The sequence below is a fragment of the Hyperoodon ampullatus genome (assembly GCF_949752795.1).
Source record: "Hyperoodon ampullatus genome assembly, chromosome: 3".
Classification (NCBI taxonomy): Eukaryota; Metazoa; Chordata; class Mammalia; order Artiodactyla; family Ziphiidae; genus Hyperoodon; species Hyperoodon ampullatus.
The window spans coordinates 38,243,433-38,357,972 of record NC_136916.1 but is presented as its reverse complement, the minus strand read 5'-3'; the positions used below and the strand labels follow the sequence as shown (position 1 = coordinate 38,357,972).

The window sequence follows — 114,540 nt, the reverse complement described above, 5'->3', positions numbered from 1 at the left end:
AGTGTTTATAGGAAGGAAGCCGTAGAAAGGGAGAGGTTAAAGACTAAGGTCAGAGAGGGGTAAGTGATAGTAAGTAAGGTTCTTGGTGAGAAGATGGAACAGAGAGGGAGTCATTGCTCCAGCAGAAGTACCAGCCTTGGCTGGGTTGGTCGAACACTCTCCCATTGCTACAGAAAGCTAAAGAGAAGAATTTGTGCAGATGACAGTGAGTTTAAAGGTTTGGTGTAAAGTTAAGGTCATCTGCCGTGAGTAAAGGAGGAGATAGGAAAGTTTGAAATAATTCTCATGAAGAAAAAAAAAGGTTAAACTTACTAGAGAAGATTGGCTGTGTTGAAGGCTTGAGATTGGTTACAATGACTTCTTTTTTTCAAACTGAAGTATAGTAGATTTACTATGTTGTATTAGTTTCAGGTGTATAGCACAGGGATTCAGTTATATATATCAATATATTATATATAATATATATATTATATATGTATTATTTTTCAGATTCTTTTCCCTTATAAGTTATTACAAAATATTGAGTATAGTTCCCTGTGCTATACAGTAGGTCCCTTTGGTTATCTATTTCATATATAACAGTGGGTATATGTTAATTCCAAACTCCTAATTTATCCCTCCTGCATCTTTCCCCTTTGGTAACCATAAGTTTGTTTTCTATGTCTATGGATCTATTTTTGTTTTGTAAATAAGTTCATTTGTGTCTTTTTTTTTTTAGATGCCACATATGAGTGGTATCTTATGATATTTGTCTTTCTCTGTCTGGCTTACTTCACTTAGTATGATAATCTCTAGGTCCATCCACGTTGCTGCAAATGATATTATTTCATTCTTTTTTTAATGGCTGGGTAATATTCCACTGTGTGTGTGTATATATACATATATCTTCTTTATCCATTCATCTGTCGATGGACATTTAGGTTGCTTCCATGTCTTGGCTATTGTAAATAGTGCTGCAGTGAACATTGGGGTGCATGTATCTTTTTTTTTTAACATCTTTATTGGAGTATAACTGCTTTACAATGGTGTGTTAGTTTCTGCTGTATAACAAAGTGAATCAGCTATACATATACATACATCCCCATATCTCCTCCCTCTGTCTCTCCCTCCCACCCTCCCTATCCCATCCCTCTAGGGGGACAAAAAGCACAGAACTGATCTCCCTGTGCTATGCGGCTGCTTCCCACTAGCTATCTATTTTACATTTGGTAGTGTATATATGTCCATGCCACTCTCTCACTTCGTCCCAGCTTAACCATCCCCCTCCCCATGTCCTCAAGTCCATTCTCTATGTCTGTGTCTTTACTCCTGTCCTGCCCCTAGCTTCTTCAGAACCTTTTTTTTTTTTTTTAGATTCCATATATATGTGTTAGCATACGGTATTTGTTTTTCTCTTTCTGACTTACTTCACTCTGTATGACAGTCTCTAGGTCCAACCACCTCACTACAAATAACTCAATTTCATTTCTTTTTATGGCTGAGTAATATTTCATTGTATGCATGTGCCACATCTTCTTTATCCATTCCTCTGTCAATGGACACTTAGGTTGCTTCCATGTCCTGGCTATTGTAAATAGAGCTGCAGTGAACATTTTGGTACATGACTCTTTTTGAATTATGGTTTTCTCAGGGTATATGCCCAGTAGTGGGATTGCTGGGTCATATGGTAGTTCTATTTGTAGCTTTTTGAGGAACTTCCATACTGTTCTCCATAGTGGTTGTATCAATTTACATTCCCACCAACAGTGCAAGAGGGTTCCCTTTTCTCTACACCCTCTCCAGCATTTATTGTTTGTAGATTTTTTGATGATGGCCATTCTGACCAGTGTCAGGTGATTCCTCATTGTAGTTTTGATTTGCATTTCTCTAATGATTAGTGATGTTGAGCATCCTTTCATGTGTTTGTTGGCTATCTGTATATCTTCTTTGGAGAAATGTCTATTTAGGTCTTCTGCCCATTTTTGGATTGGGTTGTTTGTTTTTTTTGGTATTGAGCTGCAGGAGCTGCTTGTATATTTTGGAGATTAATCCTTTGTCAGTTGCTTCATTTACAAATATTTTCTCCCATTCTGAGGGTTGCCTTTTTGTCTTGTTTATGGCTTCCTTTGCTGTGCAAAAGCTTTTAAGTTTCATTAGGTCCCATTTGTTTATTTTTGTTTTTATTTCCATTTCTCTAGGAGGTGGCTCAAGAAGGATCTTGCTGTGATTTATGTCATGGAGTGTTCTGCCTATATTTTCCTCTAAGAGTTTTATAGTGTCTGGCCTTACATTTAGGTCTTTAATCCATTTTGAGTTTATTTTTGTGTATGGTGTTAAGAAATGTTCTAATTTCGTTCTTTTACATGTAGCTGTCCAGTTTTCCCAGCACCAATTATTGAAGAGGCTGTCTTTTCTCCATTGTATATTCTTGCCTCCTTTATCAAAGATAAGGTGACCATATGTGTGTGGGTTTATCTCTGGGCTTTCTATCCTGTTCCATTGATCTATATTTCTGTTTTTGTGCTAGTACCATACTGTCTTGATTACTGTAGCTTTGTAGTATAGTCAGAAGTCAGGGAGCCTGATTCCTCCAGCTCTGTTTTTCTTTCTCAAGATTGCTTTGGCTTTTCAGGGTCTTTTGTGTTTCCATACAAATTGTGAAATTTTTTGCTCTAGTTCTGTGAAAAAATGCCATTAGTAGCTTGATAGGGATTTCATTGAATCTGTAGATTGCTTTATGTAGTATAGTCATTTTCACATGTTGATTTTTCCAATTCAAGAACATGGTATATCTCTCCATCTATTTGTATCATCTTTAATTTCTTTCATCAGTGTCTTACAGTTTTCTGCATACAGGTCTTTTGTCTCCTTAGGTAGGTTTATTCCTAGGTGTTTTATTCTTTTTGTTGCAATGGTAAATGGGATTGTTTCCTTATTTTCTCTTTCAGATTTTTCATCCTTAGTCTATAGGAATGCAAGAGATTTCTGTGCATTATTTTGTATCCTGCTACTTTACCTAATTCATTGATTAGCTCTAGTAGTTTTCTGGTAGAATCTTTAGGATTCTCTGTGTATAGTATCATGTCATCTGCAAACAGTGACAGTTTTACTTCTTATTTTCCAATTTGGATTCCTTCTATATCTTTTTCTTCTCTGGTTGCTGTGGCTGAAACTTCCAAAACTATGTTGAATAATAGTGGTGAGAGTGGGTAACCTTGTCTTGTTGCTCACCTTAGTGGAAATGGTTTCAGTTTTTCACCATTGAGAACGATGTTAGCTGTGGGTTTGTCATATATGGCCTTTATTATGTTGAGGTAAGTTCCCTCTGTGCCTGCTTTCTGGAGAGTTTTTGTCATAAATGGGTGTTGAATTTTGTCAAAAGCTTTTTCTGCATCTACTGAGATGATCATATGGTTTTTCTCCTTCAATTTGTTAATATGGTGTATCACATTGATTGATTTGTGTATACTGAAGAATCCTTGCATTCCTAGGATAAACCTCACTTGATCATGTTGTATGATCCTTTTAGTGTGCTGTCGGATTCTGTTTGCTAGTATTTTGTTGAGGATTTTTGCATCTATGTTCATCAGTGACATTGGCCTATAGTTTTCTTTTTCTGTGGCATCTTTGTCTGGTTTTGGTATCAGGGTGATGGTAGCCTCGTAGAATGAGTTTGGGAGTGTTCCTCCCTCTGCTATATTTTGGAAGAGTTTGAGAAGGATAGGTGTTAGCTCTTCTCTAAATGTTTGATAGAATTTGCCTGTGAAGCCATCTGGTCCTGGGCTTTTGTTGGTTGGAAGATTTTTAATCACAGTTTCAATTTCAGTGCTTGTGATTGTTCTGTTTATATTTTCTGTTTCTTCCTGGTTCAGTCTCAGAAGGTTGTGCTTTTCTAAGAATTTGTCCATTTCTTCCAAGCTGTCCATTTTATTGGCATATAGTTGCTTGTAGTAATCTCTCATGATCCTTTGTATTTCTGCAGTGTCAGTCGTTACTTCTCCCTTTTCATTTCTAATGCTCTTGATTTGAGTCTTCTCCCTTTTTTTCTTGATGAGTCTGGCTAACGGTTTATCAATTTTGTTTATCTTTTCAAAGAACCAGCTTTTAGTTTTATTGATCTTTGCTATCATTTCCTTCATTTATTTCTGATCTGATCTTTATGATTTCTTTCCTTCTGCTAACTTTTGGGGTTTTTTGTTCTTCTTTCTCTAATTGCTTTTGGTGTAAGGTTAGGTTTTTTTTTTTTTTTTTTTTTTTTTGTGGTACGCGGGCCTCTCACTGTTGTGGCCTCTCCCGTTGCGGAGCACAGGCTCCGGATGCGCAGGCTCAGCAGCCATGGCTCACGGGCCCAGCCGCTCCGCGGCATATGGGATCCTCCCAGACCGGGGCACGAACCCGTATCCCCTGCATCGGCAGGCGGACTCTCAACCACTGCGCCACCAGGGAGGCCCGGTTAGGTTGTTTATTTGAGATGTTTCTTGTTTCTTGAGGCAGGATTGTATTGCTATAAACTTCCCTCTTAGAACTGCTTTTGCTGCGTCCCATAGGTTTTGGGTCATTGTGTTTCGTTGTCATTTGTTTCTAGGTATTTTTTGATTTCCTCTTTGATTTCTTCATTGATCTCTTGGTTATTTAGCAGTGTATTGTTTAGCCTCCATGTGTTTATATTTTTTACAGATTTTTTCCTGTAATTGATATTAGTCTCATAGCGTTGTGGTCGGAAAAGATACTTGATACAATTTCACACTTCTTAAATTTACCAAGGCTTGATTTGTGACCCAAGATATGATCTATCCTGGAGAATGTTCCATGAGCATTTGAGAAGAAAATGTAATCTGCTGCTTTTGGATGGAATGTCCCATAAATATCAATTAAGTCCATCTTGTTTAATGTATCATTTAAAGCTTGTGTTTCCTTATTTATTTTCATTTTGGATGATCTGTCCATTGGTGAAAATGGGGTGTTAAAGTCCCCTACTATGATTGTGTTACTGTCAATTTCCCCTTTTATGGCTCTTAGCATTTGCCTTATGTATTGAGGTGCTCCTATGTTGGGTGCATAAATATTTACAATTGTTATATCTTCTTCTTGGATTGATCCCTTGATCATTATGTAGTGTTCTTCTTTGTCTCTTGTAATAGCCTTTTTTTAAAAGTCTATTTTGTCTGATATGAGAATTGCTACTCCAGCTATTTCCATTTGCATGGAATATCTTTTTCCATCCCCTCACTTTCAGTCTGTGTGTGTCCCTAGGTCTGAAGTGGGTCTCCTGTAGACAGTATATGTATGGGTCTTGTTTCTGTATCCATTCAGCCAGTCTATGTCTTTTGACTGGAGCATTTAATCCATTTACATTTAAGGTAGTTATCAATATGTATGTTCCTGTGACCATTTTCTTAATTGTTTTGGGTTTGTTATTGTAAGCCTTTTCCTTCTCTTGTGTTTCCTGCCTAGAGAAGTTCCTTTAGCATTTGTTGTAGAGCTGGGTTTGGTGGTGCTGAATTCTCTTAGCTTTTGCTTCTCTGTAAAGATTTTAATTTCTCTGTCAAATCTGAATGAGATCCTTGCTGGGTAGAGTAATCTTGGTTGTAGGTTTTTCCCCTTCATCACTTTAAATATGCCCTCCACTCTCTTCTGGCTTGCAGAGTTTCTACTGAAAGATCAGCTGTTAACCTTGTGGGGATTCCCTTGTATGCTATTTGTTGCTTTTCCCTTGCTGCTTTTAATATTTTTTCTTTGTATTTAATTTTTGATAGTTTGATTAATATGTGTCTTGGCGTGTTTCTCCTTGGATTTATCCTGTATGGGACTCTCTGCGCTTCCTGAACTTGATTGACTATTTCCTTACCCATATTAGGGAAGTTTTCAACTATAGTCTCTTCAAATATTTTCTCAGTCCCTTTTGTTTTTTTCTCTTCTTCTTCTGGGACCCCTATAATTCGAATGTTGGTGCGTTTAATGTTGTCCCAGAGGTCTCTGAGATTGTCCTCAATTCTTTTCATTCTTTTTTCTTTTTCTGCTCTGTGGTAGTTATTTCCACTATTTTATCTTCCAAGTCACTTATCTGTTCTTCTGCCTCAGTCATTCTGCTATTGATTCCTTCTAGAGAATTTTTAATTTCATTTATTGTGTTGTTGATCATTGTTTGTTTGCTCTTTAGTTTTTCTAGGTCCTTGTTAAACGTTTCTTGTATTTTCTCCATTCTATTTCCAAGATTTTGGATCATCTTTACTATCATTACTCCGAATTCTTTTTCAGTTAGACTGCCTATTTCCTCTTCATTTGTTTGGTCTGGTGGGTTTTTACCTTGCTCCTTCATCTGCTGTGTATTTGTCTTCTCATTTTGCTTAACTTACTGTGTTTGGGGTCTCCATTTCGCAGGCTGCAGATTCATAGGTCTTGTTGTTTTTGGTGTCTGCCCCCAGTGGGTAAGGTTGGTTCAGTGGGTTTTGTAGGCTTCCTGGTGGAGGGGTCTGGTGCCTGTGTTCTGGTGGATGAGGCTGGATCTTGTCTTTTTGCTGGGCAGGACCACGGCCAGTGGTGTGTTTTGGCATGTCTGTGAACTTAGTATGATTTTAGGCAGCCTCTCTGCTAATGGGTGGGTTTGTGTTCCTGTCTTGCTAGTTGTTTGGCATAGGGTGTCCAGCACTGTAGCTTGCTGTTCGTTGAGTGGAGCTGGGTCTTAGCATTGAGATGGAGATCCCTGAAAGAGCTTTCGCCATTTGATATTATGTGGGGCTGGGAGGTCTCTGGTGGACCAATGTCCTGAACTCGGTTCTCCCACCTCAGAGGCTCAGGCCTGACAGCCAGCCAGAGCACCAAGACCGTGTCAGCCACATGGCTCAGAAGAAAAGGGAGAAAAAGAAAGAAAGAAAGAAAGAAAAATAAATAAATAAAATAAAAAGTTATTAAGATAGAAAAAAATTATTAAAAATAAAAAATAATTTAAAAAAGAGAGAAAGAAAGAAGAGACCAACCAAACCAAAAAACAAATCCACCAATGACAACAAGTGCTAGAAACTATAATAAAAACAAAAAACAAACAAAAAAATGGACAGTCAGAAGAACCCTAGGACAAATGGCAAAAGCAAAGCTATACAGACAAAATCACACAAAGAAGCATACACATACACACTCACAAAAAGAGAAAAAGGAAAAATCTATGTATATAAAATAAAAAAAGGACGAGAGCAACCAAATCAATAAACAAATCTACCAATGATAATAAACTCTAAATACTAAACTAAGAGAAACATAAAACCAGAAATAAATTAGATGCAGAAAGTAAACCCCAAGTTTACAGTTGCTCCCAAAGTCCACCGCCTCAATTTTGGGATGATTCATTGTCTATTCAGGTATTCCACAGATGCAGGGTACATCAAGTTGATTGTGGAGATTTAATCCGCTGCTCCTGAGGCTCCATGGAGAAATTTCCCTTCCTCTTTGTTCGCACAGCTCCTGGGGTTCAGCTTTGGATTTGGCCCCGCCTCTGCATGTAGGTCGCCTGAGGGCGTCTTTTAGTAAGTCTGAGGTCTTTTGCCAGTGTTCAGTAGGTATTCTGTGGGAGTTGTTCCACATGTTGATGTAGTTTTGATATATTTGTAGGGAGGAAGGTGATCACCACATCTTACTCCTCCACCATCTTGAAGGCACCCCCCATGTATCTTTTTGAAGTATAGTTTTGTTCAGATGTATGCCCAGGAGTGGGATTGCTGGATAATATGGTAACTCTATCTTTAGAGTTTTCTACAATGACTTTTAGGGTCGCCATGAACACAGTCACGTGAAACCTCCAGCACAACTCAAGCAATCCAGATATAGCCACAACAAAGGAATATGGCTGGCCTCATACAGGGTTAGGATTTGCCAGATGGGTGGGATGGAAGGACAGACAAGGGGGCAAGTTGAATTCAAGATGAAGGAGGAGTGAGGGACAGCAAAAATTAGAGAATAGGTAAGTGGGAATAATTGAGCATTGGAACTGGACAAAGAGGAAGCTGCTGTCTGAGTAGTGATTCTTCTCAGGCTGTGTCCAGGAGAGTAAGTGGCTGAGGTGACATAGATGTGAAAGTCATGGAGATGGGAAGAGAAGCACCAAGAGGCCTCATGTAGGATGGAGGATCCACCTCAGTTTTGCAGCCATCTAGGGTGACAACAGAAGAGGGTCACATGAAGTGGAAGATGAAGAACAGGCATCTACCTGTCGTCATCAAAGGGGCAGAGATGGCTACTCAAAGTTTGCTGATTATTTACAAGTCAGAGCAGATCACTAGGTTCACAACTGGCCTGATTTTTTCAAAAAACTTTTTTATTTTGTCATAATTTCAGAATTACAGGTCACAAAAATAGTACAAAAACTTCCCATATGCCCTTCACCTAGAAGTTAACATTTGATCACATTTGCTTTATCATTCTCTGTCAGTATATACATACTATATATTTTTTCTAAACCATTTTAGAGTAAGTTGCAGACATGATGCCCCTCTTCTCCTAAATACTTCAGGATGTATTTCCTAAAAACAAAACATTCTCTTAATTAACCACAGTGCGAATATCCAAATCAGGAAATGAACATTGTTATAATACAATTAGATAGTCCATAAACCTGAATCAAATATCACCAGTTTTAAGGGACCAGTTTTTTTTTTGGGGGGGGGGTTGGCTGCTTTGGGTCTTCGTTGCTGTGCATGGGCTTTCTCTAGTTGCGGTGAGCAGGGGCTACTCTTTTTTGCAGAGCACGTACTTCACATTGAGGTGGCTTCTCATTGCGGAGCATGGGCTCTAGGCGCACAGGCTTCAGTAGTTGTGGTGCATGGGCTCAGTAGTTGTGGTGCATGGGCTCAGTAGTTGTGGTCTGCAGGCTCAGTAGTTGTGGCACAAGGGCTTAGTTGCTCCACGACATGTGGGATCTTTGCTGACAAGGGATCGAACCCGTGTCCCGTGCATTGGCAGGTGGATTCTTAACCACTGCGCCACCAGCGAAGTCCCCAAGGGGCCAGTTTTTAAGGATTATTTTCCACCCTGCTTCCCCTTTCCCAAGTCCTCTTTCTGTCTTCCAGGCAGGCCTCTGAGAAACAAGAGACGGAGCAGGGTAATGGAACTAAACTTTTTGTTTGTTTGTTTGTTGTTGCTTTTGTTGTTTTGAACTATTAATCTTCAAATGATTGCCGATTCACAGGAAGCTTCAAAAGCAATAATGTAGTTTTAAGTCAAAATTTTCATTTTGAAATTTAACATTTCATTGAAATAATTTAAAAACCTATTTTTCTAAGGATGTGTTCATAATTTTGCACCCATTTAACAAATATCTGAAGCACCCACTGTGTGCCACTTTTCCAGACCCTGGGATTACAGACGGTGAGCTGTTAAACCTCTACCTTAAACCCTACTAAATCGGAATTTCTTCAGGATGGAGTCAGATGGTTCCTCTTAACAATCCTGTGACCTGCCCAGGTAGTAGTATCTTTTTTTAATCTTAACCATTTCTAAGTATACACTTCAGCAGCATTAAGTACATTCACATCATTGAGAAACAGATATCCAGAACTTTTTCATCTTACAAAACTGAAACTCTATACCTATTAAACAAGAACTCCCCAATTCACCTTCTCCCCAGCCCCTGGCAACCACCACTCTACTTTTTGTTTCTTGGAGTTTGAATCCTTTAGATACCTCATGTGAGTGGAATCATACAGCATTTGTCTTTTTGTGACTGGCTTATTTCACTTAACATAATGTCCTTCGGTATCATCTATGTTGTAGCATGTGATGGGATTTCATTCCTTTTTAAGGCTGAATAGTATTCACTGTATGGATACACCACATTCTGTTTATCCGTTCGTCTGCCCATGGATGTTTGGGTTGTCTCCACCTTTTCACTATTATGAATAATGCTTCCTTGAATATGGGTGTACAGATATCTGATTAAGATCCTGATTTCAATTCTTTTGTATACACACTCTAAAGTGGGATTGCCGGAGGGAACTGACACTATTTTTTTTAATTCAAAAAATACTTTATTGGTAAAAAATACTAAACATCTGAAACTTCAGTGACTTGTAATCTTTTTGCAATAGTAACATCAACACAGATCACCAGAACTATACTGTTAAGTGCTTCTAAACACTAGGCTCCTCATACATGCTACCTTGATTATTCTCTCAAGCAATGCCGCCCTTAAACCCAGGCAACTGGAGTGCTTGGACTGGGTGGGTGCCTCAATAGCTCCCTTCCTAGATGATGAGGAGTCCAAGAAACTTGGAGTGTGTACGCACTGAAGCCCACGTGCCCTCCTTTAGACCATGCTCGGGGTACCTTCCCAAACATCCCCAAGCTCAGTTCCTCGGCCTATACAGGCTCCTTCCTAAGTCCTCCCTCCCCAGAGTGTACCTGCTTGTGTGCACAGCCCTGGGCACAAAGGTAGTCAAGGGTAGCCAAGGGCAGCTTTAGAGGAGAGACATGGTGTGGATTTTCAGGCTGGGTGTCCACATGCAGGCATATGAAGCCCCTCACACTGCAGGATGGAGTGGGGAATGATAGGGGGCCTCCATTTGTACTTTTCTCTGGACTCCTGCAAATACCAGTAGCTATAATATTATTACCCAAACATGAGCTACTGACAAGGTCTGAAGAACATTTGGTTCCAGTGTTGTAAACATGTTTTTAACTGGCTGTGTTTTCTAGAATCAGTGTATCACTAGCTGACCAATGTATGGAGTCTAGTCGGTTGAAGCAGATTGGTAAGATTTGCTGCTTAGTAGGGAAGCCTGCACCAGGGTGAAAAACATTGTTATGAATCTAAGTCTGTTCTCTTCCTTTGCATATGTAACATCCATTAGCACTAATGGAAAATACAGATGATACATTCGTGCAACAAGGGGAGGCAAGACCCCCTGCCGCAATTGTCAATGCCAGTGGGTAGATGCTCACACAGGCAATACAATAAGTGCACCTGGGATGCAAAAATGGAAGTTCAAAAAGGCAAAGGAGCCCGTTTGAGCTACACAGACACACAAATTCATGGCTGCCTGGCCCAGTCCCTTCCCAGCAGCAGCCTGGAAGGGTGGTTTTGTGGGGAGAAGATGAGGTAAAGTCATCTGATTCCTTGGCAAGCTAAAGGATTCCTCTCAGGAATAACCTTCCAACCCCGCTGCTGTGTTTTAGCCAAATATCACAGCTTAATATTGGGCCAGAAATGTGGTAGAAGTAAAAACTACTTAAGAAGTGTCATAGGCTTCCCTGGTGGCACAGTGGTTGGGAGTCTGCCTGCCAGTGCAGGGAATGTGGGTTCGAGCCCTGGTCCGGGAGGATCCCTCATGCTGTGGAGCAGCTGGGCCCGTGTGCCACAACTACTGAGTCTGTGCTCTAGAGCCTGTGAGCCACAACTACTGAGCCTGCATGCCACAGCTGCTGAGGCCCGCGTGCCTAGAGTCCATGCTCTGCAACGGGGGAGGACACCGCAGTGAGAGGCCTGCACGCTGTGGTGAGGAGTGGCCTCCACTTGCTGCAGCTGGAGGGGCCTGTGTGCAGCAACGAAGACCCAGCACAACCCAAAATAAACAAATAAATAAATAAATAAATTTTTTAAAAAAGAAGAAGAAGTGTCATAAACAAGTAGCAGACCTAGGCAGCTGAGAGGCATCATTCTCTTCCAGCAGCTATGTTTCTTCCAGAACTGGACAAGTAGATCCATCCTACCCCTGGGAACTGGGAGACAGGCTCCAGACTGAATGCCCCCTGATCTTAGCATTCCTTCACATGCTATCCCATGGTCTCACATTTGGCAAGTCCAAATCTGAAGGCTTCATCAACTCAAACTTTCATCCTTCCCTGCGTGTCAGTCAACTGGCAGTATCACCAGGGTGCACCTCCATCCCAGTCACTCAGCCTGAATATTCCTCAAACCCCTCCCACCTCTCCCCAAGGTTGGGCCACCACCACCTATGTCCAGGACAACTTAGAGCCTCCTAAGGGGTCTTGCCTTCAATTCTCCTCACCTCCATCATCCTTTTTGTTTGTTTGTTTGTTTGTTTTTGGCTGCATTGGGTCTTCGTTGCTGTGCATGGGCTTTCTCTAGTTGCAGCGAGCGGGGGCTACTCTTTGTTATGGTGGCTTCTCTTATTGTGGAGCACAGGCTCTAGATGCACAGGCTTCAGTAGTTACAGCACACGGGCTCAACAGTTGTGGCATGGGGCTCTAGGGCACACGGGCTTCAGTAGTTGTAGCTTGCAGGCTCTAGAGCGCAGGCTCAGTTGCTGTGGCGCATGAGTTTAGTTGCTCCGCAGCATGTGGGATCTTCCTGCACCAGGGATCGAACCCGTGTCCCCTGCACTGTCAGGCGGATTCTTAACCATTGCACCACCAGGGAAATCCCCATCATCTCTTTTAAATAAACTCTGCAGCACTCACCTGCCAGAAATATTGTTTTACAAAGTGAATACAATCACGCCCTTCCACTTCAGCTGTTCCCCACTTGCTCATGAAAAAGATTAATAAGCCCCTGCTTTCCCACCCCCACCCGAAGCACCTGCACCTCCCTAACCAGCCAGACGCTGGATTGCTTCTTGCTGTCAGGCCCTTTGCACAAGCTGCCTGTTCAACATAGTACAGGTTCTCGAACCTCCCCTCCATTGCTCTTTGCTCTACTATCAGTTGTTCATTTAACAAATATTTACTGAGCATTTACTGCTTTGCCAGGCTTTGTGTTAAATGCTGAGATTTTGTATGCAATAAGCCCCCTGGCCACGTGAGGCTTACATTTTAGGGCTGTCGACTGAAAGAAAAATGCATAACCTAAAATTTGTGAGTTAAGTTTTATTCAGGTATCTTACTGAGGACTATAGCCCAGGAGACAGCCTCTGAGATAGCTTTGAGGACCTGCTCTGAAGAGTTAAGGGAGGAGGCAGGATATATATGAGTATTCGGGGTTTTTTTGGGGGGGGAGATCCATGTAATCAAAGATCAAGATTACTGATCACAAAAAACAGATATTTCAAGTTAATGACTTAAGTGCTTTCCTATGTATGGGAAGATGCAAGAATCTGGGTTCATTGAAACTTTTCCTTAGATATGCATCTTAACTATCCAAGGATCCTTACATCCAAAGCACAAAATGTTTCCTGTTTTTCTCCATCCTGAGCTCCCCTCAGGCACACTGAGGCCAACGACTGCAGTTGCTACAGACTTGATCCCTATAGAAATGGAATGACAGGCAACACTTTTTTCCTTTACAGGAGTTACTGACACCTCCACTGGCACACCTTCCTCCGCCTTCCAGGCACTTCCAATGCAAAGACCTCTACAGCCATCACTAGATTCATCCCCTCTCTCACTGACCCTTTCCCCAATAGTACACAAGAAGGCCTTAACTGGTCAAGGCACCGTGGTGGTCACACCCAGGCCACACTGCCCTGGCTCACTCTGCGGTCCCGAATTGGAGTTCTAAGGCTGCCCCCCCCCCACAATGAATGGGATCGTCCCAGGAGTTCCCCCCTCCCTTCTGCCTTAATGGTACGCCCCATGCGCGTGCTCCCGGGCGGCGGAAGTGAGCCGCGAGAGGCGGGAGCTGTTGCTCCCGGTAACGGAAGTGCGGTGAAGTTGGGTTGAGCGGACTTTTTGGAAGCTTGTGGAGGGTGTGAGGCTGAGGTGACCGTCCGGAGGGGCTTCGCGCATTGCAGGGGCGGTGGGACTCAGCCCCGGGGAGGTAGCGGGTCTGGGAGGACAGGAGGACCCCACTTCCATCGTGACGTTCTGGCGTTTTCCTTGGCCTGGAAGGGTCTATATGCCCCGCCGTCTCCCTCCGCGTCGGTTGGCTCTCCCTGCTCCCCGGGCGTGCTACACTCTCGGCCCTCTTGTTAAATTCTTTCTCTCCGTCAGCGTTTAGCTCCTACGTCTGAGAAATTTCTCTAAACCTGTTTCGCCTTTGTAGCTCGGTCACAGCGCACATCACCAGCTGCTTCATTTTATAGTTTCTCTATTTGTGTTTACTTTTTGCTCTCTGAGGAGCCCCGACGCAAGACCCGCGGCGTTTCACTTCTGTGGTGCGTCACTAACCTCAGGGCCTCTTGAGAAAGAATCTGCAGCCACCTATTTGTTACTCACCTCTGCTTTTAGGAAGAATTTAGCAAATGTACCTATTGAAATAGAAAGAGTTCAGCATCTTCCCCTTAGGGCTGGACGTCTCTTTTAGTCGTTATACCTTGTTTGCATCCTCTACTGCCACCCAGCCCCTAACAGAGGGTAGCAGGTAAAAGCATGGGATTTGGGGTCTGGAGCTGGACAGACTCGGATTTCAGTTCTGCTTCAGCCTTCTGACTTTGGGGATTTGGGGAAATTCCTTAATCTCTCTGAATCCCCAAAGATCTTTATCTAAATTGGGAGTAATAACACAAACCTTATAGGGTTGGTGTGAGGATCAGATTAATGAGTGTAAAGTGCTGGCCCCAGGGTCTTGCCCATTGTAGGGATTCAGTCATTCATTTGTTCAGCATATATTTATTGGGCACCTTTTATGAGCTAGATACTGTGCTAAGTACTGGAGGTTCAGTGATAAACAAAACCAGACAGGTCCCCCTGCACTCCTGGAGTTTGAAGTGGAGTGGGAGGTGTAGTTCTTAAGCTAATAATTACAAATGTAATGTTAAAAGTGTGGTGATGGTGAGAGAGATTACAGTTGCCTTGAAAGGATGTAATAGGGGAGTGTTTAATCTAGCCTGAGCTTCTAAGGAAGTGTGGATTGAGCTGAGATCTGAAGAATTTGTAGGAATTAACAGTAAAAGATTGGCAAGCAGCAGATGAAAGGGGGGGTGTTTGTATAAGTTCCAGACAGAAAATCATGTGTAAGGGTCTGTGGCGAGAGGAACTTGGGGGTTTGAAGGACTGAAAACAATTCATTGTGCCTGGAGAATAGAGTGAGGAAGGGGAGTTAGCATGGACCAGATCTTTTTATCCTGAATTCAGGATTTTGGACTGATAGGAGAGTAGTGGAAAGCCACTGAAGAGTTTTAAGTTGAGGATGGAGACTGAGGGAGGATAAGTCACATAATCTGGTTTGTGTTTCAAAAACACTATTTTAGCTGCTGTGTGGGGGACAAGTTAGGAAACCATGCAGTAGCTCAGGTGAGAGATGATGGTGGCTTTGGAGTAATGTGGAGGTAGTGGATCTCAGAGAGAAGTAGACTTGAGAGATGTTTAGGAGGGTAACATCATCAGGACTTGGTAGTGGATGTGGAGGATGAAGGTGAAGTGGTTAAGAATGTTGTCCAGGTTTTTGGTTTCAGCAGCTGAGTGGATGATGGTACAGTTTATGGAGATTGGAAACACGAAGAAATGCAGGAGGAGGAGCAGGTCTTCTTTCCATCAGTGTGCATTTCCCCCTTCCCATAATACTCCCATAGCTACACACTAACTCCTGTCTGTCTAATGTGCTTCCATTTCACCCTTTCCTTTCTACTCCCCAGAGTCACCACCCTAAGACAGGCCTTTGTCACTACCACTAAAATAGCCCCCAGTAGCCTCTTAGCCTTAGCCTCTTAGTTCTTCCTCCTTACTCCCTCCCTACTTTAATCTGCACATTGATGCCAGATTCAGTTTCCTCAAACACTGTTTCAATCTTGTCAGATTATCTTTTACTCCAGAAATTTTTGTTGCTATCTATTATTTACAGAATAAAATCTAAATTCCTTAACCTGGCTTTTAAGAGCTTGCACAGTTTAGTCCCACCCTTTCTAGCCTTCCTACTCACTACTCCCCTACTTGAACCCTCTACTACTCATTTTCCCCAAATAAATTTTTCAAATTCTCTTATGAATGCCTTTGTTCATGATACTCTCCTTCCCAATAATGTATACCATGTGGTTATCTTGACTGTCTAAATTTAATCTTTTAAGTTCCAGTTTAAGTTTTCTTCTGCTGGGAAGCCTTCTTGATGTTTGAGCACACATTTATTTCTTAGCCTTGTTAACTTCTCATTTGTTTTTACACCATTTAATTGGTATAAATGCATTTACAGTGCTGTTTATTTATTTATCAAGTGTTACTTTATTATATTCTTGTGTATGTGTCAATAATAATTTATTATATATTTGCTGTACTGTTAAATGATAGCTTTGTTCTGGGCAGCATACTGGGTAGATGCTTAAAAAAATGATAAAAATGTAACTTGGAATTAGGAAGCCACTTGATTAGACTACAACTTTCTAATAAGGAAATTCCAGGGAATTCTCAAGATTATTTTGGTTTGGATAAGAATCACCTACTCATACTAGTTGGTAGTCCTTAGCCTGTTGAGTACCCACTGTGTACGTAGTCTGTAATATGTATGAAATACTCAGTTAACAGGTAGAGAAGGGAAAAAAAATCAAACTTGTTTACTTCTGGACGTTTCATCCAGCTCTGACATTTTCCCTTTCCAGTTCCTTCATATGTGCAACAATGGACCAGAAAATTTTATCTCTAGCAGCAGAAAAAACAGCAGACAGACTGCAAAAATTTCTTCAAACCCTGAAAGAAGATGATGTGAGTATTAGGAAGGATGTTCTGCCAAAAGCAAATGTCAAGCATGATAACAAATTCGAGGGACATGTTAGAAAAATTAATTCTGCCACTTCATCTATCCCCCACTCTCCTTAGGAGACAAGGATTTATTTGATAACAACTCATAGATACAAAGAAATGGGAGAGAGGAAGAGATATGGACAACTTAAGGGCATTTGTGTACATTTATACCGCTGTATTTGCTTGTTTGTTTGTTTATTGATTGATTGCTGCAACGTGCAGCATGCGGGATCTTAGTTCCCTGACCAGGGATCGAACCGATGTCCCCTGAAGTGGAAGCGTGAAGTCTTAACTGCTGGACCACCAGGGAAATCCCTACAACTGTATAATATTTAAATGACATTTATGCAACCATATAAGCAAGTTAGTACACTTTTTAGTTTTTAGAACAATCCTATTTGAAAGCAATATCCAGACTGTGGTTATTGATGTGAGACATTAGATTTGCCTTTTGATGCTTCATTTATGTTTTTCCCTAAAGAAGATAAGTTCATAAGTAGTAAGATATTTTGAAATTATTAGTAAAAGCGAAAACCAACCAATTTACATTGTGTCTTCACTATAAGTAAGTATATGATTATAAAATGGACAATAATTACCTTCTATCTTAGGCTTTCTAATCTTTCTCTCCTGATATACTTCTCCTTATTCCATTATAAATGATCTCAGCTTATTCAGATCCCTACATGGAAAATAATCCCTCCTTAAAATTAACCTTAAACATTAGTATATATGTATAGACAAATTAAGACTTTGAGTATTATTATTATTTTTAATTTCTTTAATGTTATATCTGTTTATTTTTGGCTGCATTGGGTCTTTGTTGCTGTGCGTGGGCTTTCTTTAGCTGCGGTGAGCGGGGGCTACTCTTTTGTTTTGTTTTGTTCGCGGTACGCGGGCCTCTCACTGTTGTGGCCTCTCCTGTTGCGGAGCACAGGCTCCGGATGCGCAGGCCCAGCGGCCATGGCTCAGGGGCCTAGCCGCTCCGCGGCACGTGGGATCTTCCTGGACCGGGGCACGAGCCTGTGTCCCCTGCATCAGCAGGCGGACTCTCAACCACTGCGCCACCAGGGAAGCCCTGGGGGGCTACTCTTTGTTGCGGTGCATGGGCTTCGCATTGCGGTGGCTTCTCTTGTTGCAGAGCACGGGCTTTAGGCGCGCGGGCTCGGTAGCTGTGGCTCACAGGCTCTAGAGCACAGGCTTAGTAGTTGTGGTGCATGGACTTAGTTGCTCCACAGCATGTGGGATCTTCCCGGACCAGGGATCAAACCCGTGTCCCCTGCATTGGCAGGAGGATTCTTAACCACTGCGCCACCAGGGAAGCCCCGAGTGTTATGTTTTTAAGGAACATTTTATGTGCTAGTTTTTGTGGTCATTGAAGCTAGGTGAATCTTAATCTTTGTTATCTTATGCTAACTGGGAATTGATACAGGGATGTGCTCTGATTTTTTTTCTTTGAAATTATCCAGAAATTGCTTTTTGTGGCACTTTTTTAAGACAGCCTTTGCATGAGTTGAGAGTTGATTCATCCTATAGACAATTTAAAATTTGGTTGAAACCTGCTTTCTATTTATTTATTTACTTAGAGTTTATATTTTACCTGCTTCCAAAAGGAATTTGAGGAGGCTTTAATGTTACACTATAAAATAAGTAAAAAGGACTAGAACAAAACCCATGATAGATGCTATGAATTACTTCTCTGATTCATGCTTATCACAAAAAGAATTCCTATCTTGGTTTTTGTGAGGATGAAATGAGATACTGTATGCATCTAACATCTAATAGACCCTCAATAGGCATCCAGTAGACGCTGAATAAATATTAGAAAAGGTCCTTCAGCTTTTCCTGTTTTAAGTTTCTTCGCCAACATGAACACAGTCCTCTGAACATTTCTGTTTTGTTAACATTACCTTTAAAAGTTTTGTACCTCAAATTGAACACAGGGCTCCACATGTGTTCTACCACTAGAGTAGAGGGGCACTAATATTTCCCTAATTCTTCCATCAATGCAGAGTCAACTTTTTTGCAGCAATATCATATTATTGTCTAATTGCTCTTACAGGCAACTAAAAACCCCAAGTCATTTTTGCATATAGGCTAAATTTCCTTCATCTCTGAACTTCTATAGTTAGTTCTTAGAACCCACATTAAAATTTTTACTTTAAATCTGTTACTTATCTTTTTAGATTAATTTGATTTCACTCCATCAAAATCTTCTTGTTGTATCCTGATTCTGTTGACCATTGTATTAATCATCATTTTATATCCTCTATAAATTTGGTAAGCATTCCAGCAATATATGCATTCAGTCCATTTGATTAAAATGTCCATAGAAGATGTGCTTAAGAGTAAAAAATTATAAAACACATAAGCAAGTCCATGACAAGGAAGACTGACATATCCAGCAGTGGGAAAATTTACATTCAAAGATTTAGAGAGAATAGAGGAATCTAAAAGGGACTGCTAGAATAAAAGTAGAAGTTAATAAAGTGGAGAACAGTAGGTCAAATTAATACATAAAAATCCTGGTTCTTTGAGAAAATAGACAAAACTATTAGCTAATCAAGAAAACAATGGAGTAAGCACAGATATACTAAATAAGAAATGACAAGGGGGAAATAACTATTCATACAGAGAAAAATCTCAAAAAATACTAAGAGACTACTCTGTATATATCTACTACAAATAAATTTGAAAATGTAGATGCAATGGTTAATTTCTTAGGAACATACAGTTTAACTAAATTGACCCAATTTGAGATGGAAAGCTTAACCAGATCAATTTCTATAAAAGAAAAAGTTATCAAGCAATTACTTGACACAAAAATACCAGGCCCAGAAGTTTCATAGGAAACGTCTACCAAATCTTTAGAGATCAGAGGTAAGAGATAGTCCCGATGCCACTAAATTGTTTTAGAGCATATATAATACATAAGGAAAAATGTGCATATATAAGGAAAACTTCCAAATGCTTTTTATAAAGTATAACATTGATACCCCAAACCTGATAAAGATAGCTTGAAGGGGCTTCCGTTGGTCAAATTTGAACATTGAAATAATCAAGTTCAGTTATGAATTTTAAACCACTGAAAAGTACAGAAATTTGTGAGTCCATATTGATAATAAATGATGAGAAGGGCTCTTGCTTACCACAGAGTTAAAAAATCATCATTTGGCAACCATCATGATAAAGATTGGATCAGGCAGGAAGCATCAGTGGATGCTAAATCCAGGAAGAATTTTTTAACTCTTTATTTTGAATTGATTTTAGACTTATGGAAAAGTTTTAAAAATAATAGAGTTTCCATCTATCCCTCTCCCAAATGTTAGTATCTTACATAATAACTTTAGTAAAAATTTAAGAACCAGGAAATTAACATTGGTACAGTGCCGTTAGTGAAACTAAAGACCCTATTTGAACTCTACCTGGTAGTTTTTTCACTGATGTCCCTTTTTTATGTTCCAGAATCCCACTCAGGATCCTACACTGCACTTAATTGTTATTTTTCCCTGATTTTCTGCAATCTGCAACCATTCCTTAGTCTTTCTTTGTCTCTTATGATCTTGATAACCCTGAAGAGTACTGATCCGTTACTTTGCTGAATGTCTGATGTGTCTCATGATTAGACTCAGGACATGCATCCTTGGCAGAAGGACCACAGAAATGGTGCCATGCCCTTTTCACTGTGTGTCATATCATTGAGCTCCTGATGTGAGTGTCATTCCTGGTGACACTGACTTTGAGAACCTGATACCAGAGGTTGCTGCTGGGCTTTTTCATTATACGAGGGGAAAATTAGATGAGGAGCAAGATGCCTGCATGGTCTTAAAGTTTCTTCCTACGAACTGCATACTGGTTGCAAAGGGAGGGGAAAGAAGTAATTACAGGGTGGGAAAATCAGGTAACATATTTGGGTGATCAGACTCATATTACCGGTGAGGGACAGATGGATAGCACATGCCTCCATCTGTGATACTCCAAGAAGGACACAGTATCACCTGTGTTCTGGCCAAGAATGCCTAAACTCAATCTAATCATGAGGAAACATCAGCACAAAATGAGGAATGTTCTGTTTTTTAAAAAATCTGTATTTGGACTGTGCCATTAACTTGGTAGTTCCAGTCTGTCAATTAAAAGAAAATATTTTAAGCCTTCCAAAATAAAAAGGATACTTAATCTTACTTGGTTTACTTCTGCATTTTAAAATGCAGTATAAAGCATAACTGAATAAGGTCAAAAAAGTAAGACCAGAGATCATGTAAGTAGGGGGAGTGGAGGACAGAGGGAGTGGAAGAGAACTAAATTTTGTTAAGTACTTGCTGTGTGCTAGGCCCTGCGCGAGGTCCTCTACCTGTCATCTAATTTAATCCTCATAACAGTCCTTTGAGGTAGGGAATAGACACCCATAACAGATATTAAGTAACTTGAGGTTATAAAGCTAATAAATGGCAAAGCGAGGATTCATACATACCCAGCTCATCTGATTCTGGGTCCCATTTTTTTCTCCTATGCCACATTGCCTTCTGTTGAAACTGAATTTTTTTGAGAAGAGTCGGGGTTTCTCAGTCTTGCCACTGTGTGTATTTTGGACTGGATAATTCTTTGTTGAGGGATGTCGTCCTGTGCATTGTAGGATGTTTAACAGCATCCCTGGCCTGTATCCATTAGGTGACAGCACCCTTCCAGTTATGACAACTAAAAATGTCTCCAGACATTGCCCTGTGTACCCTGCCGGGGGCGGTGCAGATCACCCCTGGTTGAGAACCACTGCTCTAATGGTTATGTCAAAGGCTGTCGGAGGTTCCAGGCAGAGCAATCAGGTACTTCCTTATTATGTATTTAAGAAGGTAGAGATGGACTCCAGTTGGAAAGACCAGGCACGTGTAGAAGAGATAGAATTCACTGTTCTATTAGTTTTGGCCTCTGTGACAGTCCTTTGGATATTACAACCTCACCTTCTCCGTTGTTTTTGCTGGCTGCTGCTTTTTTAATCGCTGAATGTTGGTGTCTCTTTCCATTTTCTCCCTGGATGATCTTACATGTTCTCACTGAGCTCCATTTTGGCATATTCAGTTATCGATTTGACATCTCCACTTGGGTATCTTAAGAGTAACAGTTCTGAGCACCACATCAGATCTGCTGAATCAAAAACTGCAGGTGGGGCTTCCCTGGTGGCGCAGTGGTTGAAAGTCCGCCTGCCGATGCAGGGGACACGGGTTCGTGCCCCGGTCGGGGAAGATCCCACATGGCGTGGAGCGGCTGGGCCTGTGAGCCATGGCCGCTGAGCCTGCACGTCCGGAGCCTGTGCTCCGCAACGGGAGAGGCCACAACAGTGAGAGGCCCGCGTACCGCAAAAAAAAAAAAAAAAAAAAAAAAAAAAAACTGCAGGTGGAGTTCTCTGTCTTAACAATCTGTTTCAACAAGCCCTCTGGATGATTTAGATGCTTGCTTAATCCGAAATTTTCACCATGTCTGTAAATGGTGCCACCATCTACCCAGTTAGTTGCTTAAGCCAGAAATTTGAGTCCTCCTTGATTTCTTCTTTTCCTTCATCACCACACCCATTTCACGTCTAAAGCATGAGGAACTCTGTCTTAGTCCATTCAGGCTGCTATAACAAAATACGGTAGACTGAGTGACTTATAACAACAAACATTTATTTCTCATAGTTCTGGAGACTGGAAGTCCTAGATGATGGTGCCAGTGTGGTCAAGTGAGGGCCCTCTTCTGGGTTGCAGACTTCACATTATACCCTCATATGGTAGAAGCAGCCTGGGGGCTCTGTGGGATCTCTTATAAGAGCACTAATCCCATTCATGGGAGTTCCACCCTCATACCTAATCACCTCCCAAAGGCCCCACCTCCAGGTACCATAACACTGGGTATTAGGATTCTAACACGTGAATTTTGGGGGGGCATAAACATTCAGACCATAGCAAAGTCCTACTGATCAAGCTCTCAAATATATCTTCAGTCTACGGATCTTCCCCAAATTTTGATGGGGTTACATCCCAATAAACCCATTTTAAGTTGAAAATATACTAAGTCGGAAATGCATTTAATACACCTAACCTACCAAACATCCTAGTTTAGCCTAGTCTTACCTTAAACGTGCCAAGAATGCTTACATTAGCCTACAGTTGGGCAAAATCATCTAACACAAAGCCCATTTTACAATAAAGTGTTGAATATCTCATGTAATTTATTGAATACTGTACTGAAAGTGAAAAACAGAATGGTTGCGTGGGTACAGAATGGTGTATCGGTTGTTTATCCTTGTGATCCCGCAGCTGATTGCTAGCCCAGGAAAAGATAAAAATTCGAAAGACAGTATCTACTGAATGCCTATCACTTTTGCCCCATTGTAAAGTTGAAAAATCATAAGTTGAACTGTTATAAGTTCGGGGCCATCTGTACTTTTCTTCATCTTACAAAGTACTACAAACTGAGTACCTTAAACAATAGACAGTTATTTTTAAAGTTATAGGAACTAGAAGTCCAGGATCACGGTGTTGGCATTGTTGGTTCCTGCTGAGGGCTGTGATCATCTGTTCCATGCGTCTTGCCTAGCTTCTGGTGGTTTGCTGACAATCTTTAGCATTCCTTGCCTTGTGTCCCATGGTCTCTGCCTTCACTTTCACATGGCATTCTCGCTGTGTATGTGTCTCTGTCCAAATTTCCCCTTTTTCTGAGGACATTAGTCATACTGGATTAGGGCCTACCCATATGACTTCAGCTTAACTAATTACACCTACAATGACGCTATTTCCAAATAAGATCACATTCTGAGATGCTGGGGATTAGAGCTTAAACATGAATTTTGGAGGGGGACACAGTTCAACTCAGGACATCTCCCCTGCTATTACCTTGCTGTAGGCCACTATCATCTCTCATTTGATCACTGATAACAATCTCCTAACAGATGTCCCTATTTCACTCTTAAACCCTCCTACAACCTATTTTCTGCAAAAGGAATAAGACTGATTTTTTTTTTAAAAAAAAACATCTATCATATCACTCTCCTCTTTTCTCGTTAGTTACTTCTATTGTACTTAGAGAAAATCTAAGCTTCCTATCATGGCCTGCAAGATTCTTATTATCTGGTTCTTGCCCATCTCTCCAAATTCGTCTTGTGCCACTCTTTTCTTACTACTCTTCAGCCAAATTGGTCTTTTTTTTTTTTCAGGCCATCCAATATGCCAAACTCTTTTGCTCCCTCAGGGCCTTTGCACATAACAATACCTTTATCTGAAATGTTCTTCTTTCCTCCCTTTGCATAACTAGCTCTTTCTCATCCTCCAAGTCTCTATAGAAATGTCACCTACCTCAGAGAAGCTTTCTCCCTGACTACTCTAGCTAAAGTTCCTTCCCTTTCCTCAATTATTGTCTCAGTCTTTTGTTTCTTTTACAAATTTTTTTCTGATTTTTTTTTCTTGTCCTTTTCCCTCCTGCTCTACTGTAAACTGAGATTATCATGTTCATCCTTGTATCCCTAATGCCTAGGAAGAAGAACATGTTCAAAGAGTATTTGCTGAATGAATTTATATCCCCAAGAACATAGCTTGATACCTAGTGCTGATTAAATACTTAATAAACGTTTGTAGAATGAAAGTATGAATAAATTTCAGTCTTGACAGCCCAACATCATGTTAAGATCTACCCTGCTATATGTAAATAAATATGTTATTTGTGATTCCTGGAGTCTCTGAAGGATATGAACTTGACAGATGTGTGTTTTTCATACCGGAAGTTTAGGTCATTCAGGTAGGGAAATTGTTGCCAGGGACTTGTAGCTTTTTCTTTTCTTTGCAGCTGGCTAATCTCCTTCAGAATCAGTCAGTGAAAGGAAAAGCTGCTGGAGCACTCCTGAGAGCCATCTTCAAAGGTAATAATAATGCCACTTCTATCTCTCTGGATTCATTGGTATATTTGTTTACTTTGGGCACATACTGCTACTTTTCTTACTGTTTGAAGCCCCACTGAGACTTTTCTGTTTTGGGGATTTTACAGAATCAACTAAAGCAGCAGTCTCCTGTCTTATGGACTTAAATAATTTTGCTAAAGGGGGTTGAAGTGGCTACCTGAGATTGTATTGCTGGTTTTGGAGCCTGTAAAGGATGCACGTCATAAAATCCGCTTTGATTTATTTGTGCTTTTAAAATTGTGGAGAAGAGGACTTCCCTGGTGGTCCAGTGGTTAAGGCTCCGTGCTTCCACTGCAGGGGGCACGGATTCTATCTCTGGTCGGGGAAGTTCTGCATGCCCTGCGGTGCAGCCAAAAAAAAAAATTGTGGAGAAGAGAGCAGCAATGTTTAATAGTTAATCTGTGCTTAACAAAAGAGGCTAGGGTGCTCTGAGTTTTAATGAAATGGAGTATCTTAGGTGACTTATGTAGAGATTCTTAATTCCCAGTGGGGCATATTTTTATTCCATATCTTGAACAAGGGCTGGTTCTACATTGTTGCTGGTTGTGACTCATAGTTGTTTTATAAATTGTAGTAGAATAAAATTCTACAAGCAAAAATTAAAAGTCGCTTTACACTCTTAGCAGGTTATTTTAACTTGGTTTATTTTTCTTACCCCCTCAAGTAAATTGTGTCTCTCCTTGCAAGGATTCAAAAACACATCTTCCTATGCATGAAAAAAAATTTTTTTTTACATCTTCATTGGAGTATAATTGCTTTACAATGGTGTGTTAGTTTCTGCTTTATAACAAAGTGAATCAGTTATACATATACATATGTTCCCATATCTCTTCCCTCTTGCGTTTCCCTCCCTCCCACCCTCCCTATCCCACCCCTCTAGATGGTCACAAAGCACCGAGCTGATCTCCCTGTGCTATACGGCCGCTTCCCACTAGCTATCTATCTTACGTTTGGAAGTGTATATATGTCCATGCCACTCTCTCACTTTGTCACAGCTTACCCTTCCCCCTCCCCATATCCTCAAGTCCATTCTCTAGTAGGTCTGTGTCTTTATTCCCGTGTTACCCCTAGGTTCTTCATGACTTTTTTTTCCCTTAGATTCCATATATATGTGTTAGCATACGGTATTTGTCTTTCTCTTTCTGACTTACTTCACTCTGTATGACAGACTCTGGGTCCATCCACCTCACTACAAATAGCTCAATTTCATTTCTTTTTATGGCTGAGTAATATTCCATTGTATATATGTGCCACATCTTCTTTATCCATTCATCCGATGATGGACACTTAGGTTGCTTCCATGTCCTGGCTATTGTAAATAGAGCTGCAATGAACATTTTGGTACATGACTCTTCTTGAATTATGGTTTTCTCAGGGTATATGCCCAGTAGTGGGATTGCTGGGTCATATGGTAGTTCTATTTGTAGTTTTTTAAGGAACCTCCATACTGTTCTCCATAGTGGCTATACTAATTCACATTCCTACCAGCAGTGCAAGAGTGTTCCCTTTTCTCCACACCCTCTCCAGCATTTATTGTTTGTAGATTTTTTGATGATGGCCATTCTGACCAGTGTGAGGTGGTATCTCATTGTAGTTTTGATTTGCATTTCTCTAATGATTAATGATGTTGAGCATTCTTTCATGTGTTTGTTGGCAATCTCTATATCTTCTTTGGAGAAATGTCTATTTAGGTCTTCTGCCCATTTTTGGATTGGGTTGTTTGTCTTTTTGTTATTGAGCTGCAGGAGCTGCTTATAAATTTTGGAGATTAACCCTTTGTCAGTTGCTTCATTTGCAAATATTTTCTCCCATTCTGAGGGTTGTCTTTTGGTCTTGTTTATGGTTTCCTTTGCTGTGCAAAAGCTTTTAAGTTTCATTAGGCCCCATTTGTTTATTTTTGTTTTTATTTCCATTTCTGTAGGAGGTAAAAATTTTTTTAATTGATTAAAAATTGGAAACTTGCTAAATGACTGTTTTGTAGAAATATCAGAGAAAAGGAAATAATGAAAGATCAAAAGCAGCTGTCTATACATGCTAAGTGACAGTAATAAGAATAAGTGGAAGAAATAAGAGTAATTTCTTTCTTGGGTAGACATACCTGGAACAGATTATCATGGCTCCCACTTCTGTAAATAACCTTATTTTTACCTTATTTAAAAACTTAGATTTGGCAATCCTAGTTTAAAAGTAGCATGAATTACCAAGTATATATGGACACTACCTCATAACCATTTTAATCCTGTTAAATCAATGGTGTAAACCAATAGTTAGCTAATGATGACATTTTAGAAAATTGAGATATCCACATACTAAAAAATTCACCCTTTTAAAGTGTACATTTTTTGTTGAGATATAATTGACATCGTACAATTCACCACTTAAAATAATGCATTTCAGTGGCTTTTAGTATATTCACAGAGTTGCACACCTATCACCACAGTTTTCAAGTATTTTTATTACCCCTAAAAGAAACTTTACATACCTTAGCTGTTGCTTCCCTAAACTTCTGATCCATGCCAGCCCTAAGAAACCACTCATCTACTTTCTGTCTATAGGTTTGCCTATTCTGGATATTTCATATAAGTGCAATCATACAATATGTGGTCCTTTGTGACTGGCTTTCACTTACCATAAGGTTACTAAGATTCATCCATGTTGTAGCCTGTATCAGTATTTCATTCCTTTTTATTGGTGAATAATATTCCATATGAATATATCATACTTGTCCATTCATGAGTTGGTGGACAATTAGGTTGTCTACACTTTTTAGCAATTAGGAATACTGCTACAAGTTTTTGTGTAGACATATTTTCATTTCATTTCATTTTCATTTCTCTTTAGTAAATAAGAGTAGAATTGCTGGATCATATGGTAACTCCATGCTTAACTGTTTTCCAAACTGTTTTCCAAAGCTGCTACATCATTTTACATTCCCACCAGTACTGAAATAAGGATGCCCATTTCCCACATCCTCTGTCAACACTTGTTATTGTCTTTTTCATTCTTGCCATTCTAGTGAGTGTGAAGTGGTATCTCACTGTGGGTTTGATGTTCATTTCCCTGATGGCTAATGATGTTGCATATCTTTTCTTGTACTTACTGGCCATTTGTATATCTTCTTTGGAGAAATGTCTATTCAAATCCTTTGACCTTTTAAAAATAGGGTTGTCTTTTTATTAATGAGTTCTAATATTTCTTTAAATATTCTGGATACAAGTCCCTTATTAGATATATGATTCACAAAATTTTTCTCCCATTCTGGTTGTCTTTGCACTTTTTTGATGGTATCCTTTGATGCACAAAATTTTAAATTTTGATGCCTACTTAATTTTTTTGTAACTTGCGCTTTTAGTTTTATATCTAAGAAGTCATTGCTTAATCCAAAGTCACAAAGATTTATACCTCTGTTTTCTTTTCAGAGTTTTATAGCTTTAGCTTTTTAATTTAGATTTTTGATCCATTTTGAGTTAATTTTTGTATATGGTGTGAGGTAGGAGTCCAGCTTCATCTTTCCCCATTTTCAGTAGCACCCTTATTGAAAATCAATTGCCCATAAATGTGACGGTTTGTTTTTGGACTCACAGTTGTATTCCCTTGATCTTTGTGTCTCTCCTTATGTCAGTACCATACTGTCCTGATTAGAATAGCTTTGTAGTAAGCTTTAAAATTGGGAAGTGTGAGTCCTCTAACTTTTTTTTTTTTTTTCCAGATTAGTTTGGATATTCTGGGTTCCTTGAGTTTCCATATGACAAGATTAGCTTGTCAATTTCTGCAAAAATGGAAGCTGGGGTTTTGGTAGTGATTTTGTTGAATCTATATATGAATTTGAAAAGTATTGCTATCTTAATATGTCTTCCATTAATGAACATGGAATATCTTTCCATTTACTTAGGTTCTCTTTCATTTCTTTCAACAGTATTTTGTACTTTTCAGAGTACAAGTCTTACACTACTTTTATTAATTTATTCCTGAGTATTTTATTCTTTTTGGTGTGATTGTAAATGGGATTGTTTTCTTAATTTAATGTTCTCAGTGTTCATTGCTAGTGTATAGAAATGCAATAGACTTTTGTATATTGATCTCATATCTTGTTACCTTCCTGTACTTGTTTATTAGCTCTAGTAGTTTCTTCTTTGTGGATTCCTTATAAACAAGATTATGTCGTCTGTGAATAGATACAGCTTTATTTCTATTTCAATCTAGATGCCTTTTGTTATTTTTCTTACCTAATTACCCCAGTTGGAACCTCCAGTAGAATAGAATTGGTGAGAGTAAACATCCTTCTCTTGTTCCTGATCTCAGGGAAATCTTTCAATTTTTTATTATTGAGTGTGATGTTAGCTGTGGGTTTTTCATGGATGCCCTTTATCAGGTTAAGGAAGTTCCCTTCTATTCTTAGTTTGTTGAATGTTTTTTATCATGAAAGGGTATTGGAATTTTCAAATGCTTTTTCTGTGTCTACTGAGGTGATCATGTGGTTTTTATCTTTTACTCTATTTCTATGGTATATTACATTGATTTTCATACATTGAACCACTCTTGTATTCTTGGGTTAAATCCAATTTGGTTATAGAGTATAATCCTTTTTAAAATGTTGCTGGATTCAGTTTGCTAGTATTTTGTTGAGGATTTTTGCGTCTGTAGTCACAAGGGATACTGTTCATAGTTTTCTTAGGATGTCTTTGGTTTAGGTATGAAGATAATAGTGGCCTTGTAGAATGAGTTGGGAAATGTTTCCTCCTCTTCTTTTTTTTGGAAGAGTTTGTGAAGGGTTGCAGTTAATTCTTTATACATTTCGTGAATTCACCAGGGAAGCCATCTGGTTCTGGGCTTTTCTTTGTAGAAGAGTTTTGATTGCTAATTCAGTCTCTTTATTTATATGTCTGTTGTGGTTTTTCTATTATCTTTTTTAGTCAGTTTTGATACTTTGTGTCTTTATAACAATTTATCTGTTTCATATAAGTTTTGTAATTTATTGGTATACAGTTATTCATTGTATTACCTTATTCTTATTATTTCTGTAAGATTGGTAGTAATGCCCCTCTTTCATTCCTGATTTTAGTAATTTGATTCTTCTCCCTTTTTTTCTTGGTCAGTCTGAAGAGTTTTCAATTTTGTTGATCTTTTCAAAGAATAAGCTTTGGTTTTCTTGATTTTTCTCTATTCTTCTATTCTCTGTTTCATTTATGTCTGATTTTACTTTTATATTCTTTTCACTTGCTTTGAGTTTAGTTTCCTCTTTTTATAATTTCTTATGGTGGAAGATTGGGTTATTGATTTGAGATCTTTCTTCTTTTTTAATATAGGTATTTACAACTATAGATTTCGTTCTAAGCACTACTTTAGCTGTATCCAATAGCTTTTGGAATGTTGTGTTTTTGTTTTCATTCATCTCAAGGTATTTTTCTAATTTCTCTGTGCTTTCTTCTTTGACCCATTGGTATTTAAGATTATGTTAATTTCCACATATTTGTGAATTTTCCAGATTTCCTTCTGTTATTGATTTCTAGTTTCATTCCACTGTGGTCACAGAACATAAATGATATGATTATAATCCTTTTAAATTTATTGAGAATTTTTTTATGGCCTAATGGTGGTTTATCCTGGAGAATGCTCCATGTGTACTTGTGAAGAATGTGTCTTCTGTTGTTGTGTGTAGTGTTCTATATAGATGTTTGTTAGATCTGGTGTTTTCAAGTCTATTTCCTTGTTGATCTTCTAATTGTTGTTCTATTGATTATTGTTGAATTGTCTATTTCACCCTTCAGTTCTGTTAGTTTTTGCTTTGTGTATTTTGGAACTCTTTTGTTAGGTGCTTATATGTTTATAATTGTTATGCCTTGATTCTTTTATCATTATAAAATGCCCTTTTTTGTCTTTAATAGTAATTTTTGTCTTGAAGTCTACTTTTTTCTGTTATTTTTAGAGCTACTTCAGCCCTCTTTGGTTACTGTTTTCATGGTATATCTTTTCTAAACAATTTGTATCTTTGAATCTAAATTGTGTCTCTGATTGACAGCACATAATTGGATTTTTAAAAATCTGTTCTGCCAATTTTTGCCCTTTTTTAAATAAATCTATTTATTTTATTTATTTTTGGCTGCATTGAGTCTTTGTTGCTGTGCACAGGCTTTCTCTAATTGCAGTGAGCAGGGGCTACTCCTCGTTTTGTGCGGGTTTCTCACTGTGGTGGCTTCTTTTGTTGTGGAGCATGGGCCTTAGGCGCACGGGCTTCAGTAGTTGTGGCTTGCGGGCTTAGTTGCTCTGCAGCATGTGGGATCTTCCTGGACCAGGGATTGAACCCATGTTCCCTGCACTGGCAAGCAGATTCTTAACCACTGCTCCACCAGAGAAGTCCCAATCTTTGCCTTTTGATTGGAGTATCTAATCCCTTTACATTTGCCATAATTGCTAAAAGAGTAGGATTTTTTTTTTTTTTTTTTTTTTTTTTTTTTTTCCTTATTTATTTTCATTTTGGATGATCTGTCCATTGGTGAAAGTGGGGTGTTAAAGTCCCCTACTATGATTGTGTTACTGTCGATTTCTCCTTTTATGGCTGTTAGTGTTTGCCTTATGTATTGAGGTGCTCCTATGTTGGGTGCATAAATATTTACAATTGTTATATCTTCTTCTTGGATCGATCCCTTGATCATTATGTAGTGTCCTTCTTTGTCTCTTCTAGTAGTCTTTATTTTAAAGTCTATTTTGTCTGATATGAGAATTGCTACTCCAGCTTTCTTTTGGTTTCCATTTGCATGGAATATCTTTTTCCATCCCCTTACTTTCAGTCTGTATGTGTCTCTAGGTCTGAAGTGGGTCTCTTGTAGACAGCATATATATGGGTCTTGTTTTTGTATCCATTCAGCCAATCTGTGTCTTTTGGTGGGAGCGTTTAGTCCATTTACATTTAAGGTAATTATCGATATGTATGTTCCTATTCCCATTTTCTTAATTGTTTTGGGTTCGTTATTGTAGGTCTTTTCCTTCTGTTGTGTTTCTTGCCTAGAGAAGTTCCTTTAGCATTTGTTGTAAAGCTGGTTTGGTGGTGCTGAACTCTCTCAGCTTTTGCTTGTCTGTAAAGGTTTTAATTTCTCCATCAAATCTGAATGAGATCCTTGCTGGGTAGAGTAATCTTGGTTGCAGGTTTCTCTCCTTCATCACTTTAATTATGTCCTGCCACTCCCTTCTGGCTTGTAGAGTTTCTGCTGAGAGATCAGCTGTTATCCTGATGGGGATTCCCTTGTGTGTTATTTGTTGTTTTTGCCTTGCTGCTTTTAATATGATTTCTTTGTGTTTAATTTTTGACAGTTTGATTAATATGTGTCTTGGCGTATTTCTCCTTGGATTTATTCTGTATGGGACTCTCTGTGCTTCTTGGACTTGATTAACTATTTCCTTTCCCATATTAGGGAAGTTTTCAACTATAATCTCTTCAAATATTTTCTCAGTCCCTTTCTTTTTCTCTTCTTCTTCTGGAACCCCTATAATTCGAATGTTGGTGCGTTTAATGTTGTCCCATAGGTCTCTGAGACTGTCCTCTGTTCTTTTCATTCTTTTCTCTTTATTTTGCTCTGCATTAGTTATTTCCACTATTTTATCTTCCACCTCACTTATCCGTTCTTCTGCCTCAGTTATTCTGCTATTGATCCCATCTAGAGTATTTTTCATTTCATTTATTGTGTTTTTAATCGATGCTTGATTCATCTTTAGTTCTACTAGGTCCTTGTTAACTGTTTCTTGCATTTTGTCTATTCTATTTCCAAGATTTTGGATCATCTTTACTATCATTATTCTGAATTCTTTTTCAGATAGACTGCCTATTACCTCTTCATTTGTTAGGTCTGGTGGGTTTTTATCTTGCTCCTTCTCCTGCTGTGTGTTTTTCTGTCTTCTCATTTTGCTTATGTTACTGTGTTTGGGGTCTCCTTTTTGCCGGCTGCAGGTTCGTAGTTCCTGTTGTTTTTGGTGTCTGTCCCCAGTGGCTAAGGTTGGTTTAGTGGGTTGTGTAGGTTTCCTGGTCGAGGGGACTAGTGCCTGTGTTCTGGTGGATGAGGCTGGATCTTGTCTTTCTGGTGGGCAGGTCCACGTCTGGTGGTGTGTTTTGGGGTGTCTGCAGACTTTTTATGATTTTAGGCCACCTCTCTGCTAATGGGTGGCATTGTGTTCCTGTCTTGCTAGTTGTTTGGCATAGGGTGTCCAGCACTGTAGCTTGCTGGTCGTTGAGTGAAGCTGGGTGCTGGTGTTGAGATGGAGATCTCTGGAAGATTTTCGCCGTTTGATATTATGTGGAGCTGGGAGGTCTCTTGTGGACCAGTGTCCTGAAGTTGGCTCTCCCACCTCAGAGGCACAGTACTGACTCCTGGCTCCTCAATTTGGGATGATTTGTTGTCTATTCATGTATTCCACAGATGCAGGGTACATCAAGTTGATTGTGGAGCTTTAATCCGCTGCTTCTGAGGCTGCTGGGAGAGGTTTCCCTTTCTCTTCTTTGTTCTCACAGCTCCCGGGTCTCAGCTTTGGATTTGGCCCCGCCTCTGCGTGTAGGTCGCCGGAGGGCGTCTGTTCTTCGCTCAGACAGGAAAGGGTTAAAGGAGCAGCCTCTTCGGGAACTCTGGCTCACTCAGGCCGGGCGGGAGGGAGGGGCACGGAGTGCGGGGCGAGCCTGCAGCGGCAGAGGTCGGCGTGACGTTGCACCAGCCCGAGGCGCGCCGTGCGTTCTCCCAGGGAAGCCGCCCCTGGATCCCGGGACCCCGGCAGTGGCGGGCTGCTCAGGCTCCCGGAAGGGCGGTGTGGACAGTGACCTGCGCTCGCACACGGGCTTCTTGGCGGCGGCAGCAGCAGCCCCAGCGTCCCACGCCCGTCACTGGGCTCCGCGCTTTCAGTCGCGACTCGCGCCCGTCTGTGGAGCCCCTTTAAGCAGCGCTCTTAATCCCCTCTCCTCGCGCAGCAGGAAACCAAGAGGGAAGAAAAAGTCTCTTGCCTCTTCGGCAGCTCCAGAGTTCTCCCGGACTCCCTTCCGGCTAGCTGTGGCACATTAGCCCCCCTCAGGCTGAGTTCTCGCCGCCAGCCCCAGTCCTCTCCCTGCGCTCTGACCGAAGCCCAAGCCTCAGCTTCCAGCGCCGCCCGCCCCGGCGGGCGAGCAGACAAGCCTCTCGGGCTGGTGAGTGCCGCTCGGCACCGATCCTCTGTGCGGGAATCTCTCCGCTTTGCCCTACCCAGGTGTGTGGGGAGTTTCTTGCCTCTTGGGAGGTCTGGGGTCTTCTGCCAGCGCTCAGTAGGTGTTCTGTAGGAGTTGTTCCACGCGTAGCTGCATTTCTGGTGTATCCGTGAGGAGGAAGGTGATCTCCGCGTCTTACTCTTCCGCCATCTTACCCGGAAGTCCTCAAGAGTAGGATTGATATCCGCCGTTTTGCTGTTTGTTTTCTTTACGTCGTGTCTTTTTGTTCCTCTGTTACTACCTTACGTGTTATATGTTAAGTAGGTGTTTTCTAGTGTACCATTTTAATTCCTTTGTAATCTTTTTCACTAGTTTTTTCAGTTACCTTCTTAGTGCTTGCCTTGGCAATTAGAACTGACATCTTAACACATTATTGACCAGAGACTTATCAATACATTTTTAGAGAGTGCTACAATTAACATCACCATGAGAAGTTGTTAGAGCTTGACATTGATCAAGGGTTCATTATACAACCTATGATTGTCATTATCATTCACATTTTGTTCCGTTTGGTTTTTGCTTCAATCTTGTGTATATTATAAATGTAAAATTTTCAAAAATGACACATCATGAAATTTTGAGTGAAAAAGTTTTTGGTGAATTTTATGCAGATACTTTGTCTGATTGTCCAAGTGACATATATACTAGTGTCTCAGAAGATGATAGTTCTTCAGAATATAATTCTGATTCAGACGATGTGAATATTAGACCAACAAAAAGACAAAAAACCTTAGTGATTGAGTCTGATACAGAAAGTGAAAATGAAATTCATGGTGCAGGATAATGCTCCTTTGCTTCTACAGAAGAGTGGCTTGAAGACAACATTTTACAAAAATTAGAAGACTTTACAGGTGTGTCAGATCTAAGTATTGAATGTAATAACCCACAAAGTGTTAGTGAAATAACAGAATTAATTTTTTGGCTGGCCAAAATAAAAATCGCTGGCCACAGGCATTAGTTTCTGCAAAAATTCCCCTGGGCAATAATGAGTTAATTTATAACAATCTAGTTTAGATTAATACCAGCTTAGATTTAATAGTTATAAAACTTTGCTCTACCTATAGCTTTATTCTCCCCCTTCCTCCTTTGTGCTATTATTGTCCTATAAATTACATCTTTACACATTTATTCCCACCAATGCAGATTTATAATTGTTGTTTTATGCAGGTGTCTTATAAATCAGATAGAAAAAATAATTACAAAGTACATTTATACTGTCTTTCATATTTTCCTATGTAGTTACCTTTACTGATGTTCTCTATTTCATGTGGATTCAATTTACTGTCTGGTGTCCTTTCATTCCAGCCTGAAAGACTCCCTTTAGCATTAGGGCAGGTCTTCTGGCAGCAAATTCTCTTTTGTTTATCTGGGAATGTCTTAATTTCTCCATTTTGGAGGGATAGTTTTTCTGGCTATAGAGTTCTTGGTTGACAGTTTTGGAGGGATAGTTTTTCTGGCTGTTGAGTTCTTTCAGTACTTTGACTATGTTATCCCATTTCCTTCTGCCCTTCAATGATTTTTGTAAATGAGAAATCAGCTGTTAATCGTATTGAGTACTCCTTTTACCAGATGAGTTGCTTCTCTCTTGTTGCTTTCAATATTTTCTTCTTGTCTTTAACTTTTTTATTTAACTGTACAGTTCAGCGGCACTAAATGCAATAATTGCTCTATCTAGAACTTCCAGTATTATGTTGAATAGAAGTGGCAAAAGTGGGCATCCTTGTATTTTTCCTATCTTATGGAAAAGTTTTCAATCTTCCCTTATTGAGTATGATGTTAAGTGTGGGTTTTTCACATATGGTTTTTTTTATGATGAGGCATCTTTGATTTTGATAGTTTGCGATGGTGTGTCTAAATGTGGATCTCTTGGGTTTATCCTGTTTGGAGTTCTTTGAGCTTCTTGAATGTGGGTTTTGTTTGTTTGTTTGCTTTGTGTTTTTGGCTGCACTGTGTAGCTTGTGTGATATCGACCAGGGATTGAACCTGGGCCCTCGGCAGTGAAGGCACAGAGTCCTAACCTCTGGACTGCCAGGGAATTCACTGAATGTGTAGATTAGCGTTCTCATTAAAATTGGGAAGTTTTTGGCCATTACTTCTTTTTTCTCCTTTCTCTCTTTCCTTTCCTTCTGGGACTTTCATTATGTCTATGTTGGTATTCATGACGGGATCCCACAGGTCTCTGAAGCTCTGATCATTTTTCTTCTTTTTCCTTCTGTCCCTGAGACTGGATAATCTCAATTGCTCTATCTTCAAGTTCTCTGATTCTTTCTTCTACCAGATCAGATCTCCTGTTGAGCCCCTCTAGTGGGTTCTTCAGTTCAATTATTGTACTTTTTAATTCCAGAATTTTTATTTGGTTCTTTTTTGTAATTTCTATCTCTTTATTGATATTCTCTATTTGGTGAGACATCATTTTTATATTTTCCTTTAGTTCTTTAGACATGGTTTCCTTTTGTTCTTTTTTTTTTTTTTTTTTTTTGTGGTACGCGGGCCTCTCACTGTTGTGGCCTCTCCCGTTGTGGAGCACAGGCTCCGGACGCGCAGGCTCAGCGGCCACGGTTCGCGGGCCCAGCCGCTCCACGGCATGTGGGATCTTCCCGGACCAGGGCACGAACCCGTGTCCCCTGCGTCAGCAGGCAGACTCTCAACCACTGCGCCACCTGGGAAGCCCTCCTTTAGTTCTTTGAACATATTTAGAATAGCTGATTTCAGTCTTTGTCTAGTAAATCTAATATCTGGGCGCTCTCAGGGACGGTTTCTATTGATTCCATTTTTTCCTGTGTATGGACCATACTCTTGTTTCCCTGTATGTTTTTTATTTTTTGTTGCTGAAAACTGGACATTTTAAATGATATTTTGTGGGAATTCTGGAAATCAGATACCACCCCCCTCCCCCAGATCTGTTGTTGCTTTTTTTTTTAATAGTTGTTCTTCTGAACTAATTTTGTAAAATATGTATTGTTTGTTGTGTATGGGCACTGTTCTGTGTGGCTACTGAAGTCTCTGTTTGGTTAGCTTTGTGGTCAGCTGATGATTTGGCAAAGATTTCCTTTAAAATGCCTGGAACCAGTGAGTTTCCCAGCCTTTGCTGAGGGACCCTGTGCATGTCAGGTGCACACCTTCAGTTCTCAGGTAGCTTATAAGTCCTCCTTAGCCCTTCTGCTTGTGCAGAGCCTCAGGATCATCCAGAGGTGAGAGATTAGGGTCCTCTTGGGTGTTGCCTGGCCATACACACAGCCCTTTCCATATGCACAACCCTAAATATTTTCATGGCCTCCTAGGTTCCCAGGAATATGTCAGAATGTTTCAAAGTCCCCTATGCACCTTTCTCCAGACTTATATTTTAAGTTCTTTGGTCAGCTTGTTGCATGCCCAACTGTTATTGCTCTCCAGGCAGCTGAAAAAGTATATCCAGGCAGCTGAAAAAGTAATCACTTGCAACTGGTTTAGACAAATGCCCCTGGTAAAAGATTGCACTGGGCGCGTTCTAAGTCAGGCCAAGTTAAGACAGGTCTTGCGAGTGAAAGTTTCTAGGGAATAGCCAGACAGGTCAAATAATGACAGCCCTGAGAATTGGGCTTTGGTGGAGCTCCAGTCATATTCTGTCCCCTCCAGAGGCTGCTAGACTGATGGCTTGTACCATGAGTGTGAACTATTGGTTTTAAAGACTGCTGGACTGGTGGGGGTAGGGGTTAGGAGGTGGAATGAGGGCATGTTGAAACACAACAGAGCTTGCTATTCTCACTTAGATTCAGCTGTTTATCTTAAATAAACTCTCCCTGGATTGTTGCAAGTCTGGTTAATTTCCAGAATTCTGAACAAGTTGGTTTTCACTATTTTTGTTAGTGTTCTAGTTGCTTTTATGGAGGAGAGCATTTTCCAAGGTCTTTATTACTCTACATTCCTACTGACATCAATCAGTGATGATGTTTTGAAGTGAAGTATGTTAAAGGCACTTAATTTGGGTTACTGGATCCCAGAAAAGCTCTAAAGTATATTAGAAGGTGTTCCTTCTTCTGCACTATAAAATTATTTTTAAAATTAATGACATGGGTGGAAGTAGAAAAGGTAATGTTTCAGTTTTTTGTCTAAATTAAATACTTTTTCAAAGCTCCTAAATATTGCTGTTCTAAACACCATAGTAATAAGTAGTTTGATAATTCTGTTTCTATATTCAACTACAAAGCTGTTTGTTTTTCCTGTTTACCCTTCAACCTTGTAAGAATTCTCCCTTTTTTCTTTCTTTGTTTCTGTACCACCTGTTTAAAACAACAAGGTTTCCCCTGTTCTGAGGAAGCTGGAGCTCTTAGGAGACTTAAGATATACAGTTGTTGTGTCCAATTGTTGGAATCAGGGGATTTACAGAAAGAAGTAGCATCTGAAATCATAGGATTACTAATGCTGGAGGTGAGATGGAAAACAAAAACTTTTTTGGTTTTGGGTGGATTTTGGGGGTTTGTAATTTGTTGAGGGAGGGAAAACTTAAGTGTTCCCAACCTACCATAGCTCCTATTTATGAATGAGAACTACTGTTATAAAACAAAATAGTTGATGGATGAGCCATAAACCATTTAGATGTTTACATTACATTTCTGGTATCATGGACATGTATCTCTTTGAAGAGTTGGCGTATTTGAAAACATCAGGGAGCTGGTGGAAGATCCTGATCTATGAAATCCTTTACAATTATAAGTTTATACCAGAGCAGAATGATTCCCTGAATCACTTAAAGGACCAGTTCTAGGTTTCAATGCCAGTTCTGTTAATTCAGCAAAAGAGTATTTCTTAGAAAGAGATATCAAACATTTAGATTTCTGCTTAACATTTTTTTAATCCCATGAACTTTTAGGTTCACAATTTTCCAGGAGCATTATTGGTTGAATTAGCCAATGAGTTTGTTGATGCTGTCAAAGAGGGCAACCTAACGAATGGAAAATCTTTGGAGCTATTACCCATCATTTTCACTGCCCTTGCTACCAAGAAGGAAAATCTAGCTTATGGAAAAGGTAATTTTCTTCCAATCTTAGTGGCTTTTACTCTCTTCACTGAATTAAATTTATTCCTCTGTGTATTTTGCATTTCTAGGTGAACTAAGTGGGGAAGAATGTAAGAAGCAGTTGATTAACACCCTCTGTTCTGGCAGGTGAGTCTTTCTTATTAATATGTAGAACTTTCTCAGGACTACAAGTGACCAAAAAAAGAATTATCATTTATTTTAGGAATTTATACCTCTCAAGTTTTTGGTCCATTTTGGTTTATGGTCTACCACTATAAAACCATTTAGTCTGTGATGAATTTTTTTTTTTTTTTTTTTTTTTTTTGCGGTAGGCGGGCCTCTCACTGTTGTGGCCTCTCCCCTTGCGGAGCACAGGCTCCGGAGCACAGGCTCAGTGGCCATGGCTCACGGGCCCAGCCGCTCCTGCGGCATGTGGGATCTTCCCAGACGGGGGCACGAACCCGTGTCCCCTGCATCGGCAGGCGGACTCTCAACCACTGCGCCACCAGGGAAGCCCTGTGATGAATTTTTGAGAGAGATTATTTACTCTATTCTCTGTTCTAAGACTATACATATAGTTTCTACTTACTTGACTCTCCATCTTAACACAGCAGTTTATCCCTATAGCAGTATTTGGAGTCCCAAGGTCCTTAAGGCTGGAAGTCACCCTACCACTATCTTTTATATTTTTTTGAGGGAGTGAGATGTATAAGTGATGTTTGTATCTTTAAACTAGAAATATGAGAATCTACTCTAAGGATAAATTGCAACATATAAGAAAATTTTCATACATGAACATTTCAACACAGAAATTTGTGACCAACTTAAGCATACAATAATAGAGATATGTAAGTTATGGTATGTAAGCTATGTATCAATAAGTTAAGGTAGAGCCATTCCATGTAACTTATACCCATTAAAAATGAAGTATATAAAGACATACATCAAAGATGAAAAATTCTTTATATATATATATATATATCTGTGTGTGTGTATATTTATAGTAAGAAATCCTTAATATATATATATATATATTTTTTAAGTAATTATTTTTGGCTACATTGGGTCTTTGTTGCTGTGCGTGGGCTTTCTCTAGTTGCGGTAAGCAGGGGCTACTCTTTGTTGCGGTGTGTGGGCTTCTCATTGCGGTGGCTTCTCTTGTTGCGGAGCAAGGGCTCTAGGCACACAGGCTTCAGTAGTTGTGGCTCGCGGGCTCTAGAGCACAGGCTCAGGAGTTGTGGTGCACGGACTTAGTTGCTCTGCAGCATGTGGGATCTTCCCGGACCAGGGCTCGAACCCGTGTCCCCTGCATTGGCGGGCGGTTTCCTAACCTCTGTGCCACCAGGGAAGTCCCTTACAGAAATAATTTTAGGCATGAATCAGCACATGTATATTTATCCATTTACTTGTTTGTTTTTAATTACACAAAAGAGTTTATTCATTACATTGTAATATACCTTTCATTTTTCATTTAACACATCTGTTCATGTCAGCATATACCACTTTACATCATTCTTTTTAATAGTTCCATAGTATTCTGTTATAATATTTGGCTAGTGTCCAATTGTTAAATTATTTGGTTTTTGCCGATAAATAATATTTGGCTATTTGGGTTTTTGCTATTATAAAAAGTGTTGGAATTAACATCCTGTATGTCTAGGTGACCTTTTATAAGCATGTACATAGGATATATTTCTAATAGTAAGTTGGGTGGGTCTTTGGTTATGTGCATTTTTAAAGTTGATGAGTAGTATTGCCAACTTGTCTTCCCAGAAGGATATCAGTGTACATCCCCTAAAACGGTATGTGAAGTACTTGTTTCCCAAAATCTCACCAGCACTGAATATCATCAGAGTTTGATTTTGCCAGTCTGATAGGTTAAAAGCTGTTATTTCATTGTTTTAAACGTCATTTCTTTGATCTTGTTTCCCAGTGGTACCAAATCAAACTTGAAATGGCCCTAATTTTTTCCTCCTTACTAATTTTACAAAGTAATATGTAAATAAGTTTAAATGACATAAACTTTCTGTGTCAATTTCTTTAATCAGATGGGATCATCAGTATGTAATCCAGCTCACCTCCATGTTCAAGTAAGCATCATCATTCCCTTTTCTTTTTATATCCTGCTGTGAGAACTTACCTACTAGAAACTGAAATGTAGCAAGCTCAGATACCACTGTTCCCTAAATAAGAGTATCGGTACCTCTGTTTTCTTTTACAGAATTTCCCCCCACTCTTTTTTGCTTTGATTTCTTATTTAAAGTATAACTTTATGATTTTTTTTTCCAAGATAACTTTGCTTAGGTAAGGTTATTGGTCCCCTTTAAGGTTCTGCATTAGAAAAAAATCAAAAGAGGTAGTTGTAGTATTCTAATATCTCCCAAATTAGGCTCTGATCTTCAGAATCTTTTTTTTTTTTTTTTTTTTTTTTTTGCGGTACGCGGGCCTCTCACTGCTGTGGCCTCTCCCACCGCAGAGCACAGGCTCCGGACGCACAGGCCCAGTGGCCACGGCTCACGGGCCCAGCCGCTCCGCAGCACGTGGGACCCTCCCGGACCGGGGCACGAACCCGCGGCCCCCCCACCAGCAGGGGACCCTCAACCACTGCGCCACCAGGGAAGCCCTGATCTTTAGAATCTTTGATCCACAGGGATGTCCCTCTGACTGCAGAAGAGGTGGAAATTGTGGTGGGAAAAGTGTTGACGATGTTCTCTGAATTGAATCTTCAAGAAATACCACCCTTGGTCTATCAGCTTCTGGTTCTCTCCTCAAAGGTATAAGTGAAAATTTTGCTTTTTTTTAACTCTGGTGAAATGACCAGTTGGTACCATTCAGCTTATTCATACTCTTGTTTTATATGCTAGGGCATAGATGCTTTTATTTCATGTGTGATGATTTGATCTAGTAAAAAGGTCATGTCCTCAGCCAAAGTAAACATACATTATCTCTTGTAGTACCACATTTTGTGTGTGTGTGTGGTAGTAAAAGGGATAAAGATCTCAGAAAGGGTGGACTATAGGCCCCTTAAAATCTGATACTAAGATGTATTTCAAACTCAATTTCAACGTGAAAGTGTTCTGTAAATTCTTAGTGTGACTCTAGGTTATAATTTATCTATTTAAATTCATACTTGAAAATCCTTCAAGCTGAAAAGAACTTTAAGTTCAACTTGCCCTTTATGGTGAGACCTTACTTATTTTGTATTTTTTTCAGGGAAGCCGGAAGAGGGTTTTGGAAGGAATCATAGCTTTCTTCAACAAGCTAGATAAGCAGCACAACGAGGAACAGAGTGGTGACGAGTGAGTAATACAGTATAGAAATAAAATCATTTCTCCAAGTTCATCTCATTGTTATCTAACTGTTCAGTCCATACCTTCACCTCAGCACAGAATTTCCCTGTCCCCTTAGCTGCTCAGTAATAAAATTAAAAGAATAATGCAGTCTCTTCAACTCTTTCATTTTAATCTTTCCAGGAAAACAGCAATAATTGTTCTGTAAGTTGCAAGCTTAAAAGCTATTTAAGTGTTTACTTTGTGCCAGAAACTATTTGGCCCTAGGACTACAGTGATGAACCAGTCAGACAAGGTTCCTGCTCTCATGGAGATATTTCAACGAGAAGAGAAAAGAAAATGAATAAATAACAAAAATATTAGAGTGAAAAGTGTTATGCATATATTTCAAATGAATGATATGATAGTGACAGCATAGCTACTTTAGGTTGAGTGGTCAGGGAAAACTTCTCTGAGAAGGTGCTATTTTAACTGAAGCCTAAATGATAAGAGCCACAATATATAGATCAGGAAAAAGCACATTCTCAGTTAGTGGAACAGTTAGTGCAAAGGCAGGACTCAGCATGATGTGACTGAAAAAGAAGATTTTTTTGGAAACAGATACAGAGTGCTTGCTCTGTGCCAAGTGCTGTTCTAAGCACTTTAAACCTTACAGCAACTCTCTTTTGCCTCTGTTTTATGCATGTAGAAACCAAGGCACACAGAAATTAAGGAATTTCCAAGGGTTATGTAGCCATAAATTGGTGGACCTGGGATTTGAATTCAAGCAGTTTGGCTGAAGAATTTTTGCTTTTAATCCTGTTTCAGCCTACTGCTTCTAATCTGGAATAACTTTTAGTTATTTGGCTTGAGCAATTGATTAGAACGTGGTCTTATATACTGAGTTAGGAAAGACTGACAAAAAGCAGGTTTAGGGGGAAATAAGCTCAGTTTTGACCATGTAAGTTTGAGATGTATATTAGTATCCCATATGGAGGTGTTGAGCAGGCAGTCTGGGGTTTTAGGGGGAGGTCAGGACAGGAGATACAGATTGGAAAGGACTAAAGCCTTCAGACTGGATAGGGTCACCTAGGGAAATCGTGAAGAGAAGAGAAAGAAACCCAAGATTGAGCTCAGAGGCGTTCACCATTTAAAGGGAGGATGAGCCAGCACAAATAAAGAGGCCAGTGACAATGCCCCAGAAGCTAAGAGAAGAAAATGTTTCAAAAAAGAAGGGGTCAACTGTGTCAAATCTGCTGAGGCTTAATTAAGATGAAACTTGGTTATTGGTTTTGACAGTGTAGAGGTCATTTGATTATTCTTTCAAGGGCTACAAATAGCATTGGAAGGGAGGTTAGGGAGGGGACAGAAGCCTAATTGAATTGAATTGAACTGGGAAGAGGTAAAGAAGTGGAAATAATGACTGTAGACAGTTCGTTCTTTCAAGAAGTTTTGTAAAAAGGAGCAGAGAATGAGACAGTAGATTTTGTACTTTGTGCCTGCCTCCAGTGATCATATTAGTTCAGCTTGAGTTTTTCTGTTTGTTCATATGAGCATATGCACTGTTGTCTCTTTCCCAAACTATAGCTCATACCGTTCTGTTGAATCTTTTAGGCTGTTGGATTTTATTACTGTACCATCAGGTGAACTTCGTCACGTGGAAGGCACCATTATTCTACACATTGTGTTTGCCATCAAGTTGGACTGTGAACTAGGCAGAGAACTACTGAAACTCTTAAAGGTAGCCCCACACTCTTAAGGAGATCCAGGATCTCTTTATGAAAAAGGGATGTTTGAACTCAAGCCTCTTTTATGCCCGTTAATGACAGGAAACAAATACATAGAAATATTGTAGAACTACCCTGGGTCTAGAGGATCTCTTTTTTTTTTACTTTGAAAGTGGAAGATGTATGATATCACTACATTCTTAAGCAAGTTCCATTTTAAAAGCATACCTTAAGTGTGTTAGTGTTTAAAAAAAAAAGGTGAAGACTGTTCAGCAGGAAACTCAAAATTTAACCTTAACTCCATTATTCTATGAGCTTCAGTCTTGACCTCTGTTTCCATATTTGTGAATTGGGGAAATTGCCTATTTCTAGTAATATATTGTGGGGTTTTGTGAAGCTAAGTCATTCATCATTAAATATTTGTGAAGTAGTAAGATAAAAATTAGAAATGTTTTGAACTCTTTTTAAGTATTTTGCTACATTTACCTTATCTCACTTTCTCACAAGTATAGATTTTTTTCTGAACCATTTAAAAGAAGAAATCATGACACTTCAATGCCTGAATACTTCCACAGATGTCTCCTAATAATAAGGATTAATACCTTTTCATTGAGTTTTTTGAAGCATCCAGCCCAGTTTTCTTGTGTCTCTCATTGTCAGATTTGTCTGTTTCCTCATGATTAGATTCAAGTTAAACATTTTTGGCAAGAATATGTCATAAGTGATGTTGTATACTTTCTCTTGTTGGGGTCAGCAAACTTTCTCTGAAGGGACAGACAGTAACTATTTTAGGCTTTGCAGGTGATACGGTCTCTGTCAGTGCTACTCAGCCCTACTGTTGTAGCAAGAAGGCAGCCAGAAACAACACATAAATGAATGACTGTGACTGTGTGCCAATGAAACTACATGGACACTGCAATTTGAATTTTATTTAATTTTCGTGTGTCACAGAATATTATTCTTCCTTTGATGTTTTTTTTCCCCTCAACAATTAAAAAAGGGAAAATCAGTCTTAGCTCATGGGCTGTACAAGAATAGGTGATGGGCTAGATTTGTCCCAGAGGCTGTAGTTTGCCAACCACTATTCTATTGCATTATGTCAAGAGGCTCATAGTATCAGGCAGTCTTAGCCAAATCATTTGATCAAGACAATGACCATCAGTTTTCTTCATTTGCAAAGATATATGTTTCCCTTTGTAATTAGAAAGTAATCCATGGGATCATAATTCGAGGCATGCGAAAATTCTTTTCCTCAGCAACCTTTCACACAGTGGATTTTGTTTTCCCGTCTACTGATGATTCTTGGCCTAAATCACTAATTATACTGGGAGTTGCAAAATGGTAGAATTGAGATTAGAAATTTTTAATTCTGTCATTCCTTCTACATTATTAGCTGGTTTTCTTCTGTGAAAAGAGCCACCCCCCCATTTTTTTGGATATTGTTATGCAGCCAATGAACCTTTTAAAATTCAATCTACTCGTATGCAGTACTCAAAGTGACCCATATTTGGCTAATTGGATCCTTGAGGTAGGCTTATGTGTCCTTCTGACATGGCCCCATTAGTCTTTGAGCACTTCTGTGGCATAAGCTATCCAAGACACAATTGTACTTTCCTTACCCCATCCTGATTTCTCTAAGGAGCCTTGGGTCCCTTTTGTAGGAAAGGATATTTAAAGACCATGATGTGGGAACTAGCCTTTAAAGCTCCTTTGTCTTCTCTGTATCTGTTCACTCTTCTTTTTATTTAGGTTTACAGTGACTATATTATTGATCTTTTCAAAGAACCAGCTTTATTGACTGTTTTATATTTGTTTGTTGGTTTTTGTTTTATTCATCTTTGATTTTATATTTATTCCTTTTTTTTCTTTTTTTTAAATTAATTTATTTATTTGTTTTTATTTTTGGCTGTGTTGGGTCTTCATTGCTGTGCACAGGCTTTCTCTAGTCGGCGAGCCAGGGCTACTCTTCATAGCAGTGCATGGGTTTCCCATTGTCGTGGCTTCTCTTGCTGCAGAGCACAGGCTCTAGGCGCGTTGCGGAGCACAGGCTCTAGGCGCGCGAGCTTCAGTATTTGTGGCATGCAGACTCAGTAGTTGTGGCGCACGGGCTTAGTTGCTCTGCAGCATATGGGATCTTCCCGGGCCAGGGATCAAACCCGTGTCCCCTGCATTGGCAGGAGGATTGTTAACCACTGCTCCACCAGGGAAGCTGTATTCCTTTTTTTCTTTTGTTTCTTGTCATTTCTTTCAGGGCTCAAAGACCTATTTTTTAAACTTTATTGAGGTACAATTTACATAACATAAAATACACCCATTTGGGGCTTCCCTGGTGGCACAGTAGTTAAGAATCTGCCTGCCAATGCAAGGGACACGGGTTCGAGCCCTGGCCTAGGAAGATCCCACATGCCGTGGAGCAACTAAGCCTGTGCGCCACAACTACTGAGCCCACGTGCCACAACTACTGAAGCCTGCGCACTTAGAGCCCATGTTCCACAACAAGAGAAGCCAGGACAATGAGAAGCCCACACACCGCAACAAGGAGTAGCCCCTGCTCACTGCAACAAGAGAAAGCCCATGCACAGCAACGAAGACCCAACACAGCCAAAAAAAATTCATTGATTTTTCATAAGTTTACCCAGTTGTGCAACCATCATCATAATTCAGTTTTAGAACATTTTCATCACCTCGTAAGATCCTTCTTGCCTGTTTCTATAGATTTACCTTTCCTGATTTCTTATAAATAGAATTATACAATATGTAATTTTTTGTGTATGGCTTCTTTCATTTAGCATAATTTTCGAGGTTTATCCATGTTGTAGCACTAACAAATATTTCATTCCTTTTTATTGTTGAATAGTATTCCATTGTATAGACATATCCATTGTTTAGCTTTTCACCAGTTGATGGACATTTGAGTTTTTACTTTTTGGCTACTATGAATAATACTGTTGTGAACATTCACATGCATGTCTTTGTGTGCACATATGTTTTCATTTCTCTTGGGTAGATACCTACAAGTGGAATTTCTGGGTTATGTAATACATTCATGTCTATATATATATTTATATATAATTTTTTTCTTGGCCATGCCGTGTGGCATGTGGGATCATAGTTCCCCGACCAGGGATCGAACCTGCACCCCCTGCAGTGAAAGCACGGAGTCTTAATCACTGGACCACTGGGGAAGTCCCATATGTTTATAATTTAAAGAAACTACCAAATTGTTCTCCAAAGTGGCTACATCATTTTACATATCCATCAGCACTGTATGAGGGCTCCTGTTTATCCACATCCTGGCCAACATTTGTTACTGTCTCTTTTTTTTTTTTAATATACCTATTCTAATAGCTGTGAAACAGTATCTCATAGAGGTTTTACTTTGCAATTCCTTAGTGACTGATGATAACCGAACATCTTTTCATGTGCTTATTTAGTTGTTCTAATATCTTTGATGAAATGTCTATTCAGATCTTTTGCCCATTTTTTGATTGTGACTTAAAGAGTTTTAAGAATGCTTTGTGTATCATGGGTACAAGTCCTTTATCATGTATGTAATTAGCAAATTTTTTTTCAGTCTGCAGCTTGTTTCATTTTCTTAATGGTGTCTTTTGAAGCACAAAAGTTTTGATTTTTAATGAGATCCAATTTATCAGTTTTTTTCTAATATAAATTATGTTTTTGTTATTGTATCTAAGAAATCTTTAATCCAAAGTCTTGAAGATTTCCTACTGTGTTTCCTTTTAAAAGTTTTATAGTTTTAGCTCTTATATTTAGGTTTCTGATCCATCTAAGGACTTGTTTTTAAGTAGGATATGTTATACTTTTAAGATGTAAGTTATGACTCCCTTTTTGGTTTATCTGTTCTAGGCAGGACAGCAAGGAGATTTCAGTAGTAATATATGTCCTTTCAGCATTGCCCTCTTCCTCTCTGTAACAAGAATACAAAGATTTGAGGAACAGGTATTTATGAATGACTTTTTGGTTCCTTCTGTAGTTGATAAAGTGTACAATAGCCTGTTTTTTTTATTATCTTTTCCTAAACAATTCCACTCCCACCCTGCCAGCAGCATATTCCCCTATAAGAATGTAGGCCCACACTGTTCTCTGTGGGCTGCTTGAAGACTTCTTCAGATACTTGGTTTATACCTCCACTTCCTATTGTGTGGTAACCCAGATGGTGAGATGGGAATAAGAGTGGAAACATCACACAGTCCAAGTAGTAAGAATGGGAAGTTTAGCTGGGTATTCATTGCAGTTGTATTATGTTGTAGCTGTCTAAGAAACTGTCCCTGATCAACTTGAAATTAATGAGAATCTATTATTTGAAAGAATGAAAATATAAAATCCTTTACCCTTTTTTCTCATGTGTTTCTCTGGTTGTGGGTAATATTGATTTTTAGCCCTTTTTCTCTCAAGGAAGGCCTGTCTTCAGCTCTTTTAAGTTCCCACTGAAAGTCATAATTTTTGTATCATACTCATCAGTGAAACAGTTGTCATAGGGATATGAGTGTATGGCAGCAAGTAGGAACAATTACAGGGTTAAGATTCTATAGTATGGGCTATCATTTTTTTCTTCATTTTCCTATTTCTTTCATTATATTAGGTATTTGACCTTTTAAAGTCTTTGGTTATAAAAAGCTTTAAGGATCTTCAGCTTCTCCAAGGCTCAAAATTTCTTCAGAATCTAGTTCCTCATAGATGTTGTGTTTCAACCATGATCTTGGAAGTGGTAAAGAATAGGTAAGTTCATGAACCATAAGGTTCATAGGGTATTTGGTGTTAAGATCAGAAGATCCTTGAATCCCAAGGGCTGAGTTCTTGGCCACCTTGATAGCAAGGATACAAAACTGAAGTAGGTACCTTTGCTCCTTTCATGCTATTTCCTTTCATGCTATTACTACTCTATTGGCCTGAGTCTTCATTGGCTTTTTAGGTGAGTAGAAAACCGAGTTTTATTTACTTTAACTGTTGCAGTTTGGGACTGATGGATGGAATTGAATTAGCAGTTTTAGACAATTAAATTAGCAGTTTTAGGCAAATCCATTTTAAATCAAGTTGAAAAAACTGGTAACCATCCTAGTTGTTACTTTCATGTTTAATGTTGTATTTCAGAATATATGTTAGCTGTTATAACAGTCTTTACTGTGTCATGCTTTGTCTGTGGTTTGTCTCCATGGTTTGCTATATTTAGCTCTATTGACATACTTTGTGTTTACCTGCAGATACTTAGAGGTGCAGAACATTAATGTACTAGGAAAAAAATCACCTATGAGCCAATACAACTTCCAGGTTATACTTACCTCTCCTATTTACCAATCATGTGTGAGCTCTTTCATGTTACAGATAAACATTTTGTAGCAAACTGACTACAACAGTCTCCTCCCTCCAAGATGGGAACTTTAGCCCACAGCACACACTATTTCTCCACTTCATTCTTGTTAAGATTATTAACAGACTATACTTATTTAGACTTCATAATTTTACTGGTTTCTTTGTTTACATCTATCTTTTTTTTTTTTTTGCGGTACGCGGGCCTCTCACTGTTGTGGCCTCTCCCGTTAGGGAGCACAGGCTCCAGACGCGCAGGCTCAGCGGCCATGGCTCACGGACCTAGTTGCTCCGCGGCATGTGGGATCTTCCCGGACCGGGGCACGAACCCGTGTCCCCTGCATCGGCAGGTGGACTCTCAACCACTGCGCCACCAGGGAAGACCTACATCTATCTTTTGAACCTCATACTTTTCACTTGGAAATATGCCATAAGTATATATTTTTTGCAGTAATCCTTTCTGATACGGTTTGTGGATAGTAAACTTTTCATATCTGAAAATGTCTTTGTTTTGCTCTTCCACTTGAACAATAATAGTTGGACGAGGTTTAAAATTCTGAGTTTATAATCAGTTTTACATTGTCTTTTTGCATCTAGAATTGCTGATGAAAAGTCTGATGGTTATCTGATTCTTGTATTATTTTAGATAATCTGTTATTTTTCTTCATGGGAACTTTTAAGACTTTATTTTTATCCTTGATCTTCTGAAATTTAACACAATTTGTGTTTATGTAAGTTCCTTTTTAATTCATTTCTGCTTGGTAATTGGTGTGCCCTCTCACTGTAAGGAGTCATGTCTCCTAAACTCTGTAATGATTTTCTTCTTCTATTTTCTTTGAGTACTGTCTCCCCTTTTTCTTTCTGGTGTCTCCTATTAACTGTTGGAATTTCTTGATCTGTGTGCTGTATCTCTTAATTTTTCTTTCACGCTTTTCATATTTTTATCTTTTTGTGTCAAGTTCAACAAAAATTCCTTAGCTCACTCTTCTCAATAATTATTTCTTCAGCTCTGCCCATTTTATTCTTAGGTCCATTTATTGAGTTTTTCACTCCGTCCATCATGTTTTTATTTCCAAAATTTCTAATTGGTTCTATTTTCATAACAGTTCATTTTTTGTTTCATTCTATAATATTCTTTCTTACTTCTCTGAGGATATTCATTAGACTTTTAAAATCTTCTGTTTGTTCCATTAACCTTTTCCCGTAGCGATTAGTTCTCTTCATTGAGTTTGGTGCTTCTCTTTCATGGTGATATTATTTTCTTGTATTTGGTGGCTATTGCTTATCTCCTTATTACTGTTTTTTATATTCCCCATTAGTTTGTCTGAGAGTGCTGTATCTTTTAACACATTCTACCTCTGTGGCTTGAGGATAGTGGTAGGATGTACCAAAGGCTAATCTTCTAGGTGTGGCATTGCCCTAATCCTCCAGCATGTTGTCATCCTCTTAGAGTGCTGCTCTGCCTCTCAGGCCCAAGCTCCTCTATGCACAGATCCCATCCAAGGACAGGCCTCATGGTTGCTTATTTTTTGGCATAAACTGCGGGTGCAATGGTGTCTTGGAGAAAAAGGTAGAGAAGGCTGCTGTGTACCAAACTGTTCATGCACAAAAGTTGCCCCAAGGTTCCTTCTAGTTCCCAGTATATCTGCCTTTGGTATCTGCTTTTGGAGGCACCCCTTCATTTTACACTATGTGTTCTGTGGCTTCCTTCTTATATTATGTTCACTTTTTAAGGATTCTTCATAATTTCTAGAGAGTCAAAAACACCTCTTATTTTTCCACATTACCATGGATTGTACGTATACACCACATACAGACATTCGCACATAGGTATATGTATCTTTTCTGTCATTGGTAGGTATTTGGGGTGGGAAGAATGGAGCATGTGCTCAGTCTATTACCTTGATCCCAGATCTCCAGAGTGTGACTATTATTAAAATCTGTCAAAATGTTATGAGAATCTGTTCACAACTATCTCCTTCATTCTTTAATGCTGCATTATAATTTGTTGCTGTTTAGCAGGTAGATATGATATAAAGGTTATTATAAACATACATTTCCACTATAGTGGGTAACATTAAGTGGTATAACATCACCAAGGATTCTACTGCTTTACAAAGGCTATTTGTAGTTTCAGCTCTTGCTTTTGAAACCCAGTCATTCATCAATTCATACTATAGATATGAATATGATATAAATATGAATATAAATATCCCTACTGTAATTATTTACTTAGTGCCTTCTATATGCCAGCCTTTGTGCTAGGCTATATAGGTAAAAATATGACTACAGTGTACTCTCCATCGTAGAGAGTCTCAGTTTAGAGAGGGAGGCAAACTTGTAAGCATATGTATAGTGTAAGTGTTGTTATTGGCATGAGGGGAATAGAAGAAGCAGCAGTTAACTTCTAGTCATGAAATCTTGAATAGAAATCTCTAATGGTCAGTACATTGAGATATTCCAGTTTCTTCCATATGTTTTTTAATGTTCTGTAGTTTTTGGATTTTCTCAGTGTTCTGTCAGTAGAGATTGCTTGCCTGCCATTCCCATTACTGTTCATTAAGAAATTCAGAATTTATGTGGAGTGTTGGTTATCCAGGTCAAGTTTGGGAAATATGTAACATGGCAGAGAATATAGAGGTAAGGTATTTTACTAAGTTTTTCTTCTTAACTAAACTTTGTTTTCTTGCAGTGTTCACAGTTGGGATCATGTTACTCAGGGCCTGGTAGAACTTGGCTTCATTTTAATGGATTCCTATGGGCCAAAGAAGATTCTTGATGGAAAGACTATTGAAGCCAGCTCAGGTCTTTCTAGAATGCCAAACCAGCATGCATGTAAGCTGGGAGCTAATATCCTGTTGGAAACTTTCAAGGTGAGACTCTAGTTTAGCAACCATTCCCTAATTTTGTTAAATTATATTATAAATAGGGCATTATCTTGGGAGTTTGGGGGACAGGGCAATTTGAGTATGTAGCAGTTTCCCAGAACAGAGATTAGGATAGTAATTGAAACATTATAGACCCAGTTTGATGGAATACTTACTTTCTCACTCATTATTTATATGAGATTCTCATTTATTCTAATTTCTGTTCTTCCTGACCATTTCTTAGAAGTTTGAATATAAGTTAACTTCCTCATGATTTCCTCTAGCAGTAAATCATTTCTGGGTTTTTAAAATTCCCTTATACAAAAAATAATCTTTTAGGTTGCTGTAGAACATCAAGCTTGAAGAATCATGCTCATTGCTTCATTGTTTTTGAAGAACCAGAAATGGGGAATTTACACTCTTCTAATTCATTACCATATTATGACTATCATCTCAATCTTAATTTCTGAAATAGCTTTCAAAAATTCATTTCAAGTTAAAAAAAAGATCATATCTGAGACTAAACAAATTTGCTTTGCTAGTGATTTCTCTAAGACATCTTCTTTACATTCAGTTGTTCACTGTATCTGCACACCAAAAGTATCTGCTGAAAATGTTATTTGGAGGCCAATTTAAATGTAAATCTGATGTTCTGATCCAGAACTATGAAGTGAATGCCATATAATAGTCCTTGAGAGTTGTGTATTAGATACATATGACTCTCCTTAACCATAATCTGATTAAAAACATTCTTAGAAAAGAAAATGGTTTTTGTTTCTAAATTAATCTTTTTTAAAACTAAGAAGGTTCCACTTGATTTCACACAGATGTTGGCTTTCTCAAGGTATCTATAGAACATAGAATTTACTGATAATCAAATTATTAGTCCAAGGTCTGAACGTAATTAGTCTGTACCCCAAAGTTATCAAGTTCAGGTATGAAATTTAACTAAAATTCAAGTAAAAATTCAAAACAGGCCATTTTTTAGGCAATTGCTCTGCTTGTAGAAACTGAGGAAGGGCTTGGTGAAGATTTTCTAGGTTTTCAGAAATTTTCTTGGGCTTTTAAATTTTAAAATAAAAGTTGTGCATACTGTCAGGAATATGGATGTTGGCATGTAATAGATACCTAGGTAGAATTATTCCTGTTTGATGCTGGACCTTATATGTAGCAGTACTTTCATATGATCTCTCTTTTAGGCTAATAAAAGTTTGCCCTGCTAATGAATTGTCTGAGCACAGAATGAGGGTAGAATTGAGTGATTCTTTCCAGATGATTCACATTATATTTGTCTTTGAAATAAACAGTCCAGTTTTACCCATATTCAAACTGTTCTTTAATCTGCCTAACATGCATTGATACAATTGTAAGCTGAAGGTCACCAAGGAATATTTTATTGGTTCTTCTGTTCTTTTTAGATCCATGAGATGATCAGACAAGAAATTCTGGAGCAAGTCCTCAACAGGGTTGTTACCAGAGGATCCTCCCCCATCACTCATTTCATAGGTATTGAACTTTGGAAGGGTGGATAAAGTTGTCAGGAACATTTTTATTTAAATGTCATAATGCTTTTGGTCCTGGAAAAAAAAATTTAATGATACAGTAGATTGACATCTTTAATGACATCTTTGATTATGATGCCAGTAAAACATAAATGCATTTATATTGTCTATGGTTGTCAAGAAGGAAAGGAGCGTATAACTAGTGAGTGAAACTTCTGTCTTGCATCAACTTTCTCTCTTTTTTGTTTGAATACTTCTCAGGTGAGTGCTGTCCTTCTGTTGTCACTCATTGACCTCCCGTTCTCTTAACCCTTGACATTCGTTTTTGTTTTGTTTTGTTTTGTTTTTGCGGTACGTGGGCCTCTCACTGTTGTGGCCTCTCCCGTTGCAGAGCACAGGCTCCAGACGCGCAGGCTCAGCGGCCATGGCTCACGGGCCCAGCCGCTCTGCAGCATGTGGGATCCTCCCGGACTGGGGCACGAACCCGTGTCCCGTGCATCGGCAGGCTGACTCTCAACCACTGCGCCACCAGGGAAACCCTAACCCTTGACATTCTGACTTCAGTACTGGTCTCTTTGGTGACCTCTGAATGTTTTGCTCTTTTAATACATATATCCTAATGCCTAAATCCACTGGTCTTATCTTAATCACCAACTTTCTTAATTTCTCTATCATTCTACACTGTTTACAACTCCCCTGAAATTGATAACTGTAATAATTTGCATCTTATCCTGCCTGTGATCAGTTTTTCTTTCTTCTTTAGTGATTCCTTTTCTTTCTTCTATCCTTAAATATCAGGGTTCTCCAAAGCTCTGTACTTGACACTTCATTCTACTTTTTTTCTTTCTTTACAGCTTTATTGAAGTATAATTGAGGTACAACAATGTCCACATATTTAAAGTATAACAGTTTGATAACTTTTGACATATGTATACACTGGCAAAACAGAAAGTATCACCACAGTCAAGATGAACATATCTATTACCCACAGATGTTTCCTGGTGCCTCTTTGTAATTTGTTCCTGCATCCCTCTCTTCCTTCCCACCTCTCATCTCTAGTCTGGTCTGCTTTCTGACACTATAAATATAAAAAATTTTATGTAAATGGAATCCTACAGTGTGTACTCCTTTTTTTTTTCCTTTCTTTTTGGTCTGGCTTTTTTCACTCAGCATAATTCTTTTGAGATTTTTCTGTAGTTGTCACATGTATCAATAATTGATTCCTTTTTATTGTTAGTAGTATTCCCTGATATGGATATAACCACAATTTATCCATTCACCTGTGTGCAGGTTTTTAGATTGTTTCTAGTTTTGGGCTATCACGAATAAAGCTGCTATGAACATTAATGTATAAGTCTTTCTGAGGATGTATGCTTTCATTTCTGTATGGAAACATGTAATAGTGGAATGGGTACACCATATGGTAGGTGTAGGCTTTATAGTTTAAGAAACTGCCAGACTATTTTCCACAGTCATTGTACCATTTTACATTCCTGTAAGCAGTGTTTCTAGTTGCTCCACATTGTGACCAACTCTTGGTATGATCAGTCTGTTTAATTTTGCTCATTCTAATAGCTATGTAATAGCATCTGATTGTGTTTTTGTTTGCATTTCCTCAATGCCTAATGATATATTGAACATTTGCCATGCTTATTTGTCATTTCTATATTTTCTTTGGTTAAATGTCTGGAAGTCTTCTGTCCATTGTTAAAAAATTGAGTTGTTTCCCTTTTTATTACTGAGTTGTAAGAGTTATTTATATATTCTAAATACAGGCCCTTTGTCAGATATATGTTTTGCAGATATTTTCTCCTAGTCTGTGGTTTGACTTTTAATTTTTGTAATAGTGTCATTTGAATAACCAACATTTTTAATTTATCAGTTACCAGTTCATCAATTTCTTTGTATAGTTCCTGCTTTTTATGTCATATATTAAAAAAAATCTTTGCCAAACCCAAGGTCACTAAGATTTTCTCCTATATTTTCTACTAGAAGCTTTATAGTTTCAGCTCTTATACTTAGATCTGTGATCCATTTTTGTTAAATTTTGTATAGGGTGTGACATAACAGGGTTCATCTTTTTGCTTAAGGCTATCCAGTTGTTCCAACACAATTTTTTGAAAAGATTATCTTTTCTTCATTGAGGTACCATGACATCTTTATTGAAATCAACTAATCATGCATGTGTGGGTCTATTTTAGGAATCTGTTCTATCCCAGTGAGCTATGTGTGTGTTACGTCTTGATTGCTATAGCATCATAATGTGTCTTAAAAGCAATAGTGTAAGTCTTTTAACTTTTGTCTATTCTAGGTCCTTTGCATTTCCAAATAAATATTCTAATCAGTTTGTCAGTTTTTATAAAAGGTCTTCTCAAGTTCTGATGGAGATTGCCTCAAATGTATGGATTAATTGGGGAGAGAATTGGCATCTTAGCAATATTGAGTCTTCTAACCCACGAACACAGTGTATCTCTCCATTTATTTAGGTCTTCAATTTCTTTCAGCAATGTTTTGTAGTTTTCAGTGCGTGGATCTTGCATATCTTTTGTCAGTTGATCCCTATTTCATTTTTTTGACACTGTTGTATATAGTATTTTTAAAATTTTCAGTTTCTGATTGTTGATTGCTATTGTGTAGAAATAGTCGCTTTTTTAATATTGACCTTATATCCTGCAACCATGCTAAATCCACTTATTAGTTCTAGTCGCTTTTTGGCAATTCCTTAGGATTTTCTACATAGAAATCACATAATCTCCAAATCTAGACGTTCTTGATATCAGTGATATGTCTTTTTTCTTTTTTTCTTTATCAGTCTGGCTTAGAAGCTTGCCAGTTTTACTAATCTTTGAAAGAATGAAATTTTAGTTTGAATTTTCTCTGTTGTTTTTGTTTGTTTGTTTTCAATTTCACCAAATTCTGCTTTTTATTATTTCCTTCCTTTTGCTTGCTTTGGGTTCATTTTGCTCTTTTAAGTGATTGAAAAACATCAAAAGAAGAATATATCATGATACATGAAAATTTTAGACTTCAGAGTTCATAAAATATAGTATTATTGGAATACAGACATGCTCAATCATTTATCTGTTGTCTGTCTTGCTTTTATACTTTACCAGTGGAGTTGAGTTGGTATATATATATATATATATATATATATATATATATATCTCACATGACCCATTAAGCCTAAAGTAGTTATTGTCTGGCCCTTTACAGAAAAAGTGTGCCAACTTCTGGTCTGTTGTATTTACCTAGATATTGATATTGCTATTTTTTCCTTCCTGATGATTGAAGTTTCCTTTTGTTTGTGTGAAGGGTTTTAACTACAAAATCCATTCTTTTAATAGAAGTAGGGCTAGTCAGGTTATCTAAATCTTCTGGGTGAACTTTGGTAGTTTGTGTCTTTCAAGGAATTTGACCATTTCATCTTAAGTTGTCAAATTTATTGTCATGAAGTTGTTCTGAATATTCCATTTAATGTCTGTAGGATCTATATTGATTTGCCCTTTCTTACTCCTGGAAGCCGTAATTTGCATCTTTTCTCTTTTTCCTGATTAGTCTAGCAAGAGGTTTATCAATTTTATTGATTTTTCTCCAAGAACCAGCTTTTGGTTTCATTGAGTTTCTCTGTTGTTTTTCTGTTTTCAGTTTTATTGATATGTGCTCTTTTTTGTTTTGTTTCTACTGCTACTTTGGGTCAGTCCGTGCTTCTTTTGATTAAAAGCTTATGTCATTCATTTGAGACCTTTCTCTTTTTTTTCCAATACAAGCATTAAACTATAAATTTCCTTCTAAACGTTTCTTTAGCTGCATCCCATAAATTTTGTTTTTTATTTTCATTCTGTTCCAAATACTTTTAATTTCTTTTGTGATTCGTTCTTTAACCCGTGGGTTATTCAGAAGTGTGTTGTTTAGTTTTCAAGTATTTGTAGATTTTCCAGGTTTTCTGTTATTGATTTCTAATTTGTGGTTATAAAACATACTTTGTATGATGTGAATTTTTAAAAATTTATTGAGACTTGTTTTATTCTCAGAATATGGTCCATTTTGATAAATGTTCTGCATGCTGTTGAAAATAATATGTATTCTATTATTAGGTAGTTTTCTGTAAATCACTGAAGTCAGATTATTCAAGTCTCCTGTGTCCTTACTGATTTTGTATCTGCTTATTCTGTTAACTTATTAAGAGAGGGGTGTTGAAATCTCTGACTTTGTATTTATAGAAATGACTGTGCCTTTCAGTTCTATCAGTTTTTGCTTCAGGAATTTAAAAACTCTATTATAGGGCATAAACATTGAGGATTGTTATGTCCTCTTGGTTAATGGATCCATTAATTATGAAATGACCTTTTTGTTCCTGGCAATATTATTTATTCTGAAGTCTACTTTGATATTAATATAACCTCTGCAGCTTTCTTTTTATCAGTGTTAACATGGTATATTTTTCCCTCTTTTTAGATTTAACTTACTTGTGTCTTTATAGTTAACTTGGGTTTTATTATAGACAACATACAATTGTGTTTTACTTTTTTAATCCAATTTGACAATCCCTGACTTTTAATCAGGGCAGGCCATCTACATTTAATGTGATTATCATCTGGCTATTTGTTTTCTACTTTGTCTGTCTGTTTTTTGTTCCCTTTTTTCTCTTCTCCCTTCTCTCTTTTTTTTTTTTTTTTGTGGTACGCAGACCTCTCACTACTGTGGCCTCTCCCGTTGCAGAGCACAGGCTCCGGACACGCAGGCCCAGTGGCCATGGCCCACGGGCTCAGCCGCTCCGCGGCATGTGGGATCTTCCCAGACCGGGGCACGAACCCGTGTCCCCTGCATCGGCAGGTGGACTCTCAACCACTGCGCCACCAGGGAAGCCCCTCCCTTCTCTTGAATTGAGTTTTTTTGGTTTTTAATGATTCCGTTTTATCTTGCTAATTTGATTAGTTATATCTCTTGTTTTATTTTCTTTTGGGTTGCTTTAGGGTTTATGATATACATCTTTAACTTATTATAGTCTACCTTCAAATAGTAGCATACCTCTTTACATATAGTATAAGAGCATTACAACAGTATACTTCCATTTTTTACCCCCACTCCAGTAGCTTTTGTGCATTCTCATGCATTTTACTTCTCTGTCAGTATATTGAATTATATCTACATTGTTGTTAATTTAGCTTGTTTTTATTTTTATTTTTTTTTTATCTTTGGCTGCGTTGAGTCTTCACTGCTGCACACAGGCTTTCTCTAGTTGCGGCGAGTGGGGGCTACTCGTTGTTGTGGTGCTCGGGCTTCTCATTGTGGTGGCTTCTCTTGTTGCAGAGCACGGGCTCTAGGGCGTGCGGTCTTCAGTTGTTGTGGCACACGGGCTCAGTAGTTATGGTTCACAGGCTCTAGAGCACAAGCTCTGTAGTTGTGGTACATGGGCTTTGTTGCTCCACAGCATGTGGGATCTTCCCAGACCAGGGCTCGAACCTATGTACCCTGCATTGGCAGGCAGATTCTTAACAACTGTGCCACCAGGGAAGCCCTAATTTAGCTTTAAACATTTATCTTTTTAAGAATTTTTTTTTTTTTTTTTTTTTTTTGCAGTACGTGGGCCTCTCATTGTTGTGGCCTCTCCCGTTGCAGAGCACAGGCTCCGGACGCGCAGGCTCAGCGGCCATGGCTCATGGGCCCAGCCGCACCACGGCACGTGGGATCTTCCCAGACCGGGGCACGAACCCGTGTCCCCTGCATCGGCAGGCAGACTCTCAACCACTGCGCCACCAGGGAAGCCCTCATGTTACTTCTTAAAAGACATTTTCATTGGGTATAGAATTCTAGATGGACTTTTTTTCTTTTAGTGCTTTAAAGATATTGCTCTACTGAGTTTTGGCTTTCATCATTTCCAGTGAAAAGTCTGCTTTCATTCTCTTTTTTCTTCTCTTTATAATGTATTTTTTCTTTTTAGATTTCTTCTTTATCAGTGGTTTTAAGCAATTTAATTATGATGTGCTTTAGTGTTGTTTCCTTCATGTTTCTTGTGGTTGAGGTTTGTTAAGCTGCTTGGATCTGTAAGATTATGGTTTTCATCAAGTTTGAAAATTCTTCAGGTATTATCTCTTCAAAAAAATTTTTCTGTCGTCTTCTTCCTCACTGGTGCACGCATGCACACACACACACACACGGTCTTCTGCGACTCCAGTTACACATATATTAAGTGGCTGTAAGTTGTTAAACAGCTCACGGATATCCTTTCTTTAGTCTTTTTTACTTTGTGCTTCATTATATTGCTGTAAATTCAAATTCCCAAATCTTCTGCAGTGATCTCATTCATTAAAAATTTCATTTTTAGGGCTTCCCTGGTGGCGCAGTGGTTGAGTCTGCCTGCCGATGCAGGGGACACGGGTTCGTGCCCTGGTCCGGGAAGATCCCACATGCCGTGCCACATCTTCTTGCAGGATCTTAGTTCCCCAACCAGGGATTGAACCTGGGCCCCTGGCAGTGAGAGCACCAAGTCCTAACCACTGGACCACCAGGGAATTCCCTTCCCTTACCTTCTTGAACATATATTTTAGTTCTTTTAATGTCCTTGTCTGCTTACTCTATCATTGTGTAATTTCTGATCTGTTTTTATTGATTTATTTCCTCTTCGTCATGAGTTGTGTTTTCCTGCTTCTATGCATGATGAATAATTTTGATTGGATGGCAGACACTGTGAATTTCACATTGTTAATTTGCTGGATTTTTTTTCCTTTGAATATTTTTGAGCTTTAAGTTTCTTGGAAAGCATTTAATCCTTTTTATGATTATTTTTATGTTGTGCTATGTAAGACGAGACAGCCTTTAATCTAGGGTCAACTTGGTGCTACAATTAAAGCAATGCTCCTTGTATATTATGAGGTGTCTCCACTGTGGGTGTTGTGAATATAAAGTGTTTCCTGTCCTTTATGACCTCTGAGAATGGATTTGCCTACTGCTTGCCTGTGATTTTTTCCCTGACTTCAGTTTGTTTTTTCATACAGATGCACTGACTAGCATGCAGCTAACATACAAGGGGAGCTACCTGCACATCTCCAGGCCTCTCTTTCCATGCAGCTCTTTCCTTTCTGGTACTCTGCCATGTGAATTCTAGCTGCCTTAACTTTCCTGAATTGTCAACTCTGTCTCTCGAACTCCAGAAGACCGCTGGATTCTGAGTTTCCCCTCTCTGTGCTACTTACTGCCTAGAAACTCTCCAGGCAGTAAGATGGGGCAATTATTATACGCCTCTCCTCATTTATTTCCCTTCTCTGAGGGATCATTGTCTGTACTGCTTCTTGTCTGGTGTCTGAAAATTGTTGATTCATGTAATTTGGCTTATTTTGTTGTAGATGTTTAAAGTGGGAAGATAAATCTGGTTACTCTTACTCCATCCTGGTGGGCAGTGTCTGTCCCTCTTTTTATACATTCTCTTACTTGCAGATATCATACCCCTTCTCATGATTTCAGTTATTTTGGTGGGGTCTTTTGTGGGCATGGCTCCCAAATCTTTATGTCAAGACTCTCCTCTTTCCTTAGTTCAGTGCTTCAATGACTTCATTCCTGCTGGATATTTCCATTTAGTATTTTTTTCCCTTTTACTTCAAATGCAATACTGTTTCCTTCAAACAAATTCCTCTTTCCATTGTCCCTATTTCTGTTATCTGAAACACGGCTCTGAGTCTCAGAGGCTAGAATTCCTTTTAATCTTCTCAAATATACTTGGTACCTATGTTCTTTCATTCTTTCCCTCATACTGTTACCTCTTTCTTCTTTTTTATACCCTCCCCACACACATACAGCCATTGCCTAATTCCCTAATTGCATTTAGACTACTACCACAGCTTCCTAACTGGTTTCCCTGCTTTCTTTTTTCTCTGCAGCAATTCTCCCTGCAAATTGCTGCCAGATCAGTATTCTTAAAATACCACTCTGTCATTCAAAACTCACCAATACCTTCTTTCATAAATTACCAGCTCTTTATCCTGGTATTTAAAGTCCTTGATGGAATTCCCTGGCGGTCCAGTGGTTAGCACTCAGTGCTTTCACTTCCATGGGCCTGGGTTTGATCCCTGATCGCAGAACTAAGATCCCAGAAGCCACGTGCCACGGCCAAAAAAAGTCCTTGACAATTTGATCCAACCTACCTTTCCAGCATTAACTTCCATTATTTACTTTTCTGAATGCTTCACCCTATCTCCACAGATTTCCCCACCATCCTCTGAATATGTCTTACACTTGCCTTTCCTGTAATTTTACTCTTACTTTTCCCTTTAAATATAACAGTTCTTTCCAGTTCTTTGTGCATCTAAATGTTACCCATCTTTTAGAATCCAGCTTAAATTCCTTCTTCTCTTTGCTCTCCTAAAGCACACCATCTCATAATGATCTCTTCCTTTGCGCTCCTTTTTAAACTCTCTCTTTACCATTTGCTAGACAATAAACAATGTTTGGAATTATTAGATTTTTGGTATCATTCTATTACTTCTTTCATTCTTTTAAAATATTTTTTTCTTGACTTCCAGCTAAATTAACATTATTGAAGGACGAGAGACCAGGTTTTGTGCTTTTGAATATTCCTTATAGGACCATATTATTATGCTTGCACATAATAGAAATTCATAAATATTTATTGATTTATTTCAGGTTGTAAATATGAAGACAATGTGTGCTACTTATTCAGGCAGTATAATGGGTTTCTTCCTTTCTTTTAGACAGTTTAATTTTTGTAGTCTTGTACTATCACCAGAAGAAATTTTACAAGTATCCTGGTTACATTGACCTTAAAGTATTAATACATAGAATCAGTAGAAATCTGTGTTGCAGTGTACTTGACTTACTTGAGAAAGAAACAAAAAACTTTTTACCATTTCTTTCTCCATTTTATGTTCTTTTTATTTGAAACGTTTTTAGTTATTTGAGGCAACTGATGGTATTCTGTTTTTCAGACCTGCTTTCAAATATCATCATGTATTCACCCTTAGTTCTTCAAAGTTGTTCTTCTAAAGTCACAGAAACTTTTGACTATTTGTCCTTTCTGCCCCTTCAAACCGTACAAGGGCTGCTGAAGGCAGTGCAGGTAAGTCTTGACTCCTAAGGAGCTTAGCACAACTGAGGTTGAACTGCCGAGTGGAGGTCTGATGTATTTCTTACACATATGTATGTGTAAGGAATACTGTTTCCCTTGATTCTAGAACATAAAACTTTCTATTAAAATAGAGTCTATTTTCCAAGTTTACCCCCTCTTCATAGTGCAATTCTCTCTCCTTTGATTCAGTTTCAAGTTAGTGAAGTAATTGAAAGGCTCTTAGGAAATTATTAATTGAGGACAGTAGGTTTAAAGGTATTCACAACTAGTTTCAATTTAGCATTTCAAAATATAAAATTGTCCTTATTACTAGTGTAATAAACAATGCAACTTGTTTATAAAACAGAGCCAAACTTTCTTTTTTTTTTTTTTTTTTTTTTTTTTTTTTTTTTTTTTTGCGGTATGCGGGCCTCTCACTGTTGGGGCCTCTCCCGTTGCGGAGCCCAGGCTCGGGACGCGCAGGCTCAGTGGCCATGTCGCTCCGCGGCATGTGGGATCTGCCCGGATCGGGGCACGAACCCGTGTCCCCTGCATCGGCAGGCGGACGTTCAACCACTGCGCCATCCGGGAAGCCCCAAACTTTCTTATAAAAGCCAAATGGTAACAGTATTGTGTAGAAATGTGCTAAGGCTAATAAACAAATTGCTGTTTTTACCTACTGATTCTTCCTCTTTCAGCCCCTTCTAAAAGTCAGCTTGTCAATAAGAGACTCCTTGATACTTGTCCTTCGGAAAGCTATGTTTGCCAGGTATGTAGCCTCCCATGAGATCTGAGGAAGTGATGCTTTCTAATGTTACTTAGAGTCCTCTCTGCAGTCATCTCTAGTACAACCTGTTCACAGCAGTCATGCAAATTCCTAACCCAAGCTAGAGATGATAATACCATCTTCTAAAGATATTATGAGATGGGTAATATGTGGGAAGCATTTGTTACTTTAAGGATAGGATACCAAATTAATATCACATTGGCCATATTATAATACACTCATGGATATTCAGAGGAGCAACTAGTAAGTAGCCATATGCTATTTATCCCTATTGTAGAATTGACAGTTTGTTGTTACTCCTTACCCAAAAGCATGTCTGATAGGCCAAGGTTGTATATTGTAGCACCTATAACATGAATTAATCATTGAGCCTCAGTGAGATGAGTGTATCATTTTTCTGGATGGAGGGTTTATAAGGTACCAACCGCTGCACTCTATGAAGAAAGGAAGTGCTCCTTTAAACTCAGAGAAAATCAACAATTTCCTTTGCTATATTTAGTACTTACATTTGAATTATCAACCCATTGTACAGCCTTTCTGCACTCTTGTTCTCATTTCCCTCATAGACTTGTCAGCGGGATAGAGGAAAGTATAGATAGTATCATGAGGTTAAGTAGATAATGCAAAATTCAGCTGAATTCCTGTAATACTAATTGCCGTGAACAGCTGATGCCTTTTTTTTTTTTTTTTTTCGGTACGTGGGCCTCTCCCTGTTGTGGCCTCTCCTGTTGCGGAGCACAGGCTCTGGACACGCAGGCTCAGCAGCGATGGCTCATGGGCCCAGCCGCTCCGCGGCATGTGGGATCTTCCAGACCGGGGCACAAACCCATGTCCCCTGCATCGGCAGGCGGACTCTCAACCACTGTGCCACCAGGGAAGCCCCAGTGCCTTATTTTGAGTATATAAATTCAATTTATTTTGCTCTGTGCTTCATTGTTTATACATATGCGTTTCCTGTACAGAACTAACTGAATTTTTCTGACCCAGAAGCCTATTCCTGTGAAATCAGTACTGTTTGGTAACTTCTTCTCTTGTCTATTCCTGAGCTAGCCAGCTTGATGCCCGAAAATCTGCAGTTGCTGGGTTTTTGCTGCTCCTGAAGAACTTTAAAGTTTTAGGCAGCTTGTCGTCTTCTCAGTGCAGTCAGTCTATTGGTATTAGCCAGGTAAGGATTTTTTTTCACAGCAGCTTATAGTGTGTGCACTGATGCAGGAGCTGATGATGTGCAGACTCTTTTCTTTTACTCCTGTTCTGGTTGTACAAATGATCCTGAAACTGAGAGTCTGATGATGATGATGATATCAGCCAACACTTTTTAATGGAAAATTTGCTATGTGTTAACTGTGTTTTTCAATATGGTAGTCCCTAGCCTCAACGTGGCTGTTGAACTGAATATTGATTGAAATGTGGCTAGTTCAAATTGAGTGTTGCTCTATGTGTAAAACACACACTGGATTTTGAAGATTCTATGTGTGATAAAAGAATGTAAGCTATCTCATTAATAATTTTTTATTTTGATTATGTGTTGAGATAATATTTTGGCTGTGTTGGGTTAAATAAAATATTAAAATTAATTTCACCAGTTTCTTTTTACTTTTTTGATTTGGCTACTAGAAAATTTAATATTATATATGTGGCTTGCATATGTGATTTGTATTGTGTTTCTGCTGGACCGCACTGTGCTAGACTCTGTGCTAAGTGCTTTACATTTATTTTCTCATTTAATCTTCACGGCAATTCTCTGAGGCTAAATACTGTTATTGACCCCAATTTTAATAGTTTATTTACTTTGTACATCTGTTAAAACTGGTAACCTGAGAAAACAAAACATTTTACAGTAATTTGATAATCAAGGTTTTGCAGCAATAAAATTCTTTGTCATTTAAATTCAGTAATATACGATTTGTAAGTAAGAGATGTATCTGTTTACTAGTTTCATTAAGAATTCTTTATTGCTCTGGTATAACTATACAAAACTTTTGTTTATAACATATGGCATAGATTAAATATTAGGAACACTGGGTATGATTTATGTATTGTTATTATCCCCAATTTAAGGGTAAGAAAACTGAGACTGAGAGAGGTTAAATAACTTGCCCAAGGTGATATGGCCAGTGATGGGTAGAACTGGGATTTGACCTCAGTCAGTATTAACTTCCTCACTAAGATGCCTGAAGTAAGGATTAGGAGTTCTTGGCCTATAATGGCTGAATTTATTATGTGAATCAAACAAGCAGTGTTATTCTTTGTCAAGTCCATATCTAAACAAAACAACTACCTACCTCTAAACCTCTCAGGAGTTCACGGAACCAAAAAGAGCTCAATTCTTCTAGCTATTGAAGACATTTAAGGAAGTCTTTTAGACCTTTTATGTAAAATCAAGTTTATTATGACTACTGAATTCTAGAGGCATGAAATAATCTGTGTGCCTTCCTAAGCAGGTGACATTGCCAAGGAAAATCTTAAGGAATAAGGAATAGTTAATTTTTTTAAGTGCTTGAAAACTCTCTTAGTCCAAACTAGAATAAGAGTGATAACTTATCATGGCCTAATAATGATTATAATGTCTGCCTCAGTCCTGGATTTTGGCATATGGGGAAAGCTAAATGTAAGGTTCTTTGACCAAGTACATCAGCTCATTTTACCCCCTTAATAGAAATGACTTACTCTGGTAAGATAGTCATGAACTGGCCTCTCTTCTTTTCAGGTCCATGTGGATGTCCATAGCCGTTACAATTCTGTCGCCAATGAAACCTTTTGCCTTGAGATCATGGATAGTTTGAGGAGATGCTTAGGCCAGCAGGCTGATGTTCGACTAATGCTTTATGAGGTAAATCAGCAGAGTGAAGAGATGTAGTACTTCCCTCCCCAACTCCACTAATAATCCTTTTAACTTTAATAATTTTTTTTCTGATTATCAAAGTACAGTAGATACGCTCGTATTTAATGCAGTTAGGACCAGTAGTTAGTGATGCTTAGCCAAAAAGTCGTTTAAGGTGAGGAATCATAAAGAATAGTTAAAACACCTTAAATGTTTTATTTTAATTTGAAATATTTAAATGTACTGTTAATTTACCAGTATTTTGTTTTAAGGCCAAGTTCTTTTGGTTTTGAGTATGAGTCTGCCATTTGGAACTTCCTGTCTCTCAAGCGAACCATAACTTTAATGTATTGCCTATAATTTCAAGTCTTTGCTTACGTAAAGTAGGATAAAAACTTTAAGACACTTCAGATACAGTCTTATTATAGAAATCTTCTAGATATGTTTAGTTTTTCCCCTAAGTTTTTATAATTGTCTTACCCCTAATTCATCAGAAATTGGTTTTAGAGATTTACTTTTATTAAGTCTTTCCAAAATATTCAACTTAGTTTTTATGAAAACAACTTCTCATTTTTTTGTTGCTGTTGTTTTTGGCCATGCCACATGGCTTGTGGGATCTTAGTTCCCTGACCAGGGATTGAATCTGTGCCCTCGGCAGTGAAAGTGCAGAGTCCCAACCACTGGACGGCCAGGGAATTCCCAGAAACAACTTCTTTTTCATTTTGCACTTGGTTTCCAACAGTTTACAGAATGTCTGATTAGATCACATAATTAACAGTGATGGTACAATTAGCAAAAACTGAGTGGAACAAATATTACTACTGACTTGTGATTAGGATATAATTCAGCCAGTGGGAACAGAAGTTTGCAGTCATGAGGGATTGCACTACGATTGCTAGCATTTAGTATGCTGTGTACTTCAGCATACATATTTCATAGGATGGAGAGCATTCGATAATCTAGCAAGTAGATTAAGTGGAAGTCATTTCAGAGAACAGCTATTGTAATACTTTTATTTGCCCTTTTAAAAATAACATTTATTGAGCTACAGTGGTTGCCAGGCACTGTACCAGACATCGGATTTTTCAGGTTTATTGTAGAAAATATAGAAAATACAGGAAAAAATATACGGTACGCGGGCCTCTCACTGTTGTGGCCTTTCCCATTGCGGAACACAGTCTCCGGACGCGCAGGCTCAGCGGCCATGGCTCACGGGCCCAGCCGCTCCGCGGCATGTGGGATCTTCCCAGACCGGGGCACGAACCCGTGTCCCCTGCATCGGCAGGCGAACTCTCAACCACTGCGCCACCAGGGAAGCCCCAGGAAAATATTTTTTAAAATATTATTACTAATCCCAGCACTCATATATGTATATTTATACAAAATAGGAATCATAAGATTTAGCTAGCTTTTATCTCTTAGTATTATGTTTAAGTATTTTCCCATTTCATTAAATGTTCTTTGACACATAATTTTTAATGCTAAAAAGTGTTCTTTATGTATACAGTAATTTATTTAACTGTTTTGGGGCATTTCTGTTGTTTCCAGTTTTTCACCATGAATGTTGTTGTACCTGAATATTTGACCACATTGCTGGGTTAAAGATTAGAACATTTTAAAGTCTACTGGCATACTCTGGCAAGCATTGAATTTTTTTTAATAATTAAAAATATCTTTGTTCAACATTCATTTGTGGTAAAACTCTCAGACGCTCTTAGCAAATAAGATTAGAGGGGAATTCCTCAACCTGATAAAGGGTGTCTATGAACCCTACATCTAATATAAATAGTGAGAGACTTAATGCGTTTCCCCTTCCATCAGGAACAAGGATATTTGTCCTCAAAACTTTTATTCTGCATTAAAGTGAAGGTCTGATCCAATGCAGCAAGGCAAGAAAAAGAAATAGAGGCACACAGATTTGAAAGGATGAAGTAAAGCTGTGTTGTTCACTTAGTGTACATAGACAATACCAAAAAGTCTGCAAAAAATGAGTTTACTAAGGTTGTAGAATACAAGATCAATAACCATGCAAAAATCAATTATAGTTCTATTTTCTAGCAATGAACAGTTTGAAATTGAAAGAAAGCAATATTTATAGTAGATTAAAAAATACTTAAGGATAGATTCAACAAAATATGCACAAGATATGTACACTTGAAGACCTCAAAATAGCTGAGAGACATTAAAGAATTAAATAAATGGAGAGATATGCAGTGTTCACAGATGAGAATGCTTAATGTTAATGTTTTTAAGTCTCAGAAATATCTGTAGATTCAATGAAATCCCAGGCTTTTTTTGTAGAAATTAAGAAGTTAATTGTAAAATTTATGTGGGGCTTCCCTGGTGGTGTAGTGGTTAAGAATCCTCCTGCCAATGCAGGGGACACAGGTTCGAGCCCTGTTCCGGGAAGATCCCACATGCCGCGGAGCAACTAAGCCCGTGTGCCACAACTACTGAGGCTGTGCTCTAGAGCACGTGCTCCGCAACAAGAGAAGCCACCGCAATGAGAAGCCTGCGCACCGCAACGAAGAGTAGCCCCCGCTCTCTGCAACTAGAGAAAGCCTGCACACAGCAACGAAGACCCAATGCAGCCAAAAATAAATAAATACATTTTAAAATGTATATAATAATAATAAAATTAATGTGGAGTGTAAACCACCTAAAATGAACAAAACAATTGAACAAGTATAAAGGTCAGTTGAGTTTTTTAAATTAATTAATTAATATTTTGGCTGCGTTGGGTCTTCGTTGCTGCGCGCAGGCTTTCTCTAGTTACAGTGAGCAGGGGCTACTCTTCGTTGAGGTGCGGTGGCTTCTCTTGTTGCGGAGCACGGGCTCTAGGCGGGCTTCAGTAGTTGTGGCACACGGGCTTAGTTGCTCCGTGACATGTGGGAGGGCTCGAACCTGTGTCCCCTGCATTGGCAGGCAGATTCTTAACCACTGCACCACCAGCGAAGTCCCTGGTCAGTGGAGTTTTGACGGAAATCCCAAGGTAATTCATTGGAGAGAGGATGGTCTTTTCAACAAATGGTGCTGGAACAATTGTTTGTTGTTTTGGGGGTCCCCAAAACCACCTCTGTGTTTAAAGATTTCTTTAGAAGGACTGATAAAACTGAGCGTAAATTTGTTCTCATGGCTGAGATTTACAGTTAAAGGATACAAAGCAAAAAACAGCAGAGGCGAGAGGCACATAGGCTGAAGTCCACAGGAGACCAGGTGCAAGCTTCTAAGAGTCCTCTCCAAGTGAGATTGCACAGGATGCACTTAATTCTTCCAGCAAATGAGTTGTGATAACGTATGCAAAGCATATTCAAGTAAGTTGTGATAACATATGCAAAGCATATTCTACTAGGGAAGCTTATTAGAGAGCACCCAAGGTTTTTTATTGGCAGCTGGTCACATAGGCACCCTTACTTAGCACATACCAAAATTCCTAACTCCCAGAAGGAAATCAGGTTTTCAGCATAAACTATATTGTTTGTACAAACAGTTTAGGCACAGTAAGCTTCTCATTGTTTAGGGAGTTTTATATCAGTATAGGAAAAAACTGTTTACCAGCCAAATTCCCAGCCACCAGCCAAGGGCCAACCTTGGAAGCAGACCTTTCTAAGGACAGCGATCTCAGACCACTGTGTTAATAACTCTTTTCTGCACAGTCATCCATATTAAAAAAAAAAAAATCTCAATCTTATCTACCTCCAAATTTTAAAAATTACCTTGTAGCCGCCACCCTTCCCGTCCTTCTTTCCTCCTGCGTGGGGCTGAATGGGGTTCCGCGATGCCCTCTGCCGTGAGGCGTTGGCGATTCCTCAGCACCCTGAGCACTGCTGACTCGTCTTCCTTCGGCCAGAAACCCTCCTCCTTGGGCCCGCGCGGGAGGAGCGGAGCGGCAAGTCCGCTGGTCCCAGTCTCTTTCCCTGGCAGCGGCGGCTTCTTCCGTAGGACAGTATGTTCAAGAGAATGGCCGAATTTGAGCCTGACTCCGACGGGAGAGTGAAGGGGGTTACTGTTGTTAAACCAATAGTTTATGGTAATGTTCCTCCATATTTTGGAAAGAAAAGAGAAGAGGATGGGCACACCCATCAGTGGACAGTATATGTAAAACCATACAGAAATGGGGATATGTCAGCGTATGTGAAGAAAATCCAATTTAAATTATATGAAAACTATGGCAATCCTTTAAGAGTTGTTACTAAGCCTCCATATGAAATTACTGAAACAGGTTGGGGTGAATTCGAAATAATCATCAAAATATTTTTCATTGATCCTAATGGAAGACCTGTAACCCTGTATCATTTATTAAAGCTATTTCAGGGGCTTCCCTGGTGGGGCAGTGGTTAAGAATCTGCCTGCCAATGCAGAGGACATGGGTTCGAGCCCTGGTCTGGGAAGATCCCACGTGCCGCGGAGCAACTAAGCCCATGAGCCACAACTACTGAGCCTGCACGTGTAGAGCCTGTGCTCCACAACAACAGAAGCCACGACAGTGAGAAGCCCGCACACCGCAATGAAGAGTAGCCCACGCTCGCCGCAACTAGAGAAAGCCTGTGCACAGCAACGAAGACCCAACACAGCCAAAAATTAATTAATTAAAAAAAAACAAAACTATTTCAATCAGACACCAGTGCAATGCTGGGAAAAAAGACAGTGGTTTCAGAGTTCTATGATGAAATGATATTTCAAGACCCAACAGCAGTGATGCTATAATTATTAACAACATCTCGTCAGCTTACCTTAGGAGCCTATAAGCATGAAACAGAATTTGCAGAACTTGAAGTGAAAACCAGAGAAAAATTAGAAGCTGTGGGAAAAAAAACAAACTTTGAAATTGCAGAGCTTAAAGAGAGATTAAAAGCAAGTCGTGAAACTATAAATTGTTTAAAAAATGAAATCAGGAAACTCAAAGAAGATGATCAGACAAAAGAAATATAAACAGTTCTGAAAACTCAGTAAGTGAAACTAAAAATAAGGTGGAGTTTAAAGGAGAGATGGACTACAAATACTGCGATGTTTCTTAGAGGAACTGCACATATGGTTGTCAGCCATAAATTTCTCAGCAATGGGGTCAAAGTATTTGTACTTTACAAGCAATCTTTAATGTGAAATATATCTGTATAATGCTGTATAGGCATTTTATCAACCCATTTCAGGGTAGTTCTGTGATACTAAGCACAATTTTAAAACATTTTTACTGCATTGTATGTATAACTTACCCTTTTGACAGACATCAAAATTTCATTATAAAGTATAACTTGTACAAATTTTGTACTTCCCTAGTAGTTAAATTCATGGTAAAATTAATGTGTATATTTAATTTCTTAAGTTCTTACCTGCCCCCATCCCAACTCTTTTGTATCTGATGTGCCCAGTAAGCACTCAATAAATGTAGTTTACAGATGCTGGGGGGAAAAAAAATTACCTTTTAATGGATCATAGACCTAAATCTGTTAGGATATTGTTCATTTATTCATCAAAGAGCTTATTTGTCCTCTGTTTGATTCCTTTTAGGGGTTATATGATGTCCTTCGAAGAAATTCTCAGCTGGCTAATTCAATCATGGAAACTCTGCTCTCACAGGTAAAATGTGTTTTTATGGATATAAGGGAACAGATACTAAGGCATTAAGAGGCGATTGACATTCTTCATAATTTTCAAAATATGAAATAGTTCCCAACTAGTGCAGTGGTACATTGTGACCATGCCTGAGGTATGTGATGCTATTTCATGTTGTTTTATTTTAATCACCACTTACTGCCATTATCTGACAGTTATCCCTCTCAGTTAACAGTCTACATCCTAAGTTAGAAGGACGTTCTGAAGAACCATTTATACAGAGGCCATCAGCAGCTTTATTTGTTATGTTTATTTCTGAAAGAAGAAAAAGAGATTTGGAGAAAATATAGCACAATATTGACATTTGTTCAATCTGAGTGACATATTAATGAGTGTCTATTAGGTTATTTTCTGTATTTCTCAGTTTTAAAAAAAGCTTTAAATTATGAACTATTTCAGAGGATTATCAAGATGAGAAGAATTCAACTGGAGAATATCTGCTGTAAATAAGACCTTTTACTCAACGTTTATTCATTAAGCATTTATTTGAATGTTTGTTTAATAACAGTTTAATAACAGTTTTGTGGTGATATAATTCACATACCATGCAATTCACCCATTTAAAAAAATATAACTCATATATTTGCAGAGTTGTGCAACCATCACCATAATCAATTTGAGAACATTTTATCACCTCAGGAAAAAAGAACCCTACGCCATTTAGCTACCACCCTCTAATTCTCCCATCCTTCCCCCAACCTCCTACCCCTAAGCAATCACTTATCTTCTGTCTCTATAGATTTGCCTATTCTGGACATTTCCTGTAAATGGAATCATACAATGTGTGGTCTTTTGTGACTGACTTCTTTCACTTAACCTGATGTTTTCAGGGGTCATCCATGTTGTAGCATGTATCAGTGCTTCGTTCCTTTTTATGGCTAAATAATATTTCATTACATGAATCTTTTTATATATTGAGAGAGTTCAAGATACTATTATGTACTAATAGTAATAACAACAGTACCTAATGTTTAGCACTTACAGAAGGCCAAGAAATTTATGAAGTACTATATGGTGGATGATCTCATTTAGTCCTCACAAAACCCTGTGAAATAAGAACTGTTATCTCCATTTTACAGATTTATATTTTAAGGGTCTGAGAGGTTAAGTAATTTAATTTGCCCAAGGTCACACAGTTAATCAGTGGCAGAGCTGGGATTTGAACTCAGATCGTGTAGCTCAAGAGTCCAAGCATGTTATTCTCCTATTTGGAGTTGATTAAGCTTTTTGGATCTGTAAGTTGATGCTTGTCACCAAATTTGAGAAATGTCCACTGATTATTTCATCAAATTTTTTTTTCTATCCCCTTTTTCTCTCCTTTCCTTCTGCGACTTCATTGGTATGTATGTTGGAATGCCTGATATTATTCTACATATCTCTGAGACTTGGCTCATTTTTCCTCAATATTTTTACACTATTTTCTTCAGATTTGATATTTGCTCATAATCTATCTTCAAGTTTACTTTCTCCTCTGCCATTTCAGATCTGTTGTTTTACTCTTGAATGTAGGATTTTATCAAATACATTTTTGTATCTATTGAGATGACCGTTATGATTTTACTCCTTTAACCTATTACTGTGATGAATTATATTATTTAATCTTTTAAAGCAACATGGCGGGGGGACTTCCCTGGTGGTCCAGTGGTTAAGACTCCGCACTTCCAACTGCAGGGGGCGTGGATTCCATCCCTGGTCATCAGGGAGCTAAGATCCTGCCTGCTGTGTGGCACGGCCAAAAGAAAAAAAAAAAAAATTGCATTCCTGGGATGAAATCAAATTGATGATGATATATTACCTTTTTATACACTACTGGGTTTGGTATTCATTTAGGACTTTCACATATATGTTTATAAGAGGGAATGGCCTGTAATCTTCATTTCTCATACTGAACTTCCTTGGTTTAGTATGAGCTTAATAAAATGATTTAGGGATGTTCCCTCTTTTTCTAGTTTATGTAAAATTTGAAATTGTCTCTATTTCCTTTTTTCCATTTTTTCCCTTAACTTTTTTCAAACTTATATGTTATCTTTCTTTAAACTTGCAGCTAGATTTTTGGCTTTTGATTTTTCGGACTACACAGGTAGTGTGAATTCTACCCCATCTACGTTTGGAGAATAGCTTGTGGTTAGAAAGTCCCAGGAGAGACATTTTTCCCCCTTCACCTAAAGTCAGGGGTCAGTTAGACAGATACATATCGCTCTACCATCTTCCTCCATGTGGTGGATTTATTTTTTAGGTTTATCCACTAAGAATATCTCCTTCTGAGAATTCGAGCTTTATGTGAAGGTTTCTGATCCACCCTCCACCCCATGAGGACCCTAGGCTTTGTCTTTAATTTCATGATTCCTTTTTACTTTCCTTTTCCTTTCCTCTTAGCTATCTATTTAATAAATATGTCTATATAAAATTTTTAATGCAATATTATTTACTGTTCTTTACCATGAGGATTTCTCTAAACCCTAGTCCACCATTTTGCTATAAATGGAACTGCTCTTTCTCTCCCTCTCCCTCCTTTTTATGCCATTGCTTTGTGATAATTCTGCTAAAGAAGCTCCATTTGAAAGTAAGGTCTCAAATGTGGAGAAATTATTGGAAGGTCCTATCCTATTCATCAAAAGCTTTTCAGTGGGCCTTGGACCTGATCCTATATAAAATTTGTATCCTGTTATATTGTATCTATCGACCTGTAATGATCAGTCCATCTACATTTGCACATTTAACATCGCAAATTATGACTGAAGGCATAGACCGGTGCTTCCCAACTTAGGTCAGTATGTGGACCTGTAAAATTCTACAGACTCGAAAAGTTAAAAAAGAGAAAAATGATAACTTTTTTTTTAATGGAAGTATAGTTGATTTTACAATGTTGTATTAGTTTCTGGTGTACAGCAAAGTGATTCAGTTATATATATATTCTTTTTCATATTCTTTTCCATTATGATTTATTACAGGATGTTCAGTATAGTTCCCTGTGCTATACAGTAGGATCTTTTTTTTTTTTTTTTTTTTTTGTGGTATGCGGGCCTCTCACTGTTGTGGCCTCTCCCGTTGCGGAGCACAGGCTCCGGACGCGCAGGCTCAGCGGCTATGGCTCACGGGCCCAGCCGCTCCGCGGCATGTGGGATCTTCCCGGACTGGGGCATGAACCTGTGTCCCCTGCATCGGCAGGCGGACTCTCAACCACTGCGCCACCAGGGAAGCCCTACAGTAGGATCTTGTTGTTTATCTTATGTACAGTAGTTGGTATTTGCTAATCCCAAAGTCGTAATTTATACCCCCTCTTTTCCCTCTGGTAGCCATAAGTTTGTCTTCTGTGTCTGTGAGTCTATTTGTTTTGTAAGTAAGTTCATTTGTATCATATTTTAGATTCCACATGTAAGTGATATCATATAATATTTGTCTTTCTCAGTCTGACTTACTTAGTATGATAATCTCTGGGTCCATCTTTGTTGCTGTAAATGGCATTATTTCATTCTTTTTTATGGGTGAGTTAACTAACAGTTTTTTGTTTTTTGGTTTTTTTGCGGTAAACCAACAGTTTTTTGAGCTCTGTTATGTGCCAAGTAGTATTTGAAGCTCCTTACGTGTGTTAGCATGTTTAATCCTTATACAAATTTATACATTTATATTAATAATATCCTCATTTCACAGATGAGGAACCAAGGCATGGATACCTTTATTGAATTAATAAGTGGTGGTACTGGGATTTTAGACTCAGCCAGTCTGACTCTAGAGCCTATATTCTTAACCCTCAAGCTATACTGAAAATCCTGATTGCCTATACAAATTTAGGAATTGGTGTGAGAGAGTATGATGTTTTATAGGAGAGGTTATGAAGTGGAAATAGGAAAGATCTCAGTTAGTACAGTGCCTAAAGCAAGGGCAAAGGATATGGTTGAGCCAAAGCAATATAAATTTTGCTGCAGTGTTCTTTGGACAGTTGGGAAATAATGTCTTAGAAAGCGTTAAAGATGCCATTAGCTTGACCCGCTAAAAAAGTGAAAAACATTCATGAGCCATGGTATCTTTTTCCTTACCATACACAGTTAAAACCATTCTATGAGCCGGAACCTGATATGCTGCCACCTCTGAAATTAGAAGCTTGTATTCTGACCCAAGGAGATCAGATCTCTCTACAGGAACCACTGGTGAGACTTTTTTCCCTCCTCCCAGAGCCATTATTTTTACTCTTAAGTAAAACTGTCAGCCCTGTTGATATGGTTGATCTTCAGAAACAGATACCTTCCCCTGTGAAGCGCTCTTCCTAGTACTCCCAATGAATTTTTACTCTTAACTCTTACTGCTTATCTTTTCTGACCCATCTTCACCTTGGTTTTCTTGGTAAGATATCTGCATGTCAGCACTTTACTAAATCAAGGCATCCATTGTTTCTCCCAAGGAGCATTTTATCTCCTGTTTATGGCTCTTTGATTACATATACTAAATAAATATACTTTAGAATGGAGAGAAGGAGGTCACCCAGAAGCAGATGAACCCAGGGGACCTGCTTCATTAGTCTGGGGTATATGATTTAGGGTGAGCTAGAATTGGCATTCTGTCGAACCTTCAGAGGAACTAGGACAGGTTGGTTTTCTATTCTAGTTGTCTAGCCTCAGAAAGAGAAGAAAAGATAAAAACTGAAACTCTCTCATCCCGAGTGACTTATAACTGAGATGTCCTCAGCCTGGATCAGAGATGCTAAAGATTGGTCTCCCAAAGATTCCCTCAAAATAAACCCCTATCTTTAGAATAGCCTCTGGGACTCAAAGGAGCTAGAGAGGATTTAATTTCACAACCTGGCTCCATGGTGTTTGTACCAGATCAGAGGCAGCACATCTGATGTTGCATTCTTAGGTGTCAGCTACTTATGAAGCCAGTGCCTTTGGGAAAAGGCCAGAAAACAATGCCTCTGTTAGTTCAATTTTTTTTTCCGGTTTTGTTAATCCATATTGACTTAACTTGTGATGCTAATGAATAACTTACTTTAGCCTTATAGATAAGGATTATTTGTTGATTATCAACAGCTTCGTAGGTTATCCTTTAACAAGAATATTCAATTATTATTTTCTTCTGCAGGATTGTCTGCTATGTTATATTCAACACTGTTTGGCCTGGTATAAGAGTAGAGTGATGCCCCTACAGCAGAAAGAAGAGGAGGAGGAAGAAGAGGGATTCTACCAAGACTTAGATGATATGTTGGAGTCTATTACTAGTAGAATGATTAAGAGTGAACTAGAGGACTTTGAACTGGTAATTGCTAAGTCTCAGCTGTGTTGAATAATGGAGGTTTTTAGTAGCTTATTAATTTTCTCTTCTGTCTTTTAGGACAAATCAGCAGATTTTTCTCAGAGCACTGGTATTGGCATCAAAAACAATATCTGCGCTTGTCTTGTTATGGGAGTTTGTGAGGTTCTAATAGAATATAATTTCTCCGTAAGTAATTTCAGGTAAGGTATTGCTGTGACTCTACTTGTAGTTCATTTTATGTGTGTGTGTGCGTTTTTTTTTTTTTTAACACTAACAATATGCTAGGTATGAACAGACCACAGACCATACACTATCTATTAATGGGCATGTAGCCTAAGACCAAACTATGTTCTTTCTACCAGGGAACACCAAAGCATATGCCAAAGAGGCTGGTGAATTTTGTCCCTCCAGCAGGCTTTAACGTATTCAAAATTCCCTAGACCCTGAACATAAGAAATCCTGATTTTGACAGAGAAATTTTGATTGGTGGTAGTATTGAACTTTCATTCTCTGCAGTGACTGGTATAAATAAGGGAAGGAAAGAAATAACCCAGATTGATATGACCTGGGAGTACTATGTTAATGAAGATCCATTCATTTGTAATGTTGGGTCTAAAATATGACATCTAAAGAAGCATTGTGATTTCTTTATTACTGTATGTGAAAATAAACCACAATATTCTGATGCTTGTCCTTGGTGGTCTCTTTTTCTTTTTTACACAGTAAGAATAAGTTTGAGGAGGTTCTGAGCTTATTTATGTGTTACAAGGAACTCTCTGACATCCTTAATGAAAAAGCTGGTAAAGGCAAAACTAAAATGGCCAACAAAACAAATGATAGTTTTTTGTCCATGAAATTTGTGTCTGATCTTCTCACCGCTCTTTTCAGGTAAGGTTCTAACAGAGTGCTTAAAGACAGCAGTGTGGTGAAGATAAAAATACCTACCCAGGCTCACTGATATTACCTAGCTTGGATTCATAGTTCTTAGCACATATACAGTAAGAAGTAAGGTAGGACGTTTGTAATTTTCTTGAAATGAAGGCAGAACAATCCTACCTAGGCATTAAAGAGATACTTTGAATTATTAAAGGAAAAATCAGAAACGATGGACTGGTGAATGAAAAAATTGGATGAATTCCAACAATGTGTTCTAAGAAAATCAACCTAAGTAGCTCAAACATGCTAACAGATAAAAAAGAAGAAAGAAAACCCTGAATTTAAAAAAAAAAAGGAACAACAACAACAAAAAACCACTAAAGAAAACTAAGACTGACATTTAAATTTCATCGGAGTTAAAGGAATGGGGGAGGGGGAGAAAGTGAGGTAACACTGAGAATGATATTTGTAGGACAGCCATGGCAGTGACTCTGGCATGGGCTGCCTATAGTCTGTCATTTAGAGCTTGCTGGGTACTATTATCCTGAACAGGCCCTAGAAAAGCTAATTCCAGGTCCCAGTAGCTGTAGAGGAATCTTTCTCTTTTTCTCTCTCTAGGGACAGTACCCAAAGTCATGAAGAGAGCCTGTCTGTTCTAAGGTCCAGCAATGAGTTTATGCGCTATGCAGTGAGTGTGGCTCTGCAGAAGGTACAGCAGCTAAAGGAAACGGGGCATGTGAGTGGCCCTGATGGCAAAAACCCAGAGAAGGTCTTTCAGAACCTCTGTGACATAACTCGGTAAGCCCCACTCACCCTTAGAAACCATTTCCACATGCTGTGGAGTCTCCAAGAGAAGAAATTGGGGGTGGGGATGAAGGTGGGTTTGAGGTTGGGCATTGCCGTAAAGGTGAAAGTGCAGTCACTATATTGGGTTTTTTTTCCTAGTCATGTTTTGGTGTGGATTGTTAGTCACATATAAAACATTATTCTATTACCAGGAATAAAGAGGGATATTACATAATGACTAAATAATTTATCAAGTAGACATAACAATTTTAAATGTATATGTACCTAACAACAGAGCTTCAAAATACTTGAAGCAAAAATGGGATAGAACTGAAGGAGAAATACACAAATAATAATCTACCTCTCTTGGTAATCAGTAGAAATAGATAGAAAATCAGGGAGGACGTGGAAGACTTGAACAACACTATCATCCAGCTTGATTTAATTGACATTTATAGAACATTAAATAAGTTTCAAAATACACATTCCTTTCATGTGCATATGGTACATTCATCAAGATGGACCATATTTTGGGCCATAAAACAAACTAACATATTTTTAAAATAGAAATCAGCATGTTCTCTGACCACAACAATTAAACAAGAAAGCAGTAACAAAAATAGGTGGATAATCCCCGTATATTTGGAAATTAAATGCATTTCTAAATAACCCATAGTCAAAGAGAAAGTCAGAAAATTTAAAATATCTTAATAGAATGAAAATGAACATTTGAGCATGTCAAATTTTGTATGGTCCAGCTAAAGCAGTGTCCAGGTAGAAATTTAGAACAATCAGTGTTTATATTAGAAAGAAGTCTGAAATCTCTAATGTAGGCTTCTACATTAAGAAAATAGAAGAGCAGGTTAAAATGAAAGTGAGCAAAAAGGAAGGAAATAATAAAGACAAAAGTAGAATCATTGAAAATAAAAACAGGGGACTTCCCTAGTTGTCCAGTGGTTAAGAATCCGCCTTCCAATGCAGGGGACACAGGTTTGATCCCTGATTGGGGAACTAAGATCCCACATGCCTCAGGACAACTAAGCCTGTGCCGTAACTACTGAGCCCACGTGCCACAACTAGAGAGAAGCCCATGTACCACAATGAAAGATTCCACATGCTGCAACAAAGATCCCGCGTGCCATAACTAAGACCCAATGCAGCCAAATAAATATTTTTTTAAAAAGAAAGGAAAAACAATAGAGAAAATGAGACAAAAATCTAGTTGAGATCAATAAATTCAATAAACTTTAGCCAAACTGACCAGGAAAAGAGAGAAGACACAAATTACAAATATCGGGTATATGAGGAAGAGGAGATATCACTACTGATTCTACACATATTAAAAATTCATAACAATGTTAGCTTTATGCCAATAAACTTCATAATTTAAACGCACAAATTTTTTTAAAGCTCACTCAAGAAAAGATAGGTAACCTGAGTAATCCTATCTCTATTAGAGAAATTGCATTTGTGATTCAGAATTTTCCCTCAACAAAAACTCCAGACCTACATGTCTCCATTGTTGAATTCTACCAAACATTTTAGGAAATAATACCAATTTAACAGACTCTTCCAGAAAATGGAGGAGGGAACATGTCCCAACTCGTTTTATAAGGCTAATGTAGATTACCCTGATACCAAATCCAGCCAAAGACATTAATAAGAAAAGTACAGACCAAATTCTCTCATGAATATAGATGTAAAAAAATTAGCAAATTCATCCCAACAGTTTATAAGAAGAATAACATCATTTAAGTGGAATTTTTCCCAGGATGCAACGTTGGCTCAAAATTTGTAAATCAGTGTAATTCACCATGTCAACAGACTAAAGAAAAAAACATATGTTCATCCCAGTAGATGCAGGCAATCAGAATTCAACATAAACCATGATAAAATCTCTTGGCAAGGGCTTCCCTGGTGGCACAGTGGTTGAGAATCTGCCTGCTAATGCAGGGGACACGGGTTCGAGCCCTGGTCTGGGAGGATCCCACATGCCGCAGAGCAACTAGGCCTGTGAGCCACAACTACTGAGCCTGCGCGTCTGGAGCCTGTGCTTCGCAGCAAGAGAGGCCGCGATAGTGAGAGGCCCGTGCACCGCAATGAAGAGTGGCCCCTGCTTGCCACAACTAGAGAAAGCCCTCGCACAGAAACGAAGACCCAACACAGCAAAAATAAATAAATTAATTAATAAACTCCTACCCCCAACATCTAAAAAAAAAATCTCTTGGCAAACCAGGAATGAAAGAGAATTTTCTCAGTCTAATAAAGGATATCCACAAAAACCCTATAGTTAACGGCATACTTAAATGAAGAAAGACTCAGTGCTTTCCCCCATGTGCTTTCACCACTACTATTCAAAATCATACTGGAGGTCCTAGTCAGTGCAGTAAGACAGGAAAAAGAAAGAAAAGACATCAGATTGAAAAGGAAAGAATAACAGTGTCTTTATAGACATAATTGTCTACATAAAAATTTCCAAAGAATTTTTTTAAAAGCCACTAGATCTATTAAGTAAGTTTAATAAAGTTGCAGGATTCAAGGTCAGTTTTTTCGAAAACTGTATTTTTATGTACATAATAGTGGTGAACAACTGGAAATCGAAATTTTAAAAACAGTACCATTTACTATAGTGTCACAAAATGAAAACTACTTAGTGATAGATCTCACAAACATGCAAGATTGATGTGATGAAAACTATAAGACATTAATGAGAGAAAGAAGTCCCAAGTAAATGGAAAGACATAGTGTCCAGGGATTGGAAGATTCAGTGTGTCAAGGTGTGAATTCTTCCCAAATTAATCGATAGATTCAACACAATACCAATCAAAATCCTATCAAGCTATATTGTAGGAGTTGACAAGATTATTCTAAAACTTATGTGGAAAAGTAAAGGACCTAAAGTAACTAAAACAAATGTGAAATAAAACAACAAAGTTAGAGGACTCCCACTATGTGATTTCAAGTCTTACTATAAAGTTGCTGTGTTTAAGGTAGTGTGGTATTGCTAGAATCAATGGAACAGAAATAGATGGTTCAGAATTGATCCACACAAGTATGGTCTTGACTTTTGACAAAGGTGCAAAGGTAATGCAATGGAGAAAGAAAAGTCTTTTCAACAAGTAGTTTTGGAACAGTTGGACATGAATATGTGAAAAAATGAATCTTTTATCCATTCCTCATGTTATCTACAAAAAGTTGACTTGAAATGGATCAGAGACATAAATGTAAAACCAAATATTGTAAAACATCTAGAAGAAGACAGAAAAGGCTTTGCAGCCTTGTTTTAGGTAAAAATTTCTTAGATGAAATACCAGAAGCACAGTTGATATTTTTTAAAAATTTAACTGTTCTTTGAAAAACACTCTTAAGGAAATGAAAAGACAAGCCACAGATGAGGAGAAAATATTTGCAAAACACATGTCTGATGATGGACTGGTGACCAGAGTATATAAAGAACTCTTAAACTTGTTAAGAAAACAAATTGCAAAATGGGTAAAATACTTGAACAGACACTTTACCAGAGAAGATGTATAGACGGCAAATAAGAACCCAAAAGTATGGTCAACATAATTAAACACTAGGTAAATGCAAATTAAAATCACAATGAGATATCAGTAAACACCTATTAGAATGCCTAAAAGTTTAGATTGACCATACTAGAGTGTTATCACGGATGTGGAAGAATTTGAACTCTTATACACTGTTGACAGAAATGTAAATGGTGCAGCCACTTTATAAAATAGTGGCGGTTTCTTAAAAAGTTAAGCACACACCTACCATATGATATTCCCACCCCACTCTTAGGTATTTACCCAGAAGAAACGAAAGTAGATGTTGATATATAAAGGTTTGTATACGGCAGCTGTATCTGTAACAGCAAAATCTGGAAACAACCAAGAAGTCTGTCAATAGATGGATGGGTAAATTGGTGAATGGACAAGCTGTGGGCAGTACTACTCAGCAATAAAATGGGACAGACTACCAATACATGCAGCAACATAGGTGAATCTCAAAAGCATATGCTGTTAGCAAAGCCAGATTCTGAAGGCTGCATAATGAATGATACCATTTTTATATGGTAGTTTGTAAATAGTAAAACCACTGGGACAGGAAACAGACCAGTGGTTGCTTGCAAAATTGAGGAGAAATAATTGATTACAAAGGAGCACATGGGAACTTTTGGGGTAATGGAAATATCTTGATTGTGGGGCTGAGTACACAACTGTGTAAGTTAGTCAAAATTCATAGAACTATACATCTATAGGATGGGAATTATACTGTATGTAAATTGTACCTTAGTGAACCTGACTGAAAATAAAATCACTTTTCCCCAGGGTCTTGCTTTGGAGATACACTTCAATTCCTACTTCAGTGGAAGAGTCAGGAAAGAAAGAGAAAGGAAAGAGCATCTCGCTGCTGTGCTTGGAGGGTTTACAGAAAATATTCAGTGCCGTGCAACAGTTCTACCAGCCCAAGATTCATCAGTTTCTGAGGGCTCTGGGTGGGCATTTCAGTTTTGATAAATTGGCTCTATCTGAGTTTGTCTTTCTTAACCAAACCTCTTGATTCTAGTTGTTAACCTAGCAGAGGACACCTGAGAAGTCCTAATGTTGCTAAGGAGTGACATCTAGTGGATTCAGAATTGACACTTACTGGATTACATTTATCCACAAACAGTGACTGGAAAATGGAATATAGTATTAAGAAATTGCAGAATGTTAGGAATATAATTAAATCTGCCTCTAGACTTTTTTGGCTTCCTAAAATTTTAGTATGAAAAGGCAAAAAAAAAGCCCAAGCCCATTTCAAAGAAGATAGAGTTCTTTTCCTTTCCTAGATGCCACAGATAAGGAGGAAGAAGAGGTGGAAGTCAGTGTCACTCAAAGAGCAGCATTCCAGATCCGGCAGTTTCAGGTGAGAAGCCTGGGAAACTGCAGTACTTTGTGAGGGTCCTTGGAAAGGGACTGTTAGCAGGGCCAGCTGGTGAGAATGGGCAGACAGTGAGCAAGTAGAACAGGAATTTCTTCTGGGTCATCATTCAAGCAACAAGACAAAGCTCTTAGAATGAGAGAGAATGCATTTAAAAGGGTTCTAGGAAGGATGTGTATTTAAGCCACCCCAACCTTCAGGAGTCAGTGCCTCTAAGAATCACTGTTTGAGCTGATACAAAGAAGTAGCCAGGAGCCCATTAATGCATGCAAATGTAATTTGGCTTTGTCTGTCAGATTGCATAAAGACTGGACAGTGAAGCCTATTAGTTTCTTTTTTTTAATTAATTAATTTATGGCTGCGTTGGGTCTTCTTTGCTGCCCATGGGCTCTCTCTAGTTGCGGAGCGAGGGGGCTACTCTTCGTCATGGTGCACGGGGCCTCTCATTGTGGTGGCTTCTCTTTGCTGCAGAGTGTGGGCTCTAGGTGAGCGGGCTTCAGTAGTTGTGGCTCGCAGGCTCTAGAGCAGGCTCAGTAGTTATGGCTCATGGGCCTAGCTACTCTGCAGCATGTGGGATCTTCCTGGACCAGGGCTCGAACCCGTGTCCCCTGCATTGGCAGGCGGACTCCTAACCACTGCACCACCAGGGAAGTCCCTCCTATTAGTTTCTAACCACTAGTTGTCACAATATCAGGATCTTTTATCACAGAGGATTTCTTTTAATACATAATTTTAAAGTTCCTATTATATGCCAGAGACTGTTCCAGGTGCTGAAGATATAGCAAGGGATAAAAGAGACAAAACCCTACCCTCACAGAGCTTACATTGTAGTGGGAAGAGACTAACAGACAAAATACAGTGTTTCAGGTGGTGAGAGAGAAACAGAGAAAAGGAAAACAGGGAAGGTGTATAGGGAATACCAGCACTGGGGCGTGGTCTAGCCCTGAGGTCAGTGGATGGGCTTCAGGGAGTTGTGAACCACCCAAAACTGGGTGCACAGGAGTTCCCTTGGCGGTACAATGGATAGGACTCAGTGCTTTCACTGCCATGGGCCTGGGTTCAATTCCTGGTCAAAGAACTAAGATCCCGCAAGCTGTGTGGCACGGCCAAAACAAAGAGAAAAAAAAACTGGGTGCACAATTCATTCCTGATGTACGTTTGGCAGGGGGTTGGAGAAGGAGTCCATAGTTCTCAAGAGAACACTTAGACTTACAATCAGAAACAGGGTAGGAAACCACCTATTCAATCCAGGTTTATTTTCGGCTTTTATCCTCTTGGATTTTGGTGTTTATGAATCCTTTCTGTCCCAGCCTTAGGAATCTCCGGGTAGATGTCTCTTCTCCCTGCTAGTAACATGTCTGCTAATGTTTCTGTGTATACTTTTCCTTTCTCAGAGGTCCTTGTTGAATATACTTAGCAGCCAAGAAGAAGACTTTAACAGCAAAGAAGCCCTCCTACTCGTCACTGTTCTCTCCGACTTGTCCAAGCTACTGGAGCCCTCCTCCGCTCAGGTATGAGTACCACTCATTCACTCCCACTTAGCATCCCTCAGAAGGCAAGGAGTATTACGTCCTAAAGTATATATCTAAATGTCTGCTTGAAATCTGGCTTATTTAAAATAATATATTCAGTTATGCTTCTGAATTAATATAAGATCTATAAGATGTACCTTTCGCTACATAGTGTTTCTACCATGTTATAATTACTGCTTTTGTTTTTTTGGCCACTGTCAAGGGTAAACAGTAAGCACTACAGAAAAAAAATCTTGTTTATCTGTGGAGTTCAGCCTTCTTAACGTGGGTTTTTCCCCACTCTTGGTGTTTTCTCTTCTTTTCTAAAATGAAAGTATGTTAATTATCAAGAAGGTAGCTGACATTCAGCAGTTAACTTTGTCATCAAGGTTAGCTGGTACTGAGTTTGGGGGAGATTCAACAAAAGGTGATAAGTCAGAAAGCGTGATCATAGTCCTAAAACAGAATCAGTTCTGCCCAGATAGGTTTTACGTATATGTGTATGGGTCTGCACACATACACAAAGAATGTATGTACCCACATAAGCATTCACACATATAGAATAAGAGAAGTGCCACATTTTGTGGGTCTGTTCCATTCAGGAGTGATTTCCCTAGAGGATGATAAAGAGAGTCCTTGAGAGCCTAGGGCTGTGTGGTTCTACCACACCTCCTTCCTGATCTGTGAGGAGACGAGTTGGAGTGCTGAGATGCAAGCCTCCTTGTGTAAGGCCTTGCTTTAGGAAGAGCTAGCCAGACCATAGCCCTGTGTGTTACGGTGTTTGAGCACTGAAAAGCAGACTTGATTTTCCTGTTATCCTAGTTCCAGGTAGCCCAAAGAAAATCCCTTTTGTTACTTATGTCATCCTAGGTCAAAACAACGCATCTGCACTTTACTTTCAGCTTCATTCTTTCATATTGCTACTTTTGCTGCAAGGAGCCCAGGATTAGGAAAGAAACACAGACAGAGAATTGGAACATGGTGACATCTGAGGGAAAATAAATAGATTTGGAAAGGCTAATATAAACAGGAAATTTTTTAAATTTAATTTTCATCACGTACCCCCTCATAACTTCAGGTAGTCTGTTTAAAATTTTTTAATTTAATTTTGAATGGGTAATAAAGTTCTGTGATTTGAAAAACAGAAATTATAAAAAGATTTACAGGAAATGGTCTCCCTTCTATCCATGTCCTCCATCTGTTCAGTTCTTCTTCTCCCCCGATAAGTAAATATCTTCTTTTAGTTTCTTATGTAAAGAGTTTTTTATTCCTATACAGCAATATGAACATAGATTCTTATTCCTGACCCTACCCTCTTCACACAAAAACTTGTTCAGCATCCTGCTTTATTTATTTGTTGCATTTAATACTGTATTCTGGAAATCAGTATTCTACAGTAATCACTGTATCCTGGAAACTCTTTTTATATCAGTTCGCAGAGAACTTTCAGTTAGCCTCTAAATTGATCTTTTTCCCCAACAGATCAAAAACTAGATTCTTAATCATCGTTTTACTCTTAAATATCACTGCATTTCAGTGCCTTTGTGGCTGAAAGCCTATCCCAAACAACTGCTGAAGCAGAAAGCTGAGTGTGTATCTGGCAACATAGGACCTACTATACCAAGACCTTAAGCTTCCCCGATCTGTTTTTCTGCCTCTTTTCTTTTTCTTTCTTCTTCTTCTTTTTTTTTTATCCCTCTTCCCTTTTAACCTCCTGTGGCCTCTTGGCTCCTAATAGCTAATTCAACTATCACTATGGCCAGGATCTTACTCCTGCACCTCTGTTAGCTTACTGTCCTTAAAGATGTCTCAAATGCAGAGAGTGTGGGGCATGGGAAGAGGAAAGAGGGTACTTTAGCCCTAGACCGTGGTGGTAGGGGCAGAGGAAGCTCAAAGGGTAAGAGCCCAGACCCCAGGACCTTTGGCCCTTAATGAGGGCATTGAGAATTGAGCCATATGCTATATTTGAGAAAAGTATCAATAAGTCTTCTCATAACTTTGGACTTATTTTTATGCTATTTTTAGTAGATTACCACTTTAGATCCAGGCACGTGTTTTAGCAGGTGATTTGCTTAGACTTGGAAAGGTCTAGGGCTCTTTTAGTCTGACAACACCTAGGTCTGTCTTTTGGCATGTTTCTGTAATATCTGTATGATCTCTAGTTTGTGCAGATGTTATCCTGGACAACTAAGATTTGCAAGGAAAACAGCTGGGGTAAGTTTCCTGACATGTTTCCTTTTAGGCTTTATATAAAATCATCACCACCAAACAACATTTAGAAAATTTACCAGAGTGGCCAAAATGAAAAAACCACACACAATACCAGTACCAAGTGTTGGTAAGAATATAGAACAGTTGAACCTCTCATTCGCTGCTGCTGGAGCTGTAAGTTGGTATAACTACTCTGGAAAACTGTTTAGCAATATCTAACTACTAAAATTAAACGTATGCTTATGATCCAGCAGTTCCACTCCCAGCAAAAATAGGTGGAAGAATTCTCACAGCAGCACTATTCTGATAGGCAAAATCGAACCCAAACATTCATCAGCAGTAGAATGGATCAAGGGATTGTGCTGTATACACACAGTGGAATACTATGAGAATGAACAAACTCCACTGACGCACAACATGGAGGACTTCCACACACATAACATTCAACAAAAGACAACAGACAGAAAAAAGAGTACTTACTGTACGATTCCATTTAGACAAAGTTCAAAATCAGACAAAACTGGATTACAGTTACAAGGCAGAATAACAGTTTCCTTGGTGGGGGGAGGGGGCAGTTCTGGGGTGCTGGTAGTGTTCTATTTCTTGAGCTGTGTGCTAGTTATGCAGTGATAGTGACTAATAATGGGAAACATCTCCCTGACTCGTGGATAGAAGTGCACCTTTGTGGGAGAGCTGCCTTGATTGGAGTGTGTGCAGCACAGGAATATTGTGCCTGAAACATGACGAGCTACATGTTCCAGTTAGGCACCCCACACCCCCCAAAGGACTGACTTGGATTTTAACTTACCTTTTCTTTCCCTCCTCCTAGAGGATGCCTCATTTTGCAAGGGCTTGATGAATTTGCTCTTCAGCCTCCATGTTTTGTGTAAGAGTCCTGTGACCCTGCTGCGTGACTTGTCCCAGGATATCCATGGACATCTTGGAGACATAGACCAGGTACCATAGTGAGCCTTTAATACAACACCCTGAGTTGGGGATAGAGGCCAGGGGAGCAGCCTTACTGTCATTATATCTCACCTCTCTTTCCCTCCCCAGGATGTAGAAGTGGAGAAAACAAACCACTTTGCAATGGTGAATTTGAGAACAGCTGCCCCTACTGTCTGTGTAAGTGTTGATCCCCGACCCTTGGGAAATAACCTTGTCGTACCTTCCATTTTATTCCCTGTGAAGAGCGAATTATAGTGGCTCGCGTCCTGAGGCCTGTAACCCACCCACAGGTGGCCATGGTTATCATATTACACCAGCAGCTGTGTGCAATGAGCCATGCCAGGCATTCTTTTCTTTCACAGTTACTTCTTCTGAGTCAGGCTGAGAAGGTCCTAGAAGAAGTGGACTGGCTAATCACCAAGCTTAAGGGACAGGTGAGCCAAGAAATCATACCAGGTAAGTTAACTAAAATCTGAATTTGAGGACTGCATAAAAGCAAATGCCCTGAGCCCTGTTTGTTTGTGCTAGATTTCCAAAGTAATGAAGGAAGTAGAAGGTAGTGTGCCTTATGACAGCATGATTATTAATGTATTCTGCATGAAGAATTAAATACATGCTCATTTTCCCTACAGACTTCCTAGTTAATGATGTTTCGTTGGTTTCTAAATCTCTTTCACTTGAGCTAGAAAATAAGGCCAGTTGGGTTTGAATATGCCAGTTTCCTTTCCTTTCAGAAGAAACCTCTTCTCAGGCAACCCTACCAAATCATCCCATTGAGAAAGCCATCATCATACAATTGGGAACTCTGCTTACATTTTTCCACGAGCTGGTGCAGACAGCCCTGCCGTCAGGCAGCTGTGTGGACACCTTATTAAAGGACCTTTGCAAAATGTACACCATTCTTTCAGCGCTTGTCAGATATGTGAGTATTGGAGAGACAATCATTACTATCATTCTGTCCCACCCAGCCAGGACATTACCCACTGCTGCAGAATGCCCCTGTACAGAGAGCTCTTGCCTACATCTTTGCAAGTGATGGTTTGATCAGTAGGTGGCAGCCGTCTCCACAGGCCCGGAAATAACAGTTGAGGCATAATTCTAAATCTGTTTTTAGAGGCCCTTGTTTCTTTAGCATGTGAGTATGTAGCACCTGATGGAGAGTAAATGCCTCTTCAAACACCTTCTAAGACTCAGTCTAAACTATAGCTATAGAACTTAATCTGATTCCAATTGAACAAAAAATTAGACTATTTCAGACCAGTCTGGGCACTGACAAGGTGTTTGTTCCTTTAACAAGTGGGTGTTAAATGCCTCACAGGTCAGGTACTAGGGTAGGGAATAAGTTTATTTTTAAAAAATAAAAGGCATGACTTGCCCTGGGTTTAAATTAATGCTTCTTAGTATCTGTTAACAAGAAACTCTTTTTGTACTTGAAATATTTTGATTCTCAGCAGACATTCAGAGAGTGATAAGAATTAGGTAATTTAGTTCTGATTCTAGCAACGACCCACATTAAATACTTAGAAAGGCGCAGACAACCCAAGAAAGATAGTAGACCACCTCACACCATGTACCCAAACAGCAGTGTGGCCATTTCTGAGAAGGTGCAGCTCTGGCTACAAGGTATGGCTACTAAGCTTCTGTGGTAGAAATACTGAGAACCTCTAATCTTTATTGGCTTTTTCTAAAGCAAAAACAGCAAAGTCATTGGTTTTCTAGATGCAGGGACTACCAGCCTGAAGGATTTTTAAAGCAATAAATGGAACAAGTCAGAAACAGAAACCCTTTATTACCTGCTGTCTGGGAAGCTTTGGAGCTTAGAGGAGGGGAAAAAGGAAGCCTTGAGTCTAGGATTCTCCATGAATATGGTAGCTTATTTTCTTTTCCCTCCCCAGTCAGAGCAATAAGTCATACTCCATTTGCTCACTGAGTCACTACCTGTAGTTTCATGGGACATTTATATAGGAGGGCATGCTAAATCTTGGAATCTTTTGTTAGTATCTCCAGGTGTGTCAGCACTCCAGAGGAGTTCTGAAAAATATGGCAAAGCTGGTGAGTTGAGAATGCCTTTCCTAGGAATGGGGAGAGCGTCTTATTCCTACAGTAACAGTGATTTCCTTCTCCTTTGCTGCAGGTGAAGCTGTCAGGTACGCATCTGACCCCGCTGTGCTATTCTTTCATTTCTTACATACAGGTAATTGATTCAGAGTCTGTACCAAAATGCATCTTCAAGTAAGAAAGGACTCCTTATATTCCCAGGGGACCACTAGGTCACCTGAGCTAAGCGTATATAAAGTTTCTTCCCTACTTACAGTAAGCCAAAGGTGCCCATATGAGAACAAGCCAAGGTTTGAAGTCTTTACAGCAAGGAAATCTTTATATAAAAAAAAAAAGTTTGATTTAGAGAGAGAAGGCATTTGATATGTGTGCACTTGGAGCAGGGGAGAAACAAACATGCTTGGGCTCAGTGACTTGGTTTATTTCTGGGTGATTCCAAATCCATTTCTTTTTGGGCATCCTTTGGGAATGTAAGTAAAGTAGCGGCATAGTGAGAATGTATGAGGTGATGCATGGCAAGTGCTTAACACAACACCAGGCAAGTGTTCTCTAATGTTAGCTGTTCTAATAAAATGAATGTGGCCTTACAGCATCGTTTCCCAAGCTGAACTCTGTGGAACGTTCTGCCAAATAGTAATATTAGGTATTAAAAACACCAAGAACAGGACTTCCCTGGTGGTGCAGTGGTTAAGAATCTGCCTGCCAACGCAGGGGACATGGGTTCGAGCCCTGGTCCGGGAAGATCCCACGTGCCGCGGAGCAACTAAGCCCATGTGCCACAACTACTGAGCTTGCGCTCTAGAGCTTGCGAGCCACAACTACTGAGCATGCGTTCCACAACTACTGAAGCCCGCACGCCTAGAGCCCGTGCTCCACAAGAGAAGCCACCGCAATGAGAAGCCCGCGTACTGTGAAAATTAGCCCCCACTCGCTGCAACTAGAGAAAGCCCACACGCAGCAACAAAGACCCAATGCAGCCAAATAAATAAATAGGTGAATAAATAATTAATTTTTTTTAAATTAAAAAAAAAAAAAAGACCAAGAACAGTTAGTTAAGAGGCCAAGCTGAGACTTGAACCCAAGTACTTTGACTCTACAACAGAGGTCAGCAAACATTTTCTGCAGAAGACCAGATGGTAAATGCTTCTAGGTTTTGCAGACCATACAGTCACTGTCACAACTAAACTCTGCCGTTGTAGCATAAAAGCAGCCATAGTCAATACACAAATGAATGAGCTTGGCTGTGTTTAATAAAACTTTATTTTGAAAAACAAGCAGTGGGCCTCTGGGTTGTAGTTGGTTACCACTTGCTCTAGAATCATACTTGGTACTCATTGACATGTAAAATGTTGGGAGGTTTTGGGGTTTTGTGTTTGACCCCATTCTCAAGCTCTTCTGCTTATCACCAGGCACCTTCTAGACTATCTTTTTTTCTACATTACACAAAAACCAGTTTATGTATTCCCTGGATATTTCTCCCCTTCTCGATTCATATTTGACTTAAAGCCTTACTTGACAAGTCAGCTGATCCCCAGGCAAACATTTTTCTCTTTGTGAGATGTGCTTAATGAGTGACCTTGGGCAAGAGCCCATGGTTCCACTAACTCCAACTTCTATCTAGAAATCTGGATTGCATTTGCCACATCTTTCAGAGAGCTGTTTATTCTCTTATAGCCCCCTTCTTTTTCTCATAGCCTTGGATCTCAATGGGAAGAAAGCAATGAAAGCCATGCTCCAAAACCCTTAGCATCCTGCTCAGAACTGTATACCTTTAAAAGATGCTTCTGGGCTTCCCTGGTGGCGCGGTGGTTGAGAATCTGCCTGCTAATGCAAGGGACACGGGTTCGAGCCCTGGTCTGGGAGGATCCCACATGCCGCGGAGCAACTAGGCCTGTGAGCCACAGTTACTGAGCCTACGCGTCTGGAGCCTGTGCTCCACAACAAGAGAGGCCGCGATAGTGAGAGGCCCGCGCACCACGATGAAGAGTGGCCCCCGCTTGCCACAACTAGAGAAAGCCCTCGCACAGAAATGAAGACCCAACACAGCAAAAATAAATAATAAACTCCTACCCCCAACATCTTAAAAAAAAAAAAATGATGCTTCTCTTCCAGCTACAATTTCCTACCTGAATGAGCAGAAATGGGCATTAGATTGGGTCGATTTAGGGAGTTCCAACAAGGTCCCATGTTGGGTACAACTTTTAGGAAGTGGCTCACTTCCCATTTGGTCCACATGAGTTCTATCTATGGCTGCTACTCTGCCCCTCCCTTAAAAAGTCTTCACCCTCTACACTGCCTTCCAGGGCCAAAAGCAGGTTTCTTCATACCAGCATCTCTGGGATCCCTACATTTTCTTATTTTCCAGAACATGCCGTGTGGACCAAGCCTCCTGCCTTTCATATAGCTCCAGTAGTATAATTTGTCTCCATTTGCAGGTCTCTGTTTTTAATTCTTTTCCTTGTCACATGGAACGTGGTTATGTTCCATTCCTGGAGGGCAAAGAACTCCCCTTCAGGTAATAGGTTCCTGTTTGTGTACCTCACACTTGGGTGGTCTCTCCTGACTCATGTCTCAATTCTTTTCTGCCTTATCAGAATCCTGTTCTTCTTGGTTCCCTTTCTTATTGGTTCTTCCTTTTTCCAGGAGTTCTTTATTCTCTAATTATGTACAACATAGGGAAATAAGTGTTCCTGTGACCTTTAAACCCTTCTGGAGCATGTAACCACTTGTCATGTAAGATACATCGCTCCGGGAACAGCTTCTCCAGCTTCCTCTTCTTTATGTAACCCTTTTAGCTAATGTCCCAGTTGGGAAACACCTATTCCTACTTAACCGTGACAGTCCTTTTGTGCCTCACTAGTCCCTTGGCTGCCCTGCTATAGTACTGGTTGGTCCTGCCCTCACTTCCATGTGCTAGATGCATCCAAGAGCAAGATGGTAAACCTGCGAACAAAAAATAGAAAAATATCTGAGGATTATAAAGCGTCCCAGAATGCTTCCCACCTTCCGGCATCTGCTGCAGGATAATCTCTTCACCCAGACTTGGTCCCCCTAAGAGTTCCCCCATACTCCACTGTAATCATCATACTAGAAATTTACCACTAGCCTGCTAGCTCTACAGAACAATCTTCAGCAATGACAGAATTTGTTTCTATTTCTTTAGAACAAGAGTAAGAGCCTAAAACATACAGGAGAAAAGAAAAAGGAGAAAACCGCTGCTGGGCCCACAGCCATGGTAAGCTGCTGACAGTGATCAAGATGTGGTTGCTGGGACTTCCCTGGCAGTCCAGTGGTTAGGAATCCGAGCTTCCACTGCAGGGGGCATGGGTTTGATCCCTGGTCAGGGAACTGGGATCTCGCATGCCGCGCAGCACAGCCAAAAAAAAAAAAATGTGGACGAACCTTGAAAATATTATATTAAGTGAAAGAAGCCAGTCAGGAAAAGGCTACATAATATGAGTCCATTTATATGAAATGTCCAGAAAAGGCAAATCTAAAAAGACAGATTAGTGGTTGCCTAGAACTGGGGAGTGGGGGGAAGGGGGGTGTTGGAGAAACTGGGAAGGTGCCTGCTAAAATGGGTGTAGGATTTTGGGGGGGGGTGAAAATGTTTTAAAATTGATTATGGTGATGGTTATACAACTCTGTGAATACACGAAAACACACCGAACTGTACAACGTAAATGGGTAAATTGTATGGTATATGAATTATATCTCAGTAAAGCTGGGGGGAAAATGTTTGTGTATGGCTCCCGCTCAGCTCATGGACTTTATGTTCAGATGGAACATCTTTTTGGTCTGAACCAAAAAACATATACTTTATTCAGGAAGTACCAGAAAATCTTGAGCTCTTTCTTTAAAAATAGAAATAGCTTAGGATAACCATTGCGAAGGAACTGGTTTTAGGAAAAGTTAGTGAGTGCAAAAGGTGCTCCCTAATGGATGTGAAAGAGTTGGAGAGGGTGCAGGGAAGTGGGTTCTCTGGTGCATTGCTGGCAAAGGTGAGAATTCAGTACTCTCTCACAGGGGCAGTGTGGCAATAACTGCTCAATTTTAGACCTATACATTCACACACACACACACACTCTTTACTACAACAATTCCATTTTTAGGATATAGAAATTGTAAAGGCCTATGTATAGAATAGTCCTAGCAATGTTGTAAAGTAAAAGTGAAATATTGGGAAAACTAAGATACCCACTAATAAAGGACTGGCTAAACGGGTTTATAGTACATTTATACTGTAGAATACTATGCAGACATGAAAAAAATACAAATCTAAATGTTCAGATACAGGATTCTCTCCCAAGATAATGTTAAAAAGACAAGACGAGAACAATGTCCTCATTTGTAGTTTTAAAAAAAAAATATAGAAACATGTCTATATATATAAGAAACATATGGAAGGATCTGCAAGTTACAATTCAAGTTGAGGGGAAAGAGATATATTAATACCAGCAATGAAGACTCATATGTAGACTAGAAAGAGGAAATAGAGGTAGTGTAGAGTGGGCTCATTGTTACAAGAATATCAAGTCAGGCAACCAAATATCTACAAATAGTCCATCCCTCAGCCAGTTTCCAGATAACAGATATTTAGGAATTATAAATAGGAGGATTCACTGCAATCTCCATTAGCATTTACGTCCTTTGCTGAGAGTGAACTGTTAAAAAAAAATCTTAATTACTGGTATATAAGTAAAACTGCATTTGATTGGAAGACTGACTAGCTTTCTCCCAAAGCCATGAGCAGTTCTGCTACAGACAGCTTCAGAGGACTTCAAGAACCCTTGAAGGGACTTCCCTGGTGGCGCAGTGGTTAAGAATCCACCTGCCAATGCAGGGGACACGGGTTCAAGCCCTGGTCCGGGAAGATCCCACATGCCGCGGAGCAACTAAGCCCGTGCGCCACAATTACTGAGCCTGTGCTTTAGAGCCCGTGAGCCACAACTACTGAAGCCTGTGTGCTACAGCTCCTGAAGCCTGCACGCCTAGAGCCCATGCTCTACAACAGAAGCCTCTACAATGAGAAGCCCCACACCGCAACGAAGAGCAGCCCCCGCTTGCCACAACTAGACAAAGCCTGCGCACAGCAACAAAGACCCAATGCAGCCAAAAGTAAATAAATTTATGTAAAAAAAAAAAAACCAAACACGTTGAACCCAAAACTTAGGTCTTCTCTTCTTTGCCCCGTAGGCCAGAGCTCTTCGGGAAACCAAGCCAATCCCTAATCTCATCTTTGCCATTGAACAGTATGAAAAATTTCTCATCCACCTTTCCAAGAGGTCCAAGGTAAACATACTCTGTTTTCTACCAATTCCATTTACCCTGTGAAGGGACCTGGCAAACTGAAGCAACACAACTGCAGTGGGGGGAGAATCTACAGTTGTTTCTGATCTGATGGCCTGAATCCAAACATTCATGGATTCAAGTGGGTGTGTGCCTTCCTAGAGGAACTGATGGGTTTGTCAGAGATGGTTTAGGCTGTCCTGGGCAGGACCTATCAGTAGGAAAACGTGCCCATGTTTACAATCCTGTCACAGGTGAACCTGATGCAGCATATAAAGCTCAGCACCTCACGAGACTTCAAGATCAAAGGGAACATCTTGGACATGGTTCTTCAAGAGGATGAAGATGAAGAGGTCAGTGCCTGCTTCTGACTAAAGTGCAGCAAGCCCTAGCCACCCTTTCTAACTGGGGTTAGCAGCCTGTCTGGGGGCAGCCACAGGTTAGTGGAGGGGCAACAACCACAGAGAACGGGCCAAAAGGTGGTCAAAGATGAAACAGGCTCCTCAAGAGAGGGGTTGTAAACTTGGAACCATACCCAGTTGCCCAGGCTTGTATACATTTTGGGTAGACATTTCCAGAAAGGGGGTGATGAAAACAAGGCCTTCCTATGGGTGTTCCCCTGTGTTATTTTGAACCATTGGAAAATCACGAGCCCAAGCATTCTGGCTCAGACAGCAGTTTACTTCCTCTTTTATCATGCCCTCATTTGAAGGAGGGCCACTCTATGATCAGCTCAGGTAGTCACGCCAGTTTCTTATCCTCCTTTTGCCCTCCGATAAAGACTAAAGGGAGAGGAACAAACCAGTTACAGCAGCACACCGTGAGCCCTATAGCATCTCTGAAGTAGAACTCAGTGTTTCCTTACCTCTAGTGCCTAAAATTTCTATCACCTCAGGTTTGTCTAACATAAACTGGGAGTTTACATAAAACACCCTGGATTTCTAGCTTCTCAAAAATTTTTAACTTACGTTCTTCAGTTTATCACACTCCAAGCCATAATGCACCTGGCCCCGTCCACTCCCTCCGCCTACCAGGCATTTGAGTTCAGGGGAGTTACGTAGCATCTTGATGCCCCTTCTCTGTCACCTTGTCCCACGCATGTTCCCAGGTATAACAAAAGCCCCCCAAAAAAAGTTAGCACCACCTTACTCTACTGTAGAACTCTCCCCATCTCCAACATAATTACCTCCCAGGAGTGGGAAAGGGGAGAAAGCATGACTAACACAGGCTTTGATGAGAAGATAAAGGATCTTTGTTTTTATTTCCACTGCCTCCGAGCAGGCTTATCACATTTAGAGCGTTACTTCTCTCCCCTAGGGCACTGCATCAGAGCATGAGGGACAGAACAAAGAACCAGCCAAGAAGAAAAGGAAAAAATAAATGAAATGCCTGAGTTAATGTGAACTTTGGGGCTTCTGCTTTCTTTTTACCCAACAAGCAACAATGCCCCCTTGTCCTACAGCCTGCACCAGTGTTGGCATCTTGGTTCTGAACTCAATTGCACCGTCAGTTAGAGGCAATCATTCTTGGCAGGTCCTGCTACTGAAAAATGGCTGGCCTTAGGCAAGCCCTTTTGCAAAAAGCACAGCTGAAAGCCTGAGTTTAGGAGCCTGCACTGCCCCGATGAAGCTCCACGGGAGCAAATACAGAGCCTCCAGGCAGAGCTATGGTCCAGGCTGGCTTCATTTTTCCAGGGAGCCTTTGGTGAGTTCAATTATCTGGTAAATATCCAGTGCTTCACCTGAAAAATAGTGCAAATTGGTTAGGATGCTTCCTCAAGAATTGTTAACTCACAGGTCAGAAGTGAGAAAAGGAGCTTAATTAATGTTAAGGTCAAGAAGTACCGAAGGGTTCAGAGTAATTGCCAGGAATGGTAATGTTCCATTTGGGGGGGATCTGTTTTCTTTTTTGTATAAAGTAAGTTTATCTTAGACACATAGAAAATAAGCTTTCTGATTTACTTGTTTGGCACTCAAAGCACAGTTTTTTCACTTAAGAATGTACTTTGACTTTATACAGTAAATCTTCAAACATTTCCGTTGTGGTTGAAGAGGGAAGGGAACAGATGGAAGAAACCAGAGTTTCAAACATTCCTTCATTGACTATGAACAGCTTTCTAGAAACACATGCCTTTGTGATTTGAGCGTCATGCTCACTTTGGAGCCAGGGCACATTATAAACTGAAATAGCCCAGAACACAGCACAAGAAGTAGACTTCTTATCCTCTGGTGCCTCAAGCTTCGTGTTGTCCAAGACCACTTTCTAGTCTGCCTCACATCCTATGAGTAACGAGGAACAAAGGTGTTGTGCTCACCCTCGGGAATCCCGTATCTCCTTTCCATCCCAGTTGGGTTGGAAGGGGTTTTACAATCCATGGTCACTTCCTTCCTGAGGCACTGGTCGATATCGACTGTACTGAAAAAGGCGACCGACTGGGGCAAGTCATTCAGACCCAGCTTGTAGGCAAACATGCACCTGAAAGAGACCCGACCTCCTCTCACAGTCATGTCCCTGCTGTGAATCCAGGAGAGATGACCTGGTATCTGACGACAGAGCCTCCCCCCAGCCAGCTCTGTTCACTTAGCAAAGAAAGCTGAAGGGCCAGCACTGCCCGCTATCCAGCAGCCGAACACCTCCCGCTGAGACACTCACGTGGCAATTACGGACTCAAAACACACCTTTTTTTTTTCCAGTTTGGTACACTTTATTGATGTCAAAATTTCAATTATTGGGCCAGAATTTGAATATACGAGGACTTTCATTTTAGCTTTGTTAAACATAACCCCCCAGGAGATGATTAAGAGGGCAGCGGAGACAGTGTTGAGTATTGTAAACATTCATTATTTACCCATTAATCAGGATAGATCATGGTTCCCAAACTGGTTCTGGGGCAGATCAACATGAAACTGTAACATTTAATGTAACCATATAAACTAGGGATTTTACTACAAAAAAATACAACTCAATATATGAAAAAATATGTTTTTAAAATCACATTTGAGTTTCCCCATTAACAATGTTTTCTGTCAGTATTCAGAATAACAAACTTCTGGCACTTAAGAATTAACATTTACGAATGGAAGAAAATATCTCAGTTTTCTACGGGTTGAGAAAAGCCTCTGTCACTTGATTTTCAAAACAGAAAGGTGTGTTCTGAGGGGAGCACAATTTGAGAACTAGTCTTTGAAACAACTGCCCTGGCTTCTACCTCCTCACCACCTCAGTGATCTAGTCTTGGTATATGACACTTTCAATCCCCCAAAAATTTTTTCTAAAGGTTGAGGCCAGTCTTTTTTAAGACTGCTAGAAGTTTTAAGAATCAGAGATAAAAGTGGGAACACTTATTTCTGGGGGGATGAAAATTCAGATCATGCTCAGCCCGGTCCAAGCCCCACATATCTGGTATATGGTCAGGCCAGAGGCCACGGGCCTTGCCTACCTGGTCAAGAGGTTGGTGATCTGCAGGGCAAGGGCAGCGCGGTAGCGGTCCTCCTCCCGCACCAGGTAGCGAACCTCATCGTGGATGCTGATGCAGAAGCGCCCATCAATGGCAAACTCCTCAAACAGCCACTTCATGGCCACAAGCATGAGGTGTAAGTAGTCCACAGCGGAGCTCTGCACCACCCAATTCACACGGCTGGTCATAAACTGGGGAGGGAAGGTAGGCACAGGCGAGAAGGGTTAAACCACATACCAGTTCACTAGAGTAGGAGGTAGTACAGGAGCCCTGCCCTCCCTGCGACCCTCTCCCCACGTTCCAAGGGTAGTAGGATACCTCCCCCTGGACAGCAGAGGGCTCCAGGGCTCGGGTGATGCGGCAGCCCAGCACCGGGGTACGTGGTGTGTCAGACATCGCAATGCTCTCCAGCTTATTGAACATTTCTGACTCTGTGCCCCCCATCCAGGCTCGTTCAGCAACCACCTCCCACTTCTTCCACTGTGATCTGGGGGGCGAGGAACAAAGAGAGGGCAAGCTTTGTCTTTTAGCATCTTAGAGCTAAAAAAGCATCCCAGCTTTCCCCAGGCCAGCCCAGAGCCGCCCTCCATCCTTAACACACAGACAGTTCTCACTTCCTAGAAGCTTCTCTCTGGATCTTGCGTAGATCCTGCAGGGAAACCCAGCCATCCTCGGTCCTGTCCACAGGGAGGTCCAACTCCCTCAGCAGCCACTCACCCTCATCTGACAGCCGATACCTGGGGGGGGGGGGGGGGGTGGTACAGTGTCACAATTGTCATTCCCATGGGAACGCCTCTTCGATGCCAAACCCTGGGCTAGGAGTGTTCAATCCCCTCACTCCACTTCCACAACCAGCCTGGGGTCGTGCCTTTCCCCTACAAGCTCCACTTCAGAGGGGAAAAAGGCTCAGAGATACTAAGTGACTTTGTGGGATCACACAGCCAGGAAGAGGTAGAGCCTAGACAGGAACCCAGGATTCTGGGGACTGCATGAGGGTAGCCCAATAAAGGACAGACTCCAACACGAGAACCACTACTGTTATTACTGTCCTAATGCCTTAGACACTGCACTGCCCCATGACCAACAGGTGGCATGTAGTAGTCCAGGAGGCAGCAAGAGCTATCACCCCACATTGGGGGGGTTGTGCACGTAGCGGGGATAGAACAGGCTACTCCCTGAAAGGGAGAGGACAGAAGACAGAACCTACAGCCAGGCCCGACTGACCCTTCTCAGTCCCCACTGCCGCAGACTCCCAGCTTCAGTGCAACTTCAGACATTACCAGGCTCGTCTCCAGATGGCTCCAGAGCCACGCCACTAACATTCTCAAAGGTGCACCAGGGTTTCCCCACCACCCCTCAGTCCAGACTCCTCTGTGAGGCCAGCAAAGGTTTCCACAACTAAGGCCCAACCTCTTCTGTCGTCACTGCCTTGCCTCCGCCAGCACACGCCGCCCACGGTGCGTGCCACCCCCAACCCCATGTCCTCCTCTCACCTTCCTGGACAATACTCGGCTCCCCTTTTCTGCCTTTGTGCAGTTACTACTGAACTGTTATCACTTACTTAACTTTTAGTCTTTCCATGAGGAGGTCAGCTAATTAAACGTGGACACCATATATTATACCCATGCAAGTCATAAAGGCACCAATCCTCCCTCACGCTCGATTCAGGAACCCTCCTAGGAGGCTGCCGAGGCCCTGAGCAAACAATAGGTACTATGGGCGGAAGCAAACTGGAAGCCTGGGAAGGCCTTCTCCTCTGTCAAAATCAGTTTAAAGTCTCTGGTTTTCCACAGGCCCTCCCGTCAGCTGTCTTCTACTAAACCGCCTGCTGCGCTTGCTCTCACTCCCTGTAGGCACGTGAGTTTGCAACCCCACGTTACTGTTTACTCTGCATGACCAGAGCTCTGACAGCATAACAAAAGCACAGCTTTAACTCTATGAGGAAAACTGACCATTAAGCAAGCAGATGTCACAACCCAAGAACAAACCACCCTAGAACTAGGTCATGGGGGTCTGGAGGAAGAGGGGCCAGGTGAGGACTCACGTAATGGGAAGAGGTAGAAAAGAAGGGGGCGGTAAAGGTAGTAAAGCAAGCCTGAGGCCCTGGGGTAACGTGGCTGTGGACGGGAGAGGCACCCTCACCTGCGGAGGCCCTTGGTGACCGCATACATCTGTCGGGCCTTCTCAGCTGCCTCCTGCCGCGTGAGCCGGTGGTTGAACTGCATCAGCAGGCGCTCAGCGAAGGGCTGCCCGGCCCCATAGATGCGGCCATAGTTGAAGACCTTGGCGTGCTCACGGCTGATGCCCACTGTGGCAGCTGTCTTACTGTGTAGATCGGTGCCCCTGCTCTTCCTGCCCTGCAGTGTCATCCACCCAAAGGCTGTGCAACCTGGGGGGCGAGGCAGGAGTGAGAAACAGGCTTCAGAAATACTCCTCCCGGCGAGGCATCAGGCTGCCACCGCTTTGCTCCAGCCCCGGCTCCTGCTCACCATGCATGCCGGCAAAGTGGGCGTCTCCAAGCACAGCTGCAATCCACAGCTCCTGTGAGTCCACATCAGCACCCACGAGGACGTAGCCGGGCGGGGCCTGCACCATGGCCTTCAACTCACTGCCTACTCGGTCAGGCTGCAGGGAAGAGTGAGGTCAGACCCGACCTAGATACCCCAGTAGACTCCTCCCACCCATCCCTGGAGCCTGACTAGACTGAGAATGCTGGAGCCCTTCCTGAGGGGATGGTTTTAAGGAATGCCAGCCAGCAGTGCCCCGAACTCCACAGTTCCAGGTAAAGAATCCCTGCTCCGTGCCTGGCTCTATACCCGGCCCCATCTAGACTCCACAGTAGCTGTGCCTAGCATGCCTTGTCAGTGTGTGGCCAGGAGCAGGTGCCCAGAACATATCTGCTGAAAAGCTGGATGAGTTGTGAAGCTAAATGTGAACTTGAGTCCTGCCTGACCCAGATCTTAGGTTCCTTTTCATGCTCCTCAGCAAAGTCCCTCTGCAACCCCAGCTTCTAGACACACAGGAGAGGAAGGGCAGGACCAGAGATGCAGAGGACACATACCCGGGCGTTGCTGGCAGTGAGCCACGTGGGCTCTACAGCCCGTCGAGTGATGGTGCCAGCGGTTACGACCTGGGGCAGGATGGCCCCATAACGGCCTTCCTCATCATAGTGTGGGTGCCTGGGGGGAGGACATGAGGCTCAGCAGCTTGCTTGGGTCCTAGGACCCGCCCCCATTTTCCCGTTCCCACAACCACTTGCCAGGACATACCTGGTCACAGCACGGGGCAGAGCTGACCTGGGCAGCCACACCACCATCTGGGAGCTGCAGGGACAGACGGATTGCTCAGCACAGCCACAGGGAGCACACTCCATCCCCCATCACAACACAGCCCTCATTTGCCCAGCTTTGGGGGCCGCTGTGCCCCCTCCTTGCCCAGCCTCAACCCTCTTCCCACTGACTTGACTCAGGGTGGGCCTAGCATCTACCGTCTAGGAGCATAAGCCACCGGAAACTGGCTAGGCATCTGAGGCAGCTTCGGCCCCCATCCTGGAGTATCTATGAGGCACCCAGCACCAGCCCTGCCACCACTGCCTTTTCCAGGCTCAGGGCAGACTTTACCAACCCATCACAGCACCCTTCTCACAAGAGTGTGCCGCTGGCAGCCACAAACCCCTCAGAACTAGCCTTCGATCCATTTGCCATTCCCAGCCTACAGGACCCACTCCCGGCCCCCAACAGAGCTTACAGGCTACTAGCCCTCCATGGAAGGGGCCGCAGAGCTGGGAGGGGCCACCCAGGTCCTACAGTACCACTCTTTTTACGTAACAGGGAAACTGAAGCTGGAGAGGGAACGAGCCTTGCCCACGGTCCCATGGCACCAGGACCACAAGCAGCCAGGCCTCTAGGCCAGGCTGTCCCCCCACTGCAGCACAGGCTGTCAGGGGCCCCTGGCTGGAAGGCAGGGGAAGGGATCCCAAGACTGCAGTAACCCGGCCAGAGGCACGGACAGAAAGCATGTCTCTGCCCTCCCACGGTGACCCACCTGATACGTTTATGGGCATTCCTCCAAAAAGAAATCATTTTGTTGATTTCCAAGGCACGGGGCCCACTGGCACCTCCTGGGCCAGCCTGCAGGGTGCCGTCCTCCATCTTGGGCAGGAAGTCTTTGGCAAAGGGGCTGCCCACATTGCAGCTGTTACCATCCTGAAGAGAGCAAAGGAAGCAGGGGCTGGAGGCACATGGCAGACCCCTAGCTGGGGAACTGATGCCCAAAAGATCCTATCATGTACCATATGTGGCATAGACACCTGACATGCCGTGTGTCATTTAATTCCACCACCATGCCCCTCACCATCCAACTGGCAGAAGGAAGACAAAGCCTCAAGAGAGATGACAACACTTGTCTGAGATCATACTCCGCGCCACTACTACCAGCATTCCTGCAAAAGGGGAGTCTCCCTGTTTGAGTCACTCTGGAGGCCTACTGTGTGCCCTGAGCACAGCGAGGACACCACAGAACAGGCATGAACCAGGACACACACCTTGTGAGGCAGCTTGAAGAACCAGCAGCCGGGGATATCCACATCATTGTAGGGTCCGTTGCCATGGTGATAAGCTGGCTGGCTGGCTTTTGGGCTACCAGCAGCAGTCTGTGGGGGCCACACACCTAGATCAGGCCCTGCTCCAGCACCTGCATTCAGCGAGGGCCATGGGGTAGGGGGTGGGAAAAGGGCCTGAAATGGCGAGCAGGTAAGCTGGGAAATGACAGGATGGCTATGAGGTCTCAGGCTTCCTCCTTGGCCTCCAACAAGTACAGGGCCACCCAAAGGCAGGGCAGCCATCTCCCAGCTCCCCAAGACCCTGGGAACTCTCTGGGGGGGAAAGAGCTACTTGAGCACAAGAGGAGGGCCCTGCCACCCAACACCCACCCAGACAACCCCTGAGCAGGTGCCCAGCTCACCAGAGCTGGGGGTTGACCTGGAACTGCCACTCGCAAGTTCTCCATCCTGGCCTCGGCCTCCACTTCTAAGCAGCCCATTTCTTCCACCTGGATGGGCCCAGGTACCAAGAAAGTGAAGCAGGGGGCTGGCTTGGCCCAAATCCACCACCCCTCCCTGTGACACGCAGACAGCCCAGGACAGCCTGAGGTGGGCAACTGAGCGCATCCGGCACCCCGCCCCCACCCAGAAGGCCACCCCTTCCTTGAGGGAACAGAGCCCCCTCCCCAGAGCTCAGGCTCAGAGCCCACCCTCACCGTCTGCCACATGGCACTGCTGTCGGTGAGCAGGAAATCCTCAGCCAGGTCTGCCTCCTGCGGCTCCAGCTGCTGCTTCCCCTGTTCAAGACAGTGCTTCCTGTACAGGGACTCGATGGCTCTGCGCAGAGAACAGCAGCAGCAGCCTCTGGTTACCGGGTGCCCCCTCCGGGCCAGGCAGCTCGCTGGGGGCCTTCCGCGATTCCCTCCGTTTAGCCTCAGAATCAGCTCTGAGGCGGAAGTGGACAGCACTTCCCCTGGTTCACAGACAGGGAGTGACAAATTGAAAACGACAGCACAATGGTGGCAGGCTGGGTTTCGAGGCCTGGGCTGACTCAAATCTAAGCGCTTCTCCCCAGAGCCACCACCTCCCCGGGAAAAGGTCTGGGAGCTCAGCAGTGGGAAGTCAGGGCCGGGCCCTGCCCCAGGCTGGCTCCTGCCCGCTCATCCATCCTTCAGCTCCAAGGGAGCAGGCTGATCCCTGCCTCTCTGTCCTAAGGCCCCACGGGTGGTTCAGGCTGCCCCGCAGAGCCAGGACTCTCAATTCTGGGGCACTTCAAGTGCTATGGCTTCTCCCCAACACCTGCCTGTCAAAAGCTCAAGGGTTTGTGAGCTCAGACAAGAACCTGACTTCCCTAGGCCTTTGTTTTGCCAACTCTAAAATGAAGATAACCGCAGGACTGCCTGGAGAACAAACGAGGGAAGCACTGTAAAATGTTTATTAACACAGAATATAATCAGTGCTCAATAAATTATACTCAAAAAAGGGGGACAAAGCTCATCCCCCCTGTCACTTCCAACGGCCCTCCCTCTGCACACTCCTCATGTGAGGGCAGCTGGGCTGCCGGGCCCAGGAGCAGGGCCTCAGTCCCACCCACTCCAAGCACCACGCCCTCAGCCCCACAGGGCTCTGAGGCCCAGACAGAAAAGGCAGCCACCAAACAAAGAACTAGAACCCAGACTCTCAGACCCGAGCTCTTTTCACTAGCCTGAGCTGGGTTTGGTCTCTCCAGCAAGGGGAAGGGGTGCCTAGCCTCCAGCCCCTTCCTCCCTGAGCCAGAGCCTTACATGTAGGGGCAGGCCACCCCAGCCGATGTTAGGCCGCTGCCTGGCAGCACCTTAGCCAGGTTGTCCCGCCGCCCGGGCACCAGGTATCCCCAGCCATGCCGCTCCGAGTAGTGCAGAGGAAAGCCGTCCCAGGTCAGCGCCATGAGTTTAGGTGTGACCCGCATCTGGAGACTGAGGAGACTGGGGCCTGGGGTCCACGCAGGGTCATCTAGCCGGGGACAAAGCTTCCGATACCACCTATGCCCCGTCAGAAGAGAGCAGTGTCATGGTAGTCGGGGGAGGACAGTGTGTGACGGCAAGGGCCCCACCCACTCTCCAAGACCCCAAGGCTTTCTGGTGACCTCAGCCTACAGTCACCATCCCTTCCCTCTGGGATACAGCCAGGACCCCCAGGGAGTCCCCTAGAATAATTCGAATATCCCAGAAGGAAAGATCCTATGTCAGCCCCCCTGTACTACTCAGAAGCCAGGACCCACATGCATAGCCTAGGGCTGGACTCCTTCCCCAGCTCCATTTCACGCAGGGAAACTGCCCAGAGGAGCAAGTAGATCTGCCCTCCCACCGCTGCTCTAGAGGCACACCAGAGCCTTCAGAGCTCCATCCCTCACGTGCTGTTCACCGGAGCCAACGCAAGGGTGAGGCAAGTGAGGCACTCAGGGCACAAAATTTACGGCGGCCTCATCTCAGGCAAATGTAAAGTTGGCACTCTGCTGTTCACCCTGGCTGCCCCTATTTTCTCATCTCTGCCACTCCATGGGGTGTGAATGAAGGGTCACCTCCTCAAGGAAGCCTTCCTTGATTTCCCCAAGCAGAGTCAGGCACTGCCTCAACACTGATGACTCTTCTGTCTCATCATGGATATAAACTCCAGCTGCGCTGGCTGGTCTGCACAACTGGCTCCTCCCAGGGAGAAGCTACTAGAAAGAAGGAGTTATGTTCCTATTTGTACTCTCAGAGGCTACTGTGAGGCCCAGCACACAGCAGGTGCTTAGTGCACTTGTACTGCTTTAGTCCAGTGACCCAGGGGTCAGAGCAAACTAGTGAGCAGGACTGGAAGATGGCAGGAACAAATGGCAGCAGGTTAGTAAGGGCCCATATGCACATCACCCCGTGCTGGGGCCCAGAATAGGGGTGTCCCAGGGTGGAGGGAGGGGTAAGGATGGCCGCTGGACATGTTAGGGAGACAGGGCTCACCCTGGGTGCCCAGGAAGGTGCTGGGGCCGCTTGGGCAGGAGCTCTGTGGTCCCCCTCAGCTGCTCCAAGCAGGCGCGGGCCATGACATCTCGCTGAAACTCCTCCTCCTCGCTGGGGGGGCCAGGGTCTGCACAGGGTCGGGGAGGACAATCAGGACCAGAGAAGTGTCTCTCACAAAGACCTGCCCAGCCTACTCATCTCCGCAAGGCCGGAGCAACCCCTTCCAAGGAACCCCTCGGTCCCAGGACCTTCCCAGGGTCCATCCCTGCCCCACCTCCTGCCCATGTTCCCCACCTTCCTGATCCTTGGGATCCCCAGGAGCCTCGGGCCCCTCGACAGGCAATTTGCTGGCTGTGGCCGGCTCCTTCGTCTTCACCTTCTTTGCCTTCTTCTGCTTAAATTCCTGTAGGTCCCACTCTAGGTCCCAGAGCCAGGGATCTTCTTTGTACCTGCACAGCCAGCCCACCAGGGGAGGGCTAAGGCCAAGCCGAAGGCCAGCCCTCCCACCTGCCCATCCCCTGCAGGGGGATCCAGCCCGCCCAAGGCCTGGCTACCTCTCTCCTGAGAGCAGCTGGCAGGCATCGTTGGCCAGGTCCATCAGCGACTTCTTCATCTCCCACTGGAGCTCCTCATAGGTGCTCTGTGCCTCCGCCAGGTAACGCTCCCAGTTCTGGTTGACAGGCAGGTAGGAGACACCCATCTCCAACATGCCAGCCAGAGTCACCGGGTGGGGACACCTTGAGGACAAACACCAGGGCTGCCATAAATGACCACAGGAGGCAAGGCTTTGGCCCAATCCCTGGGCCAGCCTGGCGATCCTCAACCCAACCACCCACGTCAGAGAGACAGGGGTTTACCCCAGCTCTACCGTCTCCCAGCCATGAGACCCTGGGTAAGTCACTTCATCTCTCTGAGCCTAAGTTCCTTCATCTATAAAATGGGAATAATATCATCCCATCCTCAGGGGTAATGGGGGGAATGACAGATCACAAAAATGAAAATGGCTGTCATTTGCTGAGTAATGACTAAGTGCCAGGCACTGTGCTACAGCCCCATACACACAAAAGATCATACAGGAACCTCACAACTGTAGTCAAGTGTATTTGTGTACGTTTCACAGATAAGAGCATTGAGGCTCAGGGAAACCCAGTAACTTGCCCAAGGTCAAATGAGTTGGATAGGATAATCAAGATTAGAACCAGGTCTGGCTGACGCTTATGACTCTGACCACATCATAAAACTGACTCACTAGCAAACATAACCAAGACGGATGTGAAGTCCTTGGCTCAGGATCTGGGTTCAGAGATGGTGCTTAGCAAACCAGGACCACACACATGAAACAAGCACAGCCTCAGCGCCCCCCTCCAGGGCCTCTGTAGAAACCCCAGAGTCCAAGGCCCAGGTGGCCACCACTGGACAGAGTGGCTCCATGCTCTCAGCCCAGAAAGGCTAAGGCCCCCAGCCTGAGAAAGGCCCAGCACCACCTGGTTACGGTGGGCCCGGGTGCCAGGAACCCACTGACCCCCATGGGTTCCCAGAGGGGCTCTCCCTCACCTCTCCAAGAAGAGCGGTAGCTGCTGCTGGAAAACCTCATAGGTGGCCCACACGTCCTGGGCACAGTACTGCATCAGGTCCTGGCACAGGCGACAGGAAGGCGCTGGGTGGGCAGCCATCCCACTACCACCACCGGGCCTCTCAGGGTCAGGTCTGGCAGCTACACTCCCCAGGGTCACTAGGGGTCTGCCACAGCCCATGTCCCCAGAGCCCCTCTCCACCACCATACCTGGAAGTTCTCACGGATGTCCTTCATGCTACCCTTGACAAACAGCTCGCGGGGCTCCTTCTCTAAGCGAGGCCCCCCCACGTAGAGGCTGTGCACGTCTGCCAGATTATTGACACTGCTGATGTCCAGCCAGTCCCAGGATGAGATCTGGAGGCCAGAGCAAGGGACACCGCAGATCAGCTCGGTCTCAAGCCAGACAGGCCGGCCGGGGAGGGGCCCCCCCCACAGTGTGCTCTCACCGCTGGGCCGTTGGCTTTGCTCTGGGATTTCTGGCCTCGCCGTGTGGGGTGCCGGGCCTTGTGCTTGCCCTGCTTGGCTGCCACCCACAGACTGCGCTGGAAGCTGCTTAGCCCTGAGATGGCCATGTGCATGCTCATGGTGTCCAGGAAGCGCATGCGGGAGCCCTGAGGAGGAGAGGCTGCAGCTGAGGGGCCAGCCTACCCCTGCTTCGGTACTTCAGCCCACCAGCCCCACCTCAGCCTCCCCTCCCAGCCCACAGCCTCCCAGCACTAAAGAGTGTCTTCATGCTTGCTCACGCTTGTCCCTCCACCTGTGAGGGGCCTGCCTTCTCAAACCCTAGCCACCCTTGAAAGCGCAGGCCTGGTTGAATCCCAACACACAGGCCTTCCCAGCATCCAGCAACAGCTCCAGGGGCACCCTGGCAACAGAGTGGCCAAAACGAGGCCTTCCAAGCTATCAGGCTCGGCCCCCAGCCCTGCCGCTCAGAAGCTCTGTGGCCCTGGGCAAGTCAACAAGGCTGTCTGAGCTTCAGCACACTCAGCTAGAGGCTAAGGCTACTCTCACCTGCCCTGCCTTTCTACTAGGGCACTTTTTACAGAATTAAGAATTGCCACACTATGGTTCTGAGTGTTTGATGTGTGCACTGTTCAAACCCTCTCAACAATCCTATGAGGTAGCTTCTGCCATCTCCCTCTCTTTACAGCTAAGGAAACTGAGGCTCAGTTTCCTTAGTTGTAAAGGGATGTTAAGAGGCTCATGCTGCTCACCAGTGGCCAAGGCAGGATGGGAGCCCAGGCCGTGGGGCCCACAGCCTCCAAAGACCCACGCTAAGCTCTAAAATGCCGCACAGAGATAAGGGCCATTAGTACCCTGTGACAACTCAGGTCCTGTGCCAGGCAGACCCTAGGGACAGAACAGCTGGTTACAGGGACCACGGGCAGGGCTGGTCAACAGGAGGCCCTGTAGCTTCTACAGAGGCGATGGAGGCACTGGCCAGGAAAAGAAATGCCTTCCCTAGCCACTGAGAGCAGGGCTCTTAGCCCACCCGGTGCCAGAGCCTGCATTTGGCCCCATGAACCATACCCGGATCAGGTACTGCTCCCTGATATGGGCCCGGTCGAAGCACACGTTGTGCCCCACCACTAACTGCTCCTGCCAGTCTCGCTGGGTGGGGCCGCCGGCACTGGCAGGGACCTCCAGGGGAATGAGGTCAGCCGGCGACAGCTGGCTGGTCCAAGAGTAACGCTCTTCCACCAGCCGCCGGCTGCACCAGGAATACCTGAGGGAGGTGAGAGGCAGGCAGGTTCAGCATGGAGGCATTCAAGTTCCGCCCCACAATTCCCACTGCACACCTACCACCACATGCCAGGCCCTACACTAGCAGCTAGGGGTACAAGGGAGACCACGGGGTGCTCCTAGTGCTCACAGAGCTAGAGGTCGGGCGGGGTGCTGCCCAGGTATGTGTTGGGAGTGCGGAGGAATTACAAAAGCCTCTTTACTTTTCTACCTCCACAGAGAGAAAGGGAGCTAAGTGCCACAGTCCCGGGGGTCCCGGATGGGCATTCAGCCCGGGCCATCAAGGTGTCTGTTATGCCCAGGGCTCACCAAGCCTGTGCTTGGCTCTGAGGTGTCTTAATGACCGTTATCAACCCCTCACCTCTATAAGCACAAAATGGCTAATGTTCAAAGTGCTAGTGAAGAAGAGAGACAATTATAATAAAACCCAAAGTGGAATTTTTTTTTAATTGAAAGTGGCAAAAAAAAAAAAGAAAGACAAATGCTGCACACGTGTACAGGATGAATCATCTGACGGCTGGAAAGATTCTGAAGGACAAAGAGCGAATCACACACCTTGTAGAAGGTGCTGTGTCTCTGAGCAACCACCCTCAGTGAGAGACCAGGGAAAGTGTCAGAATGGAGGAAATGTATGCACATGTGCTAGGAAATATGTGCTAGGGTTGGGGTGGGAGGGGCAGGGGATGAGTGCTGCCTGCTGGGGGCCGGACACTGTTTCAGGAAAAGGCTGGAGTTTGCTCAAGATTCACAAGACTAAGTGTGGGGAAATGGCCGCTGAGCAAAAGCCTTTTGTGAACCACAGATTACGCCAAAGGGTCAAGGCCACTCAGCATCAAAGTGAGTGACGAGGCCACGTGTGGCCACCACAGCTGCGAACAAGCTGCCTGTTTCCCTTACGGTGGCGAGGAGGGGTTATCTGCCGCAACAGATACAACAAACATAAAACTAGTTTCTTTGGGGGAAGGGGTTACCAGCAAAAAGAGGTTCCTAGTGTTAAACCTGGTAAAATCTAACTCACACTCCAAATGATGGCAAAACGCTCAAGTTGAAACCTCCTCCCCTTTCAATTCAACATGTCAAAGCCCTCAAACACAACACAGAAGAAAAGGCTGAAGGATGTCAAATATTTGAGGCTGTGGTGATGACGGGGACTTTAGTTGCAATAAAAAGCCAGACTGGTGTCAAGATCCGGGTCTGCAGCTGTACATGAGAACCATCTTGTTAAATTTATTTGTGATAAAAAAAGAAGAACGCCAAAATGCAAACACCTCTGGCAAATTTAAGATGAGTCAGGACCAATGCCGTTAACACTACACTTTTCCTGTGAATCTGAGATCGGTGTTGACAGCCTGTGTAATGTCCCTCTGGCCTGACGACCAAAGCCCTTACCAGCAGCCTTCGGGAAGCTGCCCTCTGGGCCGTTCAAGGCTCTTCCCTCCCACTGGAAACGGCGGGCTGCTCAGGAACCTGATGTTACGCAGCCACACACGGCAGGGATGTGCCCAGGTTAAAAGTGGACTGCTGTCAGGGCCCCGTCTGGCACCTCCCGCCCCCCACCATAGTCAGGCTCCCAGAAGGAAGGCCCCAGCATGAGCCCAGTCCTCAGCAATGACTTCTGCCGCCAGTCAAACTGCACAGTGCCCCCAGTAGCACCGGCAAGAATGGAATGAGAATGAGAGGAGGATGGGAAGGACAGGGAGAGAAAGAGATGAAAAATTAGGAGAGGAAGGAGGAAAAGAAAAGGGGGACTTCAGGGAAATTGGCCAAGAATGACCAAAAGATCAAAAAACAAGTCCTTCTTATCACTGGTTTCCTAATTTTCTTTCAGCCACCACAGTCTACTTTACTTTCTCAAATGATGGACAGTATTCCCTCTATTTTGACCATCAAGTTACACAGTAAGCACTGAGATTCTCATCTTAACTGGAACTACGTCACTGAGGAATCATCTAGTTTTGCTCTTTTCAGCCGTTAATGCCTACCTTATCTATTTAGCCATGCTTTCACCATTTTCAACTGCATATTTAACATTTCGCAGCTTTCTTTACAAAGATGTAGCTTCCAATAGGAATAAAGAAACTGCCAACTTTTTTTGCTGGCCATGCCTGAAAGCATTAAGGTTGTAAATAGTATTTTAATCCTGGAATGAAGAATAAAAAAGGGGAGAAACAGTACTGCCATCATTGTTTGAAAAAGAAACTTGGGTAGCACTTAGAAAGTTATTTAAAAAGAAAAGAGAGATTGAATATACCTTTTGGGGACAAAAATGCCTGCAAGCCTGCTTGGAAGGCTGGGGGAAGGAGGCAGTTTCTCAGCTGGGGGTGGTCATGAGGCGGGGTGGGGTTACCTGAGGGGAGTGGATATTTGGAAACACTGAAATGGGTCGGGGCGGCGGGGGCGGGGGGCGGGATTTGGTCTGCATTTAAGGGAGCAGCTGGGGATGCTGAGTGTGCGGTAGCCTGGGACATTCCCGCAAAAGGGAGGTTTCTCCTGCCCAAAATTACCAATGGCATCCCCAAATGGAAACACTGTTCAAATGTCTTGGACTAACTTCTCAGGAAGCTACTAGGGCAAGGGGGAAGGCACCAAATCAAGGTGATCTCAAGGGGTCTCCCAGTCAGTCTCAAGTTCAACACACATGATTCTCTGCACAGCCCCTATCACCACGTGACATTTGCTTGGGTGTTGTTTACTACCCATACCTTCCTACCAGAAAGTAAGGTCTGTATAAAGCTGGGGTCAAGGCTTGTTTTAGTTCACCACTGAGACCACAGTCCCTGGAAATCCACCCACCAAACACATAGTGGGAGCTCACCAAACTATTAAGCTGGGCCCCCCACGTGTGCTCAAGTCCCCTGACCCCTGCCCGTACTCACCAGGCCGAGGGGGATATGGCCACCGCCAATGTGGGGCAAGTTCCCTCTGCCAAGCAGACCTCCACGTCGAACACCAGGGCCCGCTCCTCGGGGATGGCCACGGGTTCGGCCTCCCCCGCGGGGCCGTACCGGGTCCAGCCCTCCGCCCAGGCCCAGCTCGGGGGCCGGGGGGCCAGCTGGGCCTGCAATAACAAGTTGGCCGCCTCCAGGTAGGGCAGGCTCTGCTTCTGGGCCAGGAGGCGGAAGTGCTGGTCCAGGCTGCCCCCGTAGAGGGGCGGCAGGCGCAGCTCCACGTCGGGCAAGGGCGCGGCCGGCTGCCCCCAGAGCCCGTGCTTCTGCAGGTGCTCGACGCTGCGGCGCACCGCGGCCTCGCCGGGCATCTCCCCGCCGTGCCCGAAGATTTGCTCGTGAAGCCCTCTCGAGAGCATCTGGATGTGCAATGGGTTGTGCCGCAGCTGCCCGCCCTCCGAGGACGGCACTGGCGGCGGCAGCGGCGGCGGCGGAGGCTGCGGCTGCCCGTCGCTGGGGACGGGGCCGGAGGCGGAGCTGGAGACCCAACGCCCCGGAGCTGGAACCGGCCCTGGCCCGACGGTGGCGCCGGCCACCTTCCTCCAGAGCAGGCGGCTCATGGTTGGTGCAGGGAGCCCCCCGCTGGGAGTCAGCACACCTGGCTTTGGGCTCCAGCTTGGCAGCTTCTACTGGCTGAGAGACGTGGAGAGAGACACGTCCTGTCTCTGTTTTCCTGTCAGTGAAATGGTTCTGACCATGCCTGCCTTCCACCACAAATCCTAAAGGAGACAGATGATATACAGTGTTACTAATGACACACGTAACATGTGTGATATTAAGAGCCATCATTCCATGAGCATTTTCTGCGGCCCAGGCAGTGTGCCAGGCGCCTTTAGGTACATTTTCTCAGTGAATCATCAAACAACCTTGGGAAATAGCAATACCCTTCCTGAGGAAAACTGAGGTTCACGTAAGTTCATCAGGGAAGGTGACGGCCGTGGTTAAGAGGGCAGACTCTGGATAGGAGGACGCGGCTTTGAATGCCGGCTCTGGCTCTTACGAGACGTGTGACCTTGGGTAAGCTCCTTAGGCCCCAATTTCCTACTCTGTAAAATGGGGTTACGGATTCTACCTGTCATACAGGGCTGTTTGGGTGACACAGGGCGAACACGCCGCGCAGCCCGGCCCTCTTCAAGTCCTCGGCAAATGGTGGCTGCCGTTATCGCGACCGCCGCAGCCCGAGGGCCTAGCGCCCTTAGGAGACAGCGCCCGGATTCGAACCCGCCAGGTGGGCCGCCGTCCCGCGGAGCCCCCACACACGCCTGAGCCCGGGCCCAGCAGGCCCAGGGCGCCCTGCAGGGGGCGTCGGCAGCGGCCCCCGCGCTCCCGGCCGCCGGCACGCCCGACCGCTAGCCTGAGCCCGGCGGCCGCGCCGCGGTGCGCCCTGGGACCAGCCTCCGCCCAGCTCAGGGCCTCGCTCCCTGGCTGGAGAGGGAGGGGCCGCGCCGCCGCTCAGGGACTCGGCCTCCCCCCAACGCCGAACCCGCCGGAAACCTCAGTCCGCCCGGTGCTTCCTGGTCTGCGGCTCCCGACCCCGGGCCGGCGACGCGGCGTCTCCCTCCGCGCGGCCTATGCAGCCTCGGGGTGGCGTGTGGCCTGCACCGGAGCAGTCCGCCTCGCTGGCAGCCGCAACTTCCCGTCTGCGCCCCGCTCACTCCCGCGGCTACCCGAGAGGCAAGAGGAAGACTCCCAGCGCGACCAATAGGAGAGCCAAAAGTGGACCGGTCCGCCCGCGGGGTGGGGAGGAAGGACTTCCGGGTGGGCCTTCCCTGCGGAACTCTGGGAACCAAGGTCCAACCTCCCC

General features: G+C 41.7%; 2 protein-coding genes and 1 pseudogene across 4 annotated transcripts; 2 read left to right on the top strand and 1 right to left on the bottom strand.

Annotated features, from left to right (window-relative positions):
- Window positions 1-16,407: 16,407 nt before the first annotated feature.
- Window positions 16,408-96,901, top strand: FANCI (FA complementation group I; the record flags this gene model as incomplete). 2 transcript variants are annotated; one of them, XM_079698773.1, is made up of 37 exons in its annotated part: window positions 16,408-16,494; window positions 24,346-24,418; window positions 37,951-38,081; window positions 38,524-38,680; window positions 38,760-38,817; window positions 40,719-40,760; window positions 41,321-41,444; window positions 41,884-41,969; window positions 43,554-43,680; window positions 47,534-47,626; window positions 48,270-48,406; window positions 51,687-51,867; window positions 53,280-53,367; window positions 62,303-62,433; window positions 63,120-63,190; window positions 64,259-64,373; window positions 65,916-66,038; window positions 71,538-71,606; window positions 75,689-75,790; window positions 76,719-76,892; window positions 76,968-77,089; window positions 77,613-77,777; window positions 78,384-78,563; window positions 82,886-83,052; window positions 83,389-83,465; window positions 84,875-84,991; window positions 87,154-87,205; window positions 88,032-88,159; window positions 88,259-88,327; window positions 88,513-88,606; window positions 88,885-89,072; window positions 90,149-90,202; window positions 90,285-90,344; window positions 93,372-93,443; window positions 95,405-95,500; window positions 95,752-95,850; window positions 96,815-96,901. In XM_079698773.1, 37 exons carry the CDS (start codon window positions 16,411-16,413, stop codon window positions 96,875-96,877), a joined length of 3,969 nt encoding a protein of 1,322 aa, XP_079554899.1. In that variant the 3' UTR covers window positions 96,878-96,901. The 2 variants fall into 2 exon arrangements, with proteins under 2 accessions (XP_079554899.1, XP_079554898.1); XM_079698772.1 differs by lacking the exon at window positions 78,384-78,563 and having other exon boundaries at window positions 16,411-16,494.
- Window positions 69,978-70,961, top strand: LOC307050710 (YEATS domain-containing protein 4-like; annotated as a pseudogene). Its single transcript has 3 exons — window positions 69,978-70,159; window positions 70,307-70,354; window positions 70,655-70,961. The product of its transcript is annotated as a YEATS domain-containing protein 4-like (transcript).
- A 137-nt stretch (window positions 96,902-97,038) lies between the features above and the next one.
- Window positions 97,039-113,296, bottom strand: POLG (DNA polymerase gamma, catalytic subunit; the record flags this gene model as incomplete). Its single annotated transcript, XM_079698771.1, has 22 exons — window positions 97,039-97,238; window positions 97,812-97,972; window positions 98,937-99,145; window positions 99,273-99,441; window positions 99,569-99,691; window positions 101,097-101,343; window positions 101,444-101,579; window positions 102,016-102,133; window positions 102,224-102,277; window positions 102,999-103,159; window positions 103,498-103,605; window positions 103,917-104,003; window positions 104,211-104,331; window positions 105,279-105,515; window positions 106,473-106,599; window positions 106,767-106,921; window positions 107,027-107,209; window positions 108,027-108,106; window positions 108,256-108,402; window positions 108,495-108,659; window positions 109,579-109,774; window positions 112,668-113,296. The coding sequence occupies 22 exons, from the start codon at window positions 113,294-113,296 to the stop codon at window positions 97,180-97,182; spliced, it is 3,672 nt and encodes a 1,223-aa protein (XP_079554897.1). The 3' UTR covers window positions 97,039-97,179.
- Between the last annotated feature and the right edge of the window lie 1,244 nt (window positions 113,297-114,540).